Here is a 144,179-nt window from a genome sequence, read left to right on the forward strand (position 1 = left end):
TATTTTGTTCAGGATGACCTCCTGAAGCCTAAATGAGCAATAATTTGACCACACAACTCATTCCTATGAAGATACATTCAAACTCAAAAAACGTGCTCAGCTCGGTCTGAAAATGCATTTAAAGCAATAAAAACTCAAATTGAGTGTCACACCTAAACCAAAGGACTTATGCACACACTTCAACATGTATTTTGTTCAGGATGACCTCCTGAAGCCCATATGAGCATTAATTTGACCACACAACTCATTCCTATGAAGATACATTCAAACTCACAAAACGTGCTCAGCTCGGGCTGAAAATGCATTTAAAGCAATAAAAACTCAAATTGAGTGTCACGCCTAAACCAAAGGACTTATGCACACACTTCTACATGTATTTTATTCAGGATGACCTCCTGAAGCCTAAATAAGCATTAATTTGACCAAACAACTCATTCCTATGAAGATACATTCAAACTCAAAAAACGTGCTCAGCTCGGTCTGAAAATGCATTTAAAGCAATAAAAACTCAAATTGAGTGTCACACCTAAACCAAAGGACTTATGCACACACTTCAACATGTATTTAGTTCAGGATGACATCCTGAAGCCCATATGAGCATTAATTTGTCTACACAACTCATTCCTATGAAGATACATTCAAACTCACAAAACGTGCTCAACTCGGGCTGAAAATGCATTTAAAGCAATAAAAACTCAAATTGAGTGTCACGCCTAAACCAAAGGACTTATGCACACACTTCAACATGTATTTTTTTCAGGATGACCTCCTGAAGCCCATATGAGCATTAATTTGACTACACAACTCATTCCTATAAAGATACATTCAAACTCACAAAACGTGCTCAGCTCGGGTGAAAATGCATTTAAAGCAATAAAAACTCAAATTGAGTGTCACGCCTAAACCAAAGGACTTATGCACACACTTCAACATGTATTTTGTTCAGGATGACCACCTGACGCCTAAATGAGCATTAATTTGACCACACAACTCATTCCTATGAAGATACATTCAAACTCACAAAACGTGCTCAACTCGGGCTGAAAATGCATTTAAAGCAATAAAAACTCAAATTGAGTGTCACACCTAAACCAAAGGACTTATGCACACACTTCAACATGTATTTTGTTCAGGATGACCTCCTGAAGCCCATATGAGCATTAATTTGACCACACAACTCATTCCTATGAAGATACATTCAAACTCACAAAACGTGCTCAGCTCGGGCTGAAAATGCATTTAAAGCAATAAAAACTCAAATTGAGTGTCACGCCTAAACCAAAGGACTTATGCACACACTTCAACATGTATTTTATTCAGGATGACCTCCTGAAGCCTAAATAAGCATTAATTTGACCACACAACTCATTCCTATGAAGATACATTCAAACTCAAAAAACGTGCTCAGCTCGGTCTGAAAATGCATTTAAAGCAATAAAAACTCAAATTGAGTGTCACACCTAAACCAAAGGACTTATGCACACACTTCAACATGTATTTAGTTCAGGATGACATCCTGAAGCCCATATGAGCATTAATTTGTCTACACAACTCATTCCTATGAAGATACATTCAAACTCACAAAACGTGCTCAACTCGGGCTGAAAATGCATTTAAAGCAATAAAAACTCAAATTGAGTGTCACGCCTAAACCAAAGGACTTATGCACACACTTCAACATGTATTTTGTTCAGGATGACCTCCTGAAGCCCATATGAGCATTAATTTGACTACACAACTCATTCCTATGAAGATACATTCAAACTCACAAAACGTGCTCAGCTCGGGCTGAAAATGCATTTAAAGCAATAAAAACTCAAATTGAGTGTCACGCCTAAACCAAAGGACTTATGCACACACTTCAACATGTATTTTGTTCAGGATGACCACCTGACGCCTAAATGAGCATTAATTTGACCACACAACTCATTCCTATGAAGATACATTCAAAGTCAGAAAGCGCGCTCAGCTCGGGCTGAAAATGCATTTAATTTAAAGCAATAAAAACTCCAATTGAGTGTCACGCCTAAACCAAAGGACTTATGCACACACTTCAACATGTATTTAGTTCAGGATGACCACCTGAAGCCTAAATGAGCATTAATTTGACCACACAACTCATTCCTATGAAGATACATTCAAACTCACAAAACGTGCTCAGCTCGGGCTGAAAATGCATTTAAAGCAATAAAAACTCAAATTGAGTGTCACACCTAAACCAAAGGACTTATGCACACATTTCAACATGTATTTTGTTCAGGATGACCTTCTGAACCCCATATGAGCATTAATTTGACTACACAACTCATTCCTATGAAGATACATTCAAACTCACAAAACGTGCTCAGCTCGGGCTGAAAATGCATTTAAAGCAATAAAAACTCAAATTGAGTGTCACGCCTAAACCAAAGGACTTATGCACACACTTCAACATGTATTTTATTCAGGATGACCTCCTGAAGCCTAAATAAGCATTAATTTGACCACACAACTCATTCCTATGAAGATACATTCAAACTCACAAAACACGCTCAGCTCGGGCTGAAAATGCATTTAAAGCAATAAAAACTCAAATTGAGTGTCACGCCTAAACCAAAGGACTTATGCACACACTTCAACATGGATTTTGTTCACGATGACCACCTGAAGCCTAAATGAGCATTAATTTGACCACACAACTCATTCCTATGAAGATACATTCAAACTCACAAAACGTGCTCAACTCGGGCTGAAAATGCATTTAAAGCAATAAAAGCTCAAATTGAGTGTCACGCCTAAACCAAAGGACTTATGCACACACTTCAACATGTATTTTGTTCAGGATGACCTCCTGAAGCCCATATGAGCATTAATTTGACCACACAACTCATTCCTATGAAGATACATTCAAACACACAAAACGTGCTCAGCTCGGCCTGAAAATGCATTTAAAGCAATAAAAACTCAAATTGAGTGTCACGCCTAAACCAAAGGACTTATGCACACACTTCAACATGTATTTAGTTCAGGATGACCACCTGAAGCCTAAATGAGCATTAATTTGACTACACAACTCATTCCTATGAAGATACATTCAAACTCACAAAACGTGCTCAGCTTGGGCTGAAAATGCATTTAAAGCAATTAAAACTCAAATTGAGTGTCACACCTAAACCAAAGGACTTATGCACACACTTCAACATGTATTTTGTTCAGGATTACCACCTGAAGCCTAAATGAGCATTAATTTGACCACACAACTCATTCCTATGAAGATACATTCAAACTCACAAAACGTGCTCAGCTCGGGCTGAAAGTGCATTTAAAGCAATAAAAACTCAAATTGAGTGTCACGCCTAAACCAAAGGACTTATGCACACACTTCAACATGTATTTTGTTCAGGATGACCTCCTGAAGCCTAAATGAGCAATAATTTGACCACACAACTCATTCCTATGAAGATACATTCAAACTCAAAAAACGTGCTCAGCTCGGTCTGAAAATGCATTTAAAGCAATAAAAACTCAAATTGAGTGTCACACCTAAACCAAAGGACTTATGCACACACTTCAACATGTATTTTGTTCAGGATGACCTCCTGAAGCCCATATGAGCATTAATTTGACCACACAACTCATTCCTATGAAGATACATTCAAACTCACAAAACGTGCTCAGCTCGGGATGAAAATGCATTTAAAGCAATAAAAACTCAAATTGAGTGTCACGCCTAAACCAAAGGACTTATGCACACACTTCAACATGTATTTAGTTCAGGATGACCACCTGAAGCCTAAATGAGCATTAATTTGACCACACAACTCATTCCTATGAAGATACATTCAAACTCACAAAACGTGCTCAACTCAGGCTGAAAATGCATTTAAAGCAATAAAAACTCAAATTGAGTGTCACGCCTAAACCAAAGGACTTATGCACACACTTCAACATGTATTTTGTTCAGGATGACCTCCTGAAGCCCATATGAGCATTAATTTGACCACACAACTCATTCCTATGAAGATACATTCAAACACACAAAACGTGCTCAGCTCGGCCTGAAAATGCATTTAAAGCAATAAAAACTCAAATTGAGTGTCACGCCTAAACCAAAGGACTTATGCACACACTTCAACATGTATTTTGTTCAGGATGACCACCTGACGCCTAATTGAGCATTAATTTGACCACACAACTCATTCCTATGAAGATACATTCAAACTCACAAAACGCGCTCAGCTCGGGCTGAAAATGCATTTAAAGCAATAAAAACTCAAATTGAGTGTCACGCCTAAACCAAAGGACTTATGGACACACTTCAACATGTATTTTGTTCAGGATGACCTCCTGAAGCCCATATGATCATTAATTTGACCACACAACTCATTCTTATGAAGATACATTCAAACACACAAAACGTGCTCAGCTCGGCCTGAAAATGCATTTAAAGCAATAAAAACTCAAATTGAGTGTCACGCCTAAACCAAAGGACTTATGCACACACTTCAACATGTATTTTGTTCAGGATGACCACCTGACGCCTAAATGAGCATTAATTTGACCACACAACTCATTCCTATGAAGATACATTCAAACTCACAAAACGCGCTCAGCTCGGGCTGAAAATGCATTTAAAGCAATAAAAACTCAAATTGAGTGTCACGCCTAAACCAAAGGACTTATGCACACACTTCAACATGTATTTTGTTCAGGATGACCTCCTGAAGCCCATATGAGCATTAATTTGACTACACAACTCATTCCTATGAAGATACATTCAAACTCACAAAACGTGCTCAGCTCGGGCTGAAAATGCATTTAAAGCAATAAAAACTCAAATTGAGTGTCACGCCTAAACCAAAGGACTTATGCACACACTTCAACATGTATTTTGTTCAGGATGACCTCCTGAAGCCTAAATAAGCATTAATTTGACCACACAACTCATTCCTATGAAGATACATTCAAACTCACAAAACGCGCTCAGCTCGGGCTGAAAATGCATTTAAAGCAATAAAAACTCAAATTGAGTGTCACGCCTAAACCAAAGGACTTATGCACACACTTCAACATGTATTTTGTTCAGGATGACCTCCTGAAGCCCATATGAGCATTAATTTGACTACACAACTCATTCCTATGAAGATACATTCAAACTCACAAAACGTGCTCAGCTCGGGCTGAAAATGCATTTAAAGCAATAAAAACTCAATTGAGTGTCACGCCTAAAACAAAGGACTTATGCACACACTTCAACATGTATTTTGTTCAGGATGACCACCTGACGCCTAAATGAGCATTAATTTGACCACACAACTCATTCCTATGAAGATACATTCAAAGTCAGAAAGCGCGCTCAGCTCGGGCTGAAAATGCATTTAAAGCAATAAAAACTCAAATTGAGTGTCACGCCTAAACCAAAGGACTTATGCACACACTTCAACATGTATTTTGTTCAGGATGACCTCCTGAAGCCTAAATCAGCAATAATTTGACCACACAACTCATTCCTATGAAGATACATTCAAAGTCAGAAAGTGCGCTCAGCTCGGGCTGAAAATGCATTTAATTTAAAGCAATAAAAACTCCAATTGAGTGTCACGCCTAAACCAAAGGACTTATGCACACACTTCAACATGTATTTTGTTCAGGATGACCTCCTGAAGCCCATATGAGCATTAATTTGACTACACAACTCATTCCTATGAAGATACATTCAAACTCACAAAACGTGCTCAGCTCGGGCTGAAAATGCATTTAAAGCAATAAAAACTCAATTGAGTGTCACGCCTAAAACAAAGGACTTATGCACACACTTCAACATGTATTTTGTTCAGGATGACCACCTGACGCCTAAATGAGCATTAATTTGACCACACAACTCATTCCTATGAAGATACATTCAAACTCACAAAACGTGCTCAGCTCGGGCTGAAAATGCATTTACAGCAATAAAAACTCAAATTGAGTGTCACGCCTAAACCAAAGGACTTATGCACACACTTCAACATGTATTTTATTCAGGATGACCTCCTGAAGCCTAAATAAGCATTAATTTGACCACACAACTCATTCCTATGAAGATACATTCAAACTCACAAAACACGCTCAGCTCGGGCTGAAAATGCATTTAAAGCAATAAAAACTCAAATTGAGTGTCACGCCTAAACCAAAGGACTTATGCACACACTTCAACATGGATTTTGTTCACGATGACCACCTGAAGCCTAAATGAGCATTAATTTGACCACACAACTCATTCCTATGAAGATACATTCAAACTCACAAAACGTGCTCAACTCGGGCTGAAAATGCATTTAAAGCAATAAAAGCTCAAATTGAGTGTCACGCCTAAACCAAAGGACTTATGCACACACTTCAACATGTATTTTGTTCAGGATGACCTCCTGAAGCCCATATGAGCATTAATTTGACCACACAACTCATTCCTATGAAGATACATTCAAACACACAAAACGTGCTCAGCTCGGCCTGAAAATGCATTTAAAGCAATAAAAACTCAAATTGAGTGTCACGCCTAAACCAAAGGACTTATGCACACACTTCAACATGTATTTAGTTCAGGATGACCACCTGAAGCCTAAATGAGCATTAATTTGACTACACAACTCATTCCTATGAAGATACATTCAAACTCACAAAACGTGCTCAGCTTGGGCTGAAAATGCATTTAAAGCAATTAAAACTCAAATTGAGTGTCACACCTAAACCAAAGGACTTATGCACACACTTCAACATGTATTTTGTTCAGGATGACCACCTGAAGCCTAAATGAGCATTAATTTGACCACACAACTCATTCCTATGAAGATACATTCAAACTCACAAAACTTGCTCAGCTCGGGCTGAAAATGCATTTAAAGCAATAAAAACTCAAATTGAGTGTCACGCCTAAACCAAAGGACTTATGCACACACTTCAACATGTATTTTGTTCAGGGTGACCTCCTGAAGCCTAAATAAGCATTAATTTGACCACACAACTCATTCCTATGAAGATACATTCAAACTCACAAAACGTGCTCAGCTCGGGCTGAAAGTGCATTTAAAGCAATAAAAACTCAAATTGAGTGTCACGCCTAAACCAAAGGACTTATGCACACACTTCAACATGTATTTTGTTCAGGATGACCTCCTGAAGCCTAAATGAGCAATAATTTGACCACACAACTCATTCCTATGAAGATACATTCAAACTCAAAAAACGTGCTCAGCTCGGTCTGAAAATGCATTTAAAGCAATAAAAACTCAAATTGAGTGTCACACCTAAACCAAAGGACTTATGCACACACTTCAACATGTATTTTGTTCAGGATGACCTCCTGAAGCCCATATGAGCATTAATTTGACCACACAACTCATTCCTATGAAGATACATTCAAACTCACAAAACGTGCTCAGCTCGGGATGAAAATGCATTTAAAGCAATAAAAACTCAAATTGAGTGTCACGCCTAAACCAAAGGACTTATGCACACACTTCAACATGTATTTAGTTCAGGATGACCACCTGAAGCCTAAATGAGCATTAATTTGACCACACAACTCATTCCTATGAAGATACATTCAAACTCACAAAACGTGCTCAACTCAGGCTGAAAATGCATTTAAAGCAATAAAAACTCAAATTGAGTGTCACGCCTAAACCAAAGGACTTATGCACACACTTCAACATGTATTTTGTTCAGGATGACCTCCTGAAGCCCATATGAGCATTAATTTGACCACACAACTCATTCCTATGAAGATACATTCAAACACACAAAACGTGCTCAGCTCGGCCTGAAAATGCATTTAAAGCAATAAAAACTCAAATTGAGTGTCACGCCTAAACCAAAGGACTTATGCACACACTTCAACATGTATTTTGTTCAGGATGACCTCCTGAAGCCCATATGAGCATTAATTTGACCACACAACTCATTCCTATGAAGATACATTCAAACTCACAAAACGCGCTCAGCTCGGGCTGAAAATGCATTTAAAGCAATAAAAACTCAAATTGAGTGTCACGCCTAAACCAAAGGACTTATGCACACACTTCAACATGTATTTTGTTCAGGATGACCTCCTGAAGCCTAAATAAGCATTAATTTGACCACACAACTCATTCCTATGAAGATACATTCAAACTCACAAAACGCGCTCAGCTCGGGCTGAAAATGCATTTAAAGCAATAAAAACTCAAATTGAGTGTCACGCCTAAACCAAAGGACTTATGCACACACTTCAACATGTATTTTGTTCAGGATGACCTCCTGAAGCCCATATGAGCATTAATTTGACTACACAACTCATTCCTATGAAGATACATTCAAACTCACAAAACGTGCTCAGCTCGGGCTGAAAATGCATTTAAAGCAATAAAAACTCAATTGAGTGTCACGCCTAAAACAAAGGACTTATGCACACACTTCAACATGTATTTTGTTCAGGATGACCACCTGACGCCTAAATGAGCATTAATTTGACCACACAACTCATTCCTATGAAGATACATTCAAAGTCAGAAAGCGCGCTCAGCTCGGGCTGAAAATGCATTTAAAGCAATAAAAACTCAAATTGAGTGTCACGCCTAAACCAAAGGACTTATGCACACACTTCAACATGTATTTTGTTCAGGATGACCTCCTGAAGCCTAAATCAGCAATAATTTGACCACACAACTCATTCCTATGAAGATACATTCAAAGTCAGAAAGTGCGATCAGCTCGGGCTGAAAATGCATTTAATTTAAAGCAATAAAAACTCCAATTGAGTGTCACGCCTAAACCAAAGGACTTATGCACACACTTCAACATGTATTTAGTTCAGGATGACCACCTGAAGCCTAAATGAGCATTAATTTGACCACACAACTCATTCCTATGAAGATACATTCAAACTCACAAAACGTGCTCAGCTCGGGCTGAAAATGCATTTAAAGCAATAAAAACTCAAATTGAGTGTCACACCTAAACCAAAGGACTTATGCACACATTTCAACATGTATTTTGTTCAGGATGACCTTCTGAACCCCATATGAGCATTAATTTGACTACACAACTCATTCCTATGAAGATACATTCAAACTCACAAAACGTGCTCAGCTCGGGCTGAAAATGCATTTAAAGCAATAAAAACTCAAATTGAGTGTCACGCCTAAACCAAAGGACTTATGCACACACTTCAACATGTATTTTGTTCACGATGACCACCTGAAGCCTAAATGAGCATTAATTTGACCACACAACTCATTCCTATGAAGATACATTCAAACTCACAAAACGTGCTCAGCTCGGGCTGAAAATGCATTTAAAGCAATAAAAACTCAAATTGAGTGTCACACCTAAACCAAAGGACTTATGCACACATTTCAACATGTATTTTGTTCAGGATGACCTTCTGAACCCCATATGAGCATTAATTTGACTACACAACTCATTCCTATGAAGATACATTCAAACTCACAAAACGTGCTCAGCTCGGGCTGAAAATGCATTTAAAGCAATAAAAACTCAAATTGAGTGTCACGCCTAAACCAAAGGACTTATGCACACACTTCAACATGTATTTTATTCAGGATGACCTCCTGAAGCCTAAATAAGCATTAATTTGACCACACAACTCATTCCTATGAAGATACATTCAAACTCACAAAACACGCTCAGCTCGGGCTGAAAATGCATTTAAAGCAATAAAAACTCAAATTGAGTGTCACGCCTAAACCAAAGGACTTATGCACACACTTCAACATGGATTTTGTTCAAGATGACCTCCTGAAGCCTAAATGAGCAATAATTTGATTACACAACTCATTCCTATGAAGATACATTCAAACTCAAAAAACGTGCTCAGCTCGGGCTGAAAATGCATTTAAAGCAATAAAAACTCAAATTGAGTGTCACACCTAAACCAAAGGACTTATGCACACACTTCAACATGTATTTTGTTCAGGATGACCTCCTGAAGCCCATATGAGCATTAATTTGACCACACAACTCATTCCTATGAAGATACATTCAAACTCACAAAACGTGCTCAGCTCGGGCTGAAAATGCATTTAAAGCAATAAAAACTCAAATTGAGTGTCACGCCTAAACCAAAGGACTTATGCACACACTTCAACATGTATTTTGTTCACGATGACCACCTGAAGCCTAAATGAGCATTAATTTGACCACACAACTCATTCCTATGAAGATACATTCAAACTCACAAAACGTGCTCAGCTCGGGCTGAAAATGCATTTAAAGCAATAAAAACTCAAATTGAGTGTCACACCTAAACCAAAGGACTTATGCACACATTTCAACATGTATTTTGTTCAGGATGACCTTCTGAACCCCATATGAGCATTAATTTAACTACACAACTCATTCCTATGAAGATACATTCAAACTCACAAAACGTGCTCAGCTCGGGCTGAAAATGCATTTAAAGCAATAAAAACTCAAATTGAGTGTCACGCCTAAACCAAAGGACTTATGCACACACTTCAACATGTATTTTATTCAGGATGACCTCCTGAAGCCTAAATAAGCATTAATTTGACCACACAACTCATTCCTATGAAGATACATTCAAACTCACAAAACACGCTCAGCTCGGGCTGAAAATGCATTTAAAGCAATAAAAACTCAAATTGAGTGTCACGCCTAAACCAAAGGACTTATGCACACACTTCAACATGGATTTTGTTCAAGATGACCTCCTGAAGCCTAAATGAGCAATAATTTGATTACACAACTCATTCCTATGAAGATACATTCAAACTCAAAAAACGTGCTCAGCTCGGGCTGAAAATGCATTTAAAGCAATAAAAACTCAAATTGAGTGTCACACCTAAACCAAAGGACTTATGCACACACTTCAACATGTATTTTGTTCAGGATGACCTCCTGAAGCCCATATGAGCATTAATTTGACCACACAACTCATTCCTATGAAGATACATTCAAACTCACAAAACGTGCTCAGCTCGGGCTGAAAATGCATTTAAAGCAATAAAAACTCAAATTGAGTGTCACGCCTAAACCAAAGGACTTATGCACACACTTCAACATGTATTTTGTTCACGATGACCACCTGAAGCCTAAATGAGCATTAATTTGACCACACAACTCATTCCTATGAAGATACATTCAAACTCACAAAACGTGCTCAACTCGGGCTGAAAATGCATTTAAAGCAATAAAAGCTCAAATTGAGTGTCACGCCTAAACCAAAGGACTTATGCACACACTTCAACATGTATTTAGTTCAGGATGACCACCTGAAGCCTAAATGAGCATTAATTTGACCACACAACTCATTCCTATGAAGATACATTCAAACTCACAAAACGTGCTCAACTCAGGCTGAAAATGCATTTAAAGCAATAAAAACTCAAATTGAGTGTCACGCCTAAACCAAAGGACTTATGCACACACTTCAACATGTATTTTGTTCAGGATGACCTCCTGAAGCCCATATGAGCATTAATTTGACCACACAACTCATTCCTATGAAGATACATTCAAACACACAAAACGTGCTCAGCTCGGCCTGAAAATGCATTTAAAGCAATAAAAACTCAAATTGAGTGTCACGCCTAAACCAAAGGACTTATGCACACACTTCAACATGTATTTTGTTCAGGATGACCACCTGACGCCTAATTGAGCATTAATTTGACCACACAACTCATTCCTATGAAGATACATTCAAACTCACAAAACGCGCTCAGCTCGGGCTGAAAATGCATTTAAAGCAATAAAAACTCAAATTGAGTGTCACGCCTAAACCAAAGGACTTATGGACACACTTCAACATGTATTTTGTTCAGGATGACCTCCTGAAGCCCATATGATCATTAATTTGACCACACAACTCATTCTTATGAAGATACATTCAAACACACAAAACGTGCTCAGCTCGGCCTGAAAATGCATTTAAAGCAATAAAAACTCAAATTGAGTGTCACGCCTAAACCAAAGGACTTATGCACACACTTCAACATGTATTTTGTTCAGGATGACCACCTGACGCCTAAATGAGCATTAATTTGACCACACAACTCATTCCTATGAAGATACATTCAAACTCACAAAACGTGCTCAGCTCGGGCTGAAAATGCATTTAAAGCAATAAAAACTCAAATTGAGTGTCACACCTAAACCAAAGGACTTATGCACACATTTCAACATGTATTTTGTTCAGGATGACCTTCTGAACCCCATATGAGCATTAATTTGACTACACAACTCATTCCTATGAAGATACATTCAAACTCACAAAACGTGCTCAGCTCGGGCTGAAAATGCATTTAAAGCAATAAAAACTCAAATTGAGTGTCACGCCTAAACCAAAGGACTTATGCACACACTTCAACATGTATTTTATTCAGGATGACCTCCTGAAGCCTAAATAAGCATTAATTTGACCACACAACTCATTCCTATGAAGATACATTCAAACTCACAAAACACGCTCAGCTCGGGCTGAAAATGCATTTAAAGCAATAAAAACTCAAATTGAGTGTCACGCCTAAACCAAAGGACTTATGCACACACTTCAACATGGATTTTGTTCAAGATGACCTCCTGAAGCCTAAATGAGCAATAATTTGATTACACAACTCATTCCTATGAAGATACATTCAAACTCAAAAAACGTGCTCAGCTCGGGCTGAAAATGCATTTAAAGCAATAAAAACTCAAATTGAGTGTCACACCTAAACCAAAGGACTTATGCACACACTTCAACATGTATTTTGTTCAGGATGACCTCCTGAAGCCCATATGAGCATTAATTTGACCACACAACTCCTTCCTATGAAGATACATTCAAACTCACAAAACGTGCTCAGCTCGGGCTGAAAATGCATTTAAAGCAATAAAAACTCAAATTGAGTGTCACGCCTAAACCAAAGGACTTATGCACACACTTCAACATGTATTTTGTTCACGATGACCACCTGAAGCCTAAATGAGCATTAATTTGACCACACAACTCATTCCTATGAAGATACATTCAAACTCACAAAACGTGCTCAACTCGGGCTGAAAATGCATTTAAAGCAATAAAAGCTCAAATTGAGTGTCACGCCTAAACCAAAGGACTTATGCACACACTTCAACATGTATTTAGTTCAGGATGACCACCTGAAGCCTAAATGAGCATTAATTTGACCACACAACTCATTCCTATGAAGATACATTCAAACTCACAAAACGTGCTCAACTCAGGCTGAAAATGCATTTAAAGCAATAAAAACTCAAATTGAGTGTCACGCCTAAACCAAAGGACTTATGCACACACTTCAACATGTATTTTGTTCAGGATGACCTCCTGAAGCCCATATGAGCATTAATTTGACCACACAACTCATTCCTATGAAGATACATTCAAACACACAAAACGTGCTCAGCTCGGCCTGAAAATGCATTTAAAGCAATAAAAACTCAAATTGAGTGTCACGCCTAAACCAAAGGACTTATGCACACACTTCAACATGTATTTTGTTCAGGATGACCACCTGACGCCTAATTGAGCATTAATTTGACCACACAACTCATTCCTATGAAGATACATTCAAACTCACAAAACGCGCTCAGCTCGGGCTGAAAATGCATTTAAAGCAATAAAAACTCAAATTGAGTGTCACGCCTAAACCAAAGGACTTATGGACACACTTCAACATGTATTTTGTTCAGGATGACCTCCTGAAGCCCATATGATCATTAATTTGACCACACAACTCATTCTTATGAAGATACATTCAAACACACAAAACGTGCTCAGCTCGGCCTGAAAATGCATTTAAAGCAATAAAAACTCAAATTGAGTGTCACGCCTAAACCAAAGGACTTATGCACACACTTCAACATGTATTTTGTTCAGGATGACCACCTGACGCCTAAATGAGCATTAATTTGACCACACAACTCATTCCTATGAAGATACATTCAAACTCACAAAACGCGCTCAGCTCGGGCTGAAAATGCATTTAAAGCAATAAAAACTCAAATTGAGTGTCACGCCTAAACCAAAGGACTTATGCACACACTTCAACATGTATTTTGTTCAGGGTGACCTCCTGAAGCCTAAATAAGCATTAATTTGACCACACAACTCATTCCTATGAAGATACATTCAAACTCACAAAACGCGCTCAGCTCGGGCTGAAAATGCATTTAAAGCAATAAAAACTCAAATTTAGTGTCACACCTAAACCAAAGGACTTATGCACACACTTCAACATGTATTTAGTTCAGGATGACATCCTGAAGCCCATATGAGCATTAATTTGTCTACACAACTCATTCCTATGAAGATACATTCAAACTCACAAAACGGGCTCAACTCGGGCTGAAAATGCATTTAAAGCATTAAAAACTCAAATTGAGTGTCACGCCTAAACCAAAGGACTTATGCACACACTTCAACATGTATTTTGTTCAGGATGACCTCCTGAAGCCCATATGAGCATTAATTTGACTACACAACTCATTCCTATGAAGATAGATTCAAACTCACAAAACGTGCTCAGCTCGGGCTGAAAATGCATTTAAAGCAATAAAAACTCAAATTGAGTGTCACGCCTAAACCAAAGGACTTATGCACACACTTCAACATGTATTTTGTTCAGGATGACCACCTGACGCCTAAATGAGCATTAATTTGACCACACAACTCATTCCTATGAAGATACATTCAAAGTCAGAAAGCGCGCTCAGCTCGGGCTGAAAATGCATTTAAAGCAATAAAAACTCAAATTGAGTGTCACGCCTAAAGCAAAGGACTTATGCACACACTTCAACATGTATTTTGTTCAGGATGACCTCCTGAAGCCTAAATCAGCAATAATTTGACCACACAACTCATTCCTATGAAGATACATTCAAAGTCAGAAAGTGCGCTCAGCTCGGGCTGAAAATGCATTTAATTTAAAGCAATAAAAACTCCAATTGAGTGTCACGCCTAAACCAAAGGACTTATGCACACACTTCAACATGTATTTAGTTCAGGATGACCACCTGAAGCCTAAATGAGCATTAATTTGACCACACAACTCATTCCTATGAAGATACATTCAAACTCACAAAACGTGCTCAGCTCGGGCTGAAAATGCATTTAAAGCAATAAAAACTCAAATTGAGTGTCACACCTAAACCAAAGGACTTATGCACACATTTCAACATGTATTTTGTTCAGGATGACCTTCTGAACCCCATATGAGCATTAATTTGACTACACAACTCATTCCTATGAAGATACATTCAAACTCACAAAACGTGCTCAGCTCGGGCTGAAAATGCATTTAAAGCAATAAAAACTCAAATTGAGTGTCACGCCTAAACCAAAGGACTTATGCACACACTTCAACATGTATTTTATTCAGGATGACCTCCTGAAGCCTAAATAAGCATTAATTTGACCACACAACTCATTCCTATGAAGATACATTCAAACTCACAAAACACGCTCAGCTCGGGCTGAAAATGCATTTAAAGCAATAAAAACTCAAATTGAGTGTCACGCCTAAACCAAAGGACTTATGCACACACTTCAACATGGATTTTGTTCAAGATGACCTCCTGAAGCCTAAATGAGCAATAATTTGATTACACAACTCATTCCTATGAAGATACATTCAAACTCAAAAAACGTGCTCAGCTCGGGCTGAAAATGCATTTAAAGCAATAAAAACTCAAATTGAGTGTCACACCTAAACCAAAGGACTTATGCACACACTTCAACATGTATTTTGTTCAGGATGACCTCCTGAAGCCCATATGAGCATTAATTTGACCACACAACTCATTCCTATGAAGATACATTCAAACTCACAAAACGTGCACAGCTCGGGCTGAAAATGCATTTAAAGCAATAAAAACTCAAATTGAGTGTCACGCCTAAACCAAAGGACTTATGCACACACTTCAACATGTATTTTGTTCACGATGACCACCTGAAGCCTAAATGAGCATTAATTTGACCACACAACTCATTCCTATGAAGATACATTCAAACTCACAAAACGTGCTCAACTCGGGCTGAAAATGCATTTAAAGCAATAAAAGCTCAAATTGAGTGTCACGCCTAAACCAAAGGACTTATGCACACACTTCAACATGTATTTTGTTCAGGATGACCTCCTGAAGCCCATATGAGCATTAATTTGACCACACAACTCATTCCTATGAAGATACATTCAAACACACAAAACGTGCTCAGCTCGGCCTGAAAATGCATTTAAAGCAATAAAAACTCAAATTGAGTGTCACGCCTAAACCAAAGGACTTATGCACACACTTCAACATGTATTTTGTTCAGGATGACCACCTGACGCCTAAATGAGCATTCATTTGACCACACAACTCATTCCTATGAAGATACATTCAAACACACAAAACGTGCTCAGCTCGGCCTGAAAATGCATTTAAAGCAATAAAAGCTCAAATTGAGTGTCACGCCTAAACCAAAGGACTTATGCACACACTTCAACATGTGTTTTGTTCAGGATGACCTCCTGAAGCCTAAATGAGCAATAATTTGACCACACAACTCATTCCTATGAAGATACATTCAAACTCAAAAAAAGTGCTCAGCTCGGGCTGAAAATGCATTTAAAGCAATAAAAACTCAAATTGAGTGTCACGCCTAAACCAAAGGACTTATGCACACACTTCAACATGTATTTTGTTCAGGATGACCTCCTGAAGCCCATATGAGCATTAATTTGACCACACAACTCATTCCTATGAAGATACATTCAAACACACAAAACGTGCTCAGCTCGGCCTGAAAATGCATTTAAAGCAATAAAAACTCAAATTGAGTGTCACGCCTAAACCAAAGGACTTATGCATACACTTCAACATGTATTTTGTTCAGGATGACCACCTGACGCCTAATTGAGCATTAATTTGACCACACAACTCATTCCTATGAAGATACATTCAAACTCACAAAACGCGCTCAGCTCGGGCTGAAAATGCATTTAAAGCAATAAAAACTCAAATTGAGTGTCACGCCTAAACCAAAGGACTTATGGACACACTTCAACATGTATTTTGTTCAGGATGACCTCCTGAAGCCCATATGATCATTAATTTGACCACACAACTCATTCTTATGAAGATACATTCAAACACACAAAACGTGCTCAGCTCGGCCTGAAATGCATTTAAAGCAATAAAAACTCAAATTGAGTGTCACGCCTAAACCAAAGGACTTATGCACACACTTCAACATGTATTTTGTTCAGGATGACCACCTGACGCCTAAATGAGCATTAATTTGACCACACAACTCATTCCTATGAAGATACATTCAAACTCACAAAACGCGCTCAGCTCGGGCTGAAAATGCATTTAAAGCAATAAAAACTCAAATTGAGTGTCACGCCTAAACCAAAGGACTTTTGCACACACTTCAACATGTATTTTGTTCAGGGTGACCTCCTGAAGCCTAAATAAGCATTAATTTGACCACACAACTCATTCCTATGAAGATACATTCAAACTCACAAAACGCGCTCAGCTCGGGCTGAAAATGCATTTAAAGCAATAAAAACTCAAATTTAGTGTCACACCTAAACCAAAGGACTTATGCACACACTTCAACATGTATTTAGTTCAGGATGACATCCTGAAGCCCATATGAGCATTAATTTGTCTACAAAACTCATTCCTATGAAGATACATTCAAACTCACAAAACGTGCTCAACTCGGGCTGAAAATGCATTTAAAGCAATAAAAACTCAAATTGAGTGTCACGCCTAAACCAAAGGACTTATGCACACACTTCAACATGTATTTTGTTCAGGATGACCTCCTGAAGCCCATATGAGCATTAATTTGACTACACAACTCATTCCTATGAAGATACATTCAAACTCACAAAACGTGCTCAGCTCGGGCTGAAAATGCATTTAAAGCAATAAAAACTCAAATTGAGTGTCACGCCTAAACCAAAGGACTTATGCACACACTTCAACATGTATTTTGTTCAGGATGACCTCCTGAAGCCTAAATCAGCAATAATTTGACCACACAACTCATTCCTATGAAGATACATTCAAAGTCAGAAAGTGCGCTCAGCTCGGGCTGAAAATGCATTTAATTTAAAGCAATAAAAACTCCAATTGAGTGTCACGCCTAAACCAAAGGACTTATGCACACACTTCAACATGTATTTAGTTCAGGATGACCACCTGAAGCCTAAATGAGCATTAATTTGACCACACAACTCATTCCTATGAAGATACATTCAAACTCACAAAACGTGCTCAGCTCGGGCTGAAAATGCATTTAAAGCAATAAAAACTCAAATTGAGTGTCACACCTAAACCAAAGGACTTATGCACACATTTCAACATGTATTTTGTTCAGGATGACCTTCTGAACCCCATATGAGCATTAATTTGACTACACAACTCATTCCTATGAAGATACATTCAAACTCACAAAACGTGCTCAGCTCGGGCTGAAAATGCATTTAAAGCAATAAAAACTCAAATTGAGTGTCACGCCTAAACCAAAGGACTTATGCACACACTTCAACATGTATTTTATTCAGGATGACCTCCTGAAGCCTAAATAAGCATTAATTTGACCACACAACTCATTCCTATGAAGATACATTCAAACTCACAAAACACGCTCAGCTCGGGCTGAAAATGCATTTAAAGCAATAAAAACTCAAATTGAGTGTCACGCCTAAACCAAAGGACTTATGCACACACTTCAACATGGATTTTGTTCAAGATGACCTCCTGAAGCCTAAATGAGCAATAATTTGATTACACAACTCATTCCTATGAAGATACATTCAAACTCAAAAAACGTGCTCAGCTCGGGCTGAAAATGCATTTAAAGCAATAGAAACTCAAATTGAGTGTCACACCTAAACCAAAGGACTTATGCACACACTTCAACATGTATTTTGTTCAGGATGACCTCCTGAAGCCCATATGAGCATTAATTTGACCACACAACTCATTCCTATGAAGATACATTCAAACTCACAAAACGTGCTCAGCTCGGGCTGAAAATGCATTTAAAGCAATAAAAACTCAAATTGAGTGTCACGCCTAAACCAAAGGACTTATGCACACACTTCAACATGTATTTTGTTCACGATGACCACCTGAAGCCTAAATGAGCATTAATTTGACCACACAACTCATTCCTATGAAGATACATTCAAACTCACAAAACGCGCTCAGCTCGGGCTGAAAATGCATTTAAAGCAATAAAAACTCAAATTGAGTGTCACGCCTAAACCAAAGGACTTATGGACACACTTCAACATGTATTTTGTTCAGGATGACCTCCTGAAGCCCATATGATCATTAATTTGACCACACAACTCATTCTTATGAAGATACATTCAAACACACAAAACGTGCTCAGCTCGGCCTGAAAATGCATTTAAAGCAATAAAAACTCAAATTGAGTGTCACGCCTAAACCAAAGGACTTATGCACACACTTCAACATGTATTTTGTTCAGGATGACCACCTGACGCCTAAATGAGCATTAATTTGACCACACAACTCATTCCTATGAAGATACATTCAAACTCACAAAACGCGCTCAGCTCGGGCTGAAAATGCATTTAAAGCAATAAAAACTCAAATTGAGTGTCACGCTTAAACCAAAGGACTTATGCACACACTTCAACATGTATTTTGTTCAGGATGACCACCTGACGCCTAAATGAGCATTCATTTGACCACACAACTCATTCCTATGAAGATACATTCAAACACACAAAACGTGCTCAGCTCGGCCTGAAAATGCATTTAAAGCAATAAAAACTCAAATTGAGTGTCACGCCTAAACCAAAGGACTTATGCACACACTTCAACATGTGTTTTGTTCAGGATGACCTCCTGAAGCCTAAATGAGCAATAATTTGACCACACAACTCATTCCTATGAAGATACATTCAAACTCAAAAAAAGCGCTCAGCTCGGGCTGAAAATGCATTTAAAGCAATAAAAACTCAAATTGAGTGTCACGCCTAAACCAAAGGACTTATGCACACACTTCAACATGTATTTTGTTCAGGATGACCTCCTGAAGTCCATATGAGCATTAATTTGACCACACAACTCATTCCTATGAAGATACATTCAAACCCACAAAACGTGCTCAGCTCGGCCTGAAAATGCATTTAAAGCAATAAAAACTCAAATTGAGTGTCACGCCTAAACCAAAGGACTTATGCACACACTTCAACATGTATTTTGTTCAGGATGACCACCTGACGCCTAATTGAGCATTAATTTGACCACACAACTCATTCCTATGAAGATACATTCAAACTCACAAAACGCGCTCAGCTCGGGCTGAAAATGCATTTAAAGCAATAAAAACTCAAATTGAGTGTCACGCCTAAACCAAAGGACTTATGGACACACTTCAACATGTATTTTGTTCAGGATGACCTCCTGAAGCCCATATGATCATTAATTTGACCACACAACTCATTCTTATGAAGATACATTCAAACACACAAAACGTGCTCAGCTCGGCCTGAAAATGCATTTAAAGCAATAAAAACTCAAATTGAGTGTCACGCCTAAACCAAAGGACTTATGCACACACTTCAACATGTATTTTGTTCAGGATGACCACCTGACGCCTAAATGAGCATTAATTTGACCACACAACTCATTCCTATGAAGATACATTCAAACTCACAAAACGCGCTCAGCTCGGGCTGAAAATGCATTTAAAGCAATAAAAACTCAAATTGAGTGTCACGCCTAAACCAAAGGACTTATGCACACACTTCAACATGTATTTTGTTCAGGGTGACCTCCTGAAGCCTAAATAAGCATTAATTTGACCACACAACTCATTCCTATGAAGATACATTCAAACTCACAAAACGAGCTCAGCTCGGGCTGAAAATGCATTTAAAGCAATAAAAACTCAAATTTAGTGTCACACCTAAACCAAAGGACTTATGCACACACTTCAACATGTATTTAGTTCAGGATGACATCCTGAAGCCCATATGAGCATTAATTTGTCTACACAACTCATTCCTATGAAGATACATTCAAACTCACAAAACGTGCTCAACTCGGGCTGAAAATGCATTTTAAGCAATAAAAACTCAAATTCAGTGTCACACCTAAACCAAAGGACTTATGCACACACTTCAACATGTATTTAGTTCAGGATGACATCCTGAAGCCCATATGAGCATTAATTTGTCTACACAACTCATTCCTATGAAGATACATTCAAACTCACAAAACGTGCTCAACTCGGGCTGAAAATGCATTTAAAGCAATAAAAACTCAAATTGAGTGCCACGCCTAAACCAAAGGACTTATGCACACACTTCAACATGTATTTTGTTCAGGATGACCTCCTGAAGCCCATATGAGCATTAATTTGACTACACAACTCATTCCTATGAAGATACATTCAAACTCACAAAATGTGCTCAGCTCGGGCTGAAAATGCATTTAAAGCAATAAAAACTCAAATTGAGTGTCACGCCTAAACCAAAGGACTTATGCACACACTTCAACATGTATTTTGTTCAGGATGACCACCTGACGCCTAAATGAGCATTAATTTGACCACACAACTCATTCCTATGAAGATACATTCAAAGTCAGAAAGCGCGCTCAGCTCGGGCTGAAAATGCATTTAAAGCAATAAAAACTCAAATTGAGTGTCACGCCTAAACCAAAGGACTTATGCACACACTTCAACATGTATTTTGTTCAGGATGACCTCCTGAAGCCTAAATCAGCAATAATTTGACCACACAACTCATTCCTATGAAGATACATTCAAAGTCAGAAAATGCGCTCAGCTCGGGCTGAAAATGATTTTAATTTAAAGCAATAAAAACTCCAATTGAGTGTCACGCCTAAACCAAAGGACTTATGCACACACTTCAACATGTATTTAGTTCAGGATGACCACCTGAAGCCTAAATGAGCATTAATTTGACCACACAACTCATTCCTATGAAGATACATTCAAACTCACAAAACGTGCTCAGCTCGGGCTGAAAATGCATTTAAAGCAATAAAAACTCAAATTGAGTGTCACACCTAAACCAAAGGACTTATGCACACATTTCAACATGTATTTTGTTCAGGATGACCTTCTGAACCCCATATGAGCATTAATTTGACTACACAACTCATTCCTATGAAGATACATTCAAACTCACAAAACGTGCTCAGCTCGGGCTGAAAATGCATTTAAAGTAATAAAAACTCAAATTGAGTGTCACGCCTAAACCAAAGGACTTATGCACACACTTCAACATGTATTTTATTCAGGATGACCTCCTGAAGCCTAAATAAGCATTAATTTGACCACACAACTCATTCCTATGAAGATACATTCAAACTCACAAAACACGCTCAGCTCGGGCTGAAAATGCATTTAAAGCAATAAAAACTCAAATTGAGTGTCACGCCTAAACCAAAGGACTTATGCACACACTTCAACATGGATTTTGTTCAAGATGACCTCCTGAAGCCTAAATGAGCAATAATTTGATTACACAACTCATTCCTATGAAGATACATTCAAACTCAAAAAACGTGCTCAGCTCGGGCTGAAAATGCATTTAAAGCAATAAAAACTCAAATTGAGTGTCACACCTAAACCAAAGGACTTATGCACACACTTCAACATGTATTTTGTTCAGGATGACCTCCTGAAGCCCATATGAGCATTAATTTGACCACACAACTCATTCCTATGAAGATACATTCAAACTCACAAAACGTGCTCAGCTCGGGCTGAAAATGCATTTAAAGCAATAAAAACTCAAATTGAGTGTCACGCCTAAACCAAAGGACTTATGCACACACTTCAACATGTATTTTGTTCACGATGACCACCTGAAGCCTAAATGAGCATTAATTTGACCACACAACTCATTCCTATGAAGATACATTCAAACTCACAAAACGTGCTCAACTCGGGCTGAAAATGCATTTAAAGCAATAAAAGCTCAAATTGAGTGTCACGCCTAAACCAAAGGACTTATGCACACACTTCAACATGTATTTTGTTCAGGATGACCTCCTGAAGCCCATATGAGCATTAATTTGACCACACAACTCATTCCTATGAAGATACATTCAAACACACAAAACGTGCTCAGCTCGGCCTGAAAATGCATTTAAAGCAATAAAAACTCAAATTGAGTGTCACGCCTAAACCAAAGGACTTATGCACACACTTCAACATGTGTTTTGTTCAGGATGACCTCCTGAAGCTTAAATGAGCAATAATTTGACCACACAACTCATTCCTATGAAGATACATTCAAACTCAAAAAAAGTGCTCAGCTCGGGCTGAAAATGCATTTAAAGCAATAAAAACTCAAATTGAGTGTCACACCTAAACCAAAGGACTTATGCACACACTTCAACATGTATTTTGTTCAGGATGACCTCCTGAAGCCCATATGAGCATTAATTTGACCACACAACTCATTCCTATGAAGATACAGTCAAACTCACAAAACGTGCTCAGCTCGGGCTGAAAATGCATTTAAAGCAATAAAAACTCAAATTGAGTGTCACGCCTAAACCAAAGGACTTATGCACACACTACAACATGTATTTTGTTCACGATGACCACCTGAAGCCTAAATGAGCATTAAAATTTACCACACAACTCATTCCTATGAAGATACATTCAAACTCACAAAACGCGCTCAACTCGGGCTGAAAATGCATTTAAAGCAATAAAAGCTCAAATTGAGTGTCACGCCTAAACCAAAGGACTTATGCACACACTTCAACATGTATTTTGTTCAGGATGACCACCTGACGCCTAAATGAGCATTAATTTGACCACACAACTCATTCCTATGAAGATACATTCAAACTCACAAAACGCGCTCAGCTCGGGCTGAAAATGCATTTAAAGCAATAAAAACTCAAATTGAGTGTCACGCCTAAACCAAAGGACTTATGGACACACTTCAACATGTATTTTGTTCAGGATGACCTCCTGAAGCCCATATGATCATTAATTTGACCACACAACTCATTCTTATGAAGATACATTCAAACACACAAAACGCGCTCAGCTCGGCCTGAAAATGCATTTAAAGCAATAAAAACTCAAATTGAGTGTCACGCCTAAACCAAAGGACTTATGGACACACTTCAACATGTATTTTGTTCAGGATGACCTCCTGACGCCTAATTGAGCATTAATTTGACCACACAACTCATTCCTATGAAGATACATTCAAACTCACAAAACGCGCTCAGCTCGGGCTGAAAATGCATTTAAAGCAATAAAAACTCAAATTGAGTGTCACGCCTAAACCAAAGGACTTATGGACACACTTCAACATGTATTTTGTTCAGGATGACCTCCTGAAGCCCATATGATCATTAATTTGACCACACAACTCATTCTTATGAAGATACATTCAAACACACAAAACGTGCTCAGCTCGGCCTGAAAATGCATTTAAAGCAATAAAAACTCAAATTGAGTGTCACGCCTAAACCAAAGGACTTATGCACACACTTCAACATGTATTTTGTTCAGGATGACCACCTGACGCCTAAATGAGCATTAATTTGACCACACAACTCATTCCTATGAAGATACATTCAAACTCACAAAACGCGCTCAGCTCGGGCTGAAAATGCATTTAAAGCAATAAAAACTCAAATTGAGTGTCACGCCTAAACCAAAGGACTTATGCACACACTTCAACATGTATTTTGTTCAGGGTGACCTCCTGAAGCCTAAATAAGCATTAATTTGACCACACAACTCATTCCTATGAAGATACATTCAAACTCAAAAAACGCGCTCAGCTCGGGCTGAAAATGCATTTAAAGCAATAAAAACTCAAATTTAGTGTCACACCTAAACCAAAGGACTTATGCACACACTTCAACATGTATTTAGTTCAGGATGACATCCTGAAGCCCATATGAGCATTAATTTGTCTACACAACTCATTCCTATGAAGATACATTCAAACTCACAAAACGTGCTCAGCTCGGGATGAAAATGCATTTAAAGCAATAAAAACTCAAATTGAGTGTCACGCCTAAACCAAAGGACTTATGCACACACTTCAACATGTATTTAGTTCAGGATGACCACCTGAAGCCTAAATGAGCATTAATTTGACCACAACTCATTCCTATGAAGATACATTCAAACTCACAAAACGTGCTCAACTCAGGCTGAAAATGCATTTAAAGCAATAAAAACTCAAATTGAGTGTCACGCCTAAACCAAAGGACTTATGCACACACTTCAACATGTATTTTGTTCAGGATGACCTCCTGAAGCCCATATGAGCATTAATTTGACCACACAACTCATTCCTATGAAGATACATTCAAACACACAAAACGTGCTCAGCTCGGCCTGAAAATGCATTTAAAGCAATAAAAACTCAAATTGAGTGTCACGCCTAAACCAAAGGACTTATGCACACACTTCAACATGTATTTTGTTCAGGATGACCACCTGACGCCTAATTGAGCATTAATTTGACCACACAACTCATTCCTATGAAGATACATTCAAACTCACAAAACGCGCTCAGCTCGGGCTTAAAATGCATTTAAAGCAATAAAAACTCAAATTGAGTGTCACGCCTAAACCAAAGGACTTATGGACACACTTCAACATGTATTTTGTTCAGGATGACCTCCTGAAGCCCATATGATCATTAATTTGACCACACAACTCATTCTTATGAAGATACATTCAAACACACAAAACGTGCTCAGCTCGGCCTGAAAATGCATTTAAAGCAATAAAAACTCAAATTGAGTGTCACGCCTAAACCAAAGGACTTATGCACACACTTCAACATGTATTTTGTTCAGGATGACCTCCTGAAGCCCATATGAGCATTAATTTGACCACACAACTCATTCCTATGAAGATACATTCAAACTCACAAACCTTGCTCAGCTCGGGCTGAAAATGCATTTAAAGCAATAAAAACTCAAATTGAGTGTCACGCCTAAACCAAAGGACTTATGCACACACTTCAACATGTATTTTGTTCAGGATGACCTCCTGAAGCCTAAATGAGCAATAATTTGACCACACAACTCATTCCTATGAAGATACATTCAAACTCAAAAAACGTGCTCAGCTCGCTCTGAAAATGCATTTAAAGCAATAAAAACTCAAATTGAGTGTCACACCTAAACCAAAGGACTTATGCACACACTTCAACATGTATTTTGTTCAGGATGACCTCCTGAAGCCCATATGAGCATTAATTTGACCACACAACTCATTCCTATGAAGATACATTCAAACTCACAAAACGTGCTCAGCTCGGGATGAAAATGCATTTAAAGCAATAAAAACTCAAATTGAGTGTCACGCCTAAACCAAAGGACTTATGCACACACTTCAACATGTATTTAGTTCAGGATGACCACCTGAAGCCTAAATGAGCATTAATTTGACCACCCAACTCATTCCTATGAAGATACATTCAAACTCACAAAACGTGCTCAACTCAGGCTGAAAATGCATTTAAAGCAATAAAAACTCAAATTGAGTGTCACGCCTAAACCAAATGACTTATGCACACACTTCAACATGTATTTTGTTCAGGATGACCTCCTGAAGCCCATATGAGCATTAATTTGACCACACAACTCATTCCTATGAAGATACATTCAAACACACAAAACGTGCTCAGCTCGGCCTGAAAATGCATTTAAAGCAATAAAAACTCAAATTGAGTGTCACGCCTAAACCAAAGGACTTATGCACACACTTCAACATGTATTTTGTTCAGGATGACCACCTGACGCCTAATTGAGCATTAATTTGACCACACAACTCATTCCTATGAAGATACATTCAAACTCACAAAACGCGCTCAGCTCGGGCTGAAAATGCATTTAAAGCAATAAAAACTCAAATTGAGTGTCACGCCTAAACCAAAGGACTTATGGACACACTTCAACATGTATTTTGTTCAGGATGACCTCCTGAAGCCCATATGATCATTAATTTGACCACACAACTCATTCTTATGAAGATACATTCAAACACACAAAACGTGCTCAGCTCGGCCTGAAAATGCATTTAAAGCAATAAAAACTCAAATTGAGTGTCACGCCTAAACCAAAGGACTTATGCACACACTTCAACATGTATTTTGTTCAGGATGACCACCTGACGCCTAAATGAGCATTAATTTGACCACACAACTCATTCCTATGAAGATACATTCAAACTCACAAAACGCGCTCAGCTCGGGCTGAAAATGCATTTAAAGCAATAAAAACTCAAATTGAGTGTCACGCCTAAACCAAAGGACTTATGCACACACTTCAACATGTATTTTGTTCAGGGTGACCTCCTGAAGCCTAAATAAGCATTAATTTGACCACACAACTCATTCCTATGAAGATACATTCAAACTCACAAAACGCGCTCAGCTCGGGCTGAAAATGCATTTAAAGCAATAAAAACTCAAATTTAGTGTCACACCTAAACCAAAGGACTTATGCACACACTTCAACATGTATTTAGTTCAGGATGACATCCTGAAGCCCATATGAGCATTAATTTGTCTACACAACTCATTCCTATGAAGATACATTCAAACTCACAAAACGTGCTCAGCTCGGGATGAAAATGCATTTAAAGCAATAAAAACTCAAATTGAGTGTCACGCCTAAACCAAAGGACTTATGCACACACTTCAACATGTATTTAGTTCAGGATGACCACCTGAAGCCTAAATGAGCATTAATTTGACCACAACTCATTCCTATGAAGATACATTCAAACTCACAAAACGTGCTCAACTCAGGCTGAAAATGCATTTAAAGCAATAAAAACTCAAATTGAGTGTCACGCCTAAACCAAAGGACTTATGCACACACTTCAACATGTATTTTGTTCAGGATGACCTCCTGAAGCCCATATGAGCATTAATTTGACCACACAACTCATTCCTATGAAGATACATTCAAACACACAAAACGTGCTCAGCTCGGCCTGAAAATGCATTTAAAGCAATAAAAACTCAAATTGAGTGTCACGCCTAAACCAAAGGACTTATGCACACACTTCAACATGTATTTTGTTCAGGATGACCACCTGACGCCTAATTGAGCATTAATTTGACCACACAACTCATTCCTATGAAGATACATTCAAACTCACAAAACGCGCTCAGCTCGGGCTTAAAATGCATTTAAAGCAATAAAAACTCAAATTGAGTGTCACGCCTAAACCAAAGGACTTATGGACACACTTCAACATGTATTTTGTTCAGGATGACCTCCTGAAGCCCATATGATCATTAATTTGACCACACAACTCATTCTTATGAAGATACATTCAAACACACAAAACGTGCTCAGCTCGGCCTGAAAATGCATTTAAAGCAATAAAAACTCAAATTGAGTGTCACGCCTAAACCAAAGGACTTATGCACACACTTCAACATGTATTTTGTTCAGGATGACCTCCTGAAGCCCATATGAGCATTAATTTGACCACACAACTCATTCCTATGAAGATACATTCAAACTCACAAACCTTGCTCAGCTCGGGCTGAAAATGCATTTAAAGCAATAAAAACTCAAATTGAGTGTCACGCCTAAACCAAAGGACTTATGCACACACTTCAACATGTATTTTGTTCAGGATGACCTCCTGAAGCCTAAATGAGCAATAATTTGACCACACAACTCATTCCTATGAAGATACATTCAAACTCAAAAAACGTGCTCAGCTCGCTCTGAAAATGCATTTAAAGCAATAAAAACTCAAATTGAGTGTCACACCTAAACCAAAGGACTTATGCACACACTTCAACATGTATTTTGTTCAGGATGACCTCCTGAAGCCCATATGAGCATTAATTTGACCACACAACTCATTCCTATGAAGATACATTCAAACTCACAAAACGTGCTCAGCTCGGGATGAAAATGCATTTAAAGCAATAAAAACTCAAATTGAGTGTCACGCCTAAACCAAAGGACTTATGCACACACTTCAACATGTATTTAGTTCAGGATGACCACCTGAAGCCTAAATGAGCATTAATTTGACCACCCAACTCATTCCTATGAAGATACATTCAAACTCACAAAACGTGCTCAACTCAGGCTGAAAATGCATTTAAAGCAATAAAAACTCAAATTGAGTGTCACGCCTAAACCAAAGGACTTATGCACACACTTCAACATGTATTTTGTTCAGGATGACCTCCTGAAGCCCATATGAGCATTAATTTGACCACACAACTCATTCCTATGAAGATACATTCAAACACACAAAACGTGCTCAGCTCGGCCTGAAAATGCATTTAAAGCAATAAAAACTCAAATTGAGTGTCACGCCTAAACCAAAGGACTTATGCACACACTTCAACATGTATTTTGTTCAGGATGACCACCTGACGCCTAATTGAGCATTAATTTGACCACACAACTCATTCCTATGAAGATACATTCAAACTCACAAAACGCGCTCAGCTCGGGCTGAAAATGCATTTAAAGCAATAAAAACTCAAATTGAGTGTCACGCCTAAACCAAAGGACTTATGGACACACTTCAACATGTATTTTGTTCAGGATGACCTCCTGAAGCCCATATGATCATTAATTTGACCACACAACTCATTCTTATGAAGATACATTCAAACACACAAAACGTGCTCAGCTCGGCCTGAAAATGCATTTAAAGCAATAAAAACTCAAATTGAGTGTCACGCCTAAACCAAAGGACTTATGCACACACTTCAACATGTATTTTGTTCAGGATGACCACCTGACGCCTAAATGAGCATTAATTTGACCACACAACTCATTCCTATGAAGATACATTCAAACTCACAAAACGCGCTCAGCTCGGGCTGAAAATGCATTTAAAGCAATAAAAACTCAAATTGAGTGTCACGCCTAAACCAAAGGACTTATGCACACACTTCAACATGTATTTTGTTCAGGGTGACCTCCTGAAGCCTAAATAAGCATTAATTTGACCACACAACTCATTCCTATGAAGATACATTCAAACTCACAAAACGCGCTCAGCTCGGGCTGAAAATGCATTTAAAGCAATAAAAACTCAAATTTAGTGTCACACCTAAACCAAAGGACTTATGCACACACTTCAACATGTATTTAGTTCAGGATGACATCCTGAAGCCCATATGAGCATTAATTTGTCTACACAACTCATTCCTATGAAGATACATTCAAACTCACAAAACGTGCTCAGCTCGGGATGAAAATGCATTTAAAGCAATAAAAACTCAAATTGAGTGTCACGCCTAAACCAAAGGACTTATGCACACACTTCAACATGTATTTAGTTCAGGATGACCACCTGAAGCCTAAATGAGCATTAATTTGACCACAACTCATTCCTATGAAGATACATTCAAACTCACAAAACGTGCTCAACTCAGGCTGAAAATGCATTTAAAGCAATAAAAACTCAAATTGAGTGTCACGCCTAAACCAAAGGACTTATGCACACACTTCAACATGTATTTTGTTCAGGATGACCTCCTGAAGCCCATATGAGCATTAATTTGACCACACAACTCATTCCTATGAAGATACATTCAAACACACAAAACGTGCTCAGCTCGGCCTGAAAATGCATTTAAAGCAATAAAAACTCAAATTGAGTGTCACGCCTAAACCAAAGGACTTATGCACACACTTCAACATGTATTTTGTTCAGGATGACCACCTGACGCCTAATTGAGCATTAATTTGACCACACAACTCATTCCTATGAAGATACATTCAAACTCACAAAACGCGCTCAGCTCGGGCTTAAAATGCATTTAAAGCAATAAAAACTCAAATTGAGTGTCACGCCTAAACCAAAGGACTTATGGACACACTTCAACATGTATTTTGTTCAGGATGACCTCCTGAAGCCCATATGATCATTAATTTGACCACACAACTCATTCTTATGAAGATACATTCAAACACACAAAACGTGCTCAGCTCGGCCTGAAAATGCATTTAAAGCAATAAAAACTCAAATTGAGTGTCACGCCTAAACCAAAGGACTTATGCACACACTTCAACATGTATTTTGTTCAGGATGACCTCCTGAAGCCCATATGAGCATTAATTTGACCACACAACTCATTCCTATGAAGATACAGTCAAACTCACAAAACGTGCTCAGCTCGGGCTGAAAATGCATTTAAAGCAATAAAAACTCAAATTGAGTGTCACGCCTAAACCAAAGGACTTATGCACACACTACAACATGTATTTTGTTCACGATGACCACCTGAAGCCTAAATGAGCATTAAAATTTACCACACAACTCATTCCTATGAAGATACATTCAAACTCACAAAACGCGCTCAACTCGGGCTGAAAATGCATTTAAAGCAATAAAAGCTCAAATTGAGTGTCACGCCTAAACCAAAGGACTTATGCACACACTTCAACATGTATTTTGTTCAGGATGACCACCTGACGCCTAAATGAGCATTAATTTGACCACACAACTCATTCCTATGAAGATACATTCAAAGTCAGAAAGCGCGCTCAGCTCGGGCTGAAAATGCATTTAATTTAAAGCAATAAAAACTCAAATTGAGTGTCACGCCTAAACCAAAGGACTTATGCACACACTTCAACATGTATTTTGTTCAGGATGACCTCCTGAAGCCCATATGATCATTAATTTGACCACACAACTCATTCTTATGAAGATACATTCAAACACACAAAACGTGCTCAGCTCGGCCTGAAAATGCATTTAAAGCAATAAAAACTCAAATTGAGTGTCACGCCTAAACCAAAGGACTTATGCACACACTTCAACATGTATTTTGTTCAGGATGACCACCTGACGCCTAAATGAGCATTAATTTGACCACACAACTCATTCCTATGAAGATACATTCAAACTCAAAAAACGTGCTCAGCTCGGGCTGAAAATGCATTTAAAGCAATAAAAACTCAAATTGAGTGTCACACCTAAACCAAAGGACTTATGCACACACTTCAACATGTATTTTGTTCAGGATGACCTCCTGAAGCCCATATGAGCATTCATTTGACCACACAACTCATTCCTATGAAGATACATTCAAACTCACAAAACGTGCTCAGCTCGGGCTGAAAATGCATTTAAAGCAATAAAAACTCAAATTGAGTGTCACGCCTAAACCAAAGGACTTATGCACACACTTCAACATGTATTTTGTTCACGATGACCACCTGAAGCCTAAATGAGCATTAATTTGACCACACAACTCATTCCTATGAAGATACATTCAAACTCACAAAACGTGCTCAACTCGGGCTGAAAATGCATTTAAAGCAATAAAAGCTCAAATTGAGTGTCACGCCTAAACCAAAGGACTTATGCACACACTTCAACATGTATTTTGTTCAGGATGACCTCCTGAAGCCCATATGAGCATTAATTTGACCACACAACTCATTCCTATGAAGATACATTCAAACACACAAAACGTGCTCAGCTCGGCCTGAAAATGCATTTAAAGCAATAAAAACTCAAATTGAGTGTCACGCCTAAACCAAAGGACTTATGCACACACTTCAACATGTATTTTGTTCAGGATGACCACCTGACGCCTAAATGAGCATTCATTTGACCACACAACTCATTCCTATGAAGATACATTCAAACACACAAAACGTGCTCAGCTCGGCCTGAAAATGCATTTAAAGCAATAAAAACTCAAATTGAGTGTCACGCCTAAACCAAAGGACTTATGCACACACTTCAACATGTATTTTGTTCAGGATGACCTCCTGAAGCCCATATGAGCATTAATTTGACTACACAACTCATTCCTATGAAGATACATTCAAACTCACAAAACGTGCTCAGCTCGGGCTGAAAATGCATTTAAAGCAATAAAAACTCAAATTGAGTGTCACGCCTAAACCAAAGGACTTATGCACACACTTCAACATGTATTTTATTCAGGATGACCTCCTGAAGCCTAAATAAGCATTAATTTGACCACACAACTCATTCCTATGAAGATACATTCAAACTCACAAAACACGCTCAGCTCGGGCTGAAAATGCATTTAAAGCAATAAAAACTCAAATTGAGTGTCACGCCTAAACCAAAGGACTTATGCACACACTTCAACATGGATTTTGTTCAAGATGACCTCCTGAAGCCTAAATGAGCAATAATTTGATTACACAACTCATTCCTATGAAGATACATTCAAACTCAAAAAACGTGCTCAGCTCGGGCTGAAAATGCATTTAAAGCAATAAAAACTCAAATTGAGTGTCACACCTAAACCAAAGGACTTATGCACACACTTCAACATGTATTTTGTTCAGGATGACCTCCTGAAGCCCATATGAGCATTAATTTGACCACACAACTCATTCCTATGAAGATACATTCAAACTCACAAAACGTGCTCAGCTCGGGCTGAAAATGCATTTAAAGCAATAAAAACTCAAATTGAGTGTCACGCCTAAACCAAAGGACTTATGCACACACTTCAACATGTATTTTGTTCACGATGACCACCTGAAGCCTAAATGAGCATTAATTTGACCACACAACTCATTCCTATGAAGATACATTCAAACTCACAAAACGTGCTCAACTCGGGCTGAAAATGCATTTAAAGCAATAAAAGCTCAAATTGAGTGTCACGCCTAAACCAAAGGACTTATGCACACACTTCAACATGTATTTTGTTCAGGATGACCTCCTGAAGCCCATATGAGCATTAATTTGACCACACAACTCATTCCTATGAAGATACATTCAAACACACAAAACGTGCTCAGCTCGGCCTGAAAATGCATTTAAAGCAATAAAAACTCAAATTGAGTGTCACGCCTAAACCAAAGGACTTATGCACACACTTCAACATGTATTTTGTTCAGGATGACCACCTGACGCCTAAATGAGCATTCATTTGACCACACAACTCATTCCTATGAAGATACATTCAAACACACAAAACGTGCTCAGCTCGGCCTGAAAATGCATTTAAAGCAATAAAAACTCAAATTGAGTGTCACGCCTAAACCAAAGGACTTATGCACACACTTCAACATGTGTTTTGTTCAGGATGACCTCCTGAAGCCTAAATGAGCAATAATTTGACCACACAACTCATTCCTATGAAGATACATTCAAACTCAAAAAAAGTGCTCAGCTCGGGCTGAAAATGCATTTAAAGCAATAAAAAGTCAAATTGAGTGTCACACCTAAACCAAAGGACTTATGCACACACTTCAACATGTATTTTGTTCAGGATGACCTCCTGAAGCCCATATGAGCATTAATTTGACCACACAACTCATTCCTATGAAGATACATTCAAACTCACAAAACGTGCTCAGCTCGGGCTGAAAATGCATTTAAAGCAATAAAAACTCAAATTGAGTGTCACGCCTAAACCAAAGGACTTATGCACACACTTCAACATGTATTTTGTTCACGATGACCACCTGAAGCCTAAATGAGCATTAATTTGACCACACAACTCATTCCTATGAAGATACATTCAAACTCACAAAACGCGCTCAACTCGGGCTGAAAATGCATTTAAAGCAATAAAAGCTCAAATTGAGTGTCACGCCTAAACCAAAGGACTTATGCACACACTTCAACATGTATTTTGTTCAGGATGACCTCCTGAAGCCCATATGAGCATTAATTTGACCACACAACTCATTCCTATGAGAATACATTCAAACTCACAAAACGCGCTAAACTCGGGCTGAAAATGCATTTAAAGCAATAAAAACTCAAATTGAGTGTCACGCCTAAACCAAAGGACTTATGCACACACTTCAACATGTATTTTGTTCAGGATGACCACCTGACGCCTAAATGAGCATTAATTTGACCACACAACTCATTCCTATGAAGATACATTCAAAGTCAGAAAGCGCGCTCAGCTCGGGCTGAAAATGCATTTAATTTAAAGCAATAAAAACTCAAATTGAGTGTCACGCCTAAACCAAAGGACTTATGCACACACTTCAACATGTATTTAGTTCAGGATGACCACCTGAAGCCTAAATGAGCATTAATTTGACTACACAACTCATTCCTATGAAGATACATTCAAACTCACAAAACGTGCTCAGCTCGGGCTGAAAATGCATTTAAAGCAATTAAAACTCAAATTGAGTGTCACACCTAAACCAAAGGACTTATGCACACACTTCAACATGTATTTTGTTCAGGATGACCACCTGAAGCCTAAATGAGCATTAATTTGACCACACAACTCATTCCTATGAAGATACATTCAAACTCACAAAACTTGCTCAGCTCGGGCTGAAAATGCATTTAAAGCAATAAAAACTCAAATTGAGTGTCACGCCTAAACCAAAGGACTTATGCACACACTTCAACATGTATTTTGTTCAGGATGACCTCCTTAAGCCTAAATGAGCAATAATTTGACCACACAACTCATTCCTATGAAGATACATTCAAACTCAAAAAACGTGCTCAGCTCGGTCTGAAAATGCATTTAAAGCAATAAAAACTCAAATTGAGTGTCACACCTAAACCAAAGGACTTATGCACACACTTCAACATGTATTTTGTTCAGGATGACCTCCTGAAGCCCATATGAGCATTAATTTGACCACACAACTCATTCCTATGAAGATACATTCAAACTCACAAAACGTGCTCAGCTCGGGATGAAAATGCATTTAAAGCAATAAAAACTCAAATTGAGTGTCACGCCTAAACCAAAGGACTTATGCACACACTTCAACATGTATTTAGTTCAGGATGACCACCTGAAGCCTAAATGAGCATTAATTTGACCACACAACTCATTCCTATGAAGATACATTCAAACTCACAAAACGTGCTCAACTCAGGCTGAAAATGCATTTAAAGCAATAAAAACTCAAATTGAGTGTCACGCCTAAACCAAAGGACTTATGCACACACTTCAACATGTATTTTGTTCAGGATGACCTCCTGAAGCCCATATGAGCATTAATTTGACCACACAACTCATTCCTATGAAGATACATTCAAACACACAAAACGTGCTCAGCTCGGCCTGAAAATGCATTTAAAGCAATAAAAACTCAAATTGAGTGTCACGCCTAAACCAAAGGACTTATGCACACACTTCAACATGTATTTTGTTCAGGATGACAACCTGACGCCTAATTGAGCATTAATTTTACCACACAACTCATTCCTATGAAGATACATTCAAACTCACAAAATGCGCTCAGCTCGGGCTGAAAATGCATTTAAAGCAATAAAAACTCAAATTGAGTGTCACACCTAAACCAAAGGACTTATGCACACACTTCAACATGTATTTTGTTCAGGATGACCTCCTGAAGCCCATATGAGCATTAATTTGACCACACAACTCATTCCTATGAAGATACATTCAAACTCACAAAACGTGCTCAGCTCGGGCTGAAAATGCATTTAAAGCAATAAAACTCAAATTGAGTGTCACACCTAAACCAAAGGACTTATTCACACACTTCAAAATGTATTTTGTTCAGGATGACCTCCTGAAGCCCATATGAGCATTAATTTGACCACACAACTCATTCCTATGAAGATACATTCAAACTCACAAAACGTGCTCAGCTCGGGCTGAAAGTGCATTTAAAGCAATAAAAACTCAAATTGAGTGTCACGCCTAAACCAAAGGACTTATGCACACACTTCAACATGTATTTTGTTCAGGATGACCACCTGAAGCCTAAATGAGCATTAATTTGACCACACAACTCATTCCTATGAAGATACATTCAAACTCACAAACCTTGCTCAGCTCGGGCTGAAAATGCATTTAAAGCAATAAAAACTCAAATTGAGTGTCACGCCTAAACCAAAGGACTTATGCACACACTTCAACATGTATTTTGTTCAGGATGACCTCCTGAAGCCTAAATGAGCAATAATTTGACCACACAACTCATTCCTATGAAGATACATTCAAACTCAAAAAACGTGCTCAGCTCGCTCTGAAAATGCATTTAAAGCAATAAAAACTCAAATTGAGTGTCACACCTAAACCAAAGGACTTATGCACACACTTCAACATGTATTTTGTTCAGGATGACCTCCTGAAGCCCATATGAGCATTAATTTGACCACACAACTCATTCCTATGAAGATACATTCAAACTCACAAAACGTGCTCAGCTCGGGATGAAAATGCATTTAAAGCAATAAAAACTCAAATTGAGTGTCACGCCTAAACCAAAGGACTTATGCACACACTTCAACATGTATTTAGTTCAGGATGACCACCTGAAGCCTAAATGAGCATTAATTTGACCACCCAACTCATTCCTATGAAGATACATTCAAACTCACAAAACGTGCTCAACTCAGGCTGAAAATGCATTTAAAGCAATAAAAACTCAAATTGAGTGTCACGCCTAAACCAAAGGACTTATGCACACACTTCAACATGTATTTTGTTCAGGATGACCTCCTGAAGCCCATATGAGCATTAATTTGACCACACAACTCATTCCTATGAAGATACATTCAAACACACAAAACGTGCTCAGCTCGGCCTGAAAATGCATTTAAAGCAATAAAAACTCAAATTGAGTGTCACGCCTAAACCAAAGGACTTATGCACACACTTCAACATGTATTTTGTTCAGGATGACCACCTGACGCCTAATTGAGCATTAATTTGACCACACAACTCATTCCTATGAAGATACATTCAAACTCACAAAACGCGCTCAGCTCGGGCTGAAAATGCATTTAAAGCAATAAAAACTCAAATTGAGTGTCACGCCTAAACCAAAGGACTTATGGACACACTTCAACATGTATTTTGTTCAGGATGACCTCCTGAAGCCCATATGATCATTAATTTGACCACACAACTCATTCTTATGAAGATACATTCAAACACACAAAACGTGCTCAGCTCGGCCTGAAAATGCATTTAAAGCAATAAAAACTCAAATTGAGTGTCACGCCTAAACCAAAGGACTTATGCACACACTTCAACATGTATTTTGTTCAGGATGACCACCTGACGCCTAAATGAGCATTAATTTGACCACACAACTCATTCCTATGAAGATACATTCAAACTCACAAAACGCGCTCAGCTCGGGCTGAAAATGCATTTAAAGCAATAAAAACTCAAATTGAGTGTCACGCCTAAACCAAAGGACTTATGCACACACTTCAACATGTATTTTGTTCAGGGTGACCTCCTGAAGCCTAAATAAGCATTAATTTGACCACACAACTCATTCCTATGAAGATACATTCAAACTCACAAAACGCGCTCAGCTCGGGCTGAAAATGCATTTAAAGCAATAAAAACTCAAATTTAGTGTCACACCTAAACCAAAGGACTTATGCACACACTTCAACATGTATTTAGTTCAGGATGACATCCTGAAGCCCATATGAGCATTAATTTGTCTACACAACTCATTCCTATGAAGATACATTCAAACTCACAAAACGTGCTCAGCTCGGGATGAAAATGCATTTAAAGCAATAAAAACTCAAATTGAGTGTCACGCCTAAACCAAAGGACTTATGCACACACTTCAACATGTATTTAGTTCAGGATGACCACCTGAAGCCTAAATGAGCATTAATTTGACCACAACTCATTCCTATGAAGATACATTCAAACTCACAAAACGTGCTCAACTCAGGCTGAAAATGCATTTAAAGCAATAAAAACTCAAATTGAGTGTCACGCCTAAACCAAAGGACTTATGCACACACTTCAACATGTATTTTGTTCAGGATGACCTCCTGAAGCCCATATGAGCATTAATTTGACCACACAACTCATTCCTATGAAGATACATTCAAACACACAAAACGTGCTCAGCTCGGCCTGAAAATGCATTTAAAGCAATAAAAACTCAAATTGAGTGTCACGCCTAAACCAAAGGACTTATGCACACACTTCAACATGTATTTTGTTCAGGATGACCACCTGACGCCTAATTGAGCATTAATTTGACCACACAACTCATTCCTATGAAGATACATTCAAACTCACAAAACGCGCTCAGCTCGGGCTTAAAATGCATTTAAAGCAATAAAAACTCAAATTGAGTGTCACGCCTAAACCAAAGGACTTATGGACACACTTCAACATGTATTTTGTTCAGGATGACCTCCTGAAGCCCATATGATCATTAATTTGACCACACAACTCATTCTTATGAAGATACATTCAAACACACAAAACGTGCTCAGCTCGGCCTGAAAATGCATTTAAAGCAATAAAAACTCAAATTGAGTGTCACGCCTAAACCAAAGGACTTATGCACACACTTCAACATGTATTTTGTTCAGGATGACCTCCTGAAGCCCATATGAGCATTAATTTGACCACACAACTCATTCCTATGAAGATACATTCAAACACACAAAACGTGCTCAGCTCGGCCTGAAAATGCATTTAAAGCAATAAAAACTCAAATTGAGTGTCACGCCTAAACCAAAGGACTTATGCACACACTTCAACATGTATTTTGTTCAGGATGACCACCTGACGCCTAATTGAGCATTAATTTGACCACACAACTCATTCCTATGAAGATACATTCAAACTCACAAAACGCGCTCAGCTCGGGCTGAAAATGCATTTAAAGCAATAAAAACTCAAATTGAGTGTCACGCCTAAACCAAAGGACTTATGGACACACTTCAACATGTATTTTGTTCAGGATGACCTCCTGAAGCCCATATGATCATTAATTTGACCACACAACTCATTCTTATGAAGATACATTCAAACACACAAAACGTGCTCAGCTCGGCCTGAAAATGCATTTAAAGCAATAAAAACTCAAATTGAGTGTCACGCCTAAACCAAAGGACTTATGCACACACTTCAACATGTATTTTGTTCAGGATGACCATCTGACGCCTAAATGAGCATTAATTTGACCACACAACTCATTCCTATGAAGATACATTCAAACTCACAAAACGCGCTCAGCTCGGGCTGAAAATGCATTTAAAGCAATAAAAACTCAAATTGAGTGTCACGCCTAAACCAAAGGACTTATGCACACACTTCAACATGTATTTTGTTCAGGGTGACCTCCTGAAGCCTAAATAAGCATTAATTTGACCACACAACTCATTCCTATGAAGATACATTCAAACTCACAAAACGCGCTCAGCTCGGGCTGAAAATGCATTTAAAGCAATAAAAACTCAAATTTAGTGTCACACCTAAACCAAAGGACTTATGCACACACTTCAACATGTATTTAGTTCAGGATGACATCCTGAAGCCCATATGAGCATTAATTTGTCTACACAACTCATTCCTATGAAGATACATTCAAACTCACAAAACGTGCTCAGCTCGGGATGAAAATGCATTTAAAGCAATAAAAACTCAAATTGAGTGTCACGCCTAAACCAAAGGACTTATGCACACACTTCAACATGTATTTAGTTCAGGATGACCACCTGAAGCCTAAATGAGCATTAATTTGACCACACAACTCATTCCTATGAAGATACATTCAAACTCACAAAACGTGCTCAACTCAGGCTGAAAATGCATTTAAAGCAATAAAAACTCAAATTGAGTGTCACGCCTAAACCAAAGGACTTATGGACACACTTCAACATGTATTTTGTTCAGGATGACCTCCTGAAGCCCATATGAGCATTAATTTGACCACACAACTCATTCCTATGAAGATACATTCAAACTCACAAAACGTGCTCAGCTCGGGCTGAAAATGCATTTAAAGCAATAAAAACTCAAATTGAGTGTCACGCCTAAACCAAAGGACTTATGCACACACTTCAACATGTATTTTGTTCACGATGACCACCTGAAGCCTAAATGAGCATTAATTTGACCACACAACTCATTCCTATGAAGATACATTCAAACTCACAAAACGCGCTCAACTCGGGCTGAAAATGCATTTAAAGCAATAAAAGCTCAAATTGAGTGTCACGCCTAAACCAAAGGACTTATGCACACACTTCAACATGTATTTTGTTCAGGATGACCTCCTGAAGCCCATATGAGCATTAATTTGACCACACAACTCATTCCTATGAGAATACATTCAAACTCACAAAACGCGCTAAACTCGGGCTGAAAATGCATTTAAAGCAATAAAAACTCAAATTGAGTGTCACGCCTAAACCAAAGGACTTATGCACACACTTCAACATGTATTTTGTTCAGGATGACCACCTGACGCCTAAATGAGCATTAATTTGACCACACAACTCATTCCTATGAAGATACATTCAAAGTCAGAAAGCGCGCTCAGCTCGGGCTGAAAATGCATTTAATTTAAAGCAATAAAAACTCAAATTGAGTGTCACGCCTAAACCAAAGGACTTATGCACACACTTCAACATGTATTTAGTTCAGGATGACCACCTGAAGCCTAAATGAGCATTAATTTGACTACACAACTCATTCCTATGAAGATACATTCAAACTCACAAAACGTGCTCAGCTCGGGCTGAAAATGCATTTAAAGCAATAAAAACTCAAATTGAGTGTCACACCTAAACCAAAGGACTTATGCACACACTTCAACATGTATTTTGTTCAGGATGACCACCTGAAGCCTAAATGAGCATTAATTTGACCACACAACTCATTCCTATGAAGATACATTCAAACTCACAAAACTTGCTCAGCTCGGGCTGAAAATGCATTTAAAGCAATAAAAACTCAAATTGAGTGTCACGCCTAAACCAAAGGACTTATGCACACACTTCAACATGTATTTTGTTCAGGATGACCTCCTTAAGCCTAAATGAGCAATAATTTGACCACACAACTCATTCCTATGAAGATACATTCAAACTCAAAAAACGTGCTCAGCTCGGTCTGAAAATGCATTTAAAGCAATAAAAACTCAAATTGAGTGTCACACCTAAACCAAAGGACTTATGCACACACTTCAACATGTATTTTGTTCAGGATGACCTCCTGAAGCCCATATGAGCATTAATTTGACCACACAACTCATTCCTATGAAGATACATTCAAACTCACAAAACGTGCTCAGCTCGGGATGAAAATGCATTTAAAGCAATAAAAACTCAAATTGAGTGTCACGCCTAAACCAAAGGACTTATGCACACACTTCAACATGTATTTAGTTCAGGATGACCACCTGAAGCCTAAATGAGCATTAATTTGACCACACAACTCATTCCTATGAAGATACATTCAAACTCACAAAACGTGCTCAACTCAGGCTGAAAATGCATTTAAAGCAATAAAAACTCAAATTGAGTGTCACGCCTAAACCAAAGGACTTATGCACACACTTCAACATGTATTTTGTTCAGGATGACCTCCTGAAGCCCATATGAGCATTAATTTGACCACACAACTCATTCCTATGAAGATACATTCAAACACACAAAACGTGCTCAGCTCGGCCTGAAAATGCATTTAAAGCAATAAAAACTCAAATTGAGTGTCACGCCTAAACCAAAGGACTTATGCACACACTTCAACATGTATTTTGTTCAGGATGACAACCTGACGCCTAATTGAGCATTAATTTTACCACACAACTCATTCCTATGAAGATACATTCAAACTCACAAAACGCGCTCAGCTCGGGCTGAAAATGCATTTAAAGCAATAAAAACTCAAATTGAGTGTCACACCTAAACCAAAGGACTTATGCACACACTTCAACATGTATTTTGTTCAGGATGACCTCCTGAAGCCCATATGAGCATTAATTTGACCACACAACTCATTCCTATGAAGATACATTCAAACTCACAAAACGTGCTCAGCTCGGGCTGAAAATGCATTTAAAGCAATAAAACTCAAATTGAGTGTCACACCTAAACCAAAGGACTTATTCACACACTTCAAAATGTATTTTGTTCAGGATGACCTCCTGAAGCCCATATGAGCATTAATTTGACCACACAACTCATTCCTATGAAGATACATTCAAACTCACAAAACGTGCTCAGCTCGGGCTGAAAGTGCATTTAAAGCAATAAAAACTCAAATTGAGTGTCACGCCTAAACCAAAGGACTTATGCACACACTTCAACATGTATTTTGTTCAGGATGACCACCTGAAGCCTAAATGAGCATTAATTTGACCACACAACTCATTCCTATGAAGATACATTCAAACTCACAAACCTTGCTCAGCTCGGGCTGAAAATGCATTTAAAGCAATAAAAACTCAAATTGAGTGTCACGCCTAAACCAAAGGACTTATGCACACACTTCAACATGTATTTTGTTCAGGATGACCTCCTGAAGCCTAAATGAGCAATAATTTGACCACACAACTCATTCCTATGAAGATACATTCAAACTCAAAAAACGTGCTCAGCTCGCTCTGAAAATGCATTTAAAGCAATAAAAACTCAAATTGAGTGTCACACCTAAACCAAAGGACTTATGCACACACTTCAACATGTATTTTGTTCAGGATGACCTCCTGAAGCCCATATGAGCATTAATTTGACCACACAACTCATTCCTATGAAGATACATTCAAACTCACAAAACGTGCTCAGCTCGGGATGAAAATGCATTTAAAGCAATAAAAACTCAAATTGAGTGTCACGCCTAAACCAAAGGACTTATGCACACACTTCAACATGTATTTAGTTCAGGATGACCACCTGAAGCCTAAATGAGCATTAATTTGACCACCCAACTCATTCCTATGAAGATACATTCAAACTCACAAAACGTGCTCAACTCAGGCTGAAAATGCATTTAAAGCAATAAAAACTCAAATTGAGTGTCACGCCTAAACCAAAGGACTTATGCACACACTTCAACATGTATTTTGTTCAGGATGACCTCCTGAAGCCCATATGAGCATTAATTTGACCACACAACTCATTCCTATGAAGATACATTCAAACACACAAAACGTGCTCAGCTCGGCCTGAAAATGCATTTAAAGCAATAAAAACTCAAATTGAGTGTCACGCCTAAACCAAAGGACTTATGCACACACTTCAACATGTATTTTGTTCAGGATGACCACCTGACGCCTAAATGAGCATTAATTTGACCACACAACTCATTCCTATGAAGATACATTCAAAGTCAGAAAGCGCGCTCAGCTCGGGCTGAAAATGCATTTAAAGCAATAAAAACTCAAATTGAGTGTCACGCCTAAACCAAAGGACTTATGCACACACTTCAACATGTATTTTGTTCAGGATGACCTCCTGAAGCCTAAATCAGCAATAATTTGACCACACAACTCATTCCTATGAAGATACATTCAAAGTCAGAAAGTGCGATCAGCTCGGGCTGAAAATGCATTTAATTTAAAGCAATAAAAACTCCAATTGAGTGTCACGCCTAAACCAAAGGACTTATGCACACACTTCAACATGTATTTAGTTCAGGATGACCACCTGAAGCCTAAATGAGCATTAATTTGACCACACAACTCATTCCTATGAAGATACATTCAAACTCACAAAACGTGCTCAGCTCGGGCTGAAAATGCATTTAAAGCAATAAAAACTCAAATTGAGTGTCACACCTAAACCAAAGGACTTATGCACACATTTCAACATGTATTTTGTTCAGGATGACCTTCTGAACCCCATATGAGCATTAATTTGACTACACAACTCATTCCTATGAAGATACATTCAAACTCACAAAACGTGCTCAGCTCGGGCTGAAAATGCATTTAAAGCAATAAAAACTCAAATTGAGTGTCACGCCTAAACCAAAGGACTTATGCACACACTTCAACATGTATTTTATTCAGGATGACCTCCTGAAGCCTAAATAAGCATTAATTTGACCACACAACTCATTCCTATGAAGATACATTCAAACTCACAAAACACGCTCAGCTCGGGCTGAAAATGCATTTAAAGCAATAAAAACTCAAATTGAGTGTCACGCCTGAACCAAAGGACTTATGCACACACTTCAACATGGATTTTGTTCAAGATGACCTCCTGAAGCCTAAATGAGCAATAATTTGATTACACAACTCATTCCTATGAAGATACATTCAAACTCAAAAAACGTGCTCAGCTCGGGCTGAAAATGCATTTAAAGCAATAAAAACTCAAATTGAGTGTCACACCTAAACCAAAGGACTTATGCACACACTTCAACATGTATTTTGTTCAGGATGACCTCCTGAAGCCCATATGAGCATTAATTTGACCACACAACTCATTCCTATGAAGATACATTCAAACTCACAAAACGTGCTCAGCTCGGGCTGAAAATGCATTTAAAGCAATAAAAACTCAAATTGAGTGTCACGCCTAAACCAAAGGACTTATGCACACACTTCAACATGTATTTTGTTCACGATGACCACCTGAAGCCTAAATGAGCATTAATTTGACCACACAACTCATTCCTATGAAGACACATTCAAACTCACAAAACGTGCTCAACTCGGGCTGAAAATGCATTTAAAGCAATAAAAGCTCAAATTGAGTGTCACGCCTAAACCAAAGGACTTATGCACACACTTCAACATGTATTTAGTTCAGGATGACCACCTGAAGCCTAAATGAGCATTAATTTGACCACACAACTCATTCCTATGAAGATACATTCAAACTCACAAAACGTGCTCAACTCAGGCTGAAAATGCATTTAAAGCAATAAAAACTCAAATTGAGTGTCACGCCTAAACCAAAGGACTTATGCACACACTTCAACATGTATTTTGTTCAGGATGACCTCCTGAAGCCCATATGAGCATTAATTTGACCACACAACTCATTCCTATGAAGATACATTCAAACACACAAAACGTGCTCAGCTCGGCCTGAAAATGCATTTAAAGCAATAAAAACTCAAATTGAGTGTCACGCCTAAACCAAAGGACTTATGCACACACTTCAACATGTATTTTGTTCAGGATGACCACCTGACACCTAATTGAGCATTAATTTGACCACACAACTCATTCCTATGAAGATACATTCAAACTCACAAAACGCGCTCAGCTCGGGCTGAAAATGCATTTAAAGCAATAAAAACTCAAATTGAGTGTCACGCCTAAACCAAAGGACTTATGGACACACTTCAACATGTATTTTGTTCAGGATGACCTCCTGAAGCCCATATGATCATTAATTTGACCACACAACTCATTCTTATGAAGATACATTCAAACACACAAAACGTGCTCAGCTCGGCCTGAAAATGCATTTAAAGCAATAAAAACTCAAATTGAGTGTCACGCCTAAACCAAAGGACTTATGCACACACTTCAACATGTATTTTGTTCAGGATGACCACCTGACGCCTAAATGAGCATTAATTTGACCACACAACTCATTCCTATGAAGATACATTCAAACTCACAAAACGTGCTCAGCTCGGGCTGAAAATGCATTTAAAGCAATAAAAACTCAAATTGAGTGTCACACCTAAACCAAAGGACTTATGCACACATTTCAACATGTATTTTGTTCAGGATGACCTTCTGAACCCCATATGAGCATTAATTTGACTACACAACTCATTCCTATGAAGATACATTCAAACTCACAAAACGTAATCAGCTCGGGCTGAAAATGCATTTAAAGCAATAAAAACTCAAATTGAGTGTCACGCCTAAACCAAAGGACTTATGCACACACTTCAACATGTATTTTATTCAGGATGACCTCCTGAAGCCTAAATAAGCATTAATTTGACCACACAACTCATTCCTATGAAGATACATTCAAACTCACAAAACACGCTCAGCTCGGGCTGAAAATGCATTTAAAGCAATAAAAACTCAAATTGAGTGTCACGCCTAAACCAAAGGACTTATGCACACACTTCAACATGGATTTTGTTCAAGATGACCTCCTGAAGCCTAAATGAGCAATAATTTGATTACACAACTCATTCCTATGAAGATACATTCAAACTCAAAAAACGTGCTCAGCTCGGGCTGAAAATGCATTTAAAGCAATAAAAACTCAAATTGAGTGTTGCACCTAAACCAAAGGACTTATGCACACACTTCAACATGTATTTTGTTCAGGATGACCTCCTGAAGCCCATATGAGCATTAATTTGACCACACAACTCATTCCTATGAAGATACATTCAAACTCACAAAACGTGCTCAGCTCGGGCTGAAAATGCATTTAAAGCAATAAAAACTCAAATTGAGTGTCACGCCTAAACCAAAGGACTTATGCACACACTTCAACATGTATTTTGTTCACGATGACCACCTGAAGCCTAAATGAGCATTAATTTGACCACACAACTCATTCCTATGAAGATACATTCAAACTCACAAAACGTGCTCAACTCGGGCTGAAAATGCATTTAAAGCAATAAAAGCTCAAATTGAGTGTCACGCCTAAACCAAAGGACTTATGCACACACTTCAACATGTATTTTGTTCAGGATGACCTCCTGAAGCCCATATGAGCATTAATTTGACCATACAACTCATTCCTATGAAGATACATTCAAACACACAAAACGTGCTCAGCTCGGCCTGAAAATGCATTTAAAGCAATAAAAACTCAAATTGAGTGTCACGCCTAAACCAAAGGACTTATGCACACACTTCAACATGTATTTTGTTCAGGATGACCACCTGACGCCTAAATGAGCATTCATTTGACCACACAACTCATTCCTATGAAGATACATTCAAACACACAAAACGTGCTCAGCTCGGCCTGAAAATGCATTTAAAGCAATAAAAACTCAAATTGAGTGTCACACCTAAACCAAAGGACTTATGCACACATTTCAACATGTATTTTGTTCAGGATGACCTTCTGAACCCCATATGAGCATTAATTTGACTACACAACTCATTCCTATGAAGATACATTCAAACTCACAAAACGTGCTCAGCTCGGGCTGAAAATGCATTTAAAGCAATAAAAACTCAAATTGAGTGTCACGCCTAAACCAAAGGACTTATGCACACACTTCAACATGTATTTTATTCAGGATGACCTCCTGACGCCTAAATGAGCATTAATTTGACCACACAACTCATTCCTATGAAGATACATTCAAACTCACAAAACGCGCTCAGCTCGGGCTGAAAATGCATTTAAAGCAATAAAAACTCAAATTGAGTGTCACGCCTAAACCAAAGGACTTATGCACACACTTCAACATGTATTTTGTTCAGGGTGACCTCCTGAAGCCTAAATAAGCATTAATTTGACCACACAACTCATTCCTATGAAGATACATTCAAACTCACAAAACGCGCTCAGCTCGGGCTGAAAATGCATTTAAAGCAATAAAAACTCAAATTGAGTGTCACGCCTAAACCAAAGGACTTATGCACACACTTCAACATGTATTTTGTTCAGGGTGACCTCCTGAAGCCTAAATAAGCATTAATTTGACCACACAACTCATTCCTATGAAGATACATTCAAACTCACAAAACGCGCTCAGCTCGGGCTGAAAATGCATTTAAAGCAATAAAAACTCAAATTTAGTGTCACACCTAAACCAAAGGACTTATGCACACACTTCAACATGTATTTAGTTCAGGATGACATCCTGAAGCCCATATGAGCATTAATTTGTCTACACAACTCATTCCTATGAAGATACATTCAAACTCACAAAACGGGCTCAACTCGGGCTGAAAATGCATTTAAAGCATTAAAAACTCAAATTGAGTGTCACGCCTAAACCAAAGGACTTATGCACACACTTCAACATGTATTTTGTTCAGGATGACCTCCTGAAGCCCATATGAGCATTAATTTGACTACACAACTCATTCCTATGAAGATACATTCAAACTCACAAAACGTGCTCAGCTCGGGCTGAAAATGCATTTAAAGCAATAAAAACTCAAATTGAGTGTCACGCCTAAACCAAAGGATTTATGCACACACTTCAACATGTATTTTGTTCAGGATGACCACCTGACGCCTAAATGAGCATTAATTTGACCACACAACTCATTCCTATGAAGATACATTCAAAGTCAGAAAGCGCGCTCAGCTCGGGCTGAAAATGCATTTAAAGCAATAAAAACTCAAATTGAGTGTCACGCCTAAACCAAAGGACTTATGCACACACTTCAACATGTATTTTGTTCAGGATGACCTCCTGAAGCCTAAATCAGCAATAATTTGACCACACAACTCATTCCTATGAAGATACATTCAAAGTCAGAAAGTGCGCTCAGCTCGGGCTGAAAATGCATTTAATTTAAAGCAATAAAAACTCCAATTGAGTGTCACGCCTAAACCAAAGGACTTATGCACACACTTCAACATGTATTTAGTTCAGGATGACCACCTGAAGCCTAAATGAGCATTAATTTGACCACACAACTCATTCCTATGAAGATACATTCAAACTCACAAAACGTGCTCAGCTCGGGCTGAAAATGCATTTAAAGCAATAAAAACTCAAATTGAGTGTCACACCTAAACCAAAGGACTTATGCACACATTTCAACATGTATTTTGTTCAGGATGACCTTCTGAACCCCATATGAGCATTAATTTGACTACACAACTCATTCCTATGAAGATACATTCAAACTCACAAAACGTGCTCAGCTCGGGCTGAAAATGCATTTAAAGCAATAAAAACTCAAATTGAGTGTCACGCCTAAACCAAAGGACTTATGCACACACTTCAACATGTATTTTATTCAGGATGACCTCCTGAAGCCTAAATAAGCATTAATTTGACCACACAACTCATTCCTATGAAGATACATTCAAACTCACAAAACACGCTCAGCTCGGGCTGAAAATGCATTTAAAGCAATAAAAACTCAAATTGAGTGTCACGCCTAAACCAAAGGACTTATGCACACACTTCAACATGGATTTTGTTCAAGATGACCTCCTGAAGCCTAAATGAGCAATAATTTGATTACACAACTCATTCCTATGAAGATACATTCAAACTCAAAAAACGTGCTCAGCTCGGGCTGAAAATGCATTTAAAGCAATAAAAACTCAAATTGAGTGTCACACCTAAACCAAAGGACTTATGCACACACTTCAACATGTATTTTGTTCAGGATGACCTCCTGAAGCCCATATGAGCATTAATTTGACCACACAACTCATTCCTATGAAGATACATTCAAACTCACAAAACGTGCTCAGCTCGGGCTGAAAATGCATTTAAAGCAATAAAAACTCAAATTGAGTGTCACGCCTAAACCAAAGGACTTATGCACACACTTCAACATGTATTTTGTTCACGATGACCACCTGAAGCCTAAATGAGCATTAATTTGACCACACAACTCATTCCTATGAAGATACATTCAAACTCACAAAACGTGCTCAACTCGGGCTGAAAATGCATTTAAAGCAATAAAAGCTCAAATTGAGTGTCACGCCTAAACCAAAGGACTTATGCACACACTTCAACATGTATTTAGTTCAGGATGACCACCTGAAGCCTAAATGAGCATTAATTTGACCACACAACTCATTCCTATGAAGATACATTCAAACTCACAAAACGTGCTCAACTCAGGCTGAAAATGCATTTAAAGCAATAAAAACTCAAATTGAGTGTCACGCCTAAACCAAAGGACTTATGCACACACTTCAACATGTATTTTGTTCAGGATGACCTCCTGAAGCCCATATGAGCATTAATTTGACCACACAACTCATTCCTATGAAGATACATTCAAACACACAAAACGTGCTCAGCTCGGCCTGAAAATGCATTTAAAGCAATAAAAACTCAAATTGAGTGTCACGCCTAAACCAAAGGATTTATGCACACACTTCAACATGTATTTTGTTCAGGATGACCACCTGACGCCTAATTGAGCATTAATTTGACCACACAACTCATTCCTATGAAGATACATTCAAACTCACAAAACGCGCTCAGCTCGGGCTGAAAATGCATTTAAAGCAATAAAAACTCAAATTGAGTGTCACGCCTAAACCAAAGGACTTATGGACACACTTCAACATGTATTTTGTTCAGGATGACCTCCTGAAGCCCATATGATCATTAATTTGACCACACAACTCATTCTTATGAAGATACATTCAAACACACAAAACGTGCTCAGCTCGGCCTGAAAATGCATTTAAAGCAATAAAAACTCAAATTGAGTGTCACGCCTAAACCAAAGGACTTATGCACACACTTCAACATGTATTTTGTTCAGGATGACCACCTGACGCCTAAATGAGCATTAATTTGACCACACAACTCATTCCTATGAAGATACATTCAAACTCACAAAACGCGCTCAGCTCGGGCTGAAAATGCATTTAAAGCAATAAAAACTCAAATTGAGTGTCACGCCTAAACCAAAGGACTTATGCACACACTTCAACATGTATTTTGTTCAGGGTGACCTCCTGAAGCCTAAATAAGCATTAATTTGACCACACAACTCATTCCTATGAAGATACATTCAAACTCACAAAACGCGCTCAGCTCGGGCTGAAAATGCATTTAAAGCAATAAAAACTCAAATTTAGTGTCACACCTAAACCAAAGGACTTATGCACACACTTCAACATGTATTTAGTTCAGGATGACATCCTGAAGCCCATATGAGCATTAATTTGTCTACACAACTCATTCCTATGAAGATACATTCAAACTCACAAAACGGGCTCAACTCGGGCTGAAAATGCATTTAAAGCATTAAAAACTCAAATTGAGTGTCACGCCTAAACCAAAGGACTTATGCACACACTTCAACATGTATTTTGTTCAGGATGACCTCCTGAAGCCCATATGAGCATTAATTTGACTACACAACTCATTCCTATGAAGATACATTCAAACTCACAAAACGTGCTCAGCTCGGGCTGAAAATGCATTTAAAGCAATAAAAACTCAAATTGAGTGTCACGCCTAAACCAAAGGACTTATGCACACACTTCAACATGTATTTTGTTCAGGATGACCACCTGACGCCTAAATGAGCATTAATTTGACCACACAACTCATTCCTATGAAGATACATTCAAAGTCAGAAAGCGCGCTCAGCTCGGGCTGAAAATGCATTTAAAGCAATAAAAACTCAAATTGAGTGTCACGCCTAAACCAAAGGACTTATGCACACACTTCAACATGTATTTTGTTCAGGATGACCTCATGAAGCCTAAATCAGCAATAATTTGACCACACAACTCATTCCTATGAAGATACATTCAAAGTCAGAAAGTGCGCTCAGCTCGGGCTGAAAATGCATTTAATTTAAAGCAATAAAAACTCCAATTGAGTGTCACGCCTAAACCAAAGGACTTATGCACACACTTCAACATGTATTTAGTTCAGGATGACCACCTGAAGCCTAAATGAGCATTAATTTGACCACACAACTCATTCCTATGAAGATACATTCAAACTCACAAAACGTGCTCAGCTCGGGCTGAAAATGCATTTAAAGCAATAAAAACTCAAATTGAGTGTCACACCTAAACCAAAGGACTTATGCACACATTTCAACATGTATTTTGTTCAGGATGACCTTCTGAACCCCATATGAGCATTAATTTGACTACACAACTCATTCCTATGAAGATACATTCAAACTCACAAAACGTGCTCAGCTCGGGCTGAAAATGCATTTAAAGCAATAAAAACTCAAATTGAGTGTCACGCCTAAACCAAAGGACTTATGCACACACTTCAACATGTATTTTATTCAGGATGACCTCCTGAAGCCTAAATAAGCATTAATTTGACCACACAACTCATTCCTATGAAGATACATTCAAACTCACAAAACACGCTCAGCTCGGGCTGAAAATGCATTTAAAGCAATAAAAACTCAAATTGAGTGTCACGCCTAAACCAAAGGACTTATGCACACACTTCAACATGGATTTTGTTCAAGATGACCTCCTGAAGCCTAAATGAGCAATAATTTGATTACACAACTCATTCCTATGAAGATACATTCAAACTCAAAAAACGTGCTCAGCTCGGGCTGAAAATGCATTTAAAGCAATAAAAACTCAAATTGAGTGTCACACCTAAACCAAAGGACTTATGCACACACTTCAACATGTATTTTGTTCAGGATGACCTCCTGAAGCCCATATGAGCATTAATTTGACCACACAACTCATTCCTATGAAGATACATTCAAACTCACAAAACGTGCTCAGCTCGGGCTGAAAATGCATTTAAAGCAATAAAAACTCAAATTGAGTGTCACGCCTAAACCAAAGGACTTATGCACACACTTCAACATGTATTTTGTTCACGATGACCACCTGAAGCCTAAATGAGCATTAATTTGACCACACAACTCATTCCTATGAAGATACATTCAAACTCACAAAACGTGCTCAACTCGGGCTGAAAATGCATTTAAAGCAATAAAAGCTCAAATTGAGTGTCACGCCTAAACCAAAGGACTTATGCACACACTTCAACATGTATTTTGTTCAGGATGACCTCCTGAAGCCCATATGAGCATTAATTTGACCACACAACTCATTCCTATGAAGATACATTCAAACACACAAAACGTGCTCAGCTCGGCCTGAAAATGCATTTAAAGCAATAAAAACTCAAATTGAGTGTCACGCCTAAACCAAAGGACTTATGCACACACTTCAACATGTATTTTGTTCAGGATGACCACCTGACGCCTAAATGAGCATTCATTTGACCACACAACTCATTCCTATGAAGATACATTCAAACACACAAAACGTGCTCAGCTCGGCCTGAAAATGCATTTAAAGCAATAAAAACTCAAATTGAGTGTCACACCTAAACCAAAGGACTTATGCACACATTTCAACATGTATTTTGTTCAGGATGACCTTCTGAACCCCATATGAGCATTAATTTGACTACACAACTCATTCCTATGAAGATACATTCAAACTCACAAAACGTGCTCAGCTCGGGCTGAAAATGCATTTAAAGCAATAAAAACTCAAATTGAGTGTCACGCCTAAACCAAAGGACTTATGCACACACTTCAACATGTATTTTATTCAGGATGACCTCCTGACGCCTAAATGAGCATTAATTTGACCACACAACTCATTCCTATGAAGATACATTCAAACTCACAAAACGCGCTCAGCTCGGGCTGAAAATGCATTTAAAGCAATAAAAACTCAAATTGAGTGTCACGCCTAAACCAAAGGACTTATGCACACACTTCAACATGTATTTTGTTCAGGGTGACCTCCTGAAGCCTAAATAAGCATTAATTTGACCACACAACTCATTCCTATGAAGATACATTCAAACTCACAAAACGCGCTCAGCTCGGGCTGAAAATGCATTTAAAGCAATAAAAACTCAAATTGAGTGTCACGCCTAAACCAAAGGACTTATGCACACACTTCAACATGTATTTTGTTCAGGGTGACCTCCTGAAGCCTAAATAAGCATTAATTTGACCACACAACTCATTCCTATGAAGATACATTCAAACTCACAAAACGCGCTCAGCTCGGGCTGAAAATGCATTTAAAGCAATAAAAACTCAAATTTAGTGTCACACCTAAACCAAAGGACTTATGCACACACTTCAACATGTATTTAGTTCAGGATGACATCCTGAAGCCCATATGAGCATTAATTTGTCTACACAACTCATTCCTATGAAGATACATTCAAACTCACAAAACGGGCTCAACTCGGGCTGAAAATGCATTTAAAGCATTAAAAACTCAAATTGAGTGTCACGCCTAAACCAAAGGACTTATGCACACACTTCAACATGTATTTTGTTCAGGATGACCTCCTGAAGCCCATATGAGCATTAATTTGACTACACAACTCATTCCTATGAAGATACATTCAAACTCACAAAACGTGCTCAGCTCGGGCTGAAAATGCATTTAAAGCAATAAAAACTCAAATTGAGTGTCACGCCTAAACCAAAGGACTTATGCACACACTTCAACATGTATTTTGTTCAGGATGACCACCTGACGCCTAAATGAGCATTAATTTGACCACACAACTCATTCCTATGAAGATACATTCAAAGTCAGAAAGCGCGCTCAGCTCGGGCTGAAAATGCATTTAAAGCAATAAAAACTCAAATTGAGTGTCACGCCTAAACCAAAGGACTTATGCACACACTTCAACATGTATTTTGTTCAGGATGACCTCCTGAAGCCTAAATCAGCAATAATTTGACCACACAACTCATTCCTATGAAGATACATTCAAAGTCAGAAAGTGCGCTCAGCTCGGGCTGAAAATGCATTTAATTTAAAGCAATAAAAACTCCAATTGAGTGTCACGCCTAAACCAAAGGACTTATGCACACACTTCAACATGTATTTAGTTCAGGATGACCACCTGAAGCCTAAATGAGCATTAATTTGACCACACAACTCATTCCTATGAAGATACATTCAAACTCACAAAACGTGCTCAGCTCGGGCTGAAAATGCATTTAAAGCAATAAAAACTCAAATTGAGTGTCACACCTAAACCAAAGGACTTATGCACACATTTCAACATGTATTTTGTTCAGGATGACCTTCTGAACCCCATATGAGCATTAATTTGACTACACAACTCATTCCTATGAAGATACATTCAAACTCACAAAACGTGCTCAGCTCGGGCTGAAAATGCATTTAAAGCAATAAAAACTCAAATTGAGTGTCACGCCTAAACCAAAGGACTTATGCACACACTTCAACATGTATTTTATTCAGGATGACCTCCTGAAGCCTAAATAAGCATTAATTTGACCACACAACTCATTCCTATGAAGATACATTCAAACTCACAAAACACGCTCAGCTCGGGCTGAAAATGCATTTAAAGCAATAAAAACTCAAATTGAGTGTCACGCCTAAACCAAAGGACTTATGCACACACTTCAACATGGATTTTGTTCAAGATGACCTCCTGAAGCCTAAATGAGCAATAATTTGATTACACAACTCATTCCTATGAAGATACATTCAAACTCAAAAAACGTGCTCAGCTCGGGCTGAAAATGCATTTAAAGCAATAAAAACTCAAATTGAGTGTCACACCTAAACCAAAGGACTTATGCACACACTTCAACATGTATTTTGTTCAGGATGACCTCCTGAAGCCCATATGAGCATTAATTTGACCACACAACTCATTCCTATGAAGATACATTCAAACTCACAAAACGTGCTCAGCTCGGGCTGAAAATGCATTTAAAGCAATAAAAACTCAAATTGAGTGTCACGCCTAAACCAAAGGACTTATGCACACACTTCAACATGTATTTTGTTCACGATGACCACCTGAAGCCTAAATGAGCATTAATTTGACCACACAACTCATTCCTATGAAGATACATTCAAACTCACAAAACGTGCTCAACTCGGGCTGAAAATGCATTTAAAGCAATAAAAGCTCAAATTGAGTGTCACGCCTAAACCAAAGGACTTATGCACACACTTCAACATGTATTTTGTTCAGGATGACCTCCTGAAGCCCATATGAGCATTAATTTGACCACACAACTCATTCCTATGAAGATACATTCAAACACACAAAACGTGCTCAGCTCGGCCTGAAAATGCATTTAAAGCAATAAAAACTCAAATTGAGTGTCACGCCTAAACCAAAGGACTTATGCACACACTTCAACATGTATTTTGTTCAGGATGACCACCTGACGCCTAAATGAGCATTCATTTGACCACACAACTCATTCCTATGAAGATACATTCAAACACACAAAACGTGCTCAGCTCGGCCTGAAAATGCATTTAAAGCAATAAAAACTCAAATTGAGTGTCACACCTAAACCAAAGGACTTATGCACACATTTCAACATGTATTTTGTTCAGGATGACCTTCTGAACCCCATATGAGCATTAATTTGACTACACAACTCATTCCTATGAAGATACATTCAAACTCACAAAACGTGCTCAGCTCGGGCTGAAAATGCATTTAAAGCAATAAAAACTCAAATTGAGTGTCACGCCTAAACCAAAGGACTTATGCACACACTTCAACATGTATTTTATTCAGGATGACCTCCTGACGCCTAAATGAGCATTAATTTGACCACACAACTCATTCCTATGAAGATACATTCAAACTCACAAAACGCGCTCAGCTCGGGCTGAAAATGCATTTAAAGCAATAAAAACTCAAATTGAGTGTCACGCCTAAACCAAAGGACTTATGCACACACTTCAACATGTATTTTGTTCAGGGTGACCTCCTGAAGCCTAAATAAGCATTAATTTGACCACACAACTCATTCCTATGAAGATACATTCAAACTCACAAAACGCGCTCAGCTCGGGCTGAAAATGCATTTAAAGCAATAAAAACTCAAATTGAGTGTCACGCCTAAACCAAAGGACTTATGGACACACTTCAACATGTATTTTGTTCAGGATGACCTCCTGAAGCCCATATGATCATTAATTTGACCACACAACTCATTCTTATGAAGATACATTCAAACACACAAAACGTGCTCAGCTCGGCCTGAAAATGCATTTAAAGCAATAAAAACTCAAATTGAGTGTCACGCCTAAACCAAAGGACTTATGCACACACTTCAACATGTATTTTGTTCAGGATGACCACCTGACGCCTAAATGAGCATTAATTTGACCACACAACTCATTCCTATGAAGATACATTCAAACTCACAAAACGCGCTCAGCTCGGGCTGAAAATGCATTTAAAGCAATAAAAACTCAAATTGAGTGTCACGCCTAAACCAAAGGACTTTTGCACACACTTCAACATGTATTTTGTTCAGGGTGACATCCTGAAGCCTAAATAAGCATTAATTTGACCACACAACTCATTCCTATGAAGATACATTCAAACTCACAAAACGTGCTCAACTCGGGCTGAAAATGCATTTAAAGCAATAAAAACTCAAATTGAGTGTCACGCCTAAACCAAAGGACTTATGCACACACTTCAACATGTATTTTATTCAGGATGACCTCCTGAAGCCTAAATAAGCATTAATTTGACCACACAACTCATTCCTATGAAGATACATTCAAACTCACAAAACACGCTCAGCTCGGGCTGAAAATGCATTTAAAGCAATAAAAACTCAAATTGAGTGTCACGCCTAAACCAAAGGACTTATGCACACACTTCAACATGTATTTTGTTCAGGATGACCTCCTGAAGCCTAAATCAGCAATAATTTGACCACACAACTCATTCCTATGAAGATACATTCAAAGTCAGAAAGTGCGCTCAGCTCGGGCTGAAAATGCATTTAATTTAAAGCAATAAAAACTCCAATTGAGTGTCACGCCTAAACCAAAGGACTTATGCACACACTTCAACATGTATTTAGTTCAGGATGACCACCTGAAGCCTAAATGAGCATTAATTTGACCACACAACTCATTCCTATGAAGATACATTCAAACTCACAAAACGTGCTCAGCTCGGGCTGAAAATGCATTTAAAGCAATAAAAACTCAAATTGAGTGTCACACCTAAACCAAAGGACTTATGCACACATTTCAACATGTATTTTGTTCAGGATGACCTTCTGAACCCCATATGAGCATTAATTTGACTACACAACTCATTCCTATGAAGATACATTCAAACTCACAAAACGTGCTCAGCTCGGGCTGAAAATGCATTTAAAGCAATAAAAACTCAAATTGAGTGTCACGCCTAAACCAAAGGACTTATGCACACACTTCAACATGTATTTTATTCAGGATGACCTCCTGAAGCCTAAATAAGCATTAATTTGACCACACAACTCATTCCTATGAAGATACATTCAAACTCACAAAACACGCTCAGCTCGGGCTGAAAATGCATTTAAAGCAATAAAAACTCAAATTGAGTGTCACGCCTAAACCAAAGGACTTATGCACACACTTCAACATGGATTTTGTTCAAGATGACCTCCTGAAGCCTAAATGAGCAATAATTTGATTACACAACTCATTCCTATGAAGATACATTCAAACTCAAAAAACGTGCTCAGCTCGGGCTGAAAATGCATTTAAAGCAATAGAAACTCAAATTGAGTGTCACACCTAAACCAAAGGACTTATGCACACACTTCAACATGTATTTTGTTCAGGATGACCTCCTGAAGCCCATATGAGCATTAATTTGACCACACAACTCATTCCTATGAAGATACATTCAAACTCACAAAACGTGCTCAGCTCGGCCTGAAAATGCATTTAAAGCAATAAAAACTCAAATTGAGTGTCACGCCTAAACCAAAGGACTTATGCACACACTTCAACATGTATTTTGTTCACGATGACCACCTGAAGCCTAAATGAGCATTAATTTGACCACACAACTCATTCCTATGAAGATACATTCAAACTCACAAAACGTGCTCAACTCGGGCTGAAAATGCATTTAAAGCAATAAAAGCTCAAATTGAGTGTCACGCCTAAACCAAAGGACTTATGCACACACTTCAACATGTATTTTGTTCAGGATGACCTCCTGAAGCCCATATGAGCATTAATTTGACCACACAACTCATTCCTATGAAGATACATTCAAACACACAAAACGTGCTCAGCTCGGCCTGAAAATGCATTTAAAGCAGTAAAACTCAAATTGAGTGTCACGCCTAAACCAAAGGACTTATGCACACACTTCAACATGTATTTTGTTCAGGATGACCACCTGACGCCTAAATGAGCATTCATTTGACCACACAACTCATTCCTATGAAGATACATTCAAACACACAAAACGTGCTCAGCTCGGCCTGAAAATGCATTTAAAGCAATAAAAACTCAAATTGAGTGTCACGCCTAAACCAAAGGACTTATGCACACACTTCAACATGTATTTTGTTCAGGATGACCTCCTGAAGCCCATATGAGCATTAATTTGACTACACAACTCATTCCTATGAAGATACATTCAAACTCACAAAACGTGCTCAGCTCGGGCTGAAAATGCATTTAAAGCAATAAAAACTCAAATTGAGTGTCACGCCTAAACCAAAGGACTTATGCACACACTTCAACATGTATTTTGTTCAGGATGACCACCTAACGCCTAAATGAGCATTAATTTGACCACACAACTCATTCCTATGAAGATACATTCAAAGTCAGAAAGCGCGCTCAGCTCGGGCTGAAAATGCATTTAAAGCAATAAAAACTCAAATTGAGTGTCACGCCTAAACCAAAGGACTTATGCACACACTTCAACATGTATTTTGTTCAGGATGACCTCCTGAAGCCTAAATCAGCAATAATTTGACCACACAACTCATTCCTATGAAGATACATTCAAAGTCAGAAAGTGCGCTCAGCTCGGGCTGAAAATGCATTTAATTTAAAGCAATAAAAACTCCAATTGAGTGTCACGCCTAAACCAAAGGACTTATGCACACACTTCAACATGTATTTAGTTCAGGATGACCACCTGAAGCCTAAATGAGCATTAATTTGACCACACAACTCATTCCTATGAAGATACATTCAAACTCACAAAACGTGCTCAGCTCGGGCTGAAAATGCATTTAAAGCAATAAAAACTCAAATTGAGTGTCACACCTAAACCAAAGGACTTATGCACACATTTCAACATGTATTTTGTTCAGGATGACCTTCTGAACCCCATATGAGCATTAATTTGACTACACAACTCATTCCTATGAAGATACATTCAAACTCACAAAACGTGCTCAGCTCGGGCTGAAAATGCATTTAAAGCAATAAAAACTCAAATTGAGTGTCACGCCTAAACCAAAGGACTTATGCACACACTTCAACATGTATTTTATTCAGGATGACCTCCTGAAGCCTAAATGAGCATTAATTTGACCACACAACTCATTCCTATGAAGATACATTCAAACTCACAAAACACGCTCAGCTCGGGCTGAAAATGCATTTAAAGCAATAAAAACTCAAATTGAGTGTCACGCCTAAACCAAAGGACTTATGCACACACTTCAACATGGATTTTGTTCAAGATGACCTCCTGAAGCCTAAATGAGCAATAATTTGATTACACAACTCATTCCTATGAAGATACATTCAAACTCAAAAAACGTGCTCAGCTCGGGCTGAAAATGCATTTAAAGCAATAGAAACTCAAATTGAGTGTCACACCTAAACCAAAGGACTTATGCACACACTTCAACATGTATTTTGTTCAGGATGACCTCCTGAAGCCCATATGAGCATTAATTTGACCACACAACTCATTCCTATGAAGATACATTCAAACTCACAAAACGTGCTCAGCTCGGGCTGAAAATGCATTTAAAGCAATAAAAACTCAAATTGAGTGTCACGCCTAAACCAAAGGACTTATGCACACACTTCAACATGTATTTTGTTCACGATGACCACCTGAAGCCTAAATGAGCATTAATTTGACCACACAACTCATTCCTATGAAGATACATTCAAACTCACAAAACGTGCTCAACTCGGGCTGAAAATGCATTTAAAGCAATAAAAGCTCAAATTGAGTGTCACGCCTAAACCAAAGGACTTATGCACACACTTCAACATGTATTTTGTTCAGGATGACCTCCTGAAGCCCATATGAGCATTAATTTGACCACACAACTCATTCCTATGAAGATACATTCAAACACACAAAACGTGCTCAGCTCGGCCTGAAAATGCATTTAAAGCAATAAAAACTCAAATTGAGTGTCACGCTTAAACCAAAGGACTTATGCACACACTTCAACATGTATTTTGTTCAGGATGACCACCTGACGCCTAAATGAGCATTCATTTGACCACACAACTCATTCCTATGAAGATACATTCAAACACACAAAACGTGCTCAGCTCGGCCTGAAAATGCATTTAAAGCAATAAAAACTCAAATTGAGTGTCACGCCTAAACCAAAGGACTTATGCACACATCAACATGTGTTTTGTTCAGGATGACCTCCTGAAGCCTAAATGAGCAATAATTTGACCACACAACTCATTCCTATGAAGATACATTCAAACTCAAAAAAAGTGCTCAGCTCGGGCTGAAAATGCATTTAAAGCAATAAAAACTCAAATTGAGTGTCACGCCTAAACCAAAGGACTTATGCACACACTTCAACATGTATTTTGTTCAGGATGACCTCCTGAAGCCCATATGAGCATTAATTTGACCACACAACTCATTCCTATGAAGATACATTCAAACCCACAAAACGTGCTCAGCTCGGCCTGAAAATGCATTTAAAGCAATAAAAACTCAAATTGAGTGTCACGCCTAAACCAAAGGACTTATGCACACACTTCAACATGTATTTTGTTCAGGATGACCACCTGACGCCTAATTGAGCATTAATTTGACCACACAACTCATTCCTATGAAGATACATTCAAACTCACAAAACGCGCTCAGCTCGGGCTGAAAATGCATTTAAAGCAATAAAAACTCAAATTGAGTGTCACGCCTAAACCAAAGGACTTATGGACACACTTCAACATGTATTTTGTTCAGGATGACCTCCTGAAGCCCATATGATCATTAATTTGACCACACAACTCATTCTTATGAAGATACATTCAAACACACAAAACGTGCTCAGCTCGGCCTGAAAATGCATTTAAAGCAATAAAAACTCAAATTGAGTGTCACGCCTAAACCAAAGGACTTATGCACACACTTCAACATGTATTTTGTTCAGGATGACCACCTGACGCCTAAATGAGCATTAATTTGACCACACAACTCATTCCTATGAAGATACATTCAAACTCACAAAACGCGCTCAGCTCGGGCTGAAAATGCATTTAAAGCAATAAAAACTCAAATTGAGTGTCACGCCTAAACCAAAGGACTTATGCACACACTTCAACATGTATTTTGTTCAGGGTGACCTCCTGAAGCCTAAATAAGCATTAATTTGACCACACAACTCATTCCTATGAAGATACATTCAAACTCACAAAACGAGCTCAGCTCGGGCTGAAAATGCATTTAAAGCAATAAAAACTCAAATTTAGTGTCACACCTAAACCAAAGGACTTATGCACACACTTCAACATGTATTTAGTTCAGGATGACATCCTGAAGCCCATATGAGCATTAATTTGTCTACACAACTCATTCCTATGAAGATACATTCAAACTCACAAAACGTGCTCAACTCGGGCTGAAAATGCATTTAAAGCAATAAAAACTCAAATTCAGTGTCACACCTAAACCAAAGGACTTATGCACACACTTCAACATGTATTTAGTTCAGGATGACATCCTGAAGCCCATATGAGCATTAATTTGTCTACACAACTCATTCCTATGAAGATACATTCAAACTCACAAAACGTGCTCAACTCGGGCTGAAAATGCATTTAAAGCAATAAAAACTCAAATTGAGTGCCACGCCTAAACCAAAGGACTTATGCACACACTTCAACATGTATTTTGTTCAGGATGACCTCCTGAAGCCCATATGAGCATTAATTTGACTACACAACTCATTCCTATGAAGATACATTCAAACTCACAAAATGTGCTCAGCTCGGGCTGAAAATGCATTTAAAGCAATAAAAACTCAAATTGAGTGTCACGCCTAAACCAAAGGACTTATGCACACACTTCAACATGTATTTTGTTCAGGATGACCACCTGACGCCTAAATGAGCATTAATTTGACCACACAACTCATTCCTATGAAGATACATTCAAAGTCAGAAAGTGCGCTCAGCTCGGGCTGAAAATGCATTTAATTTAAAGCAATAAAAACTCCAATTGAGTGTCACGCCTAAACCAAAGGACTTATGCACACACTTCAACATGTATTTAGTTCAGGATGACCACCTGAAGCCTAAATGAGCATTTATTTGACCACACAACTCATTCCTATGAAGATACATTCAAACTCACAAAACGTGCTCAGCTCGGGCTGAAAATGCATTTAAAGCAATAAAAACTCAAATTGAGTGTCACACCTAAACCAAAGGACTTATGCACACATTTCAACATGTATTTTGTTCAGGATGACCTTCTGAACCCCATATGAGCATTAATTTGACTACACAACTCATTCCTATGAAGATACATTCAAACTCACAAAACGTGCTCAGCTCGGGCTGAAAATGCATTTAAAGCAATAAAAACTCAAATTGAGTGTCACGCCTAAACCAAAGGACTTATGCACACACTTCAACATGTATTTTATTCAGGATGACCTCCTGAAGCCTAAATAAGCATTAATTTGACCACACAACTCATTCCTATGAAGATACATTCAAACTCACAAAACACGCTCAGCTCGGGCTGAAAATGCATTTAAAGCAATAAAAACTCAAATTGAGTGTCACGCCTAAACCAAAGGACTTATGCACACACTTCAACATGGATTTTGTTCAAGATGACCTCCTGAAGCCTAAATGAGCAATAATTTGATTACACAACTCATTCCTATGAAGATACATTCAAACTCAAAAAACGTGCTCAGCTCGGGCTGAAAATGCATTTAAAGCAATAAAAACTCAAATTGAGTGTCACACCTAAACCAAAGGACTTATGCACACACTTCAACATGTATTTTGTTCAGGATGACCTCCTGAAGCCCATATGAGCATTAATTTGACCACACAACTCATTCCTATGAAGATACATTCAAACTCACAAAACGTGCTCAGCTCGGGCTGAAAATGCATTTAAAGCAATAAAAACTCAAATTGAGTGTCACGCCTAAACCAAAGGACTTATGCACACACTTCAACATGTATTTTGTTCACGATGACCACCTGAAGCCTAAATGAGCATTAATTTGACCACACAACTCATTCCTATGAAGATACATTCAAACTCACAAAACGTGCTCAACTCGGGCTGAAAATGCATTTAAAGCAATAAAAGCTCAAATTGAGTGTCACGCCTAAACCAAAGGACTTATGCACACACTTCAACATGTATTTTGTTCAGGATGACCTCCTGAAGCCCATATGAGCATTAATTTGACCACACAACTCATTCCTATGAAGATACATTCAAACACACAAAACGTGCTCAGCTCGGCCTGAAAATGCATTTAAAGCAATAAAAACTCAAATTGAGTGTCACGCCTAAACCAAAGGACTTATGCACACACTTCAACATGTATTTTGTTCAGGATGACCACCTGACGCCTAAATGAGCATTCATTTGACCACACAACTCATTCCTATGAAGATACATTCAAACACACAAAACGTGCTCAGCTTGGCCTGAAAATGCATTTAAAGCAATAAAAACTCAAATTGAGTGTCACGCCTAAACCAAAGGACTTATGCACACACTTCAACATGTGTTTTGTTCAGGATGACCTCCTGAAGCCTAAATGAGCAATAATTTGACCACACAACTCATTCCTATCAAGATACATTCAAACTCAAAAAAAGTGCTCAGCTCGGGCTGAAAATGCATTTAAAGCAATAAAAACTCAAATTGAGTGTCACACCTAAACCAAAGGACTTATGCACACACTTCAACATGTATTTTGTTCAGGATGACCTCCTGAAGCCCATATGAGCATTAATTTGACCACACAACTCATTCCTATGAAGATACATTCAAACTCACAAAACGTGCTCAGCTCGGGCTGAAAATGCATTTAAAGCAATAAAAACTCAAATTGAGTGTCACGCCTAAACCAAAGGACTTATGCACACACTTCAACATGTATTTTGTTCACGATGACCACCTGAAGCCTAAATGAGCATTAATTTGACCACACAACTCATTCCTATGAAGATACATTCAAACTCACAAAACGCGCTCAACTCGGGCTGAAAATGCATTTAAAGCAATAAAAGCTCAAATTGAGTGTCACGCCTAAACCAAAGGACTTATGCACACACTTCAACATGTATTTTGTTCAGGATGACCTCCTGAAGCCCATATGAGCATTAATTTGACCACACAACTCATTCCTATGAGAATACATTCAAACTCACAAAACGCGCTCAACTCGGGCTGAAAATGCATTTAAAGCAATAAAAACTCAAATTGAGTGTCACGCCTAAACCAAAGGACTTATGCACACACTTCAACATGTATTTTGTTCAGGATGACCTCCTGAAGCCCATATGAGCATTAATTTGACTACACAACTCATTCCTATGAAGATACATTCAAACTCACAAAACGTGCTCAGCTCGGGCTGAAAATGCATTTAAAGCAATAAAAACTCAAATTGAGTGTCACGCCTAAACCAAAGGACTTATGCACACACTTCAACATGTATTTTATTCAGGATGACCTCCTGAAGCCTAAATAAGCATTAATTTGACCACACAACTCATTCCTATGAAGATACATTCAAACTCACAAAACACGCTCAGCTCGGGCTGAAAATGCATTTAAAGCAATAAAAACTCAAATTGAGTGTCACGCCTAAACCAAAGGACTTATGCACACACTTCAACATGGATTCTGTTCAAGATGACCTCCTGAAGCCTAAATGAGCAATAATTTGATTACACAACTCATTCCTATGAAGATACATTCAAACTCAAAAAACGTGCTCAGCTCGGGCTGAAAATGCATTTAAAGCAATAAAAACTCAAATTGAGTGTCACACCTAAACCAAAGGACTTATGCACACACTTCAACATGTATTTTGTTCAGGATGACCTCCTGAAGCCCATATGAGCATTAATTTGACCACACAACTCATTCCTATGAAGATACATTCAAACTCACAAAACGTGCTCAGCTCGGGCTGAAAATGCATTTAAAGCAATAAAAACTCAAATTGAGTGTCACGCCTAAACCAAAGGACTTATGCACACACTTCAACATGTATTTTGTTCACGATGACCACCTGAAGCCTAAATGAGCATTAATTTGACCACACAACTCATTGCTATGAAGATACATTCAAACTCACAAAACGTGCTCAACTCGGGCTGAAAATGCATTTAAAGCAATAAAAGCTCAAATTGAGTGTCACGCCTAAACCAAAGGACTTATGCACACACTTCAACATGTATTTTGTTCAGGATGACCTCCTGAAGCCCATATGAGCATTAATTTGACCACACAACTCATTCCTATGAAGATACATTCAAACACACAAAACGTGCTCAGCTCGGCCTGAAAATGCATTTAAAGCAATAAAAACTCAAATTGAGTGTCACGCCTAAACCAAAGGACTTATGCACACACTTCAACATGTATTTTGTTCAGGATGACCACCTGACGCCTAAATGAGCATTCATTTGACCACACAACTCATTCCTATGAAGATACATTCAAACACACAAAACGTGCTCAGCTCGGCCTGAAAATGCATTTAAAGCAATAAAAACTCAAATTGAGTGTCACGCCTAAACCAAAGGACTTATGCACACACTTCAACATGTGTTTTGTTCAGGATGACCTCCTGAAGCCTAAATGAGCAATAATTTGACCACACAACTCATTCCTATGAAGATACATTCAAACTCAAAAAAAGTGCTCAGCTCGGGCTGAAAATGCATTTAAAGCAATAAAAAGTCAAATTGAGTGTCACACCTAAACCAAAGGACTTATGCACACACTTCAACATGTATTTTGTTCAGGATGACCTCCTGAAGCCCATATGAGCATTAATTTGACCACACAACTCATTCCTATGAAGATACATTCAAACTCACAAAACGTGCTCAGCTCGGGCTGAAAATGCATTTAAAGCAATAAAAACTCAAATTGAGTGTCACGCCTAAACCAAAGGACTTATGCACACACTTCAACATGTATTTTGTTCACGATGACCACCTGAAGCCTAAATGAGCATTAATTTGACCACACAACTCATTCCTATGAAGATACATTCAAACTCACAAACCTTGCTCAGCTCGGGCTGAAAATGCATTTAAAGCAATAAAAACTCAAATTGAGTGTCACGCCTAAACCAAAGGACTTATGCACACACTTCAACATGTATTTTGTTCAGGATGACCTCCTGAAGCCTAAATGAGCAATAATTTGACCACACAACTCATTCCTATGAAGATACATTCAAACTCAAAAAACGTGCTCAGCTCGCTCTGAAAATGCATTTAAAGCAATAAAAACTCAAATTGAGTGTCACACCTAAACCAAAGGACTTATGCACACACTTCAACATGTATTTTGTTCAGGATGACCTCCTGAAGCCCATATGAGCATTAATTTGACCACACAACTCATTCCTATGAAGATACATTCAAACTCACAAAACGTGCTCAGCTCGGGATGAAAATGCATTTAAAGCAATAAAAACTCAAATTGAGTGTCACGCCTAAACCAAAGGACTTATGCACACACTTCAACATGTATTTAGTTCAGGATGACCACCTGAAGCCTAAATGAGCATTAATTTGACCACCCAACTCATTCCTATGAAGATACATTCAAACTCACAAAACGTGCTCAACTCAGGCTGAAAATGCATTTAAAGCAATAAAAACTCAAATTGAGTGTCACGCCTAAACCAAAGGACTTATGCACACACTTCAACATGTATTTTGTTCAGGATGACCTCCTGAAGCCCATATGAGCATTAATTTGACCACACAACTCATTCCTATGAAGATACATTCAAACACACAAAACGTGCTCAGCTCGGCCTGAAAATGCATTTAAAGCAATAAAAACTCAAATTGAGTGTCACGCCTAAACCAAAGGACTTATGCACACACTTCAACATGTATTTTGTTCAGGATGACCACCTGACGCCTAAATGAGCATTAATTTGACCACACAACTCATTCCTATGAAGATACATTCAAAGTCAGAAAGCGCGCTCAGCTCGGGCTGAAAATGCATTTAAAGCAATAAAAACTCAAATTGAGTGTCACGCCTAAACCAAAGGACTTATGCACACACTTCAACATGTATTTTGTTCAGGATGACCTCCTGAAGCCTAAATCAGCAATAATTTGACCACACAACTCATTCCTATGAAGATACATTCAAAGTCAGAAAGTGCGATCAGCTCGGGCTGAAAATGCATTTAATTTAAAGCAATAAAAACTCCAATTGAGTGTCACGCCTAAACCAAAGGACTTATGCACACACTTCAACATGTATTTAGTTCAGGATGACCACCTGAAGCCTAAATGAGCATTAATTTGACCACACAACTCATTCCTATGAAGATACATTCAAACTCACAAAACGTGCTCAGCTCGGGCTGAAAATGCATTTAAAGCAATAAAAACTCAAATTGAGTGTCACACCTAAACCAAAGGACTTATGCACACATTTCAACATGTATTTTGTTCAGGATGACCTTCTGAACCCCATATGAGCATTAATTTGACTACACAACTCATTCCTATGAAGATACATTCAAACTCACAAAACGTGCTCAGCTCGGGCTGAAAATGCATTTAAAGCAATAAAAACTCAAATTGAGTGTCACGCCTAAACCAAAGGACTTATGCACACACTTCAACATGTATTTTATTCAGGATGACCTCCTGAAGCCTAAATAAGCATTAATTTGACCACACAACTCATTCCTATGAAGATACATTCAAACTCACAAAACACGCTCAGCTCGGGCTGAAAATGCATTTAAAGCAATAAAAACTCAAATTGAGTGTCACGCCTGAACCAAAGGACTTATGCACACACTTCAACATGGATTTTGTTCAAGATGACCTCCTGAAGCCTAAATGAGCAATAATTTGATTACACAACTCATTCCTATGAAGATACATTCAAACTCAAAAAACGTGCTCAGCTCGGGCTGAAAATGCATTTAAAGCAATAAAAACTCAAATTGAGTGTCACACCTAAACCAAAGGACTTATGCACACACTTCAACATGTATTTTGTTCAGGATGACCTCCTGAAGCCCATATGAGCATTAATTTGACCACACAACTCATTCCTATGAAGATACATTCAAACTCACAAAACGTGCTCAGCTCGGGCTGAAAATGCATTTAAAGCAATAAAAACTCAAATTGAGTGTCACGCCTAAACCAAAGGACTTATGCACACACTTCAACATGTATTTTGTTCACGATGACCACCTGAAGCCTAAATGAGCATTAATTTGACCACACAACTCATTCCTATGAAGATACATTCAAACTCACAAAACGTGCTCAACTCGGGCTGAAAATGCATTTAAAGCAATAAAAGCTCAAATTGAGTGTCACGCCTAAACCAAAGGACTTATGCACACACTTCAACATGTATTTAGTGCAGGATGACCACCTGAAGCCTAAATGAGCATTAATTTGACCACACAACTCATTCCTATGAAGATACATTCAAACTCACAAAACGTGCTCAACTCAGGCTGAAAATGCATTTAAAGCAATAAAAACTCAAATTGAGTGTCACGCCTAAACCAAAGGACTTATGCACACACTTCAACATGTATTTTGTTCAGGATGACCTCCTGAAGCCCATATGAGCATTAATTTGACCACACAACTCATTCCTATGAAGATACATTCAAACACACAAAACGTGCTCAGCTCGGCCTGAAAATGCATTTAAAGCAATAAAAACTCAAATTGAGTGTCACGCCTAAACCAAAGGACTTATGCACACACTTCAACATGTATTTTGTTCAGGATGACCACCTGACACCTAATTGAGCATTAATTTGACCACACAACTCATTCCTATGAAGATACATTCAAACTCACAAAACGCGCTCAGCTCGGGCTGAAAATGCATTTAAAGCAATAAAAACTCAAATTGAGTGTCACGCCTAAACCAAAGGACTTATGGACACACTTCAACATGTATTTTGTTCAGGATGACCTCCTGAAGCCCATATGATCATTAATTTGACCACACAACTCATTCTTATGAAGATACATTCAAACACACAAAACGTGCTCAGCTCGGCCTGAAAATGCATTTAAAGCAATAAAAACTCAAATTGAGTGTCACGCCTAAACCAAAGGACTTATGCACACACTTCAACATGTATTTTGTTCAGGATGACCACCTGACGCCTAAATGAGCATTAATTTGACCACACAACTCATTCCTATGAAGATACATTCAAACTCACAAAACGTGCTCAGCTCGGGCTGAAAATGCATTTAAAGCAATAAAAACTCAAATTGAGTGTCACACCTAAACCAAAGGACTTATGCACACATTTCAACATGTATTTTGTTCAGGATGACCTTCTGAACCCCATATGAGCATTAATTTGACTACACAACTCATTCCTATGAAGATACATTCAAACTCACAAAACGTGCTCAGCTCGGGCTGAAAATGCATTTAAAGCAATAAAAACTCAAATTGAGTGTCACGCCTAAACCAAAGGACTTATGCACACACTTCAACATGTATTTTATTCAGGATGACCTCCTGAAGCCTAAATAAGCATTAATTTGACCACACAACTCATTCCTATGAAGATACATTCAAACACACAAAACGTGCTCAGCTCGGCCTGAAAATGCATTTAAAGCAATAAAAACTCAAATTGAGTGTCACACCTAAACCAAAGGACTTATGCACACATTTCAACATGTATTTTGTTCAGGATGACCTTCTGAACCCCATATGAGCATTAATTTGACTACACAACTCATTCCTATGAAGATACATTCAAACTCACAAAACGTGCTCAGCTCGGGCTGAAAATGCATTTAAAGCAATAAAAACTCAAATTGAGTGTCACGCCTAAACCAAAGGACTTATGCACACACTTCAACATGTATTTTATTCAGGATGACCTCCTGACGCCTAAATGAGCATTAATTTGACCACACAACTCATTCCTATGAAGATACATTCAAACTCACAAAACGCGCTCAGCTCGGGCTGAAAATGCATTTAAAGCAATAAAAACTCAAATTGAGTGTCACGCCTAAACCAAAGGACTTATGCACACACTTCAACATGTATTTTGTTCAGGGTGACCTCCTGAAGCCTAAATAAGCATTAATTTGACCACACAACTCATTCCTATGAAGATACATTCAAACTCACAAAACGCGCTCAGCTCGGGCTGAAAATGCATTTAAAGCAATAAAAACTCAAATTGAGTGTCACGCCTAAACCAAAGGACTTATGCACACACTTCAACATGTATTTTGTTCAGGGTGACCTCCTGAAGCCTAAATAAGCATTAATTTGACCACACAACTCATTCCTATGAAGATACATTCAAACTCACAAAACGCGCTCAGCTCGGGCTGAAAATGCATTTAAAGCAATAAAAACTCAAATTTAGTGTCACACCTAAACCAAAGGACTTATGCACACACTTCAACATGTATTTAGTTCAGGATGACATCCTGAAGCCCATATGAGCATTAATTTGTCTACACAACTCATTCCTATGAAGATACATTCAAACTCACAAAACGGGCTCAACTCGGGCTGAAAATGCATTTAAAGCATTAAAAACTCAAATTGAGTGTCACGCCTAAACCAAAGGACTTATGCACACACTTCAACATGTATTTTGTTCAGGATGACCTCCTGAAGCCCATATGAGCATTAATTTGACTACACAACTCATTCCTATGAAGATACATTCAAACTCACAAAACGTGCTCAGCTCGGGCTGAAAATGCATTTAAAGCAATAAAAACTCAAATTGAGTGTCACGCCTAAACCAAAGGACTTATGCACACACTTCAACATGTATTTTGTTCAGGATGACCACCTGACGCCTAAATGAGCATTAATTTGACCACACAACTCATTCCTATGAAGATACATTCAAAGTCAGAAAGCGCGCTCAGCTCGGGCTGAAAATGCATTTAAAGCAATAAAAACTCAAATTGAGTGTCACGCCTAAACCAAAGGACTTATGCACACACTTCAACATGTATTTTGTTCAGGATGACCTCCTGAAGCCTAAATCAGCAATAATTTGACCACACAACTCATTCCTATGAAGATACATTCAAAGTCAGAAAGTGCGCTCAGCTCGGGCTGAAAATGCATTTAATTTAAAGCAATAAAAACTCCAATTGAGTGTCACGCCTAAACCAAAGGACTTATGCACACACTTCAACATGTATTTAGTTCAGGATGACCACCTGAAGCCTAAATGAGCATTAATTTGACCACACAACTCATTCCTATGAAGATACATTCAAACTCACAAAACGTGCTCAGCTCGGGCTGAAAATGCATTTAAAGCAATAAAAACTCAAATTGAGTGTCACACCTAAACCAAAGGACTTATGCACACATTTCAACATGTATTTTGTTCAGGATGACCTTCTGAACCCCATATGAGCATTAATTTGACTACACAACTCATTCCTATGAAGATACATTCAAACTCACAAAACGTGCTCAGCTCGGGCTGAAAATGCATTTAAAGCAATAAAAACTCAAATTGAGTGTCACGCCTAAACCAAAGGACTTATGCACACACTTCAACATGTATTTTATTCAGGATGACCTCCTGAAGCCTAAATAAGCATTAATTTGACCACACAACTCATTCCTATGAAGATACATTCAAACTCACAAAACACGCTCAGCTCGGGCTGAAAATGCATTTAAAGCAATAAAAACTCAAATTGAGTGTCACGCCTAAACCAAAGGACTTATGCACACACTTCAACATGGATTTTGTTCAAGATGACCTCCTGAAGCCTAAATGAGCAATAATTTGATTACACAACTCATTCCTATGAAGATACATTCAAACTCAAAAAACGTGCTCAGCTCGGGCTGAAAATGCATTTAAAGCAATAAAAACTCAAATTGAGTGTCACACCTAAACCAAAGGACTTATGCACACACTTCAACATGTATTTTGTTCAGGATGACCTCCTGAAGCCCATATGAGCATTAATTTGACCACACAACTCATTCCTATGAAGATACATTCAAACTCACAAAACGTGCTCAGCTCGGGCTGAAAATGCATTTAAAGCAATAAAAACTCAAATTGAGTGTCACGCCTAAACCAAAGGACTTATGCACACACTTCAACATGTATTTTGTTCACGATGACCACCTGAAGCCTAAATGAGCATTAATTTGACCACACAACTCATTCCTATGAAGATACATTCAAACTCACAAAACGTGCTCAACTCGGGCTGAAAATGCATTTAAAGCAATAAAAGCTCAAATTGAGTGTCACGCCTAAACCAAAGGACTTATGCACACACTTCAACATGTATTTAGTTCAGGATGACCACCTGAAGCCTAAATGAGCATTAATTTGACCACACAACTCATTCCTATGAAGATACATTCAAACTCACAAAACGTGCTCAACTCAGGCTGAAAATGCATTTAAAGCAATAAAAACTCAAATTGAGTGTCACGCCTAAACCAAAGGACTTATGCACACACTTCAACATGTATTTTGTTCAGGATGACCTCCTGAAGCCCATATGAGCATTAATTTGACCACACAACTCATTCCTATGAAGATACATTCAAACACACAAAACGTGCTCAGCTCGGCCTGAAAATGCATTTAAAGCAATAAAAACTCAAATTGAGTGTCACGCCTAAACCAAAGGATTTATGCACACACTTCAACATGTATTTTGTTCAGGATGACCACCTGACGCCTAATTGAGCATTAATTTGACCACACAACTCATTCCTATGAAGATACATTCAAACTCACAAAACGCGCTCAGCTCGGGCTGAAAATGCATTTAAAGCAATAAAAACTCAAATTGAGTGTCACGCCTAAACCAAAGGACTTATGGACACACTTCAACATGTATTTTGTTCAGGATGACCTCCTGAAGCCCATATGATCATTAATTTGACCACACAACTCATTCTTATGAAGATACATTCAAACACACAAAACGTGCTCAGCTCGGCCTGAAAATGCATTTAAAGCAATAAAAACTCAAATTGAGTGTCACGCCTAAACCAAAGGACTTATGCACACACTTCAACATGTATTTTGTTCAGGATGACCACCTGACGCCTAAATGAGCATTAATTTGACCACACAACTCATTCCTATGAAGATACATTCAAACTCACAAAACGCGCTCAGCTCGGGCTGAAAATGCATTTAAAGCAATAAAAACTCAAATTGAGTGTCACGCCTAAACCAAAGGACTTATGCACACACTTCAACATGTATTTTGTTCAGGGTGACCTCCTGAAGCCTAAATAAGCATTAATTTGACCACACAACTCATTCCTATGAAGATACATTCAAACTCACAAAACGCGCTCAGCTCGGGCTGAAAATGCATTTAAAGCAATAAAAACTCAAATTTAGTGTCACACCTAAACCAAAGGACTTATGCACACACTTCAACATGTATTTAGTTCAGGATGACATCCTGAAGCCCATATGAGCATTAATTTGTCTACACAACTCATTCCTATGAAGATACATTCAAACTCACAAAACGGGCTCAACTCGGGCTGAAAATGCATTTAAAGCATTAAAAACTCAAATTGAGTGTCACGCCTAAACCAAAGGACTTATGCACACACTTCAACATGTATTTTGTTCAGGATGACCTCCTGAAGCCCATATGAGCATTAATTTGACTACACAACTCATTCCTATGAAGATACATTCAAACTCACAAAACGTGCTCAGCTCGGGCTGAAAATGCATTTAAAGCAATAAAAACTCAAATTGAGTGTCACGCCTAAACCAAAGGACTTATGCACACACTTCAACATGTATTTTGTTCAGGATGACCACCTGAAGCCTAAATGAGCATTAATTTGACCACACAACTCATTCCTATGAAGATACATTCAAACTCACAAAACGTGCTCAACTCGGGCTGAAAATGCATTTAAAGCAATAAAAACTCAAATTGAGTGTCACGCCTAAACCAAAGGACTTATGCACACACTTCAACATGTATTTTGTTCACGATGACCACCTGAAGCCTAAATGAGCATTAATTTGACCACACAACTCATTCCTATGAAGATACATTCAAACTCACAAAACGTGCTCAACTCGGGCTGAAAATGCATTTAAAGCAATAAAAGCTCAAATTGAGTGTCACGCCTAAACCAAAGGACTTATGCACACACTTCAACATGTATTTTGTTCAGGATGACCTCCTGAAGCCCATATGAGCATTAATTTGACCACACAACTCATTCCTATGAAGATACATTCAAACACACAAAACGTGCTCAGCTCGGCCTGAAAATGCATTTAAAGCAATAAAAACTCAAATTGAGTGTCACGCCTAAACCAAAGGACTTATGCACACACTTCAACATGTATTTTGTTCAGGATGACCACCTGACGCCTAAATGAGCATTCATTTGACCACACAACTCATTCCTATGAAGATACATTCAAACACACAAAACGTGCTCAGCTCGGCCTGAAAATGCATTTAAAGCAATAAAAACTCAAATTGAGTGTCACACCTAAACCAAAGGACTTATGCACACATTTCAACATGTATTTTGTTCAGGATGACCTTCTGAACCCCATATGAGCATTAATTTGACTACACAACTCATTCCTATGAAGATACATTCAAACTCACAAAACGTGCTCAGCTCGGGCTGAAAATGCATTTAAAGCAATAAAAACTTAAATTGAGTGTCACGCCTAAACCAAAGGACTTATGCACACACTTCAACATGTATTTTATTCAGGATGACCTCCTGACGCCTAAATGAGCATTAATTTGACCACACAACTCATTCCTATGAAGATACATTCAAACTCACAAAACGCGCTCAGCTCGGGCTGAAAATGCATTTAAAGCAATAAAAACTCAAATTGAGTGTCACGCCTAAACCAAAGGACTTATGCACACACTTCAACATGTATTTTGTTCAGGGTGACCTCCTGAAGCCTAAATAAGCATTAATTTGACCACACAACTCATTCCTATGAAGATACATTCAAACTCACAAAACGCGCTCAGCTCGGGCTGAAAATGCATTTAAAGCAATAAAAACTCAAATTGAGTGTCACGCCTAAACCAAAGGACTTATGCACACACTTCAACATGTATTTTGTTCAGGGTGACCTCCTGAAGCCTAAATAAGCATTAATTTGACCACACAACTCATTCCTATGAAGATACATTCAAACTCACAAAACGCGCTCAGCTCGGGCTGAAAATGCATTTAAAGCAATAAAAACTCAAATTTAGTGTCACACCTAAACCAAAGGACTTATGCACACACTTCAACATGTATTTAGTTCAGGATGACATCCTGAAGCCCATATGAGCATTAATTTGTCTACACAACTCATTCCTATGAAGATACATTCAAACTCACAAAACGGGCTCAACTCGGGCTGAAAATGCATTTAAAGCATTAAAAACTCAAATTGAGTGTCACGCCTAAACCAAAGGACTTATGCACACACTTCAACATGTATTTTGTTCAGGATGACCTCCTGAAGCCCATATGAGCATTAATTTGACTACACAACTCATTCCTATGAAGATACATTCAAACTCACAAAACGTGCTCAGCTCGGGCTGAAAATGCATTTAAAGCAATAAAAACTCAAATTGAGTGTCACGCCTAAACCAAAGGACTTATGCACACACTTCAACATGTATTTTGTTCAGGATGACCACCTGACGCCTAAATGAGCATTAATTTGACCACACAACTCATTCCTATGAAGATACATTCAAAGTCAGAAAGCGCGCTCAGCTCGGGCTGAAAATGCATTTAAAGCAATAAAAACTCAAATTGAGTGTCACGCCTAAACCAAAGGACTTATGCACACACTTCAACATGTATTTTGTTCAGGATGACCTCCTGAAGCCTAAATCAGCAATAATTTGACCACACAACTCATTCCTATGAAGATACATTCAAAGTCAGAAAGTGCGCTCAGCTCGGGCTGAAAATGCATTTAATTTAAAGCAATAAAAACTCCAATTGAGTGTCACGCCTAAACCAAAGGACTTATGCACACACTTCAACATGTATTTAGTTCAGGATGACCACCTGAAGCCTAAATGAGCATTAATTTGACCACACAACTCATTCCTATGAAGATACATTCAAACTCACAAAACGTGCTCAGCTCGGGCTGAAAATGCATTTAAAGCAATAAAAACTCAAATTGAGTGTCACACCTAAACCAAAGGACTTATGCACACATTTCAACATGTATTTTGTTCAGGATGACCTTCTGAACCCCATATGAGCATTAATTTGACCACACAACTCATTCCTATGAAGATACATTCAAACTCACAAAACGTGCTCAGCTCGGGCTGAAAATGCATTTAAAGCAATAAAAACTCAAATTGAGTGTCACGCCTAAACCAAAGGACTTATGCACACACTTCAACATGTATTTTATTCAGGATGACCTCCTGAAGCCTAAATAAGCATTAATTTGACCACACAACTCATTCCTATGAAGATACATTCAAACTCACAAAACACGCTCAGCTCGGGCTGAAAATGCATTTAAAGCAATAAAAACTCAAATTGAGTGTCACGCCTAAACCAAAGGACTTATGCACACACTTCAACATGGATTTTGTTCAAGATGACCTCCTGAAGCCTAAATGAGCAATAATTTGATTACACAACTCATTCCTATGAAGATACATTCAAACTCAAAAAACGTGCTCAGCTCGGGCTGAAAATGCATTTAAAGCAATAAAAACTCAAATTGAGTGTCACACCTAAACCAAAGGACTTATGCACACACTTCAACATGTATTTTGTTCAGGATGACCTCCTGAAGCCCATATGAGCATTAATTTGACCACACAACTCATTCCTATGAAGATACATTCAAACTCACAAAACGTGCTCAGCTCGGGCTGAAAATGCATTTAAAGCAATAAAAACTCAAATTGAGTGTCACGCCTAAACCAAAGGACTTATGCACACACTTCAACATGTATTTTGTTCACGATGACCACCTGAAGCCTAAATGAGCATTAATTTGACCACACAACTCATTCCTATGAAGATACATTCAAACTCACAAAACGTGCTCAACTCGGGCTGAAAATGCATTTAAAGCAATAAAAGCTCAAATTGAGTGTCACGCCTAAACCAAAGGACTTATGCACACACTTCAACATGTATTTTGTTCAGGATGACCTCCTGAAGCCCATATGAGCATTAATTTGACCACACAACTCATTCCTATGAAGATACATTCAAACACACAAAACGTGCTCAGCTCGGCCTGAAAATGCATTTAAAGCAATAAAAACTCAAATTGAGTGTCACGCCTAAACCAAAGGACTTATGCACACACTTCAACATGTATTTTGTTCAGGATGACCACCTGACGCCTAAATGAGCATTCATTTGACCACACAACTCATTCCTATGAAGATACATTCAAACACACAAAACGTGCTCAGCTCGGCCTGAAAATGCATTTAAAGCAATAAAAACTCAAATTGAGTGTCACACCTAAACCAAAGGACTTATGCACACATTTCAACATGTATTTTGTTCAGGATGACCTTCTGAACCCCATATGAGCATTAATTTGACTACACAACTCATTCCTATGAAGATACATTCAAACTCACAAAACGTGCTCAGCTCGGGCTGAAAATGCATTTAAAGCAATAAAAACTCAAATTGAGTGTCACGCCTAAACCAAAGGACTTATGCACACACTTCAACATGTATTTTATTCAGGATGACCTCCTGACGCCTAAATGAGCATTAATTTGACCACACAACTCATTCCTATGAAGATACATTCAAACTCACAAAACGCGCTCAGCTCGGGCTGAAAATGCATTTAAAGCAATAAAAACTCAAATTGAGTGTCACGCCTAAACCAAAGGACTTATGCACACACTTCAACATGTATTTTGTTCAGGGTGACCTCCTGAAGCCTAAATAAGCATTAATTTGACCACACAACTCATTCCTATGAAGATACATTCAAACTCACAAAACGCGCTCAGCTCGGGCTGAAAATGCATTTAAAGCAATAAAAACTCAAATTGAGTGTCACGCCTAAACCAAAGGACTTATGCACACACTTCAACATGTATTTTGTTCAGGGTGACCTCCTGAAGCCTAAATAAGCATTAATTTGACCACACAACTCATTCCTATGAAGATACATTCAAACTCACAAAACGCGCTCAGCTCGGGCTGAAAATGCATTTAAAGCAATAAAAACTCAAATTTAGTGTCACACCTAAACCAAAGGACTTATGCACACACTTCAACATGTATTTAGTTCAGGATGACATCCTGAAGCCCATATGAGCATTAATTTGTCTACACAACTCATTCCTATGAAGATACATTCAAACTCACAAAACGGGCTCAACTCGGGCTGAAAATGCATTTAAAGCATTAAAAACTCAAATTGAGTGTCACGCCTAAACCAAAGGACTTATGCACACACTTCAACATGTATTTTGTTCAAGATGACCTCCTGAAGCCCATATGAGCATTAATTTGACTACACAACTCATTCCTATGAAGATACATTCAAACTCACAAAACGTGCTCAGCTCGGGCTGAAAATGCATTTAAAGCAATAAAAACTCAAATTGAGTGTCACGCCTAAACCAAAGGACTTATGCACACACTTCAACATGTATTTTGTTCAGGATGACCACCTGACGCCTAAATGAGCATTAATTTGACCACACAACTCATTCCTATGAAGATACATTCAAAGTCAGAAAGCGCGCTCAGCTCGGGCTGAAAATGCATTTAAAGCAATAAAAACTCAAATTGAGTGTCACGCCTAAACCAAAGGACTTATGCACACACTTCAACATGTATTTTGTTCAGGATGACCTCCTGAAGCCTAAATCAGCAATAATTTGACCACACAACTCATTCCTATGAAGATACATTCAAAGTCAGAAAGTGCGCTCAGCTCGGGCTGAAAATGCATTTAATTTAAAGCAATAAAAACTCCAATTGAGTGTCACGCCTAAACCAAAGGACTTATGCACACACTTCAACATGTATTTAGTTCAGGATGACCACCTGAAGCCTAAATGAGCATTAATTTGACCACACAACTCATTCCTATGAAGATACATTCAAACTCACAAAACGTGCTCAACTCAGGCTGAAAATGCATTTAAAGCAATAAAAACTCAAATTGAGTGTCACGCCTAAACCAAAGGACTTATGGACACACTTCAACATGTATTTTGTTCAGGATGACCTCCTGAAGCCCATATGAGCATTAATTTGACCACACAACTCATTCCTATGAAGATACATTCAAACTCACAAAACGTGCTCAGCTCGGGCTGAAAATGCATTTAAAGCAATAAAAACTCAAATTGAGTGTCACGCCTAAACCAAAGGACTTATGCACACACTTCAACATGTATTTTGTTCACGATGACCACCTGAAGCCTAAATGAGCATTAATTTGACCACACAACTCATTCCTATGAAGATACATTCAAACTCACAAAACGCGCTCAACTCGGGCTGAAAATGCATTTAAAGCAATAAAAGCTCAAATTGAGTGTCACGCCTAAACCAAAGGACTTATGCACACACTTCAACATGTATTTTGTTCAGGATGACCTCCTGAAGCCCATATGAGCATTAATTTGACCACACAACTCATTCCTATGAGAATACATTCAAACTCACAAAACGCGCTAAACTCGGGCTGAAAATGCATTTAAAGCAATAAAAACTCAAATTGAGTGTCACGCCTAAACCAAAGGACTTATGCACACACTTCAACATGTATTTTGTTCAGGATGACCACCTGACGCCTAAATGAGCATTAATTTGACCACACAACTCATTCCTATGAAGATACATTCAAAGTCAGAAAGCGCGCTCAGCTCGGGCTGAAAATGCATTTAATTTAAAGCAATAAAAACTCAAATTGAGTGTCACGCCTAAACCAAAGGACTTATGCACACACTTCAACATGTATTTAGTTCAGGATGACCACCTGAAGCCTAAATGAGCATTAATTTGACTACACAACTCATTCCTATGAAGATACATTCAAACTCACAAAACGTGCTCAGCTCGGGCTGAAAATGCATTTAAAGCAATTAAAACTCAAATTGAGTGTCACACCTAAACCAAAGGACTTATGCACACACTTCAACATGTATTTTGTTCAGGATGACCACCTGAAGCCTAAATGAGCATTAATTTGACCACACAACTCATTCCTATGAAGATACATTCAAACTCACAAAACTTGCTCAGCTCGGGCTGAAAATGCATTTAAAGCAATAAAAACTCAAATTGAGTGTCACGCCTAAACCAAAGGACTTATGCACACACTTCAACATGTATTTTGTTCAGGATGACCTCCTTAAGCCTAAATGAGCAATAATTTGACCACACAACTCATTCCTATGAAGATACATTCAAACTCAAAAAACGTGCTCAGCTCGGTCTGAAAATCCATTTAAAGCAATAAAAACTCAAATTGAGTGTCACACCTAAACCAAAGGACTTATGCACACACTTCAACATGTATTTTGTTCAGGATGACCTCCTGAAGCCCATATGAGCATTAATTTGACCACACAACTCATTCCTATGAAGATACATTCAAACTCACAAAACGTGCTCAGCTCGGGATGAAAATGCATTTAAAGCAATAAAAACTCAAATTGAGTGTCACGCCTAAACCAAAGGACTTATGCACACACTTCAACATGTATTTAGTTCAGGATGACCACCTGAAGCCTAAATGAGCATTAATTTGACCACACAACTCATTCCTATGAAGATACATTCAAACTCACAAAACGTGCTCAACTCAGGCTGAAAATGCATTTAAAGCAATAAAAACTCAAATTGAGTGTCACGCCTAAACCAAAGGACTTATGCACACACTTCAACATGTATTTTGTTCAGGATGACCTCCTGAAGCCCATATGAGCATTAATTTGACCACACAACTCATTCCTATGAAGATACATTCAAACACACAAAACGTGCTCAGCTCGGCCTGAAAATGCATTTAAAGCAATAAAAACTCAAATTGAGTGTCACGCCTAAACCAAAGGACTTATGCACACACTTCAACATGTATTTTGTTCAGGATGACAACCTGACGCCTAATTGAGCATTAATTTTACCACACAACTCATTCCTATGAAGATACATTCAAACTCACAAAACGCGCTCAGCTCGGGCTGAAAATGCATTTAAAGCAATAAAAACTCAAATTGAGTGTCACACCTAAACCAAAGGACTTATGCACACACTTCAACATGTATTTTGTTCAGGATGACCTCCTGAAGCCCATATGAGCATTAATTTGACCACACAACTCATTCCTATGAAGATACATTCAAACTCACAAAACGTGCTCAACTCAGGCTGAAAATGCATTTAAAGCAATAAAAACTCAAATTGAGTGTCACGCCTAAACCAAAGGACTTATGCACACACTTCAACATGTATTTTGTTCAGGATGACCTCCTGAAGCCCATATGAGCATTAATTTGACCACACAACTCATTCCTATGAAGATACATTCAAACACACAAAACGTGCTCAGCTCGGCCTGAAAATGCATTTAAAGCAATAAAAACTCAAATTGAGTGTCACGCCTAAACCAAAGGACTTATGCACACACTTCAACATGTATTTTGTTCAGGATGACCACCTGACGCCTAATTGAGCATTAATTTGACCACACAACTCATTCCTATGAAGATACATTCAAACTCACAAAACGCGCTCAGCTCGGGCTGAAAATGCATTTAAAGCAATAAAAACTCAAATTGAGTGTCACGCCTAAACCAAAGGACTTATGGACACACTTCAACATGTATTTTGTTCAGGATGACCTCCTGAAGCCCATATGATCATTAATTTGACCACACAACTCATTCTTATGAAGATACATTCAAACACACAAAACGTGCTCAGCTCGGCCTGAAAATGCATTTAAAGCAATAAAAACTCAAATTGAGTGTCACGCCTAAACCAAAGGACTTATGCACACACTTCAACATGTATTTTGTTCAGGATGACCACCTGACGCCTAAATGAGCATTAATTTGACCACACAACTCATTCCTATGAAGATACATTCAAACTCACAAAACGCGCTCAGCTCGGGCTGAAAATGCATTTAAAGCAATAAAAACTCAAATTGAGTGTCACGCCTAAACCAAAGGACTTATGCACACACTTCAACATGTATTTTGTTCAGGGTGACCTCCTGAAGCCTAAATAAGCATTATTTTGACCACACAACTCATTCCTATGAAGATACATTCAAACTCACAAAACGCGCTCAGCTCGGGCTGAAAATGCCTTTAAAGCAATAAAAACTCAAATTTAGTGTCACACCTAAACCAAAGGACTTATGCACACACTTCAACATGTATTTAGTTCAGGATGACATCCTGAAGCCCATATGAGCATTAATTTGTCTACACAACTCATTCCTATGAAGATACATTCAAACTCACAAAATGTGCTCAACTCGGGCTGAAAATGCATTTAAAGCAATAAAAACTCAAATTGAGTGTCACGCCTAAACCAAAGGACTTATGCACACACTTCAACATGTATTTTGTTCAGGATGACCTCCTGAAGCCCATATGAGCATTAATTTGACTACACAACTCATTCCTATGAAGATACATTCAAACTCACAAAACGTGCTCAGCTCGGGCTGAAAATGCATTTAAAGCAATAAAAACTCAAATTGAGTGTCACGCCTAAACCAAAGGACTTATGCACACACTTCAACATGTATTTTGTTCAGGATGACCACCTGACGCCTAAATGAGCATTAATTTGACCACACAACTCATTCCTATGAAGATACATTCAAAGTCAGAAAGCGCGCTCAGCTCGGGCTGAAAATGCATTTAATTTAAAGCAATAAAAACTCAAATTGAGTGTCACGCCTAAACCAAAGGACCTTTGCACACACTTCAACATGTATTTAGTTCAGGATGACCACCTGAAGCCTAAATGAGCATTAATTTGACTACACAACTCATTCCTATGAAGATACATTCAAAATCACAAAACGTGCTCAGCTCGGGCTGAAAATGCATTTAAAGCAATAAAAACTCAAATTGAGTGTCACACCTAAACCAAAGGACTTATGCACACACTTCAACATGTATTTTGTTCAGGATGACCTCCTGAAGCCCATATGAGCATTAATTTGACTACACAACTCATTCCTATAAAGATACATTCAAACTCACAAAACGTGCTCAGCTCGGGCTGAAAATGCATTTAAAGCAATAAAAACTCAAATTGAGTGTCACACCTAAACCAAAGGACTTATGCACACACTTCAACATGTATTTTGTTCAGGATGACCTCCTGAAGCCCATATGAGCATTAATTTGACTACACAACTCATTCCTATAAAGATACATTCAAACTCACAAAACGTGCTCAGCTCGGGCTGAAAATGCATTTAAAGCAATAAAAACTCAAATTGAGTGTCACGCCTAAACCAAAGGACCTATGCACACACTTCAACATGTATTTTGTTCAGGATGACCACCTGAAGCCTAAATGAGCATTAATTTGACCACACAAATCATTTCTATGAAGATACATTCAAACTCACAAAACGTGCTCAACTCGGGCTGAAAATGCATTTAAAGCAATAAAAACTCAAATTGAATGTCACGTCTAAACCAAAGGACTTATGCACACACTTCAACATGTATTTTGTTCAGGATGACCACCTGAAGCCTAAATGAGCATTAATTTGACCACACAACTCATTCCTATGAAGATACATTCAAACACACAAAACGTGCTCAGCTCGGCCTGAAAATGCATTTAAAGCAATAAAAACTCAAATTGAGTGTCACGCCTAAACCAAAGGACTTATGCACACACTTCAACATGTATTTTGTTCAGGATGACCTCCTGAAGCCTAAATAAGCATTAATTTGACCACACAACTCATTCCTATGAAGATACATTCAAACTCACAAAACGCGCTCAGCTCGGGCTGAAAATGCATTTAAAGCAATAAAAACTCAAATTGAGTGTCACACCTAAACCAAAGGACTTATGCACACACGTCAACATGTATTTTGTTCAGGATGACCTCCTGAAGCCTAAATCAGCAATAATTTCACCACACAACTCATTCCTATGAAGATACATTCAAAGTCAGAAAGCGCGCTCAGCTCGGGCTGAAAATGCATTTAATTTAGTTAGTTAGTTAGTTAGTTAGTTCCGCCCTCTCCTATTTGGAACATTGGGCGACGAGCCTCCTCCATTTGTTCCGGTCACTGGCGACCTTTCTTGCTCCATGCCAGCTGACACCCATCTCACTGAGGTCTTCTTTGGCAGTCTGTCTCCACGTCTTCTTTGGCCTACCTCTCTTCCTCTTTCCACCCTCTGGCATCCAGTCCATGGCCACACTTGCTGGTCTCTCTCTTGGCAGCCGGAGTACGTGGCTGATCATTTTCCTTCTCCTTTCAGAGACAATGTCTGACAGTTCAGCCACTCCTGCCCTCTTCATCACCTCCTCGTTGGTGATGTGGTCTCTCCATGAGATCCTCAGGATGGATCTCAGGCAACGCCGATGAAAGACATCTAACTTGTTGGTTATGTTGGCTGTCTTCATCCATGTCTCACAGGCGTAAATCGCTGTTGGGATAACCACTGACATATAGAGGCGTAGCTTGGTGGTCGTAGTGATGGCTTTCGATGACCAGATGTTGCGGAGGCGTTGGAACACTCCCGCAGCTTTACCAAGTCTACTGTTGACGTCTTTCTCCACACCACCTGTATTTGAGATGTTACTCCCAAGATATGTGAAGCTGTCAATGTACTCTATGTCATGTTGGTGTAGAGTGAGTGGTTGAAGGTGTTGGTGCTGTCCGACGGCCATGGCCTTGGTCTTTTCCTGGCTAATTCGTAAACCGACCTTAACTCCGTGCTCATGCAGATTGTTGGTCAACTCCTGGAGTGCGGGCTGGGTGTGACTTAACAGAGCCAAATCATCTGCAAATTCCAGGTCAGCTAGTCTGCTCCCTCCCCACTTGATACCAACTTCTTCCCCTGTGATGGACTTCCTCATCACAAAGTCAATTATGATGATGAAGAGTAGGGGTGACAGAATGCAACCCTGTCTTACACCAGTGACAATGTCAAAATCATCAGTTGTGCCACTGTTGGTTTTGACACAACAGGTTGAGTTGTGGTACAATGACCTGAAGATGTTGATGTACTTGAGGGGTACACCATACAGCTGGACGATCTGCCACAGTGACTCCCGGTGGATGCTGTCTAAGGCTTTCTTGAAATCGATATAGTTGATCATGAGTGGTGTCTGAAGTTCTTGGCACTGCTCTATGATGTTTCGAAGGGTAAAGATCTGTTCGGCGCAAGACCTTCCTTTCCTGAAACCGGCTTGCTCTTCCCTCAAGATGTTATCCACTTCATCTTTAAGGCAATGTAGCAGGACACTGCAGAATACCTTGCTGGGGATTGACAGCAGTGTAATGCCCCGCCAGTTATTGCAGTCTGCGAGGTTTCCCTTCTTAGGAAGCGTGACAATGACCCCACGTCTCCAGTCGGCAGGAACCTCTTCAGCATGCCAAATCAGGTTGAACAGGTGGGTAAGGCTCTCCACAACAGCGTCTTGGCCGTGTTTCAACATCTCGGCAGCTACCTCATCGAGTCCCGGTGCCTTGTTGTTCTTAAGGCCCTTGATTGCTCTGGCAACCTCAGTCTCGGATATCTCTTTCGATGTAATATTTAGAGCTGGAGCTGGTGTCTCTTGATCGAAATTGAAGAGCACGGGAGGCATTGGTTGGTTGAGAACCTCCCTGAAGTGTTCCAGCCATCTTGCTTCTTGCTCCTCGTCGCTTAGAAGTGTCCTGCCATCCTTGCTCCTGATTGGCACGCTAGAGCTGCTCCTGGAGTTGGTTAGCTCCCGCACGATCTTGTATAGGGTCGTCGTGTTGTTGTTCTCGGCTGCTTCCTGTGCCTCTCTTGCTTTCTCTTCTAGCCACTGTCTTTTATCCTTCCTGCAACTCTTCTTCACTACCCTGTCCAAGCGCCTGTACTCCTCGTCTTCCATCCTCCAGCTCCGGAGCCTCCTCTTTTGTTCTCTTTTTATCTTGGCCACTTTCCTTTCATCAATCAACTTCCAGGTGTTGTCTGTTATCCATCTCTCTTTGTTGGTACCCCTCTTTCTGCCGATAACTGCTTCTGCAGTTTCAGCAATGGCACAAGAGAACATACTCCACTGCTCCTCAATGTTTGCAAGGTGTTGTGATACCTTGAGCTTCCTACTCAACTCCTCACAGAAGCCTTCTGAGATGTTGTTATCCTTTAGCTTGTCCACTGCGTAAGGTCTCTTGGGCTGCACCCTTTTCACCTTCTTCAGCTTCAGCCTGATTTTACTCACCACAAGGAAGTGGTCTGAACCCACATCTGCACCTCTGTGGGAGCGAACGTCGAGCAATGACGAGCGCCACCTTGTGTTGATGCAGATGTAGTCCAGTTCGTTCTGGGTCCCGCCACCAGGTGAAACCCAGGTTACTTTGTGGATCCGCTTGTGCTCAAAAAAGGTGTTGCCAATGCTGAGGCCGTTGGTACTGGTTAGCATCAACAGTCTCTCCCCGTTGTCGTTCGTGGAGCCTGCAGACCCATGTGGCCCAACTGTGGCATTCAGGCCCCTTCTGTCATTATCCAGTTTTGCGTTGAAGTCTCCAATCAGCATTTTGATGTCAGCATTTAATTTAAAGCAATAAAAACTCAAATTGAGTGTCACGCCTAAACCAAAGGACTTATGCACACACTTCAACATGTATTTAGTTCAGGATGACCACCTGAAGCCTAAATGAGCATTAATTTGACCACACAACTCATTCCTATGAAGATACATTCAAACTCACAAAACGTGCTCAGCTCGGGCTGAAAATGCATTTAAAGCAATAAAAACTCAAATTGAGTGTCACACCTAAACCAAAGGACTTATGCACACACTTCAACATGTATTTTGTTCAGGGTGACCACCTGAAGCCTAAATGAGCATTAATTTGACCACACAACTCATTCCTATGAAGATACATTCAAACTCACAAAACATGCTCAGCTCGGGCTGAAAATGCATTTAAAGCAATAAAAACTCAAATTGAATGTCACGCCTAAACCAAAGGACTTATGCACACACTTCAACATGTATTTTGTTCAGGATGACCTCCTGAAGCCCATATGAGCATTAATTTGACTACACAACTCATTCCTATGAAGATACATTCAAACTCACAAAACGTGCTCAGCTCGGGCTGAAAATGCATTTAAAGCAATAAAAACTCAAATTGAGTGTCACGCCTAAACCAAAGGACTTATGCACACACTTCAACATGTATTTTGTTCAGGATGACCACCTGACGCCTAAATGAGCATTAATTTGACCACACAACTCATTCCTATGAAGATACATTCAAACTCACAAAACGCGCTCAGCTCGGGCTGAAAATGCATTTAAAGCAATAAAAACTCAAATTTAGTGTCACACCTAAACCAAAGGACTTATGCACACACTTCAACATGTATTTAGTTCAGGATGACATCCTGAAGCCCATATGAGCATTAATTTGTCTACACAACTCATTCCTATGAAGATACATTCAAACTCACAAAACGTGCTCAGCTCGGGATGAAAATGCATTTAAAGCAATAAAAACTCAAATTGAGTGTCACGCCTAAACCAAAGGACTTATGCACACACTTCAACATGTATTTAGTTCAGGATGACCACCTGAAGCCTAAATGAGCATTAATTTGACCACACAACTCATTCCTATGAAGATACATTCAAACTCACAAAACGTGCTCAACTCAGGCTGAAAATGCATTTAAAGCAATAAAAACTCAAATTGAGTGTCACGCCTAAACCAAAGGACTTATGCACACACTTCAACATGTATTTTGTTCAGGATGACCTCCTGAAGCCCATATGAGCATTAATTTGACCACACAACTCATTCCTATGAAGATACATTCAAACACACAAAACGTGCTCAGCTCGGCCTGAAAATGCATTTAAAGCAATAAAAACTCAAATTGAGTGTCACGCCTAAACCAAAGGACTTATGCACACACTTCAACATGTATTTTGTTCAGGATGACCACCTGACGCCTAATTGAGCATTAATTTGACCACACAACTCATTCCTATGAAGATACATTCAAACTCACAAAACGCGCTCAGCTCGGGCTTAAAATGCATTTAAAGCAATAAAAACTCAAATTGAGTGTCACGCCTAAACCAAAGGACTTATGGACACACTTCAACATGTATTTTGTTCAGGATGACCTCCTGAAGCCCATATGATCATTAATTTGACCACACAACTCATTCTTATGAAGATACATTCAAACACACAAAACGTGCTCAGCTCGGCCTGAAAATGCATTTAAAGCAATAAAAACTCAAATTGAGTGTCACGCCTAAACCAAAGGACTTATGCACACACTTCAACATGTATTTTGTTCAGGATGACCTCCTGAAGCCCATATGAGCATTAATTTGACCACACAACTCATTCCTATGAAGATACATTCAAACACACAAAACGTGCTCAGCTCGGCCTGAAAATGCATTTAAAGCAATAAAAACTCAAATTGAGTGTCACGCCTAAACCAAAGGACTTATGCACACACTTCAACATGTATTTTGTTCAGGATGACCACCTGACGCCTAATTGAGCATTAATTTGACCACACAACTCATTCCTATGAAGATACATTCAAACTCACAAAACGCGCTCAGCTCGGGCTGAAAATGCATTTAAAGCAATAAAAACTCAAATTGAGTGTCACGCCTAAACCAAAGGACTTATGGACACACTTCAACATGTATTTTGTTCAGGATGACCTCCTGAAGCCCATATGATCATTAATTTGACCACACAACTCATTCTTATGAAGATACATTCAAACACACAAAACGTGCTCAGCTCGGCCTGAAAATGCATTTAAAGCAATAAAAACTCAAATTGAGTGTCACGCCTAAACCAAAGGACTTATGCACACACTTCAACATGTATTTTGTTCAGGATGACCATCTGACGCCTAAATGAGCATTAATTTGACCACACAACTCATTCCTATGAAGATACATTCAAACTCACAAAACGCGCTCAGCTCGGGCTGAAAATGCATTTAAAGCAATAAAAACTCAAATTTAGTGTCACACCTAAACCAAAGGACTTATGCACACACTTCAACATGTATTTAGTTCAGGATGACATCCTGAAGCCCATATGAGCATTAATTTGTCTACACAACTCATTCCTATGAAGATACATTCAAACTCACAAAACGTGCTCAGCTCGGGATGAAAATGCATTTAAAGCAATAAAAACTCAAATTGAGTGTCACGCCTAAACCAAAGGACTTATGCACACACTTCAACATGTATTTAGTTCAGGATGACCACCTGAAGCCTAAATGAGCATTAATTTGACCACACAACTCATTCCTATGAAGATACATTCAAACTCACAAAACGTGCTCAACTCAGGCTGAAAATGCATTTAAAGCAATAAAAACTCAAATTGAGTGTCACGCCTAAACCAAAGGACTTATGGACACACTTCAACATGTATTTTGTTCAGGATGACCTCCTGAAGCCCATATGAGCATTAATTTGACCACACAACTCATTCCTATGAAGATACATTCAAACTCACAAAACGTGCTCAGCTCGGGCTGAAAATGCATTTAAAGCAATAAAAACTCAAATTGAGTGTCACGCCTAAACCAAAGGACTTATGCACACACTTCAACATGTATTTTGTTCACGATGACCACCTGAAGCCTAAATGAGCATTAATTTGACCACACAACTCATTCCTATGAAGATACATTCAAACTCACAAAACGCGCTCAACTCGGGCTGAAAATGCATTTAAAGCAATAAAAGCTCAAATTGAGTGTCACGCCTAAACCAAAGGACTTATGCACACACTTCAACATGTATTTTGTTCAGGATGACCTCCTGAAGCCCATATGAGCATTAATTTGACCACACAACTCATTCCTATGAGAATACATTCAAACTCACAAAACGCGCTAAACTCGGGCTGAAAATGCATTTAAAGCAATAAAAACTCAAATTGAGTGTCACGCCTAAACCAAAGGACTTATGCACACACTTCAACATGTATTTTGTTCAGGATGACCACCTGACGCCTAAATGAGCATTAATTTGACCACACAACTCATTCCTATGAAGATACATTCAAAGTCAGAAAGCGCGCTCAGCTCGGGCTGAAAATGCATTTAATTTAAAGCAATAAAAACTCAAATTGAGTGTCACGCCTAAACCAAAGGACTTATGCACACACTTCAACATGTATTTAGTTCAGGATGACCACCTGAAGCCTAAATGAGCATTAATTTGACTACACAACTCATTCCTATGAAGATACATTCAAACTCACAAAACGTGCTCAGCTCGGGCTGAAAATGCATTTAAAGCAATTAAAACTCAAATTGAGTGTCACACCTAAACCAAAGGACTTATGCACACACTTCAACATGTATTTTGTTCAGGATGACCACCTGAAGCCTAAATGAGCATTAATTTGACCACACAACTCATTCCTATGAAGATACATTCAAACTCACAAAACTTGCTCAGCTCGGGCTGAAAATGCATTTAAAGCAATAAAAACTCAAATTGAGTGTCACGCCTAAACCAAAGGACTTATGCACACACTTCAACATGTATTTTGTTCAGGATGACCTCCTTAAGCCTAAATGAGCAATAATTTGACCACACAACTCATTCCTATGAAGATACATTCAAACTCAAAAAACGTGCTCAGCTCGGTCTGAAAATGCATTTAAAGCAATAAAAACTCAAATTGAGTGTCACACCTAAACCAAAGGACTTATGCACACACTTCAACATGTATTTTGTTCAGGATGACCTCCTGAAGCCCATATGAGCATTAATTTGACCACACAACTCATTCCTATGAAGATACATTCAAACTCACAAAACGTGCTCAGCTCGGGATGAAAATGCATTTAAAGCAATAAAAACTCAAATTGAGTGTCACGCCTAAACCAAAGGACTTATGCACACACTTCAACATGTATTTAGTTCAGGATGACCACCTGAAGCCTAAATGAGCATTAATTTGACCACACAACTCATTCCTATGAAGATACATTCAAACTCACAAAACGTGCTCAACTCAGGCTGAAAATGCATTTAAAGCAATAAAAACTCAAATTGAGTGTCACGCCTAAACCAAAGGACTTATGCACACACTTCAACATGTATTTTGTTCAGGATGACCTCCTGAAGCCCATATGAGCATTAATTTGACCACACAACTCATTCCTATGAAGATACATTCAAACACACAAAACGTGCTCAGCTCGGCCTGAAAATGCATTTAAAGCAATAAAAACTCAAATTGAGTGTCACGCCTAAACCAAAGGACTTATGCACACACTTCAACATGTATTTTGTTCAGGATGACAACCTGACGCCTAATTGAGCATTAATTTTACCACACAACTCATTCCTATGAAGATACATTCAAACTCACAAAACGCGCTCAGCTCGGGCTGAAAATGCATTTAAAGCAATAAAAACTCAAATTGAGTGTCACGCCTAAACCAAAGGACTTATGCACACACTTCAACATGTATTTTGTTCAGGATGACCTCCTGAAGCCCATATGAGCATTAATTTGACCACACAACTCATTCCTATGAAGATACATTCAAACTCACAAAACGTGCTCAACTCAGGCTGAAAATGCATTTAAAGCAATAAAAACTCAAATTGAGTGTCACGCCTAAACCAAAGGACTTATGCACACACTTCAACATGTATTTTGTTCAGGATGACCTCCTGAAGCCCATATGAGCATTAATTTGACCACACAACTCATTCCTATGAAGATACATTCAAACACACAAAACGTGCTCAGCTCGGCCTGAAAATGCATTTAAAGCAATAAAAACTCAAATTGAGTGTCACGCCTAAACCAAAGGACTTATGCACACACTTCAACATGTATTTTGTTCAGGATGACCACCTGACGCCTAATTGAGCATTAATTTGACCACACAACTCATTCCTATGAAGATACATTCAAACTCACAAAACGCGCTCAGCTCGGGCTGAAAATGCATTTAAAGCAATAAAAACTCAAATTGAGTGTCACGCCTAAACCAAAGGACTTATGGACACACTTCAACATGTATTTTGTTCAGGATGACCTCCTGAAGCCCATATGATCATTAATTTGACCACACAACTCATTCTTATGAAGATACATTCAAACACACAAAACGTGCTCAGCTCGGCCTGAAAATGCATTTAAAGCAATAAAAACTCAAATTGAGTGTCACGCCTAAACCAAAGGACTTATGCACACACTTCAACATGTATTTTGTTCAGGATGACCATCTGACGCCTAAATGAGCATTAATTTGACCACACAACTCATTCCTATGAAGATACATTCAAACTCACAAAACGCGCTCAGCTCGGGCTGAAAATGCATTTAAAGCAATAAAAACTCAAATTGAGTGTCACGCCTAAACCAAAGGACTTATGCACACACTTCAACATGTATTTAGTTCAGGGTGACCTCCTGAAGCCTAAATAAGCATTATTTTGACCACACAACTCATTCCTATGAAGATACATTCAAACTCACAAAACGCGCTCAGCTCGGGCTGAAAATGCCTTTAAAGCAATAAAAACTCAAATTTAGTGTCACACCTAAACCAAAGGACTTATGCACACACTTCAACATGTATTTAGTTCAGGATGACATCCTGAAGCCCATATGAGCATTAATTTGTCTACACAACTCATTCCTATGAAGATACATTCAAACTCACAAAATGTGCTCAACTCGGGCTGAAAATGCATTTAAAGCAATAAAAACTCAAATTGAGTGTCACGCCTAAACCAAAGGACTTATGCACACACTTCAACATGTATTTTGTTCAGGATGACCTCCTGAAGCCCATATGAGCATTAATTTGACTACACAACTCATTCCTATGAAGATACATTCAAACTCACAAAACGTGCTCAGCTCGGGCTGAAAATGCATTTAAAGCAATAAAAACTCAAATTGAGTGTCACGCCTAAACCAAAGGACTTATGCACACACTTCAACATGTATTTTGTTCAGGATGACCACCTGACGCCTAAATGAGCATTAATTTGACCACACAACTCATTCCTATGAAGATACATTCAAAGTCAGAAAGCGCGCTCAGCTCGGGCTGAAAATGCATTTAATTTAAAGCAATAAAAACTCAAATTGAGTGTCACGCCTAAACCAAAGGACCTTTGCACACACTTCAACATGTATTTAGTTCAGGATGACCACCTGAAGCCTAAATGAGCATTAATTTGACTACACAACTCATTCCTATGAAGATACATTCAAAATCACAAAACGTGCTCAGCTCGGGCTGAAAATGCATTTAAAGCAATAAAAACTCAAATTGAGTGTCACACCTAAACCAAAGGACTTATGCACACACTTCAACATGTATTTTGTTCAGGATGACCTCCTGAAGCCCATATGAGCATTAATTTGACTACACAACTCATTCCTATAAAGATACATTCAAACTCACAAAACGTGCTCAGCTCGGGCTGAAAATGCATTTAAAGCAATAAAAACTCAAATTGAGTGTCACACCTAAACCAAAGGACTTATGCACACACTTCAACATGTATTTTGTTCAGGATGACCTCCTGAAGCCCATATGAGCATTAATTTGACTACACAACTCATTCCTATAAAGATACATTCAAACTCACAAAACGTGCTCAGCTCGGGCTGAAAATGCATTTAAAGCAATAAAAACTCAAATTGAGTGTCACGCCTAAACCAAAGGACCTATGCACACACTTCAACATGTATTTTGTTCAGGATGACCACCTGAAGCCTAAATGAGCATTAATTTGACCACACAAATCATTTCTATGAAGATACATTCAAACTCACAAAACGTGCTCAACTCGGGCTGAAAATGCATTTAAAGCAATAAAAACTCAAATTGAATGTCACGTCTAAACCAAAGGACTTATGCACACACTTCAACATGTATTTTGTTCAGGATGACCACCTGAAGCCTAAATGAGCATTAATTTGACCACACAACTCATTCCTATGAAGATACATTCAAACACACAAAACGTGCTCAGCTCGGCCTGAAAATGCATTTAAAGCAATAAAAACTCAAATTGAGTGTCACGCCTAAACCAAAGGACTTATGCACACACTTCAACATGTATTTTGTTCAGGATGACCTCCTGAAGCCTAAATAAGCATTAATTTGACCACACAACTCATTCCTATGAAGATACATTCAAACTCACAAAACGCGCTCAGCTCGGGCTGAAAATGCATTTAAAGCAATAAAAACTCAAATTGAGTGTCACACCTAAACCAAAGGACTTATGCACACACGTCAACATGTATTTTGTTCAGGATGACCTCCTGAAGCCTAAATCAGCAATAATTTCACCACACAACTCATTCCTATGAAGATACATTCAAAGTCAGAAAGCGCGCTCAGCTCGGGCTGAAAATGCATTTAATTTAGTTAGTTAGTTAGTTAGTTAGTTCCGCCCTCTCCTATTTGGAACATTGGGCGACGAGCCTCCTCCATTTGTTCCGGTCACTGGCGACCTTTCTTGCTCCATGCCAGCTGACACCCATCTCACTGAGGTCTTCTTTGGCAGTCTGTCTCCACGTCTTCTTTGGCCTACCTCTCTTCCTCTTTCCACCCTCTGGCATCCAGTCCATGGCCACACTTGCTGGTCTCTCTCTTGGCAGCCGGAGTACGTGGCTGATCATTTTCCTTCTCCTTTCAGAGACAATGTCTGACAGTTCAGCCACTCCTGCCCTCTTCATCACCTCCTCGTTGGTGATGTGGTCTCTCCATGAGATCCTCAGGATGGATCTCAGGCAACGCCGATGAAAGACATCTAACTTGTTGGTTATGTTGGCTGTCTTCATCCATGTCTCACAGGCGTAAATCGCTGTTGGGATAACCACTGACATATAGAGGCGTAGCTTGGTGGTCGTAGTGATGGCTTTCGATGACCAGATGTTGCGGAGGCGTTGGAACACTCCCGCAGCTTTACCAAGTCTACTGTTGACGTCTTTCTCCACACCACCTGTATTTGAGATGTTACTCCCAAGATATGTGAAGCTGTCAATGTACTCTATGTCATGTTGGTGTAGAGTGAGTGGTTGAAGGTGTTGGTGCTGTCCGACGGCCATGGCCTTGGTCTTTTCCTGGCTAATTCGTAAACCGACCTTAACTCCGTGCTCATGCAGATTGTTGGTCAACTCCTGGAGTGCGGGCTGGGTGTGACTTAACAGAGCCAAATCATCTGCAAATTCCAGGTCAGCTAGTCTGCTCCCTCCCCACTTGATACCAACTTCTTCCCCTGTGATGGACTTCCTCATCACAAAGTCAATTATGATGATGAAGAGTAGGGGTGACAGAATGCAACCCTGTCTTACACCAGTGACAATGTCAAAATCATCAGTTGTGCCACTGTTGGTTTTGACACAACAGGTTGAGTTGTGGTACAATGACCTGAAGATGTTGATGTACTTGAGGGGTACACCATACAGCTGGACGATCTGCCACAGTGACTCCCGGTGGATGCTGTCTAAGGCTTTCTTGAAATCGATATAGTTGATCATGAGTGGTGTCTGAAGTTCTTGGCACTGCTCTATGATGTTTCGAAGGGTAAAGATCTGTTCGGCGCAAGACCTTCCTTTCCTGAAACCGGCTTGCTCTTCCCTCAAGATGTTATCCACTTCATCTTTAAGGCAATGTAGCAGGACACTGCAGAATACCTTGCTGGGGATTGACAGCAGTGTAATGCCCCGCCAGTTATTGCAGTCTGCGAGGTTTCCCTTCTTAGGAAGCGTGACAATGACCCCACGTCTCCAGTCGGCAGGAACCTCTTCAGCATGCCAAATCAGGTTGAACAGGTGGGTAAGGCTCTCCACAACAGCGTCTTGGCCGTGTTTCAACATCTCGGCAGCTACCTCATCGAGTCCCGGTGCCTTGTTGTTCTTAAGGCCCTTGATTGCTCTGGCAACCTCAGTCTCGGATATCTCTTTCGATGTAATATTTAGAGCTGGAGCTGGTGTCTCTTGATCGAAATTGAAGAGCACGGGAGGCATTGGTTGGTTGAGAACCTCCCTGAAGTGTTCCAGCCATCTTGCTTCTTGCTCCTCGTCGCTTAGAAGTGTCCTGCCATCCTTGCTCCTGATTGGCACGCTAGAGCTGCTCCTGGAGTTGGTTAGCTCCCGCACGATCTTGTATAGGGTCGTCGTGTTGTTGTTCTCGGCTGCTTCCTGTGCCTCTCTTGCTTTCTCTTCTAGCCACTGTCTTTTATCCTTCCTGCAACTCTTCTTCACTACCCTGTCCAAGCGCCTGTACTCCTCGTCTTCCATCCTCCAGCTCCGGAGCCTCCTCTTTTGTTCTCTTTTTATCTTGGCCACTTTCCTTTCATCAATCAACTTCCAGGTGTTGTCTGTTATCCATCTCTCTTTGTTGGTACCCCTCTTTCTGCCGATAACTGCTTCTGCAGTTTCAGCAATGGCACAAGAGAACATACTCCACTGCTCCTCAATGTTTGCAAGGTGTTGTGATACCTTGAGCTTCCTACTCAACTCCTCACAGAAGCCTTCTGAGATGTTGTTATCCTTTAGCTTGTCCACTGCGTAAGGTCTCTTGGGCTGCACCCTTTTCACCTTCTTCAGCTTCAGCCTGATTTTACTCACCACAAGGAAGTGGTCTGAACCCACATCTGCACCTCTGTGGGAGCGAACGTCGAGCAATGACGAGCGCCACCTTGTGTTGATGCAGATGTAGTCCAGTTCGTTCTGGGTCCCGCCACCAGGTGAAACCCAGGTTACTTTGTGGATCCGCTTGTGCTCAAAAAAGGTGTTGCCAATGCTGAGGCCGTTGGTACTGGTTAGCATCAACAGTCTCTCCCCGTTGTCGTTCGTGGAGCCTGCAGACCCATGTGGTCCAACTGTGGCATTCAGGCCCCTTCTGTCATTATATCCAGTTTTGCGTTGAAGTCTCCAATCAGCATTTTGATGTCAGCATTTAATTTAAAGCAATAAAAACTCAAATTGAGTGTCACGCCTAAACCAAAGGACTTATGCACACACTTCAACATGTATTTAGTTCAGGATGACCACCTGAAGCCTAAATGAGCATTAATTTGACCACACAACTCATTCCTATGAAGATACATTCAAACTCACAAAACGTGCTCAGCTCGGGCTGAAAATGCATTTAAAGCAATAAAAACTCAAATTGAGTGTCACACCTAAACCAAAGGACTTATGCACACACTTCAACATGTATTTTGTTCAGGGTGACCACCTGAAGCCTAAATGAGCATTAATTTGACCACACAACTCATTCCTATGAAGATACATTCAAACTCACAAAACATGCTCAGCTCGGGCTGAAAATGCATTTAAAGCAATAAAAACTCAAATTGAATGTCACGCCTAAACCAAAGGACTTATGCACACACTTCAACATGTATTTTGTTCAGGATGACCTCCTGAAGCCCATATGAGCATTAATTTGACTACACAACTCATTCCTATGAAGATACATTCAAACTCACAAAACGTGCTCAGCTCGGGCTGAAAATGCATTTAAAGCAATAAAAACTCAAATTGAGTGTCACGCCTAAACCAAAGGACTTATGCACACACTTCAACATGTATTTTGTTCAGGATGACCACCTGACGCCTAAATGAGCATTAATTTGACCACACAACTCATTCCTATGAAGATACATTCAAATTCAGAAAGCGCGCTCAGCTCGGGCTGAAAATGCATTTAATTTAAAGCAATAAAAACTCAAATTGAGTGTCACGCCTAAACCAAAGGACTTATGCACACACTTCAACATGTATTTTGTTCAGGATGACCACCTGAAGCCTAAATGAGCATTAATTTGACTACACAACTCATTCCTATGAAGATACATTCAAACTCACAAAAGGTGCTCAGCTCGGTCTGAAAATGCATTTAAAGCAATAAAAACTCAAATTGAGTGTCACGCCTAAACCAAAGGACTTATGCACACACTTCAACATGTATTTTGTTCAGGATGACCACCTGACGCCTAAATGAGCATTAATTTGACCACACAACTCATTCCTATGAAGATACATTCAAAGTCAGAAAGCGCGCTCAGCTTGGGCTGAAAATGCATTTAATTTAAAGCAATAAAAACTCAAATTGAGTGTCACGCCTAAACCAAAGGACTTATGCACACACTTCAACATGTATTTTGTTCAGGATGACCACCTGAAGCCTAAATGAGCATTAATTTGACTACACAACTCATTCCTATGAAGATACATTCAAACTCACAAAACGTGCTCAACTCGGGCTGAAAATGCATTTAAAGCAATAAAAACTCAAATTGAGTGTCACACCTAAACCAAAGGACTTATGCACACACTTCAACATGTATTTTGTTCAGGATGACCTCCTGAAGCCCATATGAGCATTAATTTGACTACACAACTCATTCCTATAAAGATACATTCAAACTCACAAAACGTGCTCAGCTCGGGCTGAAAATGCATTTAAAGCAATAAAAACTCAAATTGAGTGTCACGCCTAAACCAAAGGACTTATGCACACACTTCAACATGTATTTTGTTCAGGATGACCTCCTGAATCCTAAATCAGCAATAATTTCACCACACAACTCATTCCGATGAAGATACATTCAAATTCAGAAAGCGCGCTCAGCTCGGGCTGAAAATGCATTTAATTTAAAGCAATAAAAACTCAAATTGAGTGTCACGCCTAAACCAAAGGACTTATGCACACACTTCAACATGTATTTAGTTCTGGATGACCACCTGAAGCCTAAATGATTATTAATTTGCCACACAACTCATTCCTATGAAGATACATTCAAACTCACAAAACGTGCTCAGCTCGGGCTGAAAATGCATTTAAAGCAATAAAAACTCAAATTGAGTGTCACACCTAAACCAAAGGACTTATGCACACACTTCAACATGTATTTTGTTCAGGATGACCTCCTGAAGCCCATATGAGCATTAATTTGACTACACAACTCATTCCTATGAAGATACATTCAAACTCACAAAACGTGCTCAGCTCGGGCTGAAAATGCATTTAAAGCAATAAAAACTCAAATTGAGTGTCACGCCTAAACCAAAGGACTTATGCACACACTTCAACATGTATTTAGTTCAGGATGACCACCTGAAGCCTAAATGAGCATTAATTTGAAAACACAACTCATTCCTATGAAGATATTTTCAAACTCACAAAACGTGCTCAACTCGGGCTGAAAATGCATTTAAAGCAATAAAAACTCAAATTGAGTGTCACGCCTAAACCAAAGGACTTATGCACACACGTCAACATGTATTTTGTTCAGGATGACCACCTGAAGCCTAAATGAGCATTAATTTGACCACACAACTCATTCCTATGAAGATACATTCAAACTCACAAAACATGCTCAGCTCGGGCTGAAAATGCATTTAAAGCAATAAAAACTCAAATTGAATGTCACGCCTAAACCAAAGGACTTATGCACACACTTCAACATGTATTTTGTTCAGGATGACCACCTGAAGCCTAAATGAGCATTAATTTGACCACACAACTCATTCTATGAAGATACATTCAAACTCACAAAACGTGCTCAGCTCGGGCTGAAAATGCATTTAAAGCAATAAAAACTCAAATTGAGTGTCACGCCTAAACCAAAGGACTTATGCCCACACTTCAACATGTATTTAGTTCAGGATGACCACCTGAAGCCTAAATGAGCATTAATTTGACCACACAACTCATTGCTATGAAGATACATTCAAACTCACAAAACGTGCTCAGCTCGGGCTGAAAATGCATTTAAAGCAATAAAAACTCAAATTGAGTGTCACGCCTAAACCAAAGGACTTATGCACACCCTTCAACATGTATTTTGTTCAGGATGACCTCCTGAAGCCTAAATCAGCAAAAATTTCACCACACAGCTCATTCCTATGAAGATACATTCAAAGTCAGAAAGCGCGCTCAGCTCGGGCTGAAAATGCATTTAATTTAAAGCAATAAAAACTCAAATTGAGTGTCACGCCTAAACCAAAGGACTTATGCACACACTTCAACATGTATTTAGTTCAGGATGACCACCTGAAGCCTAAATGAGCATTAATTTGACCACACAACTCATTCCTATGAAGATACATTCAAACTCACAAAACGTGCTCAGCTCGGGCTGAAAATGCATTTAAAGCAATAAAAACTCAAATTGAGTGTCACACCTAAACCAAAGGACTTATGCACACACTTCAACATGTATTTTGTTCAGGATGACCTCCTGAAGCCCATATGAGCAGTAATTTGACTACACAACTCATTCCTATGAAGATACATTCAAACTCACAAAACGTGCTCAGCTCGGGCTGAAAATGCATTTAAAGCAATAAAAACTCAAATTGAGTGTCACGCCTAAACCAAAGGACTTATGCACACACTTCAACATGTATTTAGTTCAGGATGACCACCTGAAGCCTAAATGAGCATTAATTTGACCACACAACTCATTCCTATGAAGATACATTCAAACTCACAAAACGTGCTCAACTCGGGCTGAAAATGCATTTAAAGCAATAAAAACTCAAATTGAGTGTCACGCCTAAACCAAAGGACTTATGCACACACTTCAACATGTATTTAGTTCAGGATGACCACCTGAAGCCTAAATGAGCATTAATTTGACTACACAACTCATTCCTATGAAGATACATTCAAACTCACAAAACGTGCTCAGCTCGGGCTGAAAATGCATTTAAAGCAATTAAAACTCAAATTGAGTGTCACACCTAAACCAAAGGACTCATGCACACACTTCAACATGTATTTTGTTCAGGATGACCACCTGAAGCCTAAATGAGCATTAATTTGACCACACAACTCATTCCTATGAAGATACATTCAAACTCACAAAACTTGCTCAGCTCGGGCTGAAAATGCATTTAAAGCAATAAAAACTCAAATTGAGTGTCACGCCTAAACCAAAGGACTTATGCACACACTTCAACATGTATTTTGTTCAGGATGACCTCCTGAAGCCTAAATGAGCAATAATTTGACCACACAACTCATTCCTATGAAGATACATTCAAAGTCAGAAAGCGCACTCAGCTCGGGCTGAAAATGCATTTAAAGCAATAAAAACTCAAATTGAGTGTCACGCCTAAACCAAAGGACTTATGCACACACTTCAACATGTATTTTGTTCAGGATGACCTCCTGAAGCCTAAATCAGCAATAATTTGACCACACAACTCATTCCTATGAAGATACATTCAAAGTCAGAAAGTGCGCTCAGCTCGGGCTGAAAATGCATTTCATTTAAAGCAATAAAAACTCCAATTGAGTGTCACGCCTAAACCAAAGGACTTATGCACACACTTCAACATGTATTTAGTTCAGGATGACCACCTGAAGCCTAAATGAGCATTAATTTGACCACACAACTCATTCCTATGAAGATACATTCAAACTCACAAAACGTGCTGAGCTCGGGCTGAAAATGCATTTCAAGCAATAAAAACTCAAATTGAGTGTCACGCCTAAACCAAAGGACTTATGCACACACTTCAACATGTATTTTGTTCAGGATGACCACCTGAAGCCTAAATGAGCATTAATTTGACCACACAACTCATTCTATGAAGATACATTCAAACTCACAAAACGTGCTCAGCTCGGGCTGAAAATGCATTTAAAGCAATAAAAACTCAAATTGAGTGTCACGCCTAAACCAAAGGACTTATGCCCACACTTCAACATGTATTTAGTTCAGGATGACCACCTGAAGCCTAAATGAGCATTAATTTGACCACACAACTCATTGCTATGAAGATACATTCAAACTCACAAAACGTGCTCAGCTCGGGCTGAAAATGCATTTAAAGCAATAAAAACTCAAATTGAGTGTCACGCCTAAACCAAAGGACTTATGCACACCCTTCAACATGTATTTTGTTCAGGATGACCTCCTGAAGCCTAAATCAGCAAAAATTTCACCACACAACTCATTCCTATGAAGATACATTCAAAGTCAGAAAGCGCGCTCAGCTCGGGCTGAAAATGCATTTAATTTAAAGCAATAAAAACTCAAATTGAGTGTCACGCCTAAACCAAAGGACTTATGCACACACTTCAACATGTATTTAGTTCAGGATGACCACCTGAAGCCTAAATGAGCATTAATTTGACCACACAACTCATTCCTATGAAGATACATTCAAACTCACAAAACGTGCTCAGCTCGGGCTGAAAATGCATTTAAAGCAATAAAAACTCAAATTGAGTGTCACACCTAAACCAAAGGACTTATGCACACACTTCAACATGTATTTTGTTCAGGATGACCTCCTGAAGCCCATATGAGCAGTAATTTGACTACACAACTCATTCCTATGAAGATACATTCAAACTCACAAAACGTGCTCAGCTCGGGCTGAAAATGCATTTAAAGCAATAAAAACTCAAATTAAGTGTCACGCCTAAACCAAAGGACTTATGCACACACTTCAACATGTATTTAGTTCAGGATGACCACCTGAAGCCTAAATGAGCATTAATTTGACCACACAACTCATTCCTATGAAGATACATTCAAACTCACAAAACGTGCTCAACTCGGGCTGAAAATGCATTTAAAGCAATAAAAACTCAAATTGAGTGTCACGCCTAAACCAAAGGACTTATGCACACACTTCAACATGTATTTAGTTCAGGATGACCACCTGAAGCCTAAATGAGCATTAATTTGACTACACAACTCATTCCTATGAAGATACATTCAAACTCACAAAACGTGCTCAGCTCGGGCTGCAAATGCATTTAAAGCAATAAAAACTCAAATTGAGTGTCACACCTAAACCAAAGGACTTATGCACACACGTCAACATGTATTTTGTTCAGGATGACCACCTGAAGCCTAAATGAGCATTAATTTGACCACACAACTCATTCCTATAAAGATACATTCAAACTCACAAAACATGCTCAGCTCGGGCTGAAAATGCATTTAAAGCAATAAAAACTCAAATTGAATGTCACGCCTAAACCAAAGGACTCATGCACACACTTCAACATGTATTTTGTTCAGGATGACCACCTGAAGCCTAAATGAGCATTAATTTGACCACACAACTCATTCCTATGAAGATACATTCAAACTCACAAAACTTGCTCAGCTCGGGCTGAAAATGCATTTAAAGCAATAAAAACTCAAATTGAGTGTCACGCCTAAACCAAAGGACTTATGCACACACTTCAACATGTATTTTGTTCAGGATGACCTCCTGAAGCCTAAATGAGCAATAATTTGACCACACAACTCATTCCTATGAAGATACATTCAAAGTCAGAAAGCGCACTCAGCTCGGGCTGAAAATGCATTTAAAGCAATAAAAACTCAAATTGAGTGTCACGCCTAAACCAAAGGACTTATGCACACACTTCAACATGTATTTTGTTCAGGATGACCTCCTGAAGCCTAAATCAGCAATAATTTGACCACACAACTCATTCCTATGAAGATACATTCAAAGTCAGAAAGTGCGCTCAGCTCGGGCTGAAAATGCATTTCATTTAAAGCAATAAAAACTCCAATTGAGTGTCACGCCTAAACCAAAGGACTTATGCACACACTTCAACATGTATTTAGTTCAGGATGACCACCTGAAGCCTAAATGAGCATTAATTTGACCACACAACTCATTCCTATGAAGATACATTCAAACTCACAAAACGTGCTCAGCTCGGGCTGAAAATGCATTTAAAGCAATAAAAACTCAAATTGAGTGTCACACCTAAACCAAAGGACTTATGCACACATTTCAACATGTATTTTGTCCAGGATGGCCTTCTGAACCCCATATGAGCATTAATTTGACTACACAACTCATTCCTATGAAGATACATTCAAACTCACAAAACGTGCTCAGCTCGGGCTGAAAATGCATTTAAAGCAATAAAAACTCAAATTGAGTGTCACGCCTAAACCAAAGGACTTATGCACACACTTCAACGTGTATTTTATTCAGGATGACCTCCTGAAGCCTAAATAAGCATTAATTTGACCACACAACTCATTCCTATGAAGATACATTCAAACTCATAAAACGCGCTCAGCTCGGGCTGCAAATGCATTTAAAGCAATAAAAACTCAAATTGAGTGTCACACCTAAACCAAAGGACTTATGCACACACGTCAACATGTATTTTGTTCAGGATGACCACCTGAAGCCTAAATGAGCATTAATTTGACCACACAACTCATTCCTATAAAGATACATTCAAACTCACAAAACATGCTCAGCTCGGGCTGAAAATGCATTTAAAGCAATAAAAACTCAAATTGAATGTCACGCCTAAACCAAAGGACTCATGCACACACTTCAACATGTATTTTGTTCAGGATGACCACCTGAAGCCTAAATGAGCATTAATTTGACCACACAACTCATTCCTATGAAGATACATTCAAACTCACAAAACTTGCTCAGCTCGGGCTGAAAATGCATTTAAAGCAATAAAAACTCAAATTGAGTGTCACGCCTAAACCAAAGGACTTATGCACACACTTCAACATGTATTTTGTTCAGGATGACCTCCTGAAGCCTAAATGAGCAATAATTTGACCACACAACTCATTCCTATGAAGATACATTCAAAGTCAGAAAGCGCACTCAGCTCGGGCTGAAAATGCATTTAAAGCAATAAAAACTCAAATTGAGTGTCACGCCTAAACCAAAGGACTTATGCACACACTTCAACATGTATTTTGTTCAGGATGACCTCCTGAAGCCTAAATCAGCAATAATTTGACCACACAACTCATTCCCATGAAGATACATTCAAAGTCAGAAAGTGCGCTCAGCTCGGGCTGAAAATGCATTTAATTTAAAGCAATAAAAACTCCAATTGAGTGTCACGCCTAAACCAAAGGACTTATGCACACACTTCAACATGTATTTAGTTCAGGATGACCACCTGAAGCCTAAATGAGCATTAATTTGACCACACAACTCATTCCTATGAAGATACATTCAAACTCACAAAACGTGCTCAGCTCGGGCTGAAAATGCATTTAAAGCAATAAAAACTCAAATTGAGTGTCACACCTAAACCAAAGGACTTATGCACACATTTCAACATGTATTTTGTTCAGGATGACCTTCTGAACCCCATATGAGCATTAATTTGACTACACAACTCATTCCTATGAAGATACATTCAAACTCACAAAACGTGCTCAGCTCGGGCTGAAAATGCATTTAAAGCAATAAAAACTCAAATTGAGTGTCACGCCTAAACCAAAGGACTTATGCACACACTTCAACATGTATTTTATTCAGGATGACCTCCTGAAGCCTAAATAAGCATAATTTGACCACACAACTCATTCCTATGAAGATACATTCAAACTCACAAAACACGCTCAGCTCGGGCTGAAAATGCATTTAAAGCAATAAAAACTCAAATTGAGTGTCACACCTAAACCAAAGGACTTATGCACACACTTCAACATGTATTTAGTTCAGGATGACCACCTGAAGCCTAAATGAGCATTAATTTGACCACACAACTCATTCCTATGAAGATACATTCAAACTCACAAAACATGCTCAGCTCGGGCTAAAAATGCATTTAAAGCAATAAAAACTCAAATTGAATGTCACGCCTAAACCAAAGGACTTATGCACACACTTCAACATGTATTTTGTTCAGGATGACCACCTGAAGCCTAAATGAGCATTAATTTGACCACACAACTCATTCTATGAAGATACATTCAAACTCACAAAACGTGCTCAGCTCGGGCTGAAAATGCATTTAAAGCAATAAAAACTCAAATTGAGTGTCACGCCTAAACCAAAGGACTTATGCACACACGTCAACATGTATTTTGTTCAGGATGACCACCTGAAGCCTAAATGAGCATTAATTTGACCACACAACTCATTCCTATAAAGATACATTCAAACTCACAAAACATGCTCAGCTCGGGCTGAAAATGCATTTAAAGCAATAAAAACTCAAATTTAATGTCACGCCTAAACCAAAGGACTCATGCACACACTTCAACATGTATTTTGTTCAGGATGACCACCTGAAGCCTAAATGAGCATTAATTTGACCACACAACTCATTCCTATGAAGATACATTCAAACTCACAAAACTTGCTCAGCTCGGGCTGAAAATGCATTTAAAGCAATAAAAACTCAAATTGAGTGTCACGCCTAAACCAAAGGACTTATGCACACACTTCAACATGTATTTTGTTCAGGATGACCTCCTGAAGCCTAAATGAGCAATAATTTGACCACACAACTCATTCCTATGAAGATACATTCAAAGTCAGAAAGCGCACTCAGCTCGGGCTGAAAATGCATTTAAAGCAATAAAAACTCAAATTGAGTGTCACGCCTAAACCAAAGGACTTATGCACACACTTCAACATGTATTTTGTTCAGGATGACCTCCTGAAGCCTAAATCAGCAATAATTTGACCACACAACTCATTCCTAAGAAGATACATTCAAAGTCAGAAAGTGCGCTCAGCTCGGGCTGAAAATGCATTTAATTTAAAGCAATGAAAACTCCAATTGAGTGTCACGCCTAAACCAAAGGACTTATGCACACACTTTAACATGTATTTAGTTCAGGATGACCACCTGAAGCCTAAATAATCATTAATTTGACCACACAACTCATTCCTATGAAGATACATTCAAACTCACAAAACGTGCTCAGCTCGGGCTGAAAATGCATTTAAAGCAATAAAAACTCAAATTGAGTGTCACGCCTAAACCAAAGGACTTATGCACACACTTCAACATGTATTTTATTCAGGATGACCTCCTGAAGCCTAAATAAGCATTAATTTGACCACACAACTCATTCCTATGAAGATACATTCAAACTCACAAAACACGCTCAGCTCGGGCTGAAAATGCATTTAAAGCAATAGAAACTCAAATTGAGTGTCACGCCTAAACCAAAGGACTTATGCACACACTTCAACATGGATTTTGTTCAAGATGACCTCCTGAAGCCTAAATGAGCAATAATTTGATTACACAACTCATTCCTATGAAGATACATTCAAACTCAAAAAACGTGCTCAGCTCGGGCTGAAATTGCATTTAAAGCAATAAAAACTCAAATTGAGTGTCACGCCTAAACCAAAGGACTTATGCACACACTTCAACATGTATTTTGTCAGGATGACCACCTGAAGCCTAAATGAGCATTAATTTGACCACACAACTCATTCCTATGAAGATACATTCAAACTCACAAAACGTGCTCAACTCGGGCTGAAAATGCATTTAAAGCAATAAAAGCTCAAATTGAGTGTCACGCCTAAACCAAAGGACTTATGCACACACTTCAACATGTATTTTGTTCAGGATGACCTCCTGAAGCCCATATGAGCATTAATTTGACCACACAACTCATTCCTATGAAGATACATTCAAACTCACAAAACGTGCTCAGCTCGGGCTGAAAATGCATTTAAAGCAATAAAAACTCAAATTGAGTGTCACGCCTAAACCAAAGGACTTATGCACACACTTCAACATGTATTTTGTTCAGGATGACCTCCTGAAGCCCATATGAGCATTAATTTGACCACACAACTCATTCCTATGAAGATACATTCAAACACACAAAACGTGCTCAGCTCGGCCTGAAAATGCATTTAAAGCAATAAAAACTCAAATTGAGTGTCACGCCTAAACCAAAGGACTTATGCACACACTTCAACATGTATTTTGTTCAGGATGACCTCCTGAAGCCTAAATAAGCATTAATTTGACCACACAACTCATTCCTATGAAGATACATTCAAACTCACAAAACGCGCTCAGCTCGGGCTGAAAATGCATTTAAAGCAATAAAAACTCAAATTGAGTGTCACACCTAAACCAAAGGACTTATGCACACACTTCAACATGTATTTTGTTCAGGATGACCACCTGAAGCCTAAATGAGCATTAATTTGACCACACAACTCATTCCTATGAAGATACATTCAAACTCACAAAACATGCTCAGCTCGGGCTGAAAATGCATTTAAAGCAATAAAAACTCAAATTGAATGTCACGCCTAAACCAAAGGACTTATGCACACACTTCAACATGTATTTTGTTCAGGATGACCTCCTGAAGCCCATATGAGCATTAATTTGACTACACAACTCATTCCTATGAAGATACATTCAAACTCACAAAACGTGCTCAGCTCGGGCTGAAAATGCATTTAAAGCAATAAAAACTCAAATTGAGTGTCACGCCTAAACCAAAGGACTTATGCACACACTTCAACATGTATTTTGTTCAGGATGACCACCTGACGCCTAAATGAGCATTAATTTGACCACACAACTCATTCCTATGAAGATACATTCAAAGTCAGAAAGCGCGCTCAGCTCGGGCTGAAAATGCATTTAATTTAAAGCAATAAAAACTCAAATTGAGTGTCACGCCTAAACCAAAGGACTTATGCACACACTTCAACATGTATTTAGTTCAGGATGACCACCTGAAGCCTAAATGAGCATTAATTTGACCACACAACTCATTCCTATGAAGATACATTCAAACTCACAAAACGTGCTCAGCTCGGGCTGAAAATGCATTTAAAGCAATAAAAACTCAAATTGAGTGTCACGCCTAAATCAAAGGACTTATGCACACACTTCAACATGTATTTTGTTCACGATGACCACCTGAAGCCTAAATGAGCATTAATTTGACCACACAACTCATTCCTATGAAGATACATTCAAACTCACAAAACGTGCTCAACTCGGGCTGAAAATGCATTTAAAGCAATAAAAACTCAAATTGAGTGTCACGCCTAAACCAAAGGACTTATGCACACACTTCAACATGTATTTTGTTCAGGATGACCACCTGAAGCCTAAATAAGCATTAATTTGACCACACAACTCATTCCTATGAAGATACATTCAAACTCACAAAACGCGCTCAGCTCGGGCTGAAAATGCATTTAAAGCAATAAAAACTCAAATTGAGTGTCACACCTAAACCAAAGGACTTATGCACAAACTTCAACATGTATTTTGTTCAGGATGACCACCTGAAGCCTAAATGAGCATTAATTTGACCACACAACTCATTCCTATGAAGATACATTCAAACTCACAAAACATGCTCAGCTCGGGCTGAAAATGCATTTAAAGCAATAAAAACTCAAATTGAATGTCACGCCTAAACCAAAGGACTTATGCACACACTTTAACATGTATTTTGTTCAGGATGACCTCCTGAAGCCCATATGAGCATTGATTTGACTACACAACTCATTCCTATGAAGATACATTCAAAGTCAGAAAGCGCGCTCAGCTCGGGCTGAAAATGCATTTAATTTAAAGCAATAAAAACTCAAATTGAATGTCACGCCTAAACCAAAGGACTTATGCACACACTTCAACATGTATTTTGTTCACGATGACCACCTGAAGCCTAAATGAGCATTAATTTGACCACACAACTCATTCCTATGAAGATACATTCAAACTCACAAAACGTGCTCAGCTCGGGCTGAAAATGCATTTAAAGCAATAAAAACTCAAATTGAGTGTCACGCCTAAACCAAAGGACTTATGCACACACTTCAACATGTATTTAGTTCAGGATGACCACCTGAAGCCTAAATGAGCATTAATTTGACCACACAACTCATTTCTATGAAGATACATTCAAACTCACAAAACGTGCTCAGCTCGGGCTGAAAATGCATTTAAAGCAATAAAAACTCAAATTGAGTGTCACGCCTAAACCAAAGGACTTATGCACACACTTCAACATGTATTTTGTTCAGGATGACCTCCTGAAGCCTAAATCAGCAATAATTTCACCACACAACTCATTCCTATGAAGATACATCCAAAGTCAGAAAGCGCGCTCAGCTCGGGCTGAAAATGCATTTAATTTAAAGCAATAAAAACTCAAATTGAGTGTCACGCCTAAACCAAAGGACTTATGCACACACTTCAACATGTATTTAGTTCTGGATGACCACCTGAAGCCTAAATGAGCATTAATTTGACCACACAACTCATTCCTATGAAGATACATTCAAACTCACAAAACGTGCTCAGCTCGGGCTGAAAATGCATTTAAAGCAATAAAAACTCAAATTGAGTGTCACACCTAAACCAAAGGACTTATGCACACACTTCAACATACATTTTGTTCAGGATGACCTCCTGAAGCCCATATGAGCATTAATTTGACTACACAACTCATTCCTATGAAGAAACATTCAAACTCACAAAACGTGCTCAGCTCGGGCTGAAAATGCATTTAAAGCAATAAAAGCTCAAATTGAGTGTCACGCCTAAACCAAAGGACTTATGCACACACTTCAACATGTATTTTGTTCAGGATGACCTCCTGAAGCCCATATGAGCATTAATTTGACCACACAACTCATTCCTATGAAGATACATTCAAACACACAAAACGTGCTCAGCTCGGCCTGAAAATGCATTTAAAGCAATAAAAACTCAAATTGAGTGTCACGCCTAAACCAAAGGACTTATGCACACACTTCAACATGTATTTTGTTCAGGATGACCACCTGACGCCTAAATGAGCATTCATTTGACCACACAACTCATTCCTATGGAGATACATTAAAACTCACAAAACGTGCTCAACTCGGGCTGAAAATGCATTTAAAGCAATAAAAACTCAAATTGAGTGTCACGCCTAAACCAAAGGACTTATGCACACACTTCAACATGTATTTTGTTCAGGATGACCTCCTGAAGCCTAAATAAGCATTAATTTGACCACACAACTCATTCCTATGAAGATACATTCAAACTCACAAAACGCGCTCAGCTCGGGCTGAAAATGCATTTAAAGCAATAAAAACTCAAATTGAGTGTCACACCTAAACCAAAGGACTTATGCACACACTTCAACATGTATTTTGTTCAGGATGACCACCTGAAGCCTAAATGAGCATTAATTTGACCACACAACTCATTCCTATGAAGATACATTCAAACTCACAAAACATGCTCAGCTCGGGCTGAAAATGCATTTAAAGCAATAAAAACTCAAATTGAATGTCACGCCTAAACCAAAGGACTTATGCACACACTTCAACATGTATTTTGTTCAGGATGACCTCCTGAAGCCCATATGAGCATTAATTTGACTACACAACTCATTCCTATGAAGATACATTCAAACTCACAAAACGTGCTCAGCTCGGGCTGAAAATGCATTTAAAGCAATAAAAACTCAAATTGAGTGTCACGCCTAAACCAAAGGACTTATGCACACACTTCAACATGTATTTTGTTCAGGATGACCACCTGACGCCTAAATGAGCATTAATTTGACCACACAACTCATTCCTATGAAGATACATTCAAAGTCAGAAAGCGCGCTCAGCTCGGGCTGAAAATGCATTTAATTTAAAGCAATAAAAACTCAAATTGAGTGTCACGCCTAAACCAAAGGACTTATGCACACACTTCAACATGTATTTAGTTCAGGATGACCACCTGAAGCCTAAATGAGCATTAATTTGACCACACAACTCATTCCTATGAAGATACATTCAAACTCACAAAACGTGCTCAGCTCGGGCTGAAAATGCATTTAAAGCAATAAAAACTCAAATTGAGTGTCACGCCTAAATCAAAGGACTTATGCACACACTTCAACATGTATTTTGTTCACGATGACCACCTGAAGCCTAAATGAGCATTAATTTGACCACACAACTCATTCCTATGAAGATACATTCAAACTCACAAAACGTGCTCAACTCGGGCTGAAAATGCATTTAAAGCAATAAAAGCTCAAATTGAGTGTCACGCCTAAACCAAAGGACTTATGCACACACTTCAACATGTATTTTGTTCAGGATGACCTCCTGAAGCCCATATGAGCATTAATTTGACCACACAACTCATTCCTATGAAGATACATTCAAACACACAAAACGTGCTCAGCTCGGCCTGAAAATGCATTTAAAGCAATAAAAACTCAAATTGAGTGTCACGCCTAAACCAAAGGACTTATGCACACACTTCAACATGTATTTTGTTCAGGATGACCACCTGAAGCCTAAATGAGCATTAATTTGACCACACAACTCATTCCTATGAAGATACATTCAAACTCACAAAACGTGCTCAACTCGGGCTGAAAATGCATTTAAAGCAATAAAAACTCAAATTGAGTGTCACGCCTAAACCAAAGGACTTATGCACACACTTCAACATGTATTTTGTTCAGGATGACCACCTGAAGCCTAAATAAGCATTAATTTGACCACACAACTCATTCCTATGAAGATACATTCAAACTCACAAAACGCGCTCAGCTCGGGCTGAAAATGCATTTAAAGCAATAAAAACTCAAATTGAGTGTCACACCTAAACCAAAGGACTTATGCACACACTTCAACATGTATTTTGTTCAGGATGACCACCTGAAGCCTAAATGAGCATTAATTTGACCACACAACTCATTCCTATGAAGATACATTCAAACTCACAAAACATGCTCAGCTCGGGCTGAAAATGCATTTAAAGCAATAAAAACTCAAATTGAATGTCACGCCTAAACCAAAGGACTTATGCACACACTTTAACATGTATTTTGTTCAGGATGACCTCCTGAAGCCCATATGAGCATTGATTTGACTACACAACTCATTCCTATGAAGATACATTCAAAGTCAGAAAGCGCGCTCAGCTCGGGCTGAAAATGCATTTAATTTAAAGCAATAAAAACTCAAATTGAATGTCACGCCTAAACCAAAGGACTTATGCACACACTTCAACATGTATTTTGTTCACGATGACCACCTGAAGCCTAAATGAGCATTAATTTGACCACACAACTCATTCCTATGAAGATACATTCAAACTCACAAAACGTGCTCAGCTCGGGCTGAAAATGCATTTAAAGCAATAAAAACTCAAATTGAGTGTCACGCCTAAACCAAAGGACTTATGCACACACTTCAACATGTATTTAGTTCAGGATGACCACCTGAAGCCTAAATGAGCATTAATTTGACCACACAACTCATTTCTATGAAGATACATTCAAACTCACAAAACGTGCTCAGCTCGGGCTGAAAATGCATTTAAAGCAATAAAAACTCAAATTGAGTGTCACGCCTAAACCAAAGGACTTATGCACACACTTCAACATGTATTTTGTTCAGGATGACCTCCTGAAGCCTAAATCAGCAATAATTTCACCACACAACTCATTCCTATGAAGATACATCCAAAGTCAGAAAGCGCGCTCAGCTCGGGCTGAAAATGCATTTAATTTAAAGCAATAAAAACTCAAATTGAGTGTCACGCCTAAACCAAAGGACTTATGCACACACTTCAACATGTATTTAGTTCTGGATGACCACCTGAAGCCTAAATGAGCATTAATTTGACCACACAACTCATTCCTATGAAGATACATTCAAACTCACAAAACGTGCTCAGCTCGGGCTGAAAATGCATTTAAAGCAATAAAAACTCAAATTGAGTGTCACACCTAAACCAAAGGACTTATGCACACACTTCAACATACATTTTGTTCAGGATGACCTCCTGAAGCCCATATGAGCATTAATTTGACTACACAACTCATTCCTATGAAGAAACATTCAAACTCACAAAACGTGCTCAGCTCGGGCTGAAAATGCATTTAAAGCAATAAAAACTCAAATTGAGTGTCACGCCTAAACCAAAGGACTTATGCACACACTTCAACATGTATTTTGTTCAGGATGACCACCTGAAGCCTAAATGAGCATTAATTTGACCACACAACTCATTCCTATGAAGATACATTCAAACTCACAAAACGTGCTCAGCTCGGGCTGAAAATGCATTTAAAGCAATAAAAACTCAAATTGAGTGTCACGCCTAAACCAAAGGACTTATGCCCACACTTCAACATGTATTTAGTTCAGGATGACCACCTGAAGCCTAAATGAGCATTAATTTGACCACACAACTCATTCCTATGAAGATACATTCAAACTCACAAAACGTGCTCAGCTCGGGCTGAAAATGCATTTAAAGCAATAAAAACTCAAATTGAGTGTCACGCCTAAATCTAAGGACTTATGCACACACTTCAACATGTATTTTGTTCACGATGACCACCTGAAGCCTAAATGAGCATTAATTTGACCACACAACTCATTCCTATGAAGATACATTCAAACTCACAAAACGTGCTCAACTCGGGCTGAAAATGCATTTAAAGCAATAAAAGCTCAAATTGAGTGTCACGCCTAAACCAAAGGACTTATGCACACACTTTAACATGTATTTTGTTCAGGATGACCTCCTGAAGCCTAAATGAGCATTAATTTGACCACACAACTCATTCCTATGAAGATACATTCAAAGTCAGAAAGCGCGCTCAGCTCGGGCTGAAAATGCATTTAATTTAAAGCAATAAAAACTCAAATTGAGTGTCACGCCTAAACCAAAGGACTTATGCACACACTTCAACATGTATTTTGTTCAGGATGACCACCTGAAGCCTAAATGAGCATTAATTTGACCACACAACTCATTCCTATGAAGATACATTCAAACTCACAAAACGTGCTCAACTCGGGCTGAAAATGCATTTAAAGCAATAAAAACTCAAATTGAGTGTCACGCCTAAACCAAAGGACTTATGCACACACTTCAACATGTATTTTGTTCAGGATGACCACCTGAAGCCTAAATAAGCATTAATTTGACCACACAACTCATTCCTATGAAGATACATTCAAACTCACAAAACGCGCTCAGCTCGGGCTGAAAATGCATTTAAAGCAATAAAAACTCAAATTGAGTGTCACACCTAAACCAAAGGACTTATGCACACACTTCAACATGTATTTTGTTCAGGATGACCACCTGAAGCCTAAATGAGCATTAATTTGACCACACAACTCATTCCTATGAAGATACATTCAAACTCACAAAACATGCTCAGCTCGGGCTGAAAATGCATTTAAAGCAATAAAAACTCAAATTGAATGTCACGCCTAAACCAAAGGACTTATGCACACACTTTAACATGTATTTTGTTCAGGATGACCTCCTGAAGCCCATATGAGCATTGATTTGACTACACAACTCATTCCTATGAAGATACATTCAAAGTCAGAAAGCGCGCTCAGCTCGGGCTGAAAATGCATTTAATTTAAAGCAATAAAAACTCAAATTGAATGTCACGCCTAAACCAAAGGACTTATGCACACACTTCAACATGTATTTTGTTCACGATGACCACCTGAAGCCTAAATGAGCATTAATTTGACCACACAACTCATTCCTATGAAGATACATTCAAACTCACAAAACGTGCTCAGCTCGGGCTGAAAATGCATTTAAAGCAATAAAAACTCAAATTGAGTGTCACGCCTAAACCAAAGGACTTATGCACACACTTCAACATGTATTTAGTTCAGGATGACCACCTGAAGCCTAAATGAGCATTAATTTGACCACACAACTCATTTCTATGAAGATACATTCAAACTCACAAAACGTGCTCAGCTCGGGCTGAAAATGCATTTAAAGCAATAAAAACTCAAATTGAGTGTCACGCCTAAACCAAAGGACTTATGCACACACTTCAACATGTATTTTGTTCAGGATGACCTCCTGAAGCCTAAATCAGCAATAATTTCACCACACAACTCATTCCTATGAAGATACATCCAAAGTCAGAAAGCGCGCTCAGCTCGGGCTGAAAATGCATTTAATTTAAAGCAATAAAAACTCAAATTGAGTGTCACGCCTAAACCAAAGGACTTATGCACACACTTCAACATGTATTTAGTTCTGGATGACCACCTGAAGCCTAAATGAGCATTAATTTGACCACACAACTCATTCCTATGAAGATACATTCAAACTCACAAAACGTGCTCAGCTCGGGCTGAAAATGCATTTAAAGCAATAAAAACTCAAATTGAGTGTCACACCTAAACCAAAGGACTTATGCACACACTTCAACATACATTTTGTTCAGGATGACCTCCTGAAGCCCATATGAGCATTAATTTGACTACACAACTCATTCCTATGAAGAAACATTCAAACTCACAAAACGTGCTCAGCTCGGGCTGAAAATGCATTTAAAGCAATAAAAACTCAAATTGAGTGTCACGCCTAAACCAAAGGACTTATGCACACACTTCAACATGTATTTTGTTCAGGATGACCACCTGAAGCCTAAATGAGCATTAATTTGACCACACAACTCATTCCTATGAAGATACATTCAAACTCACAAAACGTGCTCAGCTCGGGCTGAAAATGCATTTAAAGCAATAAAAACTCAAATTGAGTGTCACGCCTAAACCAAAGGACTTATGCCCACACTTCAACATGTATTTAGTTCAGGATGACCACCTGAAGCCTAAATGAGCATTAATTTGACCACACAACTCATTCCTATGAAGATACATTCAAACTCACAAAACGTGCTCAGCTCGGGCTGAAAATGCATTTAAAGCAATAAAAACTCAAATTGAGTGTCACGCCTAAATCTAAGGACTTATGCACACACTTCAACATGTATTTTGTTCACGATGACCACCTGAAGCCTAAATGAGCATTAATTTGACCACACAACTCATTCCTATGAAGATACATTCAAACTCACAAAACGTGCTCAACTCGGGCTGAAAATGCATTTAAAGCAATAAAAGCTCAAATTGAGTGTCACGCCTAAACCAAAGGACTTATGCACACACTTTAACATGTATTTTGTTCAGGATGACCTCCTGAAGCCTAAATGAGCATTAATTTGACCACACAACTCATTCCTATGAAGATACATTCAAAGTCAGAAAGCGCGCTCAGCTCGGGCTGAAAATGCATTTAATTTAAAGCAATAAAAACTCAAATTGAGTGTCACGCCTAAACCAAAGGACTTATGCACACACTTCAACATGTATTTTGTTCAGGATGACCTCCTGAAGCCTAAATAAGCATTAATTTGACCACACAACTCATTCCTATGAAGATACATTCAAACTCACAAAACGCGCTCAGCTCGGGCTGAAAATGCATTTAAAGCAATAAAAACTCAAATTGAGTGTCACACCTAAACCAAAGGACTTATGCACACACTTCAACATGTATTTTGTTCAGGATGACCACCTGAAGCCTAAATGAGCATTAATTTGACCACACAACTCATTCCTATGAAGATACATTCAAACTCACAAAACATGCTCAGCTCGGGCTGAAAATGCATTTAAAGCAATAAAAACTCAAATTGAATGTCACGCCTAAACCAAAGGACTTATGCACACACTTCAACATGTATTTTGTTCAGGATGACCTCCTGAAGCCCATATGAGCATTAATTTGACTACACAACTCATTCCTATGAAGATACATTCAAACTCACAAAACGTGCTCAGCTCGGGCTGAAAATGCATTTAAAGCAATAAAAACTCAAATTGAGTGTCACGCCTAAACCAAAGGACTTATGCACACACTTCAACATGTATTTTGTTCAGGATGACCACCTGACGCCTAAATGAGCATTAATTTGACCACACAACTCATTCCTATGAAGATACATTCAAAGTCAGAAAGCGCGCTCAGCTCGGGCTGAAAATGCATTTAATTTAAAGCAATAAAAACTCAAATTGAGTGTCACGCCTAAACCAAAGGACTTATGCACACACTTCAACATGTATTTAGTTCAGGATGACCACCTGAAGCCTAAATGAGCATTAATTTGACTACAAAACTCATTCCTATGAAGATACATTCAAACTCACAAAACGTGCTCAGCCTGGGCTGAAAATGCATTTAAAGCAATAAAAACTCAAATTGAGTGTCACACCTAAACCAAAGGACTTATGCACACACTTCAACATGTATTTTGTTCAGGATGACCACCTGAAGCCTAAATGAGCATTAATTTGACCACACAACTCATTCCTATGAAGATACATTCAAACTCACAAAACGTGCTCAACTCGGGCTGAAAATGCATTTAAAGCAATAAAAACTCAAATTGAGTGTCACGCCTAAACCAAAGGACTTATGCACACACTTCAACATGTATTTTGTTCAGGATGACCACCTGAAGCCTAAATAAGCATTAATTTGACCACACAACTCATTCCTATGAAGATACATTCAAACTCACAAAACGCGCTCAGCTCGGGCTGAAAATGCATTTAAAGCAATAAAAACTCAAATTGAGTGTCACACCTAAACCAAAGGACTTATGCACACACTTCAACATGTATTTTGTTCAGGATGACCACCTGAAGCCTAAATGAGCATTAATTTGACCACACAACTCATTCCTATGAAGATACATTCAAACTCACAAAACATGCTCAGCTCGGGCTGAAAATGCATTTAAAGCAATAAAAACTCAAATTGAATGTCACGCCTAAACCAAAGGACTTATGCACACACTTTAACATGTATTTTGTTCAGGATGACCTCCTGAAGCCCATATGAGCATTGATTTGACTACACAACTCATTCCTATGAAGATACATTCAAAGTCAGAAAGCGCGCTCAGCTCGGGCTGAAAATGCATTTAATTTAAAGCAATAAAAACTCAAATTGAATGTCACGCCTAAACCAAAGGACTTATGCACACACTTCAACATGTATTTTGTTCACGATGACCACCTGAAGCCTAAATGAGCATTAATTTGACCACACAACTCATTTCTATGAAGATACATTCAAACTCACAAAACGTGCTCAGCTCGGGCTGAAAATGCATTTAAAGCAATAAAAACTCAAATTGAGTGTCACGCCTAAACCAAAGGACTTATGCACACACTTCAACATGTATTTTGTTCAGGATGACCTCCTGAAGCCTAAATCAGCAATAATTTCACCACACAACTCATTCCTATGAAGATACATCCAAAGTCAGAAAGCGCGCTCAGCTCGGGCTGAAAATGCATTTAATTTAAAGCAATAAAAACTCAAATTGAGTGTCACGCCTAAACCAAAGGACTTATGCACACACTTCAACATGTATTTAGTTCTGGATGACCACCTGAAGCCTAAATGAGCATTAATTTGACCACACAACTCATTCCTATGAAGATACATTCAAACTCACAAAACGTGCTCAGCTCGGGCTGAAAATGCATTTAAAGCAATAAAAACTCAAATTGAGTGTCACGCCTAAACCAAAGGACTTATGCACACACTTCAACATGTATTTAGTTCAGGATGACCACCTGAAGCCTAAATGAGCATTAATTTGACCACACAACTCATTTCTATGAAGATACATTCAAACTCACAAAACGTGCTCAGCTCGGGCTGAAAATGCATTTAAAGCAATAAAAACTCAAATTGAGTGTCACGCCTAAACCAAAGGACTTATGCACACACTTCAACATGTATTTTGTTCAGGATGACCTCCTGAAGCCTAAATCAGCAATAATTTCACCACACAACTCATTCCTATGAAGATACATCCAAAGTCAGAAAGCGCGCTCAGCTCGGGCTGAAAATGCATTTAATTTAAAGCAATAAAAACTCAAATTGAGTGTCACGCCTAAACCAAAGGACTTATGCACACACTTCAACATGTATTTAGTTCTGGATGACCACCTGAAGCCTAAATGAGCATTAATTTGACCACACAACTCATTCCTATGAAGATACATTCAAACTCACAAAACGTGCTCAGCTCGGGCTGAAAATGCATTTAAAGCAATAAAAACTCAAATTGAGTGTCACACCTAAACCAAAGGACTTATGCACACACTTCAACATACATTTTGTTCAGGATGACCTCCTGAAGCCCATATGAGCATTAATTTGACTACACAACTCATTCCTATGAAGAAACATTCAAACTCACAAAACGTGCTCAGCTCGGGCTGAAAATGCATTTAAAGCAATAAAAACTCAAATTGAGTGTCACGCCTAAACCAAAGGACTTATGCACACACTTCAACATGTATTTTGTTCAGGATGACCACCTGAAGCCTAAATGAGCATTAATTTGACCACACAACTCATTCCTATGAAGATACATTCAAACTCACAAAACGTGCTCAGCTCGGGCTGAAAATGCATTTAAAGCAATAAAAACTCAAATTGAGTGTCACGCCTAAACCAAAGGACTTATGCCCACACTTCAACATGTATTTAGTTCAGGATGACCACCTGAAGCCTAAATGAGCATTAATTTGACCACACAACTCATTCCTATGAAGATACATTCAAACTCACAAAACGTGCTCAGCTCGGGCTGAAAATGCATTTAAAGCAATAAAAACTCAAATTGAGTGTCACACCTAAATCTAAGGACTTATGCACACACTTCAACATGTATTTTGTTCACGATGACCACCTGAAGCCTAAATGAGCATTAATTTGACCACACAACTCATTCCTATGAAGATACATTCAAACTCACAAAACGTGCTCAACTCGGGCTGAAAATGCATTTAAAGCAATAAAAGCTCAAATTGAGTGTCACGCCTAAACCAAAGGACTTATGCACACACTTTAACATGTATTTTGTTCAGGATGACCTCCTGAAGCCTAAATGAGCATTAATTTGACCACACAACTCATTCCTATGAAGATACATTCAAAGTCAGAAAGCGCGCTCAGCTCGGGCTGAAAATGCATTTAATTTAAAGCAATAAAAACTCAAATTGAGTGTCACGCCTAAACCAAAGGACTTATGCACACACTTCAACATGTATTTTGTTCAGGATGACCTCCTGAAGCCTAAATAAGCATTAATTTGACCACACAACTCATTCCTATGAAGATACATTCAAACTCACAAAACGCGCTCAGCTCGGGCTGAAAATGCATTTAAAGCAATAAAAACTCAAATTGAGTGTCACACCTAAACCAAAGGACTTATGCACACACTTCAACATGTATTTTGTTCAGGATGACCTCCTGAAGCCCATATGAGCATTAATTTGACTACACAACTCATTCCTATGAAGATACATTCAAACTCACAAAACGTGCTCAGCTCGGGCTGAAAATGCATTTAAAGCAATAAAAACTCAAATTGAGTGTCACGCCTAAACCAAAGGACTTATGCACACACTTCAACATGTATTTTGTTCAGGATGACCACCTGACGCCTAAATGAGCATTAATTTGACCACACAACTCATTCCTATGAAGATACATTCAAAGTCAGAAAGCGCGCTCAGCTCGGGCTGAAAATGCATTTAATTTCAAGCAATAAAAACTCAAATTGAGTGTCACGCCTAAACCAAAGGACTTATGCACACACTTCAACATGTATTTAGTTCAGGATGACCACCTGAAGCCTAAATGAGCATTAATTTGACTACAAAACTCATTCCTATGAAGATACATTCAAACTCACAAAACGTGCTCAGCCTGGGCTGAAAATGCATTTAAAGCAATAAAAACTCAAATTGAGTGTCACACCTAAACCAAAGGACTTATGCACACACTTCAACATGTATTTTGTTCAGGATGACCTCCTGAAGCCCATATGAGCATTAATTTGACTATACAACCCATTCCTATAAAGATACATTCAAACACACAAAACGTGCTCAGCTCGGGCTGAAAATGCATTTAAAGCAATAAAAACTCAAATTGAGTGTCACGCCTAAACCAAAGGACTTATGCACACACTTCAACATGTATTTAGTTCAGGATGACCACCTGAAGCCTAAATGAGCATTAATTTGACCACACAACTCATTTCTATGAAGATACATTCAAACTCACAAAACGTGCTCAGCTCGGGCTGAAAATGCATTTAAAGCAATAAAAACTCAAATTGAGTGTCACGCCTAAACCAAAGGACTTATGCACACACTTCAACATGTATTTTGTTCAGGATGACCTCCTGAAGCCTAAATCAGCAATAATTTCACCACACAACTCATTCCTATGAAGATACATCCAAAGTCAGAAAGCGCGCTCAGCTCGGGCTGAAAATGCATTTAATTTAAAGCAATAAAAACTCAAATTGAGTGTCACGCCTAAACCAAAGGACTTATGCACACACTTCAACATGTATTTAGTTCTGGATGACCACCTGAAGCCTAAATGAGCATTAATTTGACCACACAACTCATTCCTATGAAGATACATTCAAACTCACAAAACGTGCTCAGCTCGGGCTGAAAATGCATTTAAAGCAATAAAAACTCAAATTGAGTGTCACACCTAAACCAAAGGACTTATGCACACACTTCAACATGTATTTTGTTCAGGATGACCTCCTGAAGCCCATATGAGCATTAATTTGACTACACAACTCATTCCTATGAAGAAACATTCAAACTCACAAAACGTGCTCAGCTCGGGCTGAAAATGCATTTAAAGCAATAAAAACTCAAATTGAGTGTCACGCCTAAACCAAAGGACTTATGCACACACTTCAACATGTATTTAGTTCAGGATGACCACCTGAAGCCTAAATGAGCATTAATTTGACCACACAACTCATTCCTATGAAGATACATTCAAACTCACAAAACATGCTCAGCTCGGGCTGAAAATGCATTTAAAGCAATAAAAACTCAAATTGAATGTCACGCCTAAACCAAAGGACTTATGCACACACTTCAACATGTATTTTGTTCAGGATGACCACCTGAAGCCTAAATGAGCATTAATTTGACCACACAACTCATTCCTATGAAGATACATTCAAACTCACAAAACACACTCAGCTCGGGCTGAAAATGCATTTAAAGCAATAAAAACTCAAATTGAGTGTCACGCCTAAACCAAAGGACTTATGCCCACACTTCAACATGTATTTAGTTCAGGATGACCACCTGAAGCCTAAATGAGCATTAATTTGACCACACAACTCATTCCTATGAAGATACATTCAAACTCACAAAACGTGCTCAGCTCGGGCTGAAAATGCATTTAAAGCAATAAAAACTCAAATTGAGTGTCACGCCTAAATCTAAGGACTTATGCACACACTTCAACATGTATTTAGTTCAGGATGACCACCTGAAGCCTAAATGAGCATTAATTTGACTACACAACTCATTCCTATGAAGATACATTCAAACTCACAAAACGTGCTCAGCTCGGGCTGAAAATGCATTTAAAGCAATAAAAACTCAAATTGAGTGTCACGCCTAAACCAAAGGACTTATGCACACACTTCAACATGTATTTTGTTCAGGATGACCACCTGACGCCTAAATGAGCATTAATTTGACTACACAACTCATTCCTATAAAGATACATTCAAACTCACAAAACGTGCTCAGCTCGGGCTGAAAATGCATTTAAAGCAATAAAAACTCAAATTGAGTGTCACGCCTAAACCAAAGGACTTATGCACACACTTCAACATGTATTTTGTTCAGGATGACCACCTGAAGCCTAAATGAGCATTAATTTGACCACACAACTCATTCCTATGAAGATACATTCAAACTCACAAAACATGCTCAGCTCGGGCTGAAAATGCATTTAAAGCAATAAAAACTCAAATTGAATGTCACGCCTAAACCAAAGGACTTATGCACACACTTCAACATGTATTTTGTTCAGGATGACCTCCTGAAGCCCATATGAGCATTAATTTGACTACACAACTCATTCCTATGAAGATACATTCAAACTCACAAAACGTGCTCAGCTCGGGCTGAAAATGCATTTAAAGCAATAAAAACTCAAATTGAGTGTCACGCCTAAACCAAAGGACTTATGCACACACTTCAACATGTATTTTGTTCAGGATGACCACCTGACGCCTAAATGAGCATTAATTTGACCACACAACTCATTCCTATGAAGATACATTCAAAGTCAGAAAGCGCGCTCAGCTCGGGCTGAAAATGCATTTAATTTAAAGCAATAAAAACTCAAATTGAGTGTCACGCCTAAACTAAAGGACTTATGCACACACTTCAACATGTATTTAGTTCAGGATGACCACCTGAAGCCTAAATGAGCATTAATTTGACTACACAACTCATTCCTATGAAGATACATTCAAACTCACAAAACGTGCTCAGCTCGGGCTGAAAATGCATTTAAAGCAATAAAAACTCAAATTGAGTGTCACACCTAAACCAAAGGACTTATGCACACACTTCAACATGTATTTTGTTCAGGATGACCTCCTGAAGCCCATATGAGCATTAATTTGACTACACAACTCATTCCTATGAAGAAACATTCAAACTCACAAAACGTGCTCAGCTCGGGCTGAAAATGCATTTAAAGCAATAAAAACTCAAATTGAGTGTCACGCCTAAACCAAAGGACTTATGCACACACTTCAACATGTATTTAGTTCAGGATGACCACCTGAAGCCTAAATGAGCATTAATTTGACCACACAACTCATTCCTATGAAGATATTTTCAAACTCACAAAACGTGCTCAACTCGGGCTGAAAATGCATTTAAAGCAATAAAAACTCAAATTGAGTGTCACACCTAAACCAAAGGACTTATGCACACACTTCAACATGTATTTTGTTCAGGATGACCTCCTGAAGCCCATATGAGCATTAATTTGACTACACAACTCATTCCTATGAAGAAACATTCAAACTCACAAAACGTGCTCAGCTCGGGCTGAAAATGCATTTAAAGCAATAAAAACTCAAATTGAGTGTCACGCCTAAACCAAAGGACTTATGCACACACTTCAACATGTATTTAGTTCAGGATGACCACCTGAAGCCTAAATGAGCATTAATTTGACCACACAACTCATTCCTATGAAGATATTTTCAAACTCACAAAACGTGCTCAACTCGGGCTGAAAATGCATTTAAAGCAATAAAAACTCAAATTGAGTGTCACACCTAAACCAAAGGACTTATGCACACACGTCAACATGTATTTTGTTCAGGATGACCACCTGAAGCCTAAATGAGCATTAATTTGACCACACAACTCATTCCTATGAAGATACATTCAAACTCACAAAACATGCTCAGCTCGGGCTGAAAATGCATTTAAAGCAATAAAAACTCAAATTGAATGTCACGCCTAAACCAAAGGACTTATGCACACACTTCAACATGTATTTTGTTCAGGATGACCACCTGAAGCCTAAATGAGCATTAATTTGACCACACAACTCATTCCTATGAAGATACATTCAAACTCACAAAACGTGCTCAGCTCGGGCTGAAAATGCATTTAAAGCAATAAAAACTCAAATTGAGTGTCACGCCTAAACCAAAGGACTTATGCACACACTTCAACATGTATTTTGTTCAGGATGACCTCCTGAAGCCTAAATGAGCATTAATTTGACCACACAACTCATTCTATGAAGATACATTCAAACTCACAAAACGTGCTCAGCTCGGGCTGAAAATGCATTTAAAGCAATAAAAACTCAAATTGAGTGTCACGCCTAAACCAAAGGACTTATGCACACACTTCAACATGTATTTTGTTCAGGATGACCACCTGAAGCCTAAATGAGCATTAATTTGACCACACAACTCATTCCTATGAAGATACATTCAAACTCACAAAACGTGCTCAGCTCGGGCTGAAAATGCATTTAAAGCAATAAAAACTCAAATTGAATGTCACGCCTAAACCAAAGGACTTATGCACACACTTCAACATGTATTTTGTTCAGGATGACCACCTGAAGCCTAAATGAGCATTAATTTGACCACACAACTCATTCCTATGAAGATACATTCAAACTCACAAAACGTGCTCAGCTCGGGCTGAAAATGCATTTAAAGCAATAAAAACTCAAATTGAGTGTCACGCCTAAATCTAAGGACTTATGCACACACTTTAACATGTATTTTGTTCAGGATGACCTCCTGAAGCCTAAATGAGCATTAATTTGACCACACAACTCATTCCTATGAAGATACATTCAAAGTCAGAAAGCGCGCTCAGCTCGGGCTGAAAATGCATTTAATTTAAAGCAATAAAAACTCAAATTGAGTGTCACGCCTAAACCAAAGGACTTATGCACACACTTCAACATGTATTTAGTTCAGGATGACCACCTGAAGCCTAAATGAGCATTAATTTGACTACACAACTCATTCCTATGAAGATACATTCAAACTCACAAAACGTGCTCAGCTCGGGCTGAAAATGCATTTAAAGCAATAAAAACTCAAATTGAGTGTCACGCCTAAACCAAAGGACTTATGCACACACTTCAACATGTATTTTGTTCAGGATGACCTCCTGAAGCCCATATGAGCATTAATTTGACTACACAACTCATTCCTATGAAGAAACATTCAAACTCACAAAACGTGCTCAGCTCGGGCTGAAAATGCATTTAAAGCAATAAAAACTCAAATTGAGTGTCACGCCTAAACCAAAGGACTTATGCACACACTTCAACATGTATTTAGTTCAGGATGACCACCTGAAGCCTAAATGAGCATTAATTTGACCACACAACTCATTCCTATGAAGATATTTTCAAACTCACAAAACGTGCTCAACTCGGGCTGAAAATGCATTTAAAGCAATAAAAACTCAAATTGAGTGTCACACCTAAACCAAAGGACTTATGCACACACTTCAACATGTATTTTGTTCAGGATGACCTCCTGAAGCCCATATGAGCATTAATTTGACTACACAACTCATTCCTATGAAGAAACATTCAAACTCACAAAACGTGCTCAGCTCGGGCTGAAAATGCATTTAAAGCAATAAAAACTCAAATTGAGTGTCACGCCTAAACCAAAGGACTTATGCACACACTTCAACATGTATTTAGTTCAGGATGACCACCTGAAGCCTAAATGAGCATTAATTTGACCACACAACTCATTCCTATGAAGATATTTTCAAACTCACAAAACGTGCTCAACTCGGGCTGAAAATGCATTTAAAGCAATAAAAACTCAAATTGAGTGTCACACCTAAACCAAAGGACTTATGCACACACGTCAACATGTATTTTGTTCAGGATGACCACCTGAAGCCTAAATGAGCATTAATTTGACCACACAACTCATTCCTATGAAGATACATTCAAACTCACAAAACATGCTCAGCTCGGGCTGAAAATGCATTTAAAGCAATAAAAACTCAAATTGAATGTCACGCCTAAACCAAAGGACTTATGCACACACTTCAACATGTATTTTGTTCAGGATGACCACCTGAAGCCTAAATGAGCATTAATTTGACCACACAACTCATTCCTATGAAGATACATTCAAACTCACAAAACGTGCTCAGCTCGGGCTGAAAATGCATTTAAAGCAATAAAAACTCAAATTGAGTGTCACGCCTAAACCAAAGGACTTATGCCCACACTTCAACATGTATTTAGTTCAGGATGACCACCTGAAGCCTAAATGAGCATTAATTTGACCACACAACTCATTCCTATGAAGATACATTCAAACTCACAAAACGTGCTCAGCTCGGGCTGAAAATGCATTTAAAGCAATAAAAACTCAAATTGAGTGTCACGCCTAAATCTAAGGACTTATGAACACAATTCAACATGTATTTTGTTCACGATGACCACCTGAAGCCTAAATGAGCATTAATTTGACCACACAACTCATTCCTATGAAGATACATTCAAACTCACAAAACGTGCTCAACTCGGGCTGAAAATGCATTTAAAGCAATAAAAGCTCAAATTGAGTGTCACGCCTAAACCAAAGGACTTATGCACACACTTCAACATGTATTTTGTTCAGGATGACCTCCTGAAGCCCATATGAGCATTAATTTGACCACACAACTCATTCCTATGAAGATACATTCAAACACACAAAACGTGCTCAGCTCGGGCTGAAAATGAATTTAAAGCAATAAAAACTCAAATTGAGTGACACGCCTAAACCAAAGGACTTATGCACACACTTCAACATGTATTTTGTTCAGGATGACCACCTGACGCCTAAATGAGCATTAATTTGACCACACAACTCATTCCTATGAAGATACATTCAAACTCACAAAACGTGCTCAGCTCGGGCTGAAAATGCATTTAAAGCAATAAAAACTCAAATTGAGTGTCACGCCTAAACCAAAGGACTTATGCACACACTTCAACATGTATTTTGTTCAGGATGACCACCTGAAGCCTAAATGAGCATTAATTTGACCACACAACTCATTCCTATGAAGATACATTCAAACTCACAAAACATGCTCAGCTCGGGCTGAAAATGCATTTAAAGCAATAAAAACTCAAATTGAATGTCACGCCTAAACCAAAGGACTTATGCACACACTTTAACATGTATTTTGTTCAGGATGACCTCCTGAAGCCCATATGAGCATTAATCTGACTACACAACTCACTCCTATGAAGATACATTCAAACTCACAAAACCCGCTCAGCTCGGGCTGAAAATGCATTTAAAGCAATAAAAACTCAAATTGAGTGTCACGCCTAAACCAAAGGACTTATGCACACACTTCAACATGTATTTTGTTCAGGATGACCACCTGACGCCTAAATGAGCATTAATTTGACCACACAACTCATTCCTATGAAGATACATTCAAAGTCAGAAAGCGCGCTCAGCTCGGGCTGAAAATGCATTTAATTTAAAGCAATAAAAACTCAAATTGAGTGTCACGCCTAAACCAAAGGACTTATGCACACACTTCAACATGTATTTAGTTCAGGATGACCACCTGAAGCCTAAATGAGCATTAATTTGACTACACAACTCATTCCTATGAAGATACATTCAAACTCACAAAACGTGCTCAGCTCGGGCTGAAAATGCATTTAAAGTGATAAAAACTCAAATTGAGTGTCACGCCTAAACCAAAGGACTTATGCACACACTTCAACATGTATTTTGTTCAGGATGACCACCTGACGCCTAAATGAGCATTAATTTGACTACACAACTCATTCCTATAAAGATACATTCAAACTCACAAAACGTGCTCAGCTCAGGCTGAAAATGCATTTAAAGCAATAAAAACTCAAATTGAGTGTCACGCCTAAACCAAAGGACTTATGCACACACTTCAACATGTATTTTGTTCACGATGACCACCTGACGCCTAAATGAGCATTAATTTGACCACACAACTCATTCCTATGAAGATACATTCAAAGTCAGAAAGCGCGCTCAGCTCGGGCTGAAAATGCATTTAATTTAAAGCAATAAAAACTCAAATTGAGTGTCACGCCTAAACCAAAGGACTTATGCACACACTTCAACATGTATTTTGTTCAGGATGACCTCCTGAAGCCTAAATAAGCATGATTTTGACAACACAACTCATTCCTATGAAGATACATTCAAACTCACAAAACGCGCTCAGCTCGGGCTGAAAATGCATTTAAAGCAATAAAAACTCAAATTGAGTGTCACACCTAAACCAAAGGACTTATGCACACACTTCAACATGTATTTAGTTCAGGATGACCACCTGAAGCCTAAATGAGCATTAATTTGACCACACAACTCATTCCTATGAAGATACATTCAAACTCACAAAACATGCTCAGCTCGGGCTAAAAATGCATTTAAAGCAATAAAAACTCAAATTGAATGTCACGCCTAAACCAAAGGACTTATGCACACACTTCAACATGTATTTTGTTCAGGATGACCACCTGAAGCCTAAATGAGCATTAATTTGACCACACAACTCATTCTATGAAGATACATTCAAACTCACAAAACGTGCTCAGCTCGGGCTGAAAATGCATTTAAAGCAATAAAAACTCAAATTGAGTGTCACGCCTAAACCAAAGGACTTATGCACACACTTCAACATGTATTTTGTTCAGGATGACCTCCTGAAGCCTAAATGAGCAATAATTTGACCACACAACTCATTCCTATGAAGATACATTCAAACTCAAAAAACGTGCTCAGCTCGGGCTGAAAATGCATTTAAAGCAATAAAAACTCAAATTGAGTGTCACACCTAAACCAAAGGACTTATGCACACGCTTCAACATGTATTTTGTTCAGGATGACCTCCTGAAGCCCATATGAGCATTAATTTGACCACACAACTCATTCCTATGAAGATACATTCAAACTCACAAAACGTGCTCAGCTCGGGCTGAAAATGCATTTAAAGCAATAAAAACTCAAATTGAGTGTCACGCCTAAACCAAAGGACCTATGCACACACTTCAACATGTATTTTGTTCAGGATGACCACCTGACGCCTAAATGAGCATTAATTTGACCACACAACTCATTCCTATGAAGATACATTCAAACTCACAAAACGTGCTCAGCTCGGGCTGAAAATGCATTTAAAGCAATAAAAACTCAAATTGAGTGTCAAGCCTAAACCAAAGGACTTATGCACACACTTCAACATGTATTTTGTTCAGGATGACCTCCTGAAGCCTAAATCAGAATTAATTTGACCGCACAACTCATTCCTATGAAGATACATTCAAAGTCAGAAAGCGCGCTCAGCTCGGGCTGAAAATGCATTTAATTTAAAGCAATAAAAACTCAAATTGAGTGTCACGCCTAAACCAAAGGACTTATGCACACACTTCAACATGTATTTAGTTCAGGATGACCACCTGAAGCCTAAATGAGCATTAATTTGACCACACAACTCATTCCTATGAAGATACATTCAAACTCACAAAACGTGCTCAGCTTGGGCTGAAAATGCATTTAAAGCAATAAAAACTCAAATTGAGTGTCACACCTAAACCAAAGGACTTATGCACACACTTCAACATGTATTTTGTTCAGGATGACCTCCTGAAGCCCATATGAGCATTAATTTGACCACACAACTCATTCCTATGAAGATACATTCAAACTCACAAAACGTGCTCAGCTCGGGCTGAAAATGCATTTAAAGCAATAAAAACTCAAATTGAGTGTCACGCCTAAACCAAAGGACTTATGCACACACTTCAACATGTATTTAGTTCAGGATGACATCCTGAAGCCCATATGAGCATTAATTTGACTACACAACTCATTCCTATGAAGATACATTCAAACTCACAAAACGTGCTCAGCTCGGGCTGAAAATGCATTTAAAGCAATAAAAACTCAAATTGAGTGTCACGCCTAAACCAAAGGACCTATGCACACACTTCAACATGTATTTTGTTCAGGATGACCACCTGACGCCTAAATGAGCATTAATTTGACCACACAACTCATTCCTATGAAGATACATTCAAAGTCAGAAAGCGCGCTCAGCTCGGGCTGAAAATGCATTTAATTTAAAGCAATAAAAACTCAAATTGAGTGTCACACCTAAACCAAAGGACTCATGCACACACTTCAACATGTATTTTGTTCAGGATGACCTCCTGAAGCCCATATGAGCATTAATTTGACTACACAACTCATTCCTATGAAGATACATTCAAACTCACAAAACGTGCTCAACTCGGGCTGAAAATGCATTTAAAGCAATAAAAACTCAAATTGAGTGTCACACCTAAACCAAAGGACTCATGCACACACTTCAACATGTATTTTGTTCAGGATGACCTCCTGAAGCCCATATGAGCATTAATTTGACTACACAACTCATTCCTATAAAGATACATTCAAACTCACAAAACGTGCTCAGCTCGGGCTGAAAATGCATTTAAAGCAATAAAAACTCAAATTGAGTGTCACGCCTAAACCAAAGGACTTATGCACACACTTCAACATGTATTTAGTTCAGGATGACCACCTGAAGCCTAAATGAGCATTAATTTGACCACACAACTCATTCCTATGAAGATACATTCAAACACACAAAACGTGCTCTGCTCGGGCTGAAAATGCATTTAAAGCAATAAAAACTCAAATTGAGTGTCACGCCTAAACCAAAGGACTTATGCACACACTTCAACATGTATTTAGTTCAGGATGACAGCCTGACGCCTAAATGAGCATTAATTTGACCACACAACTCATTCCTATGAAGATACATTCAAACTCACAAAACGCGCTCAGCTCGGGCTGAAAATGCATTTAAAGCAATAAAAACTCAAATTGAGTGTCACACCTAAACCAAAGGACTTATGCACACACTTCAACATGTATTTTGTTCAGGATGACCCTCTGAACCCCATATGAGCATTGATTTGACTACACAACTCATTCCTATGAAGATACATTTAAACTCACAAAACTTGCTTAGCTCGGGCTGAAAATGCATTTAAAGCAATAAAAACTCAAATTGAGTGTCACGCCTAAACCAAAGGACTTATGCACACACTTCAACATGTATTTTATTCAGGATGACCTCCTGAAGCCTAAATAAGCATTAATTTGACCACACAACTCATTCCTATGAAGATACATTCAAACTCACAAAACGCGCTCAGCTCGGGCTGAAAATGCATTTAAAGCAATAAAAACTCAAATTGAGTGTCATACCTAAACCAAAGGACTTATGCACACACTTCAACATGTATTTTGTTCAGGATGACCACCTGAAGCCTAAATGAGCATTAATTTGACCACACAACTCATTCCTATGAAGATACATTCAAAGTCAGAAAGCGCGCTCAGCTCGGGCTGAAAATGCATTTAATTTAAAGCAATAAAAACTCAAATTGAGTGTCACGCCTAAACCAAAGGACTTATGCCCACACTTCAACATGTATTTTGTTCAGGATGACCTCCTGAAGCCTAAATCAGCAATAATTTCACCACACAACTCATTCCTATGAAGATACATTCAAAGTCAGAAAGCGCGCTCAGCTCGGGCTGAAAATGCATTTAATTTAAAGCAATAAAAACTCAAATTGAGTGTCACGCCTAAACCAAAGGACTTATGCACACACTTCAACATGTATTTAGTTCAGGATGACCACCTGAAGCCTAAATGAGCATTAATTTGACCACACAACTCATTCCAATGAAGATACATTCAAAGTCACAAAACGTGCTCAGCTCGGGCTGAAAATGCATTTAAAGCAATAAAAACTCAAATTGAGTGTCACGCCTAAACCAAAGGACTGATGCACACACTTCAACATGTGTTTTGTTCAGGATGGCCTCCTGAAGCCGAAATGATCATTAATTTGACTACACAACTCATTCCTATGAAGATACATTCAAAGTCAGAAAGCGCGCTCAGCTCGGGCTGAAAATGCATTTAAAGCAATAAAAACTCATATTGAGTGTCACGCCTAAACCAAAGGACTGATGCACACACTTCAACATGTCTTTTGTTCAGGATGGCCTCCTGAAGCCTAAATGAGCATTAATTTGACTACACAACTCATTCCAATGAAGATACATTCAAAGTCACAAAACGTGCTCAGCTCGGCCTGAAAATGCATTTAAAGCAATAAAAACTCAAATTGAGTGTCACGCCCAAAACAAAGGACTTTTGCACACACTTCAACATGTATTTAGTTCAGGATGTCCTCCTGAAGCCTAAATGAGCATTAATTTGACTACACAACTCATTCCTATGAAGATACATTCAAAGTCAGAAAGCGCGCTCAGGTCGGGCTGAAAATGCATTTAAAGCAATAAAAACTCAAATTGAGTGTCACGCCTAAACCAAAGGACTTATGCACGCACTTCAACATGTACTGAGTTCAGGATGTCCTCCTGAAGCCTAAATGAGCATTGTTTTGATCACACAACTCATTCCTATGAAGATACATTCAAACTCAAAAAACGTGCTCAGCTCGGGCTGAAAATGCATTTAAAGCAATAAAAACTCAAATTGAGTGTCACGCCTAAACCAAAGGACTTATGCACACACTTCAACATGTATTTTGTTCAGGATGACCTCCTGAAGCCTAAATGAGCATTAATTTGACCATACAACTCATTCCTATGAAGATACATTCAAACTCACAAAACGTGCTCAGCTCGGCCTGAAAATGCATTTAAAGCAATAAAAACTCAAATTGACTGTCACGCCCAAACCAAAGGACTTATGCACACACTTCAACGTGTACTGAGTTCAGGATGTCCTCCTGAAGCCTAAATGAGCATTGTTTTGATCACACAACTCATTCCTATGAAGATACATTCAAACTCAAAAAACGTGCTCAGCTTGGCAAAAAACGCATTTAAAGCAATAAAAACTCAAATTGAGTGTCACGCCTAAACCAAAGGACTGATGCATACACTTCAACATGTGTTTTGTTCAGGATGGCCTCCTGAAGCCTAAATGATCATTATTTTGACTACGCAACTCATTCCTATGAAGATACATTCAAAGTCAGAAAGCGCGCTCAGCTCGGGCTGAAAATGCATTTAAAGCAATAAAAACTCAAATTGAGTGTCACGCCTAAACCAAAGGACTTATGCATACACTTCAACATGTGTTTTGTTCAGGATGGCCTCCTGAAGCCTAAATGATCATTATTTTGACTACGCAACTCATTCCTATGAAGATACATTCAAACTCAAAAAACGTGCTCAGCTCGGCAAAAAATGCATTTAAAGCAATAAAAACTCAAATTGAGTGTCACGCCTAAACCAAAGGACTGATGCACACACTTCAACATATATTTTGTTCAGGATGGCCTCCTGAAGCCTATATGAGCATTAATTTGACCACACAACTCATTCCTATGGAGATACATTCAAACTCACAAAACGTGCTCAGCTCGGGCTGAAAATGCATTTAAAGCAATTAAAACTCAAATTGAGTGTCACGCCTAAACCAAAGGACTTATGCACACACTTCAACATGTATTTTGTTCAGGATGGCCTCCTGAAGCCTAAATGAGCATTAATTTGACTACAAAACTCATTCCTATGAAGATACATTCAAAGTCAGAAAGCGCGCTCAGGTCGGGCTGAAAATGCATTTAAAGCAATAAAAACTCAAATTGAGTGTCACATCTAAACCAAAGGACTTATGCACACACTTCAACATGTATTTTGTTCAGGATGACCTCCTGAAGCCTAAATGAGCAATAATTTGACCACACAACTCATTCCTATGAAGATACATTTAAACTCACAAAACGTGCTCTGCTCGGGCTGAAAATGCATTTAAAGCAATAAAAACTCAAATTGAGTGTCACGCCTAAACCAAAGGACTTATGCACCACTTCAACATGTATTTTGTTCAGGATGGCCTCCTGAAGCCTAAATGAGCATTAATTTGACTACACAACTCATTCCTATGAAGATACATTCAAAGTCAGAAAGCGCACTCAGCTCGGGCTGAAAATGCATTTAAAGCAATAAAAACTCGAATTGTGTGTCACACCTAAACCAAAGGACTTATGCACACACTTCAACATGTATTTTGTTCAGGATGACCTCCTGAAGCCTAAATGAGCAATAATTTGACCACACAACTCATTCCTATGAAGATACATTTAAACTCACAAAACGTGCTCTGCTCGGGCTGAAAATGCATTTAAAGCAATAAAAACTCAAATTGAGTGTCACGCCTAAACCAAAGGACTTATGCACCACTTCAACATGTATTTTGTTCAGGATGGCCTCCTGAAGCCTAAATGAGCATTAATTTGACTACACAACTCATTCCTATGAAGATACATTCAAACTCACAAAACGTGCTCAGCTCGGCCTGAAAATGCATTTAAAGCAATAAAAACTCAAATTGACTGTCACGCCCAAACCAAAGGACTTATGCACACACTTCAACGTGTACTGAGTTCAGGATGTCCTCCTGAAGCCTAAATGAGCATTGTTTTGATCACACAACTCATTCCTATGAAGATACATTCAAACTCAAAAAACGTGCTCAGCTTGGCAAAAAACGCATTTAAAGCAATAAAAACTCAAATTGAGTGTCACGCCTAAACCAAAGGACTGATGCATACACTTCAACATGTGTTTTGTTCAGGATGGCCTCCTGAAGCCTAAATGATCATTATTTTGACTACGCAACTCATTCCTATGAAGATACATTCAAAGTCAGAAAGCGCGCTCAGCTCGGGCTGAAAATGCATTTAAAGCAATAAAAACTCAAATTGAGTGTCACGCCTAAACCAAAGGACTTATGCATACACTTCAACATGTGTTTTGTTCAGGATGGCCTCCTGAAGCCTAAATGATCATTATTTTGACTACGCAACTCATTCCTATGAAGATACATTCAAACTCAAAAAACGTGCTCAGCTCGGCAAAAAATGCATTTAAAGCAATAAAAACTCAAATTGAGTGTCACGCCTAAACCAAAGGACTGATGCACACACTTCAACATATATTTTGTTCAGGATGGCCTCCTGAAGCCTATATGAGCATTAATTTGACCACACAACTCATTCCTATGGAGATACATTCAAACTCACAAAACGTGCTCAGCTCGGGCTGAAAATGCATTTAAAGCAATTAAAACTCAAATTGAGTGTCACGCCTAAACCAAAGGACTTATGCACACACTTCAACATGTATTTTGTTCAGGATGGCCTCCTGAAGCCTAAATGAGCATTAATTTGACTACAAAACTCATTCCTATGAAGATACATTCAAAGTCAGAAAGCGCGCTCAGGTCGGGCTGAAAATGCATTTAAAGCAATAAAAACTCAAATTGAGTGTCACATCTAAACCAAAGGACTTATGCACACACTTCAACATGTATTTTGTTCAGGATGACCTCCTGAAGCCTAAATGAGCAATAATTTGACCACACAACTCATTCCTATGAAGATACATTTAAACTCACAAAACGTGCTCTGCTCGGGCTGAAAATGCATTTAAAGCAATAAAAACTCAAATTGAGTGTCACGCCTAAACCAAAGGACTTATGCACCACTTCAACATGTATTTTGTTCAGGATGGCCTCCTGAAGCCTAAATGAGCATTAATTTGACTACACAACTCATTCCTATGAAGATACATTCAAAGTCAGAAAGCGCACTCAGCTCGGGCTGAAAATGCATTTAAAGCAATAAAAACTCGAATTGTGTGTCACACCTAAACCAAAGGACTTATGCACACACTTCAACATGTATTTTGTTCAGGATGACCTCCTGAAGCCTAAATGAGCAATAATTTGACCACACAACTCATTCCTATGAAGATACATTTAAACTCACAAAACGTGCTCTGCTCGGGCTGAAAATGCATTTAAAGCAATAAAAACTCAAATTGAGTGTCACGCCTAAACCAAAGGACTTATGCACCACTTCAACATGTATTTTGTTCAGGATGGCCTCCTGAAGCCTAAATGAGCATTAATTTGACTACACAACTCATTCCTATGAAGATACATTCAAAGTCAGAAAGCGCACTCAGCTCGGGCTGAAAATGCATTTAAAGCAATAAAAACTCGAATTGTGTGTCACGCCTATATGCACACACTTCAACATGTATTTTGTTCAAGATGACCTCCTGAAGCCTATATGAGCATTAATTTGACCACACAACTCATTCCTATAAAGATACATTCAAACTCAAAACGTGCTCAGCTCGGGCTGAAAATGCATTTAAAGCAATAAAAACTCAAATTGAGTGTCACGTCTAAACCAAAGGACTTATGCCCACACTTCAACATGTATTTAGTTCAGGATGTCCTCCTGAAGCCTAAATGAGCAGTAATTTGACCACACAACTCATTCCTATGAAGATACATTCAAACTCACAAAACGTGCTCAGCTCGGCCTGAAAATGCATTTAAAGCAATAAAAACTCAAATTGAGTGTCACGCCCAAACCAAAGGACTTATGCACACACTTCAACATGTATTTTGTTTAGGATGACCTCCTGAAGCCTAAATGAGCATTGTTTTGATCACACAACTCATTCCTATGAAGATACATTCAAACTCACAAAACGTGCTCAGCTCGGGCTGAAAATGCATTTAAAGCAATAAAAACTCAAATTGAGTGTCACGCCTAAACCAAAGGACTTATGCACGCACTTCAACATGTACTGAGTTCAGGATGTCCTCCTGAAGCCTAAATGAGCATTGTTTTGATCACACAACTCATTCCTATGAAGATACATTCAAACTCACAAAACGTGCTCAGCTCGGGCTGAAAATGCATTTAAAGCAATAAAAACTCAAATTGAGTGTCACGCCTAAACCAAAGGACTTATGCACACACTTCAACATGTATTTTGTTCAGGATGACCTCCTGAAGCCTAAATGAGCATTAATTTGACCATACAACTCATTCCTATGAAGATACATTCAAACTCACAAAACGTGCTCAGCTCGGCCTGAAAATGCATTTAAAGCAATAAAAACTCAAATTGACTGTCACGCCCAAACCAAAGGACTTATGCACACACTTCAACATGTACTGAGTTCAGGATGTCCTCCTGAAGCCTAAATGAGCATTGTTTTGATCACACAACTCATTCCTATGAAGATACATTCAAACTCAAAAAACGTGCTCAGCTTGGCAAAAAACGCATTTAAAGCAATAAAAACTCAAATTGAGTGTCACGCCTAAACCAAAGGACTGATGCACACACTTCAACATGTGTTTTGTTCAGGATGGCCTCCTGAAGCCTAAATGATCATTATTTTGACTACGCAACTCATTCCTATGAAGATACATTCAAAGTCAGAAAGCGCGCTCAGCTCGGGCTGAAAATGCATTTAAAGCAATAAAAACTCAAATTGAGTGTCACACCTAAACCAAAGGACCTATTTACACACTTTAACATGTATTTTGTTCAGGATGACCTCCTGAAGCCTATATGAGCATTAATTTGACCACACAACTCATTCCTATGAAGATACATTCAAACTCACAAAACGTGCTCAGCTTGGGCTGAAAATGCATTTAAAGCGATAAAAACTCAAATTGAGTGTCACGCCTAAACCAAAGGACTTATGCTTACACTTCAACATGTATTTAGTTCAGGATGTCCCCCTGAAGCCTAAATGAGCAGTAATTTGACTACACAACTCATTCCTATAAAGATACATTCAAACTCAAAAAACGTGCTCAGCTCGGCAAAAAATGCATTTAAAGCAATAAAAACTCAAATTGAGTGTCACGCCTAAACCAAAGGACTGATGCACACACTTCAACATATATTTTGTTCAGGATGGCCTCCTGAAGCCTATATGAGCATTAATTTGACCACACAACTCATTCCTATGGAGATACATTCAAACTCACAAAACGTGCTCAGCTCGGGCTGAAAATGCATTTAAAGCAATTAAAACTCAAATTGAGTGTCACGCCTAAACCAAAGGACTTATGCACACACTTCAACATGTATTTTGTTCAGGATGGCCTCCTGAAGCCTAAATGAGCATTAATTTGACTACAAAACTCATTCCTATGAAGATACATTCAAAGTCAGAAAGCGCGCTCAGGTCGGGCTGAAAATGCATTTAAAGCAATAAAAACTCAAATTGAGTGTCACATCTAAACCAAAGGACTTATGCACACACTTCAACATGTATTTTGTTCAGGATGACCTCCTGAAGCCTAAATGAGCAATAATTTGACCACACAACTCATTCCTATGAAGATACATTTAAACTCACAAAACGTGCTCTGCTCGGGCTGAAAATGCATTTAAAGCAATAAAAACTCAAATTGAGTGTCACGCCTAAACCAAAGGACTTATGCACCACTTCAACATGTATTTTGTTCAGGATGGCCTCCTGAAGCCTAAATGAGCATTAATTTGACTACACAACTCATTCCTATGAAGATACATTCAAAGTCAGAAAGCGCACTCAGCTCGGGCTGAAAATGCATTTAAAACAATAAAAACTCGAATTGTGTGTCACACCTAAACCAAAGGACTTATGCACACACTTCAACATGTATTTTGTTCAGGATGACCTCCTGAAGCCTAAATGAGCAATAATTTGACCACACAACTCATTCCTATGAAGATACATTTAAACTCACAAAACGTGCTCTGCTCGGGCTGAAAATGCATTTAAAGCAATAAAAACTCAAATTGAGTGTCACGCCTAAACCAAAGGACTTATGCACCACTTCAACATGTATTTTGTTCAGGATGGCCTCCTGAAGCCTAAATGAGCATTAATTTGACTACACAACTCATTCCTATGAAGATACATTCAAAGTCAGAAAGCGCACTCAGCTCGGGCTGAAAATGCATTTAAAGCAATAAAAACTCGAATTGTGTGTCACGCCTAAATGCACACACTTCAACATGTATTTTGTTCAAGATGACCTCCTGAAGCCTATATGAGCATTAATTTGACCACACAACTCATTCCTATAAAGATACATTCAAACTCAAAACGTGCTCAGCTCGGGCTGAAAATGCATTTAAAGCAATAAAAACTCAAATTGAGTGTCACGCCTACACCAAAGGACTTATGCCCACACTTCAACATGTATTTAGTTCAGGATGTCCTCCTGAAGCCTAAATGAGCAGTAATTTGACCACACAACTCATTCCTATGAAGATACATTCAAACTCACAAAACGTGCTCAGCTCGGCCTGAAAATGCATTTAAAGCAATAAAAACTCAAATTGAGTGTCACGCCCAAACCAAAGGACTTATGCACACACTTCAACATGTATTTTGTTCAGGATGACCTCCTGAAGCCTAAATGAGCATTGTTTTGATCACACAACTCATTCCTATGAAGATACATTCAAACTCACAAAACGTGCTCAGCTCGGGCTGAAAATGCATTTAAAGCAATAAAAACTCAAATTGAGTGTCACGCCTAAACCAAAGGACTTATGCACGCACTTCAACATGTACTGAGTTCAGGATGTCCTCCTGAAGCCTAAATGAGCATTGTTTTGATCACACAACTCATTCCTATGAAGATACATTCAAACTCACAAAACGTGCTCAGCTCGGGCTGAAAATGCATTTAGCGCAGTAAAAACTCAAATTGAGTGTCACGCCTAAACCAAAGGACTTATGCACACACTTCAACATGTATTTAGTTCAGGATGTCCTCCTGAAGCCTAAATGAGCAGTAATTTGACCACACAACTCATTCCTATGAAGATACATTCAAACTCACAAAACGTGCTCAGCTCGGGCTGAAAATGCATTTAAAGCAATAAAAACTCAAATTGAGTGTCACGCCTAAACCAAAGGACTTATGCACACACATCAACATGTATTTAGTTCAGGATGTCCTCCTGAAGCCTAAATGAGCAGTAATTTGACCACACAACTCATTCCTATGAAGATACATTTAACCTGTTGTAACTGTCATATGCTTGTGCAGGAGTTTTTTTGCCTCACTCAAATTATCCTCAAAATGAGGGTAGTTCGAGCGTGGGTTTTTTTCTCCCTCTCTCCCTCCCCTGTGGTTTCTTTCTGACCTTCGGGTTGAGTGAACGCTGGCGCGTTTTGGCTGCCGCTGCTCAACCCGTATTGTTTTGTGTTTTTTGTTCTTGTAAAGTGTCCTTGGGTGTCTTGAAAGGCGCTTATAAATAAAATGTATTATTATTATTATTATTATTATTATTATTAACTCAAAAAACGTGCTCAGCTTGGGCAGAAAATGCATTTAAAGCAATTAAAACTCAAATTGAGTGTCACGCCTAAACCAAAGGACTAATGCACACACTTCAACATGTATTTTGTTCAGGATGGTCTCCTGAAGCCTAAATGAGCATTAATTTGACTACACAACTCATTCCTATGAAGATATATTCAAAGTCAGAAAGCGCACTCAGCTCGGGCTGAAAATGCATTTAAAGCAATAAAAACTCAAATTGAGTGTCACACCTAAACCAAAGGACCTATGCACACACTTTAACATGTATTTTGTTCAGGATGACCTCCTGAAGCCTATATGAGCATTAATTTGACCACACAACTCATTCCTATGAAGATACATTCAAACTCACAAAACGTGCTCAGCTCGGGCTGAAAATGCATTTAAAGCGATAAAAATTCAAATTGAGTGTCACGCCTAAACCAAAGGACATATGCTTACACTTCAACATGTATTTAGTTCAGGATGTCCTCCTGAAGCCTAAATGAGCAGTAATTTGACCACACAACTCAGTCCTATGAAGATACATTCAAACTCACAAAACGTGCTCAGCTCGGCCTGAAAATGCATTTAAAGCAATAAAAACTCAAATTGAGTGTCACGCCCAAACCAAGGGACTTATGCACACACTTCAACATGTACTTAGTTCAGGATGTCCTCCTGAAGCCTAAATGAGCATTACTTTGATCACACAACTCATTCCTATGAAGATACATTCAAACTCAAAAAACGTGCTCAGCTTGGCAAAAAACGCATTTAAAGCAATAAAAACTCAAATTGAGTGTCACGCCTAAACCAAAGGACTGATGCACACACTTCAACATGTGTTTTGTTCAGGATGGCCTCCTGAAGCCTAAATGATCATTATTTTGACTACACAACTCATTCCTATGAAGATATATTCAAAGTCAGAAAGCGCGCTCAGCTCGGGCTGAAAATGCATTTAAAGCAATAAAAACTCAAATTGAGTGTCACACCTAAACCAAAGGACCTATTTACACACTTTAACATGTATTTTGT

The sequence above is a fragment of the Hippocampus guttulatus genome, chromosome 2, assembly GCF_054856545.1.
Source record: "Hippocampus guttulatus isolate MCC_2025c chromosome 2, RoL_Hgut_1.0, whole genome shotgun sequence".
In the NCBI taxonomy this organism is placed as follows: Eukaryota; Metazoa; Chordata; class Actinopteri; order Syngnathiformes; family Syngnathidae; genus Hippocampus; species Hippocampus guttulatus.